Source organism: Homalodisca vitripennis, chromosome 5 (genome assembly GCF_021130785.1).
Source record: "Homalodisca vitripennis isolate AUS2020 chromosome 5, UT_GWSS_2.1, whole genome shotgun sequence".
In the NCBI taxonomy this organism is placed as follows: Eukaryota; Metazoa; Arthropoda; class Insecta; order Hemiptera; family Cicadellidae; genus Homalodisca; species Homalodisca vitripennis.
The window spans coordinates 171,774,715-171,895,343 of NC_060211.1; the positions used below are offsets into that span (position 1 = coordinate 171,774,715).

A 120,629-nucleotide genomic window follows, 5' to 3' on the forward strand; every position below is an offset into this window, starting at 1 on the left:
GAGTCACTTTTCTTGAGGGAGAGGGACTGAGAGTCAATATTCTTGAAGGAGTGGGACTGGGAGTCACTATTCTTGAGGGAGAGACTTTTTGAAGATAAAAATAAAGTTTTCCTAATATGTTTTTAGACCAATCATGCTAGTCAGATACAAATTCTTTGAAGGTTAAACATTGCAACTCAAAGCATTAAGGTAATTCAAGTCACAGCCTTTTAAAATATATTTTCTATAAACAGAAAAATATTAAAGAATTTTCCCATTCCATAAGCAGTAGTAGATGTTCAAACATGTCATTACATTCAGCAGCAAAAAATAGGCCAATCATAGATTTTTACCAATATTTTTGTTTAGTGAAAAAAGAGGTGGAACTGTCTGCTCCATCAACTGCCACTTTTAGCTGACCTTGGGGAAAAAACCAGTCCTCAACTATCACAGGTACTGTATTGGATTGATTATTCAGATGTTGAATGAGTGTTTTGGTAAATGCCAGAGATGGCAGAGAAGTTGTCCTTGAAGGTTGTGTGGAGTTTTTGTTATCATGTATTTATGTAATCAATTTTTATTTGTAATTCTGTTAGCCCTTCAATGTTTAATTACTTTACGTTGTAAACCGTCATGAAGAAATAAACTAATATTATTAATTTTGTTAGTGGATATTACAACCAATCAGATGATATCAATTTGATTACTGGATTGAGAATGCTTGAGCAAAAAATGTGTGATTTTGTAATCAGCTGTTTTAATAAACCATAACGATACAACCGATTTAAAAATGATTCATAAAAAAGAGCCCACTCGCATTAAATCTGCTTCCATAATGTGTATAAAATGCTTGGTTTACATTAAATGGATTAAAAATTAATAGCAAGAAAACGCAACTGCTTTCATTCTCAAAAATTGTCCCTGAAGAAAATTTTGTTGAGACCAAAGTATGCAATTTCTTTATATCTCAATCTATTCAAATTTTTCAAATCATAATGACCAGATTGCCAAAAACTCAATTCTGTCTGCAGTTTTCTTATAAAAATTGATTGTATTGTGCTAATTTTTTTTATAGTAAAATAAGTATAATTTTGCCACCTTTACACAGTATAATGTCCTATGGCTTGATTATTTGGGATGGTTCAACGTTGTTAGTTAAAAAAACAATTTTTGTTCTCCAGAAAAGAGCAAGAAAAATGTTACATAATAAAACAGTTGATGGACACTACAGATCTTTTTTTTAAGTCTGTAAATATAACTTTGCCATGCCCTTATATTTTAGAAGTTTTGTATACATTCTTATGTACAATACTTCCTAAATTGAATATTTTGCTTAATATATGGCTTATAAAATAATTAAAAACACTTTAAACTGAACAGAAATTTTGAAATATACACCTATTAGTATATCAATTAATTGTTTTCTAATAATGACAACTCTAACCTCTGATTTTTAATTATATTTAATTTATTTCCATGGAACCTTTTATTACCTTTAGTTGTCTTTTTTCATTCTAGATTCCAATAAATTACACAACCTACAATTAACACTGATTGAATATTAGAGCCTACTACAATAAAAAATAAATCTTAGGTCTTAACGCAATAAAACTTCTCATTGTACTGTTTTGTATAAAGTAAAAAATAAAATTTTATTGCGTAATGAGTAATCTTGTTGCATGACATTTAGCTGAATATTTGCTCAAATGTGTCATGATCACATCAAACTTTTAATAATTGTAAATATGCATCAAATACGTTTTACAAGTATTTCAGGAGAATCATTCAAAAGTGTTAACATTTTTTATAATGCATGCCAACATTGTTTAAACTCAGGTTAAATATTTTTTTGTTTTTTTTTTCTTCAGTCCTAAAATAATAAAAAAACTAACTTTCAAATTAATTTAGTACCCCTAGATCTCATAACTACTGAAGTAAAATCAGAATAGTAAATTATTATTTGACTTGACTTTCTACTTTTTGACCAAAGCTTCAACACTTATTTAGATGAACCTATGGAAAATGAAAATAATATACAACATTTCACAATGAATAAATATGTATTTATCTCACAAAAAGTAGTGAAAAAATATATTTACTACAAAAGTTGTAAAATTTGACAATAATACTACACAGTTAAATATAGTACAAAATATGAACAATTATAAATACGCATCTAATAAAGTAACAAAAATAGATTATATGTTGTATAAATATGTACAAAATTATTTTACACCGGAATAAAAAGTGTGGATACGAGATGTGCACTTAGTTGTACAAGGTTTACTGGGTTTCTATGGAGAGATTTTCACATGCAGGACGTGGGGGGATGGGGGGGGAAGTTAAGTTAACGTAGTCTGGCAGTTCGAAGACCACTTCGGTATCTGCCTCCTCAAGAATGTGTTCGCACACATCGTCCACCTCATCGAAAGCATTAAAATTGTTTTCATTTTCGATGAAACTTACGATACTTTTAACAAAACCTTTCGGACTTCCTGTTTGACCTGGCTTTTCTACATCTCCTTCAATTTTTGTTTCAGTTTCTGACCCAGTAGGGCTCGATCTCAGTTGCTTTTGGGCTTCATCAACGCTCTCACCGTCCTCAATGATTATCAATTGTCCAGCCACCCTCTCGGATTCCTTTTCCTCGTTTTGAGGCAGAGCTGAGACTTTGTCGTTGAAGAGATTGTCTGGTGGAAGTGGAAGACTATTCGATTTAGCTTCTTCAACTTCTTCTGTCTTCCCATCAAAAGCATCACATGGTATGTTGTGGACGTCCACTATGGCTATTTCCTTCTCTCCACAAGCAGATGCTGTACTTGTCTCTACGGACGGATGATCTTGAAGACTTTTGCAGCTTTCATCTACTTCCTCTTCTATGGTATTTTCCTGAATCAGAGAATTGCTACGGTGCAGGTAACTTGGTTTGATGATGGCGGTGCCAGAGGACGTGCAGTCTAAAAGTCTTTGTTTTTCTCCTTCGTTCTCTTCTTTATGTTTTTGACACATCTCTCTGTGGGATTTCAGTGTAGAGCCTCCCTGACATCATTTTTGACCTCAAATCGTGCCTCGAAATCTGAAACACATTGATTAAAATTTTGACAGGATTCAAAAACCACATATATCTTCCTTATAATTTTTGGAAAACAAAAATTAGAAAAATGTATTTCAGATAACTGAATAACCAATAAGTGACTTTAAAAACTAACATATTCAGCAATTGATTGATTTATCTCATACTGTAGAATTTAAGATACCAATATACACCACAATATGGCACACGTGAATCCCTGATGTACATAAACAGTACAATTTCATTTATATAGACCTCCAGGTTAAACAAATATGTTTTATAGGGAGGAAAGGTTCCAAATTTTGTAAGAATAAACTATTTGTGTTCAACCAGTGTAATTTGTTTTTCCGTTACAACATGTTCACACTTTCAGAATAATATGTACCAACATACATACATCAAGCAGAACGATTCCGAGTCCCAATATTAAACTCCATGAAGAGTGAGTCAACCTAAGTTAAGGAACATACAGTACGCACGCTGAAGGTTCGGCTCCGAGTCAACCGAGCGGACTATGGCGGGGGACGGGTGGATTGCCCGATATAACAACTGTTCTGCAGACATCCGCCAATGTTTGGCCCGCTGCAGTCTGAATATTTATTGTCCCTGCTCTCCCTCACAGTCGAGTATTCACTGTTGTTAGAAGTAGACAAGTGGTTTAAGTGCGTTATTCATAATTCATTAGTTTAGTTAGTAGTGAGGTGAATGGGCCATAAACTGTAGGGCAGCGGTGTCGGTGATACATTCCACTTCAGACTAAGTTACGGCTAACCTAAACTATGTATCTGAAAAAAGTTAAATCTAAAATTAACTTCAGTTCATTCAGAAAAAACTTTCCCGTTGGTGAAAGTTTCCTGACCAAAAATAAAAAAAATCCTCACATACAAACTTTTTTGTAACACAATTTTGGCACAGTTAATTTTAAAATATATTTTATTGAAGAAAAGTAATAAGACATTGAAACTTAATACATCCATTAGCATTGGCATAAACAGGAAAATAGATCTGCGAAGTTTCAGAATTTGTACAGGAAGTTGGTCTAACCATAAGTTGATTGTCGAGCGAGAATTAAACATTGCCGTCCGTGACGGATCATTGGAGAGTCAATGTTTTTATTTGGTTAGTGGCAACGACAGGGCCGAACCTTCAGCGTGCGTACTGTACCAGTTCGGAAACGATCACAATCAAACATTGGCTCGTGCATCGGACTGCAAAACAAAATAATTGGTTCTCTTTTACCATTATATGTATAACAAATAAATTCCTTATTACATGTAACCTATTATTTTTTACTGTATTCCCGGTTTATTCCCATTTTAGTTTATCCATATCACTTCCGGGTCCCAATTAATCTGGATAAATGAGGTTGTAGAGTACTATTTTTTTTTTTAAACATCGACTTGCAAGTAGATAAGCATTGCAGCCATTTTCCTTTAACTTTGCAAGGGTGTTTTATAAAATTCATAAAGATTTACACAAACAATATTCAGTTAGGTATACATGGTTATTTATGTATTACCGTGTGAAAGTCTACATATTTTGTTTAAAGTAAAGTTTATTAATAAATTTTTATTTATTTCAATTTTAATAATTAATATTAACTTTTTATAATACTTAAAATACTTTTTTATCATGGGAGATACCATCTCTAAAGAATTCCATAATATATAAAGTGTTCAAAAATCATCTAGTTTCAGAAATTGTACAATTTTTTAGGTCTAAAATCTTGTAACAAGTAATTAATGGGATAGTTCTATTTTTTCAAGTGTTGATAACAAGTTAAAAATCAGATTACAGAGCAAAGCTTACTATGTTTTCAATCCAGAAGGCTTCTAATTTATGATCTTGATAAGGATTTATGACCTTATTTGTTTACATAGTTTTGTATTTTTCTAAAATGTATTATTTTTTATTTTTTAACATATATTATACAACAAAACAAAACAAAAATCAATAAAATTAGTTGCAATCTGAGCAAACTTGTGATTCTTTTAGTAAAACTCTACTAATTTCACTATTTTAGGCTTAGCACTTTTGGGATAACATATCAAAAAAATTCTTAGCAGCCAAAGGGTTAATATAAATAGATATTCCAGTATTTAAAAATATACATTTTTAAAAACATTTTATGTCCCGAGGAGTGTTAAATAAATTTATGTACACAATTATTCAGGATTTAAAATTTTAGATTTAATTATTAAGGAAACAGTGTGCCTAGACTTTGCCTCCCTGCATGTCAAAAAAAAACCGATGATCCTTGGGATCATCATTAATTCAGGGGTGCCACTCAAACTTCGCTTTACCCTCTTAACCCATTGGTAATTAATGTACACTTTTTTTAGTGTACCATAATGCCATATCTAGAATCATAATGACACACTGCTAATCTTTTAATAATTTAAAAAGTACAGTTTTTTATGAGTCTTTATGTACCTCAGAAGACTTCCTGTCATCAGAGTCCGAGTGTGTGTGCCGCTGTCGCCCAGGCTTGTGCCGCTGCCGGTACTCATGCGGCCGGGACGAGGTTGAACCTGCAACACAACTTAAATTATCAGCTGATCATAGAACAAAAGTAATCTGTTTCATAGTAAAGATCAAATATACAGAATGTAACAGATCACTTTCACCAAATGTGTAGTAGACGAAACAATTGGTAAATATTCTTTAAATCCAGCATGTACTGGGTGGCGCGTATGTCAGTTTCCCCAAAAGAGGAGATTTAAAGGCGTTACAGGTTACTTGAATAAAAACACTTTTAGGCAAGAAAACAAATGCATTATATGAAATTACTTACATATTACCATACAATGTTATAGCAGTTGTTCGAAAATGTCCATCTTGATTTTGTAAAACACTTCATACAATGACTGAGAACAGAATTACAAATTTTTAGCAATAAAGGTTTTTCATTATTAACAAGTTCAAAAGGATTTCTAATTAGGCTTCTGAGTTCATCAAGATTTTGTGGTTTTGAAGCATACACAGTCTCTTTTATAATATCCCCCCACAGTGAAAAAATTCACCTGGTGGTCAGGTCTGGCGAGCACACAGGCCAATCGATTGTACTACGGCGACCAATCCATTCATTAAATGTTTTACTTAAAAATCTTGAACTTAGATACCGAAACGCGCATTTTGTTGTCAGACGAGCAAATGAATATTGAAAACAGGATTGTTTTCTGAGCTCGGGAGCTACTACTTCTTGCAGCAACCGTAAGTAAACTTTCTGAGTTAACATTTCCTTGAAGAAAATAAGAAACCAATCAGTGCAGTACTCGAATTACCTCCCCATACCATAACACCAGGCACAATTGATTTCTGCTTGGATTACGTTATAAGGATATACATCCGACCAGTACACGCAGTTATGCTGATTAACGTGTCCATTTAGTTAGAAACATGCTTCATCACCACCACAAAAATTAATCACAAGAAATTTGGAATCAGCCTCTGAGTGGATAATTATTGTCTCACAGAATTCCAAATCGCCTATCAGAATCATCATTGTGAAGTGCTTGGAGTAAAAAATGATGGCTTAAATTTTAATTGCTTTAACGTTCTTTGCACGCTTTTTCTTGATATTTCTAGTTCGGCAGATGCTTTACCGGTTGTTGAAGCAGATGCTTGCAGTTGATTTACTGGGACTGGCTACAAAAGCTTGAGCAACTGTCTGCAGGTTTTCTTCGTTGCAAATTGATCTTGGACGACCACACTTTGGGGCATTTAAACCGCTTCCTGTGTTTTCATATTTTTTATTTAACTTCTGCATATACTGTCGTGTGGGTATCGCAACACCTGGATATTTACCATCTAAATTCTTCAATAGCAGTATTTTTATTATGCTTCCACCGTAACTGAAGGATGTAAACTCGCTGTTGGGTTGTAAACATTTTTTTAAACACACACAAACAAATAACAGATACAAAGAGCGTCACTTAACATTAGCCACTGGAAACAGGCAACAATGAAACTTACTCCGTGTTGCTGCCAACTTAAACATTGTTACCAACCTATCGAAACAAAATATCCCAATTTATGGGGAAACTGACATATGTGCCACCCTGTATATTTATTTTAGGTTTTCAAAAAAGTATTCCATAAAACAAATTCAGTTAGATATGTTGTAAGGCTGGAAAAAAATTCTTAACCTCTTTTTATACTAAACATATATATATATATAAATTATGATTAATATTGAAGTAATTTTAGATGTATAATGAGAGATACTGACTGCAAGAAGACTGGAGACTGAGACTGCTAGCAGGTCGGTGGCTGACGGTTGGCTGTTGTCGGACTGCTGCCACTCGCTGACGCCTGCTTGCTCTTGCAGTCACCAGTACAATCTGCAAACACAAACGTAACCTCAATCACAACCTATTCCTTTGCATATTTCAACAATCATTATATTAACCCTTTGAGCTCGAAAGATCAGCAGCACTGGCCACAGTTAGTTTTGCCGTAGTTTGCCGTTTGCCCTTGCAACTCGTATGGCCAGTACAGAGGGTCGCATTACCTACATTGACAGCTCGGCAGCCATATTTGTTTGCCTCCCCCAGAATTGTAATTATTTTTCAATTTCCTGTTATTTGCATAGTTAATTTAAAATGTTTATAGAAAAAAATGAAGTCATTTAAAAAATTATTTAAAAAAATTTATAAATTTATAATTATATATATAAATATAAATATATAAAAAATAAATAATTTATTATATATATATTTATTTATTATTTATTTTAAAAAGGTACGTAACATTTTTAAAATTTATTTCCTGTCAGACGCGCTGAAGGAAAGCGACAAGCGGTTCTTTAGAAGAGACCTGAAGAACTGTCTACAAAAACCCTTTTATACTTTAAAATTAATTTTTTGACTGTTGCAATTCTTGACGCCTTAACTTTAAGATCTTTTAATGTCTTATTAATGTGACACTGTACTTATCTTGATGATAATGTAATAAAGATATTTTGACTTTGACTTTCAATCTTTCTAATAAAAAAATAAACATACATTTGTGAAATTGAACTCTTATATGTATATTGTTAACAAAGATATATAATAAAATGTTATAAAGTAAGCTATTACAGTTATGTCATACTCAGATATGAACTACTGTATTTTAACATTTTCTGTATTTATATTTTTTTACAGAATAAAACTTTTAAAAATACACACCTATGTGTAGTCAAGTATAGTTTAGCGTATACATCTTCTATTAGTAAAAACTTTATAGGTTTAATATTCCTTCTATCACTTCAGTGTATAGACTCACTTACTCGTCAATCTTCTTACTTGCCCAGTCAATGTTTAGAGAAGAATTATAGGCTAATTTAAAATTTAGTGCTTTACCTAAAAATTACTTTAAAATAAAGCTGCTCGATAGGTTTCAGCACTCACCATTCATTATAAAACAAAGAGAATATTAGAAAATAAACTGTCATGTTTAGTGGCCAGTGGTGCTGGCCTTACGAGCTATGGAGGTATTATATCTTGGCCAGTACAGCTGGACATAAGGGCTGAGATAACATTACGGCCAAAATTAATCAGTATTTTCCAACAAAATGGAACAAAATGGCCAGTAGAAGAACTGGCCACACAAGCTCCAAGGACAAATCATCAATACTGCCTTTAAGTGCATAGAGTTAATGCATTTTTGTTATTATTTTTACTGATCAAATACTTTTTTTTTTATTAAAAAAAGGAAGAGGGCCGATCCCCTTTTAAGCCTTATTCTGTCCGTCCACATGGGCCACTGGCCTGTGCGAGGATCTTATCAAACAGAATAAGGGGGGAGTCGATACAGTACAAGGTCGATGGTACTGATAAAAAGTGCAACGGTCACAGACAGGATTCGAACCTGCTATCTCTAACTCTGACTCAAAGTCCAACGACTTAAACCACTCGGCCATCGGCACTCCCTTAGATGCCATAAAGACATCTTCCAGTTGGACACAACTAAAAAGTGTTTGAATGACATTCACTAGTTCCTGATTCATTTCTTCTGGTCCACATCAAATCAGTAAAGACACACAGAGAGAACTATCTCCAAGTTAAGTTTATTAGTTCCGAGGTTTAGAAAATTAATTTATGGTAACATAATAATTTATCAATTTTATGCTACAATAAATTTGGATTTTTTTATTTACAATTACATACACAAAACCCCATAAATTTACAAAACTGGATAGGCAAAGGTTAATGTAAAACGTAATAAGGTTAAGATTGAGCAAAAGCTAGAATTCACAAAAAAGAAAGTCAATTGTATTAACCAATAATCAAACTAGTGTAAATTTTAGGTATTATACCAATACTTAGAACATTGAGATTACGGCAACAACTAAATGAAGAGTTTATTATATTTACTATGTTACACCCCCCCCCCCCCCACCCCCCCCCCCCCCCACCCCCCCCCCCCCCCACCCCCCCCCCCCCCCACCCCCCCCCCCCCCCACCCCCCCCCCCCCCCACCCCCAATATCACACAAAATGACACTTCCATTTCTAATAAGTATTTTTTTGTGATTTTCCTACAACCGCATTAAAACCATTAGGGTTACATAGTTTTGGTTGAAAAAGGGACAAGCATTGAGAATAAATAACATTTATAATTTCAAATCATGAATTGCAACTCTCACCTTGAATTTTGACTGATAACCAAGGTTTACCAGAGCAGTGTGAAACTGGCCATCAGATTCCATCCATAATAAACGAACTAATCCGCTGACTTTGAATCCTAAACCTGGTTCATTAACTACTCCTGACCATAGTTTCCTGAAACACAACTGAACCTAGTATCCTGAACCAGTTCAATCCCACTTTCCAGGATTAAATTATATTATTAAAGATTTAAAATTTTATAATTTAAAAAAAGAACAAATACAAAAATATTTTTATATATGATATATACTTAATACATTAAAGTTTTGAATACATGTGTCTACTTGTATAATTACTACCCTCACATTTAGACCTCTCCTTATTTTTGGGATCAAATAGCCAATTATATAGATAGCCATATCCTCAAAAACGATACGAGCCAATTATTGATAAAACTTTTCCTGAACACATTCACTACATGTTCTACTTAGTTATTAAAATACAGAGCCTCATTCTTAGGCCACGCCTATTTCCGGACCACAATAACTTTATAGGCCAAGTGCTGTACAAAAACCAATCTATGGACAGCCATACCTCCAAAATGTACGAGCCAAATTTGGGATAAAACTTTCTGTACAAGCATTCACTACATGGTCTAGTATAACTAAAATACAAGAGCCTCATTGCTTAGGCCAACACGCCTAATTTCCGGAGCCACAATAACTTTATAGAGGCCAAGTGCTGACAAAAAACCAATCTATGGAGCAGCCATATCTCAAAAACGTACAAGCCAATTTTGATAAAACTTTCTGTACCACATTCACTACATGGTCCTAGTATACTAAAATAGCAAGCCTAATTCTTCAGGCCCACACGCCTATTTTTCCCGGAGCCACATCGATTTTGACAAGGCCAAGTGCTGACAAAAACCAATTCTATGGACAGCTATATCATCAAAAACTGTACGAGCCAATTTTGAGTAAAACTTTCTGTACACATTCACTACATGGTCTAGTATACTAAAAATACAAGCTTCATTCTTAGGCCCACGCCCTATTTTCCGGAGCCACATCGTATTTTACAGGCCTAGAGCTAGACCAAAGAACCAATCTATTGGACAGCACCATATCTCAAAAACGGTACGAAAGCCAATTTTGATTAAAACTTTCTGTACACATTCACTACATGGTCTAGTATACTAAAATACAAGTCCTCATCTCCTAGGCCACGCCCTATTTCCGGAGCCCCACATCGATTTTACAGGCCTAGTGCTGGACTAAAAACCAATCTATGGACAGCCATATCGCAAAAACGTACGAGCCAATTTTGATAAAACTTTCTGTACACATTCACCTACAATTGGTCCTAGTATAGCAAAATACAAGCCTCATTCTTAGGCCAACGCCTATTTCCGGAGCCAGAGCCTAGTGCTTGAAAAAAACCAATCTATGGACAGCCATATCGCAAAAACGTACGAGCCAATTTTGATAAAAACTTTCTGTACACATTCACCTCCATGGTCTAGTATAACTAAAATACAAGCCTCATTCTTATGCCACGCCTATTTCCGGAGCCAACAATAACTTTATAGGCCAAGTGCTGACAAAAACCAATCTATGGACAGCCATATCTCCAAAAACGTACGAGCACAATTTTGATAAAACTTTCTGTAACACGATTCACTAACATGGTCTAGTAATAACTACAATACAAGCCTCATTCCCTAGGCACCACGCCTATTTCCGGAGCCACATCAGATTTTTACAGGCCTAGTGTGCTGGACAAAAACCAATCCTACTGGACATGCCATATCTCAAAAACGGTACGAGCCAATTTATTTGATAAAACTTCTGTACACATTCACTAGCATGGGTCTAGTGTACTAGAAATACAAGCCTCATTCTTAGGCCACCATCGCCTATTTTCCGGAGCCACATCTGAATTTTTACCCAGGCGCTAGTGCTGACAAAAACCAATCTATGGAGCAGCCATATCTCAAAAACGTACGAGCCAATTTTTGATAAAACTTTTCTGTACCACATTCACTTACATGGTCTAGTATACTAAAGATACAAGCCCTCATTTCTTAGGCCAACGCCTATTTCCCGAGCCACAAATAAGAACTTTACAGTCCTAGTGCCTGACAAAAACCAATCTAATTGGGACCAGCCATATCTCAAAAAAGCACGTACGGCAGTCCAATTTTTGATAAAACTTTCTGTAACAACCATTATCACTAAACATGTGTCTAGTATACCTAAAATACAAGTCCCTCAATTCTTAGGCCAAGCGCCTATTTTCCGGAGCCACAGGCAGTATTCAACTTTATAGGCCAAGATGCTGACAAAAACCACAATCACGGAAATACTAATGAAAAATTAAGATCAAGATAAGATTGCTTACTGGATTTGGGTGTGGTGAGGGTGTAGTGATATGGAAACCAGCCATAAATCTCAAAAACGTACGAGGCAAGTATTGATAAAACTTTCTGTACCAACATTCACGTACATCGGTCTAGTATCACTAAAAATACAAGCCCCGATTCTTAGGCCACGCCTAATTTCCGGAGCCACATACGATTTTAACAGGTCCCTAGTGCTACGAAAAAAACCCAATCTATGGAACAACAGACCATATATCATCAAAATACGTACGAGCCCAAATTTTTTATTTTTTTGGATAAAATGAAAAAACTTTCCCTAGTACTACATTCACTACATGGTCTAGTATATCTAAAATACAAGCCTCATTACTTAGGGGCCGAGCGATCCTATTATCCCGGAGCCCACAATAAACTTTACAGCCCTAGTGGGCTGACAAAAACCAATCCTAAATGGACAAGCCATATCTCAAAAACGTACGAAGCCAATTTATGATAAAAACTTTTCTGTACATCATTCCACTGACATGGTCATAGTATAACTAAAATACAAGCCTCATGTCCTAAGGCCAAACACGCCTATTTCCGGAGCACACAAATCGGATTTTACAGGCCTAGATGCTGACAACAAACAAATCTATGGACAGCCATATTGCTCAAAAACGTAACGAGCCAAATTTTGAATAAAACTTTCTGTAACACATTCACTAGCCTTCTCTCCCTTACATGGTCTAGTATATCTAAAAATCAACAAGGCCTCATTCTTAGAGCCACCGCCTAATTTCCGGAGTCACAATAACTTTATAGGGCCAAGGTTGCTGATAAAAAACCAATCTAATGGACTAGAAGCAGCCATAATCTCAAAAACGTTTACGAGCCAATTTTTGATAAAACCTTTCTGTACACATTCACTACATGGTCTAGTATACTAAAATACAAGCCTCATTCCTAGGCCACGCCTATTTCCGGAGCCACATCGATTTTACAGGCCTAGTGCTGACAAAAACCAATCTATGGACAGCCATATTTCAAAAACGTACGAGCCAATTTGGATAAAACTTTCTGTACACAATTACTACATGGTCTAGTAATACTAAAATACAAGCCTCATTCTTAGGCCACGCCTATTTTCCGGAGCCACATCGATTTTACAGGCCTAGTGCTGACAAAAACCAATCTATGGACAGCCATATCTCAAAAACGTACGAGCCAATTTTGATAAAACTTTCTGTACACATTCACTACAAAGTCTTCTAAAGATCGTTTTTAGATACGTCATGTTTGGTCTTACTTTTTTTTTCTAGCTTTCATCTCGTCAATACAAACTCAACAATTTGGATTTAAAGGAGCCAGATCATTACCTTGTAAACCATATAAAACATTGCTCAGTGTTTATAAAATTATTTTTAGCCAATATAGGTCAATGTCAATAATAAGGTCAAATGTTGTATTTGATAGTATCGATACTTAAAATTGATAATCATAATCTGATTGTTACTGGTGGCCATTTATTATACTGTAGCCCAAATGGATAACGAGAAGCACAGTATAAAAATATATCCACAAAATGACACTTCCATTTCTAATAAGTATTTTTTTGTGATTTCTACACCATAAAACCATTAGGGTACATAGTTTTGTTGAAAAGGGACAAGCATGAGAATAATACATTTATAATTTCAAATCATGAATTGGCAACTCTCACCTTGAATTTTACTGATACCAAGGTTACCAGAGCAGTGTGAAACTGGCCATAGATTCCATCCATAAAAAGAACTAATCCGCTGACTTGAATCCTAACCTGGTTCATGAACTACTTCCTGACCTAGTTCCTGAAACACAACTAACCTAGTTCCTGAACCAGTTCAATCACTTCAGGATTAAATTATATTATTAAAATTAAATTTTATAATTTAAAAAAAGAACAAATACAAAAATATTTATAGATTATACTTAATACATTACTTTGAAATACATGGTCTACTGTATATTACTACCCTCATTTTAGACCTCTCCTATTTTTGGACAAATACCAATATATAGATAGCCATATCTCAAAAACGTACGAGCCAATTTTGATAAAACTTTCTGAACACATTCACTACATGGTCTACTATATTAAAATACAAGCCTCATTCTTAGGCCACGCCTATTTCCGGAGCCACAATAACTTTATAGGCCAAGTGCTGACAAAAACCAATCTATGGACAGCCATACCTCAAAAATGTACGAGCCAATTTTGATAAAACTTTCTGTACACATTCACTACATGGTCTAGTATACTAAAATACAAGCCTCATTCTTAGGCCACGCCTATTTCCGGAGCCACAATAACTTTATAGGCCAAGTGCTGACAAAAACCAATCCTATGGACAGCCATATCTCAAAAACGTACGAGCCAATTTTGATAAAACTTTCTGTACACATTCACTACATGGTCTAGTATACTAAAATACAAGCCTCATTCCTAGGCCACGCCTATTTCCGGAGCCACATCGATTTTACAGGCCTAGTGCTGACAAAAACCAATCTATGGACAGCCATATCTCAAAAACGTACGAGCCAATTTTGATAAAACTTTCTGTACACATTCACTACATGGTCTAGTGTACTAAAATACAAGCCTCATTCTTAGGCCACGCCTATTTCCGGAAGCCACATCGATTTTACAGGCCTAGTGCTGACAAAAACCAATCTATGGACAGCCATATCTCAAAAACGTACGAGCCAATTTTGATAAAACTTTCTGTACACATTCACTACATGGTCTAGTATACTAAAATACAAGCCTCATTCTTAGGCCACGCCTATTTTCCCGAGCCACAATAACTTTACAGGCCTAGTGCTGACAAAAACCAATCTATGGACAGCCATATCTCAAAAACGTACGAGCCAATTTTGATTAAAACTTTCTGTACACATTCACTACATGGTCTAGTCTAGTGGTTATATTAAATACAAGCCTCATTCTTAGGCCACGCCTATTTCCGGAGCCACAATAACTTAAATAGGCCAAGTGCTGACAAAAAACCAATCTATGGACAGCCCTATCTCAAAAACGTACGAGGCAATTTTTTGATAAAAACTTTCTGTACACATTCACTACATGGTCTGAGTATACTAAACATACAAGCCCCCATTCCTTAGGCACGCCTAATTTATCCGGAGCCACATCGATTTTACACCAGGCCTAGTGCTGAAAAAAAACCAATCTATGGACAGCCATATCTCAAAAAACGTACGAGCCAATTTTGATAAAAACTTTCTGTACACATTCACTACATGGTCTAGTATACTAAAATACAAGCCTCATTCTTAGGCCACGCCTATTTCCGGAGCCACAATAACTTTACCAGGCCTAGTGCTGACAAAAACCCAATCTATGGACAAGCCATAATCTCAAAAACGTCACGAAGCCAATTTTGATAAAACTTATCTGTATACACATTCACTTACACAAGTGGTCTAGGAATATACTAAAATACAAGCCCTCATGTTCCTAGGCCCACCCAGCGCTATTTCCGGAGTCCAGATCATCGATTTTAACAATGAGCCTAGTGCTGTACAAAGAAAACTAAATCTATGGACCAGCCATATCTCAAAAAACGTCACGAGCCAATTTTGTATAAAACTTTCTGTACACATTCACTACATGGTCTAGTATACTAAAAATAACAAGCCTCATTCTTAGGCCACGCCTATTTTCCCGGAGTCACAATTAACTTTTAATATAGGCCAAGTGCTGATAAAAACCAATCTAATGGGACAGCCATATCTCAAAAACCGTAACGAGACCAATTTTGATAAAACTTTCATAGTACAACATTCAACTACACAATGGTCCCTAGTATACTAAAATACAAGCCTCATATCCGTAGGCCCTAGACGCCTATTTCCGGAGCCCCACCATCGAATTTTTAAACAGGCCTAGTTGCTTGGACAAAAACCAATCTATGGACAGCCCATATTGTTCAAAAAACGTACGAGCCAATTTGGATAAAACTTATTCTGTATACAACAATTACTACAATGGTCTAGTTATAACTAAAATACAAGCCTCATCTCTTTAGGCCACCGCCTATTTTGCCGGAGCCACATTTCGATTTTTACAAGGCCTAGTGCTGACAAAAACCAATCTAATGGACAGCCATATCTCAAAAAACGTTACGAGCCAATTTTGAGTAAAACCTTTCTGTAACACATTCACTACATGGTCCTAGTATATCTAAAAATACAAGCCTCAGTTCATTAGGCCACACGCCTATTTCTCGGAGCCACAATAACTTTATAGGCCAAGTGCTGACAAAAAACAAGATCAATGGACAGTCCATAATCTCAAAAACGTAAGAGCCAATTTTGATAAAACTTTCTGTACACATTCACTACATGGTCTAGTATACTAAAATACAAGCATCATTCTTAGGCCACGCCTATTTCCGGAGCCACAATCGATTTTACAGGTCAAGTGCTGACAAAAACCAATCTATGGACAGCCATATCTCAAAAATTCGTACGAGCCAATTTGATTTGATAAAAACTTTTCTGTACACATTCACTACATGGTCTAGTATACTAAAATACAAGCCATCATTCCTTGGCCACGCCTATTTCCGGAGCCACATCGATTTTACTGGCCAAGTGCTGACAAAAACCAATCTATGGACAGCCATATTTCAAAAACGTACGAGCCAATTTGGATAAAACTTTCTGTACACAATTACTACATGGTCTAGTATACTAAAATACAAGCCTCATTCTTAGGCCACGCCTATTTCCGGAGCCCACATCGATTTTACAGGCCTAGTGCTGACAAAAAAAAACCAATCTATGGACAAGCCATATCTCAAAAACGTACGAGCCAATTTTGATAAAACTTTCTGTACACATTCACTACATGGTCTAGTTATACTAAAATACAAGCCTCATTCTTAGGCCACGCCTATTTCCGGAGCCACAATAACATTTTACAGGCCAAGTGCTGACAAAAAACCAATCTATGGACAGCCATATCTCAAAAACGTACGAGCCAATTTTGATAAAACTTTCTGTACACATTCACTACATGGTCTAGTATACTAAAATACAAGCCTCATTCTTAGGCCACGCCTATTTCCGGAGCCACAATAAACTTTACAGGCCTAGTGCTGACAAAAACCAATCTATGGACAGCCCATATCTCAAAAACGTACGAGCCAATTTTGATAAAACTTTCTGTACACATTCACTACATGGTCTAGTATACTAAAAATACAAGCCTCATTCCTTTGGCCACGCCTATTTCCGGAGCCACATCGATTTTACAGGCCTAGTGCTGACAAAAACCAATCTATGGACAGCCATATCTCAAAAACGTACGAGCCCAATTTTGATAAAACTTTCTGTACACATTCACTAACATGGTCTAGTATACTAAAATACAAGCCTCATTCTTAGGCCACGCCTATTTCCGGAGCCACATTAACTTTATAGGCAAAGTGCTGACAAAAACCAATCTATGGACAGCCATATCTCATAAAAACGTACGAGCCAATTTTGATAAAACTTTCTGTACACATTCAACTACATGGTCTAGTATACTAAAATACAAGCCTCATTCTTAGGCCACGCCTATTTCCCCGGAGCCACAATAACTATTTTTACAGGCCAAGTGCTGAACAAAAACCAATCTATGGACAGCCATATTTTGAAAAACGTACGAGCCAATTTTGGATAAAACTTTCTGTACACAATTACTACATGGTCTAGTATACTTAAAATACAAGCCTCATTCTTAGGCCACGCCTATTTCCGGAGCCACAAGAATTCGATTTTACAGGCCTAGTGCTGACAAAAACCAATCTATGGACAGCCATATCTCAAAAACGTACGAGCCAATTTTGATAAAACTTTCTGTACACATTTCACTACATGGTCTAGTATACTAAAATACAAGCCTCATTCTTAGGCCACGCCTATTTTCCGGAGCCACAATAACTTTATAGGCCAAGTGCTGACAAAAACCAATCTATGGACAGCCATATCTCAAAAACGTACGAGCCAATTTTGATAAAACTTTCTGTACACATTCACTACATGGTCTAGTATACTAAAATACAAGCCTCATTCCTAGGCCACGCCTATTTCCGGAGCCACATCGATTTTACAGGCCTAGTGCTGACAAAAACCAATCTATGGACAGCCATATTTCAAAAAACGTACGAGCCAATTTGGATAAAACTTTCTGTACACAATTACTACATGGTCTAGTATACTAAAATACAAGCCTCATTCTTAGGCCACCACGCCTATTTCCGGAGCCACATCGATTTTACAGGCCTAGTGCTGACAAAAACCAATCTATGGACAGCCATATCTCAAAAACTGTACGAGCCAATTTTGATAAAAACTTTTCTGTACACATTCACTACATGGTCTAGTATACTAAAATACAAGCCTCATTCTTAGGCCACGCCTTTTTCCAGAGCCACAATAACTTTATAGGCCAAGTGCTGACAAAAACAAATCAATGGACAGCCATATCTCAAAAACGTAAGAGCCAATTTTGATAAAACTTTCTGTACACATTCACTACATGGTCTAGTATACTAAAATACAAGCATCATTCTTAGGCCACGCCTATTTCCGGAGCCACATCGATTTTACAGGTCAAAGTGCTGACAAAAACCAATCTATGGACAGCCATATCTCAAAAACGTACGAGCCAATTTTTTGAATAAAACTTTCTGTACACATTCACTACATGGTCTAGTATACTAAAATACAAGCCTCATTCCTTGGCCACGCCTATTTCCGGAGCCACATCGATTTTACTGGCCAAGTGCTGACAAAAACATATCTATGGACAGCCATATTTCAAAAACGTACGAGCCCAATTTGGATAAAACTTTCTGTACACAATTACTACATGGTCTAGTAATACTAAAATACAAGCCTCATTCTTAGGCCACGCCTATTTCCGGAGCCACATCGATTTTACAGGCCTAGTGCTGACAAAAAACCAATCTATGGACAGCCATATCTCAAAAAACGTACGAGCCAATTTTTGATAAAACTTTCTTGGTACACATTCACTACAATGGTCTAGTATACTAAAATACAAGCCTCATTCTTAGGCCACGCCTATTTCCGGAGCCACAATAACTTTATAGGCCAAGTGCTGACAAAAACAAATCAATGGACAGCCATATCTCAAAAACGTAAGAGCCAATTTTGATAAAACTTTCTGTACACATTCACTACATGGTCTAGTATACTAAAATACAAGCATCATTCTTAGGCCACGCCTATTTCCGGAGCCACATCGATTTTACAGGTCAAGTGCTGACAAAAACCAATCTATGGACAGCCATATCTCAAAAACGTACGAGCCAATTTTGATAAAACTTTCTGTACACATTCACTACATATGGTCTAGTAATACTAAAATACAAGCCTCATTCTTAGGCCCACGCCTATTTCCGGAGCCACAATAAACTTTAACTGGTGAGAATATAAAGTTTATTTTCAAAAACATTAAAGAAGTGGTTATTTGGGTTTTGATAAATTAGATTTTCTTTCTCTGCATAGATTTCCTAGTAAATTAAAGAAAGTAACAGTAAATTTTAGTTTGAATTTATTTAAGTGGATTTTTATTTGCTTTTGTAACTGCCAGCAGCACACTTTTAATCAATTTTTTTTAGGAGCTTATAAAAAATCAAAGTTTTATTGAAAATTTTCTTTGAGCTAAAAAATATTTTTGTAATAAAAGGAACCTCTCCACAGGCACTTGCCTCTATAGGCCCTAGTTATTTTTGAAAATATTTCTTTTAATTTACGAGTGTTTTTGTTTTAATTTTATTTTCAAGAATGTTACATTTTTATTTAAGTTTGCTCATTAGGTTTGTACATTATGTATACCAATGCATAATATGTGTTATTGTAATATTTCAAAAATAAATTCTATTCTATTCTATTCTATACTTCAGGACTAGTAAAGTAATCCGTACGAGAAAATATTTGTACCTTGTAACAGAGTACTAGATACAAAGTAACCTGTTGTCTGTATTTTTAGTTCTCAGTAACCGTTACAGATACTGTAGAAAAGTAACCGTTACAAAGTACTGATTACTGAAATACCGTCTCTCTCCGCTAGTGGACAGTGGTTCGGTAGCTCCCGGCATTTAGCAGTGAACCGTCCCTGGCGTAGGTTAAATTGCAATTTATTCTGCACATTCAATAATATATTATAATGAAAACTGGCAGAAGAAACCGTATGGAATAGTTGTTATTAGTTGTTTAGTGTAGTGTTTAAAAAGTGTAAAAGTAGTGTGTTAAAGTAAAAGTAAAAGTTAGTGTGTTAAAGTAGTGTTAAAAAGTGTTTTAACCTACAAGTAAGTTTATCTTACAGTTACTTCAAATGAATGTAAAGTATGAATGTAAGAATGTATAAAGTGGCTACAATATGTATGCGAGGATTAACCTAAATATGCTCTACGATTTTTCCAGGTGCGTTTAATTAATAGATTAGATTTTTTTTTAGCGCATAACCTAGATAGATTGGTTTTTGTCAGCACTTGGCCTGTAAAATCGATGTGTTCTCCGGAAATAGGCGCGGCCTAAGAATGAGGCTTGTATTTTAGTATAGTAGACCATGTAGTGAATGTGTACAGAAAGTTTTTTCAAAATTGGCTCGTACGTTTTTTGAGATATGGCTTGTCCATAGATTGGTTTTTGTCAGCACTAGGCCTGTAAAATAATCGATGTGGCTCCGGGAAATAGGCGTGGCCTAAGAAATGAGGCTTGTATTTTAGTATACTAGACCATGTAGTGAATGTGTACAGAAAGTTTTATCCAAATTGGCTCGTACGTCTTTGAGATATGGCTGTCCATAGATTGGTTTTTGTCAGCACTTAGCCTATAAACGTTATTGTGGCTCCGGAAATAGGCGTGGCCTAAGAATGAGGCTTGTATTTTAGTATACTAGACCATGTAGTGAATGTGTAACAGAAAGTTTTATCAAAATTGGCTAGTACATTTTTGAGGTATGGCTGTCCATAGATTGGTTTTTTGTCAGCACTTGGCCTATAAAGTTTATTGGTGGCTCCGGAAATAGGCGTGGCCTAAGAATTGAGGCTTGTATTTTAGTATACTAGACCATGTAGTGAAATGTGTACAGAAAGTTTTATCAAAATTGGCTCGTACGTTTTTGAGATATGGCTGTCCATAGATTGGTATTTTGTCAGCACTAGGCCTGTAAAAATCGATTGTGGCTCCGGAAATAGGCGTGGCCTAAGAATGAGGCTTGTAATTTTAGTATACTAGACCATGTAGTAATTGTGTACAGAAAGTTTTTATCCAAATTTGGCTCGTACGTTTTTGAAATATGGCTGTCCATAGATATGTTTTTGTCAGCACTTGGCCATTGAAAAATCGATGTGGTGGCTCCGGAAAATAGGCGTGGCCAAGGAATGAGGCTTGTATTTTAGTATACTAGACCATGTAGTGAATGTGTACAGAAAGTTTTATCAAAAATTGGCTAGTACATTTTTGAGGTATGGCTGTCCATAGATTGGTTTTTGTCAGCACTTGGCCTATAAAGTTATTGTGGCTCCGGAAAATAGGCGTGGCCTAAGAATGAGGCTTGTATTTTTAGTATATTAGACCATGTAGTGAATGTGTACAGAAAGTTTTATCAAAATTGGCTCGTACGTTTTTGAGATATGGCTGTCCATAGATTGGTTTTTTGTCAGCACTAGGCCTGTAAAATCGATGTGGCTCCGGAAATAGGCGTGGCCTAAGAATGAGGCTTGTATTTTAGTATACTAGACCATGTAGTGAATGTGTACAGAAAGTTTTATCAAAATTGGCTCGTACGTTTTTTTAGATATGATGGCTGTCCAATAGATTGGTTTTTGTCAGCACTAGGCCTGTAAAATCGATGTGGCTCCGGAAATAGGCGTGGCCTAAGAATGAGGCTTGTATTTTTAGTAAACTAGACCATGTAGTAATTGTGTACAGAAAGTTTTTATCCAAATTGGCTCGTAACGTTTTTGAGATATGGCTGTCCATAGATTGGTTTTTGGTCAGCACTAGGCCTGTAAAATCGATGTGGCTCCGGAAATAGGCGTGGCCTAAGAATGAGGCTTGTATTTTAGTATACTAGACCATGTAGTGAATGTGTACGGAAAGTTTTATCAAAATTGGCTCGTACATTTTTGAGGTATGGGCTGTCCATAGATTGGTTTTTGTCAGCACTTGGCCTATAAAGTTATTGTGGCTCCGGAAATAGGCGTGGCCTAAGGATGAGGCTTGTATTTTAGTATACTAGACCATGTAGTGAATGTGTACAGAAAGTTTTATCAAAATTGGCTCGTACATTTTTTAGATATGGCTGTCCCATAGATTGGTTTTTGTGTCAGCACTTGGCCTGTAAAGTTATTGTGGCTCCGGAAATAGGCGTGGCCTAAGAATGAGGCTTGTATTTTAGTATAATTAGACCATGTAGTGAATGTGTACAGAAAGTTTTATCAAAATTGGCTCGTACGTTTTTTGAGATATGGCTGTCCATAGATTGGTTTTTGTCAGCACTAGGCCTGTAAAATCGATGTGGCTCCGGAAATAGGCGTGGCCTAAGAATGAGGTTTTGTATTTTAGTATACTAGACCATGTAGTGAATGTGTACAGAAAGTTTTATCAAAATTGGCTCGTACGTTTTTGAGATATAGCTGTCCATAGATTGGTTTTTGTCAGCACTTGACCTGTAAAATCGATGTGGCTCCGGAAAAATAGGCGTGATGGCCTAAGAATGAGGTTTGTATTTTAGTATACTAGACCATGTAGTGAATGTGTACAGAAAGTTTTATCCAAATTGGCTCGTACGTTTTTTGAGTATTATAACTGTCCATAGATTGGTTTTTGTCAGCACTTGGCCTGTAAAATCGATGTGGCTCCGGGAAATCGGCGTGGCCTAAGAATTAGGCTTGTTATTTTAGTATACTAGACCATGTAGTGAATGTGTAACAGAAAGTTTTATCAAAATTGGCTCGTACGTTTTTGAGATATGGCTGTCCATAGATTGGTTTTTGTCAGCACTTGGCCTATAAAGTTATTGTGGCTCCGGAAATAGGCGTGGCCTAAGAATGAGGCTTGTATTTTAGTATACTAGACCATGTAGTGAATGTGTACAGAAAGTTTTATCAAAATTGGCTCGTACATTTTTTAGATATGGCTGTCCATAGATTGGTTTTTGTCAGCACTTGGCCTGTAAAATCGATGTGGCTCCGGAAATAGGCGTGGCCTAAGAAATGAGGCTTGTATTTTAGTATAGTAGACCATGTAGTGAATGTGTACAGAAGGTTTTATCAAAATTGGTTTGTACGTTTTTAAGGTATGGGCCCCTTTTTATAGGGTTTTCTCAAAACTTGCCTTTTAATTGATTATAGTCTTGAAAATTGCTGGCTATAAAAAAGGGGATTATTATCATAAAAGTACTGTTTGTTCATTTAAAATCTTTATTTGTAGTATTTATCTTCACGTTTATTAAATTAAATTTATATTTCTTGTATGGTTTCAGTTGATGAACTAGGTTAGGATTCATTTAGGAACTAGTTCCCGGTACTCGTTTCTTTTTTATGGATGGGAATCTATGGCCAGTTTCACGTCGGTGTTACCAGATTAGTTTTACCTTTGGTTAGGTTAACTAAGGTTAACATTTAAAATTTAAAAAATATTAACTTTTTTAAGTTTATTTTTAAATGTTTACCTTCTTAGTGTTAATATAATTTACCAACAAAAATCATTTATGAATGTACAAGGTATATTTAAAAACCCAGGATTAATTATTGACCAATGCTAAGGTTCAAACACCTGGTAAGTCATTTCTCAATATCAAAAGTAGGCAAAAACCTAGTATATCTAACAAGCAAAAAATCCTCATTTCGATGAACCTATTATAGGTTTTTTTTATATTATAGGAATATAATATCCCTTCATTTTATACAAAAATATGTTTTGACACCTTTACCTGAAAACACCTTTTGTAACAAGGACAGTCCAAAAAGAATACTGCTCTAATATTTGAACCTAATAAACCTTTATAAAAAACGTACAATATTTGAAGAAAGAACCATTTTCCTGTCACACTAAAGTTTTGTCGGACCTAGCAGTAAACCATTCCACAAATATGACTACTGTGTTCCTAAGTCTCTACTAGCCTGTTTACGTTTACTGATCCCATACTGCGACAACCTTCACTTGCGTCATAAACCTTATCGTAAAAAAAAACAACTGATAGCAAGGTTGTGTTATGTAAATCAATGATTAAAATTCTACACAAACATAAACACAAACTTGATTTGACAGATGACAAATGTCTAATCTTTTTTTTTTTTTTTTTTTTTTTTTTTTCTTTTTGCCTGTTGGCTGGCCTTTATAATCTTATAATGCGGCCACGTAGTACACTTGTTATGTCTTCTTTCTAGTTTATTTGCCGTATTCACTTTTTACATATGAACCTTGTGGTTGCTGGCCAAGCTATGAACAATTAGTTAGTCTTTGCATTTTCCAATTCATGTGTTTTTTTATTTTCTTCTTTTTTTGTAATTTACTATATTGCTATTAGCTTATCAGATGTTTATTTCATTTTGTTTTGTTTTCTATGACGGTTTATGTAGAGTAAAATCCATACCCTAGAACCATAATTTCTAACATGTTCTGTATAATTTTTATGGTTAGTTAGGAGAAGGAAAAACTAAGGAAATCTCTTTGATTGGATTATATGATAGTGATTTTGATATTTTTCACTGCCACTGCATGTATTCTAAGTGTTCCACAAACCTAATCAAATTTACATGGTTCTACTTACTATTTTTAAAAAATCATTAATAATTTCTTTATAAATTTGAGTGTCTGCTTTTCGCAGCAAATCGATTAATATAATATTCGAATTCTGTTGATTGGCTTTGTATCTTGATTGATTTACTTTCTTGTAACTAAGTTGCCTGGCATAAGAGTACTTGGGACATTCCAGCAAAACATGTTCCATTGTCTCTATCTTAGCCATTGTGCAGTTTAGGCATAGCGGTAGTGAAGTATTTTTTTTATTCTGTATAGACATGAATTTACATTGCCATGACCAAGCCTCAATCTACTGATATTAATGATTTCCCACCTGCTAAAATTACATGATTTAAACCATGGGTATTTTGTAAATTGGCTCTGTATCTGTGTAAACCACACCCAGCTTTTGAGGATTGTTGTAAGAGGTTTTGTAAATTGTAAACCATAAAATTTTTTCTGGAAGGCTTTTAAAATCATCAATAGGTACTGGCAGGTATTGTGTTTCCACTCCATCATTAGCTGCTTCCTTAGCTAATTTTATCCACCCTTTCATTATAATGGATTCCTATATGTCCAGGTATCCACTGAATATATATTCTTTTCTGTGTTTTTCCACCAACAGTTTAAAAATCATCATGATAATACCATTTTCTTTATGTCCCTTACTGCAGTTTTTCCAATGCCATGATGGCTGATAAAGAGTCAGTGCATATAACTATGCTGACTTCATAATTTAATGGTAGAACAAACTCAACTGCTAAATAAATTGCATATATTTCTGCAGAGTAACTCGACATATACTGGCTTAGCTTAAATTTGTGTTCTATTTTGTAGTGATGGAATATAAACAGCAGCTCCAACCTTTTCATTGCATTTTGAACCATCTGTGGAAAACTGCCAAACAATCTTTATATTTTGTTACAAACATTCTATTTATTCCCTGATGGATTACCGCCGCATTACAGGTCTTTTTACTGTAACTTTCATTATCTATTAATGTATTAAATACTACATTTGGATTAGTCAATAAAATTGGACTGTCTAAATCCCAGTGGTTTGGTATTTTAAGTTTATGGTCAAAGTAATTATGATCCACTTCACCAATCTTATGTATGGCTTTTATATACAGAGGGATTTTCCTATTCTTCCAATAACTTGACATGCTGATTAATAGATTGAGATAATTAATTTTATAGTGTGCTGGATGTTCTTCATCATATATTATTTTGTATATGACTCTTTCTGCAATGGCAGTACGCCTCATACTTAATGGTAATGTAGAGGTTTTCGGTTTGTAAAGCTATGATAGGTGTAGATTTAAATGCATCCATGGTTATCCTCAAGGCTTGATTTTGTATAACTTCAAGTTTATTTAGTAACTTTGCAGATACATGACCAAACAAAAAAACTACAATAATCCAGTTTAGCCAGTATGAGACTTCTGTATACTTTAATTATGAAGTCCGGATGAGATCCCTGTCTTCCACATGCTAACAGTTTAAGGATATTTAAGTCTTTTTGACATTGGTTGCATAGGTTATTTATATGATCTGAAAATGACAGTTTATTATCTATTGTCACACCTAACAGTTTGATAGTATTTTTAGGTGTTACTTTGTGACCATTAACATAAAAATATCCGTACTGTTCATTATCATTATTTCTTTTACTTGAAAATACTGTAATATTACTTTTGGTGGCATTAAGCTCAAGATATAGTTTATCAAAGCTTTTAACAATGTTGTTGAGTGCAATTTGCATATTGTTGAATGCTGTGTCATAGTTCTTATGACAAGTGTAAAGAGATATATCATCAGCAAACTGTACTGTCTGTATTTCTTCAGGTAGGATGTTCTTTAAATCAGAGACGTACAATGAAAAAAGAAGAGGACTTATTACACTTCCTTGAGGCAAACCTTTGTAGGCATGTCTGGTAATTGTTTCATTTGGAAGAATCAGATGTAGACTTCTTCCTATGAGCCATTTACTAAAATGATGTATAAACTTTGTTGGTATACCTTGCATGTATAATTTTCTCAGCAGGAGTGGAATAGCTACATTATCATAAGCACCTGAAATGTCAAGTGCTGCAACAATAACATTTTCTCTTTGAGTTAGTGCAACCTGTATATCTGTGGTTAAGGTAAGTAAATAATCTGAGCAGCCACGCTTCTTCCGAAATCCAAATTGATTTTCAGGAATTAATTTTTGCTTGTTAATTAGCCACTCAAACCTATTCTTGATCATTGTATTCATGATCTTCATTAGACAGGAGATTAATGAGATAGGCCTATATGACTGTTCATTACCTTTATTTTTATTAGGTTTAAGAATAGCTATTATTTTAATTTCTTTCCATTGTTTAGGTAATTCCACTTTATAGTTCCATATATTATTGTAACAATTTAGCAGAATACAGAGTGCACTCATTGGGAGGTTCTTTATCATACTATATGTGACTCCATCTAATCCTGGGGATGTATCCTTTTTCTTAGAATAAATAGCATTATGAAGTTCTTTCATATTAAAACTATCTTCAAGAAAGCTTCCTTGACTGGGTAATATTGATTATGGGGTAGTTAATTTCATTGACTTGAGCTACATAATCTGGAACAATATGACTCATAAATCTTTCTGCCAATTCAGTATTATTATCAAATTCATGATTGTGGGCCATTGTGTTGTTCCTTAGTTTGTTAATAATTTTCCAAGCATAGGTTGATGACTTTCTGTCACTAATCTGATTGCATAGATTAGACCAACCCTGTTTTTTTTCGCTTGTTGGAATTACTACCTGAGCTTTGTGTTGAGCAATTTGATAATTTCGTATATGTAAGTGCAGTCATATTTTGTTTAAATATTTTAAAAGACAGCCTCCTCTGAGCAACTGCCAGAGAAACACTGTTCAGTCCACCAAGTTTTAGGAACAAAACCTAACTTTTCAGCAATGTTTTGCCTTTTCTTGCACAAGGAGTTGCCATATTTATTGCCTCCGTCAATTAAAGTTATAAAAATTTATTTATATCTACCGATGAATGGTCAGGGATATCCGCTAACACCTGCTCTATGCTCTATGGTAGTTTTGTATACACTTCCCAATTAGCTCTCTTAACATTTCTAGTATAATTCTTTGTTTAGATTTATGTTAGAATACAATTGACTAATTTGAAAGCTGATTGTAATTGGGAAAATGATCACTCCCCATTGGATCATGCAATACATCCCAACTGAGCATCGTTGAGTATAACTTAGGTGAAACAAATGTTAAATCTATTATAGACTGTTGATGGTATAAAGCTGGAGCTGTGGTTGGATTATTTGAGTTTGCAAGTATGAATAGGGAGTTATTGTAATGGTTGTATATATCATTACCTCTACTGTTAGCTTTATTGCAACCCCCAAAAAGGGTGGTGGGCATCATTGAAATCACCGCACACTAGAGTATACCCTTTATCATCAGAAAATAAAATTTTCAAACCAAAATTCCTTGTTTATTTTCTTCTTGGTGCTATACAAGTTTATGATTTTAATTGGATACTTCAAATTGGTGGTGGTAATACTAAGGAGTTGGGTAGATTCTGTATTAATTTTCTCTAACTACTTGAGTAGTTTTGGTTTTTGTACTATTAGTGCTATGCCACCATATCCATCAAATCTGTCTAGTCTTAGTAGATAATAATTGTTGTCAATCAACTTGTCATGATTGGTTAGCCAAGTTTCTTGTACCGGCACCAATATGAATGCCCTGATTGGAAAAGAATTGCAATTACCTCAGGCCATTTATGTTTCAATGACCTGGCATTCCACTGAAATACTTTTTAAATTATGTATTTCCATTGTTGCTAATATTGTTAGTTTTAATAATTTAGTTTCAGTGATCTCAAAATAGATTGATGAAGGTTAAGTAAGGATGACCCTTATTTATTTTTAGTAAAGCTATTGCCTTTTACTATTTATACCTAATTTGTTCGTTTTTTCAGGAGGTCTTACATTTTCACCTTTGCTTGTGTTATCTTTATTTATGCCTATAAGGTAAGAAGAAAAGATCTCTTCAATTTGTTTTTTTGCTGTGTTAGTATTTGATAGGTTAATTTTAAGGCATTTACCCCTTAACTCGTAAATTTTATCCTGCAAAAGGGTTTTTAATTGCTCTCTATTACTTTCATTGTCTGTTGATAGCGTAGAGTATGTTTCTTCGATGTTGTCTGAACCTGTACCTTGATTTGGCTTGTTTGTGTTACCAAATCTATTTGAAGGGATTTGTCTGGAGTTCATGTTACTACTATAACTGAAGGTATTTACTTTAGATTTAGGTTTTCTGTATGTGTAGGCACTATAACTAGCACTATTATCATTTTCAACTAAATTACTCAGAGGTGAAAATCTATTATTAGGATGGTAGTAAGATGGTTTGTTATTGTCAGTTACAGGTAGTTCTGGATAATCCGAATCATTGTTTGTTTTAATTTTTTCTGCATAAGATTGTTTTATAAAACGGTTATCTCTTGTTATTTTATAGGTTTATAGGATAGTGTGCACTAGCAGTAAAATAATCTTCCTTATTGACGCTCATTCTGTTTTTAATAAGTTTCTGCCTTTTGAACTCCGGACAAAACTTCGATGAACTACTATGTGAACCATAACAATGTACACATTTCTTAGGTTGTGAACAAGGTTCAGATTCCGAATGGAATTTGTCTCCACAATCTCTGCATAATCTATCATTTTTACATGGTGAATTAGCCACGTGTCCATATGAAAAGCATCTGTAGCACTGTTTAACAGGAATAACAAAAGTTTCAACTTTCATACGAACATAATTAAGTTTAATAAAATCTGGAAGATTATCTGATTCAAATGTTATTTTTACAAAGTTTGTATCAACCAAATTATTGTTTACCCTTCTTTTAATTCTATGAACTTGAATTAGAGGGTGTTCACTTACAGATTCATTTAGTATTTCATCCTCGCTTACTTCAGGTTCTACATATACAACTCCTACAGAATAAATTCTGATGGTGGGTACAAAAACATTGTAGTTCATTAATTGATGTGAATCAATTAAGTTATTTGCAGCAGTGTAATTTTTGCAAATGACTGATAGATTATTACCAGCACGTGTAATAAAATCTATATCATTGTGGTGTTTGATTATTTTTCCCACTTGAAATGGATTTAGTTTGTGTTTATCTTTATGTTGAATAATTATTTCATATGGTCCTTTATTTTTAGCTGTATAGTATCTTTTGATAAAACTTTTTTTAGCATTAGTTTTGGCAGCTAACCCATTTTTATTAGAATTATACTCCTCATTGGCCTGATCTCTTTTCCGTTTTAACTCTTTACTGTCAATGTTAGCATTACTACAATAAGTGTGATCTAAATCCATATTAATGGGGTCATTTGGATTCATAATAGATTCCACGGCTTTTTCAATCTCCAAATCATTAGTAGCCATTTGGCTTGGATTGGCTGGACCTGATTCGGACATCTCAGGTCCAGCCTAAACGTGCGCGGAATAAACTATTCTATAGGTTAAATTTGGGTGGACAGGATTAGATTATAACAATGTTTCTAAAATAATGAAAGAAGGTTAACGAAAGTAAACTATGGAAGAAGAAAGTTACAATGTAAACATAAAACTAAAATACTAGAAATATAAATATTTGGATAACGGTCTGTGAGGTTAGGTATGGATAACGATAGTTGGCAACCACAAGTTAATCTCACTAACACAAACGTCGATCTTATATCTTACACATAACCCATATTATGCTAGTTCAACGATGAGCTATAATTTATTGTCTGAACAAAAATAATATTAATTTTTTAAATGAACACCACACGTCACCTGTTTCAACTTTTTGATACAAAATGTTACAGTTATTCAATGTCTAATCTTTTTCTCCTGGTTCCATTTATTTGGTACAGACTAGAGTGAACCTTGCAGCTTATTAGAGCACGAAACATGCAAAGCACTACTGACACAATAAACTTTTTTTACATTGTTCCTTAAATAAATAATTTGAGTCGCCTTATTGTTAGTTTGTCCTCGTATAGAAATTTTAAAAAATTTTCACGTTTTCAGTAACCAAAAATGTTGAGTACGGTTTTCCACGTGTCGTATGACAGGTTTCGCTATGGTTGTATGCAAAATGTCATGCCTATCGCTCTTCTAATTCTCGAGACAACCTGCGGTCAGATAGACAGATACAGAATATGTGCTCATTTATCTTACACAAAAGAAATGTTTTACATCATCATCCTAGCTGATAAAACAAAATTGTGTCAAAGTGCTGAGCGTCAGAGATAAATGGACGCGCAACCAAATTCATGGATGGGCATGCAGTATCATAGGACTTTTTCTTTTCTGTATACAAATCTAGTTTCATGTGAAATTTAAAAATCTGCAGATGCTCTTTAATGAGTATATCTTGCTACATGATACATCACAATTTTGTTCATCGAGTTACTTTTCATGACGGATAAACATGTTTCGGTGAGGTATGAAGTACACAAATTTAGAGAGGCCCGAAGTGAATGTAAAAGGCTTGCTAGGGTATGTCACACTAACTACATTGCAGTGATTGAAAATAGCTTGGTCAGAAACCCTAAGACCTTCTGGAAGCATATTCGTAATCTAAAACAGCCGTTTTCCACTCAGGGCATTCTTCATTTCGATGACAGGTCTGCTTCGGACCCCCAAGCTATATGTGAACTCTTTGCTGATTGTTTTTCTTCCATCTTCAAGCCAAAAGTTGCTGGTGCCCCAAATTACTCCTTCTGCACTAATGTCAGCCTTGCTACCTTAACCGTCTCCGCTATTGAAGTTGAGAAGAAGCTTAGGAATCTCGACATAAGTAAGAGTCCCGGACCAGATAATATATCAGCTAGTCTCCTGAAATATTGCAGTGAACCTTTGGCACCTCACCTAGCGTGTTTCTTCAACGCACTGCTAAAGGTTGGAACCTTTCCTTCAATTCTTAAGTCTGGATTCTTGGTCCCTATTTACAAGTCTGGTGAAGTGACTGACACTAAGAACTATAGGCCTATAGTCATCCAACCAGCCTTAGCCAAGGTGTTTGAGAGCATAGTGCTAGATAGAATGTCCTTCCTTTTCAAGAATATTGTAATTGCTGAACAGCATGGGTTTAGACATGGAAGATCTACAGTTACAAACCTAACAGTCTTTGTCAACAGGATCCTTTCTGCTTTTAGCAATGGTAATCAAGTTGACTGTCTCTATCTGGACTATGCTAAGGCGTTCGACAGAATCAGTCACCCCCACCTGCTGAAGAAACTGGAAGCTCTTGGTGTTGCTGGATCACTTCTACATTGGTTTGACAGTTACCTCTCGAATTCGCACTCTCCGGGTGAGCTATGCATCAGCACTCTCACGGCCTATTCATGCAACATCAGGCGTTTCCTCAGGGTTCTCACCTTGGGCCGTTCCTCTTTAGCTTATTTATAAATGATATTGGTGAATACATCAGCGGGGACTTTCTCTTGTTTTGCCGATGACGTGAAGATATTTAGAGAAATTTCCTCAGCTCAACAACAAAATGAATTGCAGAGGGATCTTGACGGTGTGGACCAATGGTGTGTTATCAATGAAATGGACTTGAACCCAACCAAGTGTGTTTCCGTCTCCTTTTCCAGAGCCAGACAGACTCTTCTATTTGACTACTACCTCCAGGAAGCTGCCATCAGAAGAGTGGATAGAATTCGCGACCTCGGAGTACTTCTGACATCAAACCTTGACCCCAGTGCCCATATCTCGGACATTTGCAGCAGGGCTAATCGTGTTCTTGGACTTATCAACCGAACCTGCCGCCAGCACTTTGCTATTCCTGCCATAAGAACACTTTACGTCACATTAGTTCGGCCAATACTAGAATACTCCGTTACGGTATGGTCCCCACATCAGGTTGGTCACTGCTCTAGTCTTGATGCTGTACAAAGACGCTTTCTACGGATGGTTGGCGTGAAGATGGGATATCGCTACTTGGAGACAAACTTGGAGGAAATGGGACAACAGCTGCACCTTCCTTCCCTTGGCTGCTCGCAGGGCTCTACTGGATCTCATGTTCCTCTACAGACTACTAAATAGCCTTATTGATTGTCCGAATATCCTTCAGATGATAAACTTCCATGTACCTCGTCAGTCTCGTCACCCTCAGCTTTTCTCAAGGAATTTCCATCCGACCAACTACAACTACTACAGTACTCTACCCCCGCATAATGAGACTTGGTAATGATGCCTGTGCTGATCTTGACTTCTTTGGCCCTTCTACAGAATCTTTCAAGCGGTGTGCACTCGCTTTCATCCTAAAGTAACTCAACATGTTTTCATACTACTAATTTAACTAAGCTGTAAATAAGCATTATGCATGTTAATTTATTCTATTATCAATCGTCAATTCTTATTTATTAATTGTTACTATCCTTGTTATTATAATTGTTATTTACTATCGTTACTTATTATTGTTATTTATAATTCCATTTATTATTGTTATTTATAATTTGTTATTTATTACTGTTATTTATAATCTGTTATTTTTTATTATTATTTACTATTGTTATCTATGATTGTTGTCATAACAGGTGTTATTCATAATTGTATTTATTAGTCCCTTGCACATTCTTTTTATTGTTATTAATGTCTTTTCTGTGCAGCAGCCTTCTTCTTTGTTGTTTTCAGTTGTACAATTTCTATGTAAAATGGTGTATTGCCGTAAATAAATAAATAAATAAATACACTACAACGCAAGTGTGTCAACAACTTTTAGCGTGTCATTTTGGGACATCATTAACAATAAAACAAAAATTAAAACACAAATCAAAATTTAAAATGGGAATATACTTGTGGAGGATGAAACTGAGGTTGCCAATCTTTTTAACACATTTTTCACATCCGTTGCTGTTGGGCAAGATCCTCGGCTATCTGAACCGCAAATACGTCCCTCGCGAAGACAGAATCCAGCAGCCTCAATGTTGCTGACGCCTGTCACTGAGGATGAGCTTCACCGAATTTTTCAGCAGCTCCCAGCCAAAAAGTCAAATGATCTTAATCTAATGTCCACATGGCTCATCAAACAATGCTGCAAGCATTTGGTGAGGCCCTTAACTAAATTGGTAAATTCTTCATTAGGAGTTTTCCCCTCCCTCCTAAAAATTGCAAAAGTTGTTCCAATTTTCAAAAAAAGGCGATCAACTTTCAATCAATAACTATCAGCCTGTCTCAATTTTGCCAGTATTGACCAAAGTTTTTGAAAAGCTTTTTCTCGTAAGAATGTTTCACTTTTTGGACAAGTACAGTCAGCTCTCAAATGAACGATTTGGAATCAGAAAGGGCAAATCGACGACAGACGCAGTAGTGAGTCTTGTCGATACGATTGTAGAGGGAATCGAATGTCGGAACCACACAATGAGTGTGTTCTTAGACTTGTCCAAAGCATTCGACTGTGTTGACCATAGCATGCTGCTCGACAGACTTGGGTCCCATGGCATCAGAGGCATGCCCCTTAAATGGCTTAGCTCATTTGTAAGTCATAGATCCCAAGTTGTTCAAATATCAAATCAATCGTCAAAACCAATAGAACTGAGTTATAGTGTTCCCCAGGGATCCATTCTCAGTCCTGTGATTTTCCTGATTTATGACAACGACATAGGCCCATCACTTATGCATGGAGGACTAGTGCAGTATATTCTGATGATACGACTCTATGTTTTAGTGCAATATCAAGTGAAGTGTTGGAACAACAGGTCTTTGTTGGTATCAATAACTGTGTACAATACTTCCAAAGCCCCAATCTCTCAACAAACACCTCAAAATCCAACGTTTTAAATTTTGCTTTGCGCGATGTAGGCAACCATTGTGGACCTGCCGTCTTGTTAGATGAGTCCACATTGGAAGAAGTCCTCTCTTCAACATTCCTGGGAATACACCTTGATCGAGGGTTGACTTGGAATGAGCACATTAATATGTTTGCGCAAAAATTTCCTCAGGCATTTATGTCTTGAGATCCTTAGCAAAATACTTCCCAAGTCAGGTACTGATAACGGCGTATTATGGCTTAATTTACCCCACCATTTGTCCTACGGAGTGGTCCTGTGGGGAGCGTGTGCAAGCTCTCATTTTCAGAGAGCATTCAAACTCCAAAAAAAATCTATTTGAATAATCGCAAAAATAAAATTGAGAGTCGTGCAGGCAAGCTTTTAAGAAATTGCAGCTGTTAACTCTCCTGTGTCTGTACATTTTGGAAACCACTTTGTTTTGTATACGTGTGTTTGGTATACGTGTGCCTTAACCAGAGGCCGGGACATACATTTGCATGAGACACGAGGTTGAGAACTACTACGAACTGCGAGACACAGAACAGTAGTTTTTGAACACCTGCCCTCAAAGGCATAATAAAAAATTCCCTAACGCCCAAGGCGTTCAAAATGCGTCTTAAACACCTTTTGGTGTCACAAGCATTTTATAATGCAGGGGAGTTTTTAGAATTTAACTAGGAGACCGCCCAATTACACGACTGATTCTGCTGTTTAAAGTGGGATATATTAGCGAAGGATGAAAGGTGCATCAGTGTAAAATTGTATGTGTGAATGAGAATTTTGTGGTATGAATGTAAGAAATTTTAGATTAAAATTTCTATTACTATATATATAGTAATAGCCTATAGTCCTATCACCTAAAAATGTATCCACAAAAATAGTTGCCCCGCCGGGACTCGAGCTTGCCCATTGAGTATCACAAGTACACGTTGATTTAGTTATTTTGAAATCGGCTGTTCCCTTTGTTCGTCCATTAAAAATAAGCAAACGAATTAGTAATAGGTACACAAATGCTTGTCAAATTACATAAGTATTTATTAAATTTATATAATCGGCAAAGGTCTAATTTAATTTAAATAAAGATTGATTAAAAAAAGGATTTGCTCATTCTTGCCTGGACCCCGGATCAAGACTTCAGAACGCCTACGGCAATGTATCTCAATTGCAGGCCGTACATCCTGATACAACGGCATTGTATGTTTTGGGAAAGGTCCGCTATACAGATATCTTAGCTACGGTGGGAAGGGTTGCGAATTCAATGTAACTGTTGAAAGTTGAAATGGAATAAAACCGAACATTCGCTATATATTTCATCTGTTAAGGTGGTTAATCATTAAACTCCACTTGCGAATCGTGCGTGCCAATGACTTGTATAAGTGTTGAAAGGGCAAACGAGATGAAGGCAAGTGTTGATATGATTATGAACCAAAATATGTAATTACGTCTTGTAATAAAATGATTGATACTCGTTGTATGTATATGAGGCTACCATTATTATTGACAAATATTTGATTCCAGTTTCACTTCAAGGACGCTTTATTCTGCTCTTTAGGAAACAACCATAAAAGTAAGTATATGACTTGTTTAAAGGAAGCAACAGCATACATGCACACAATAAGCTGGTAGGCTATATAATGACTTTCAAAAGGGTAGTGAAAGAATAAAACGGCGAAATCTAGCAATTTATTCATTCTCTAGATAGTTCTTCTAATTGCTGCTAAAATCAAAGGAATATAATCCGGGAATAACGATGCTGTTAAATTTTTACTTGAGACGCAGATTTATCCTTATAGGCTAAGAATATTTTTCTAAATAACCGGAATTTGTCATTACCGACTCAATTTATGCATAAATTACTGAATTTGACAGAAACCTGATTCGTAGGTTTGGAATAAGTTTGGGCGAAATTTCAAATTGGATTACTTATAAACGGCCCCTTTTTAAATCTCTGCTAGAGATACTGCAAAACTTTAATTTCAACTTAACCCTTATTTCTTTATGGCCACATCTATGCATAAAGTACTTTTGCATGTTGCAGACATAGTATCAGCAGCTACATTTCTCGTTGGACAAATGTCAGAAGAAGCTGTAAAGGCTAGCAATAAACATCGAAGCAATACCGTGAGCGTCATGCTAGAAAAGCGTCCTGAAAAGCACTATAGAGTGATGTATTAATATACTTCTAAAAAACGTCTGACCCTAAAATATCAGAATAAAGCAGCATAAATTGAAACGAGATCAAACAATCTATTCCAGCTGAAGTAATAAAATTACTCTCTTGAACTTGTATGTACATCCCACTCATTTTTTTATCAGAATATGGCGGTAACTATGGCGAAAACAATTTAATGAATTAAAATGAAAAGGTAAGTGTTTAATTCTGACATTTACAACTAAATATTTATAACAACTAATAACTTACTTTCTTCATGTTAACCATTTAATTATGTTTCTTTAAACAATATTGTTGGTATATAGACATTTTGTTGTACTTGACAATTTGGCCAGGACTACTCTGTGCACCGGTTTTAGAGAAACAAATTAACAAAAAATATTGACACCTTTTTTAAATTCATGTCCTCAAGGAAAATTAAAAAAAAATAAATATACATCTCAGTGAAGGAGAAGCTTTTTCTTGTTGGATATAAATATTATGGTAGACAAACAACACAAATTGTCCAGTGATTTTAAAGGTTGTCCAATGTATTATTAAATAATAAATATATTTAAATGTGGTTGTTAATATACCGCAATTATAAATTTATATTAAGGAATCAAGATTGTATAATGTTTACAATTCTGTTTGGTTAGATTAATTTTTAGTTTCACTATTTAGAATAGTTATTTGGCATTTATACACCCTGTGCAAAATAATCAATAAACTGTTCTGACTTAGACTTTAATCCCTGAAGTCAGAAGATTTTCTCCTATTGGCCAGTTGACATGGCGTGATGTCTAATGGTTTAGGAGGGTATGGGCTGGACGCGAACTTCCGCAGTGTCGCATTGGGATTCTTCTCTGTATGACCTAGTCCGGTAGCAATCACTCGTTCAAAAAAGTGCGGGCATTGTCTCGAACCCTTTAATCGTGTGTCCCAACTATATCACTAACATAACTCTAAACGCCTCACTACCCTACATCTGAATCAAGTATTATACCTCTCTAGTGTGTCAGATCTAGCCAATCCGTTCTGTTTTCAACTAGTTCTATGAACATACTGAAGTAAAGCCTTGCAGTGTAGTATTGCTGAAAATAATCCTCTCCTCTCTGCAAATTTGTTGCTAAAGCTTGATCACATGTTGATAAATAAAACATGAACACTATCGGCCCACGCTTCTGAAGATGATGAGGCTCACACCTTCTCCTCTGTTCAGGAAATTATACAGGCCCTGAGCACTGAATGCTCTTGCGTTGAGGATGCTAATCTTCACTTAAAGCTTCTTGAAAACGAAGGTTTTAGTCTAGGCTTACAACGCTATCGCACCGAAAGGTCCATTTCTCTCCTGAAGAAGTCACAAGTCACAAAATCTTTATTCAACACAATTATAGGATCAATTTACAAGCTCCATGCAACACAAGAGTGTCTGAAGAGGAAAATACTATTTCATAAAATACATTAATAATTATTTCTAAAAGTCTTATGAAAGTTCATGCACACGGTCCGTAAATATTAATTTGAATGTCATTTACTTATTTATCAATTTAAATGTTAAGCCTACACAATTCTGCAACCGTACACATCCTTTTTAAGCTCCACTGATTGTACAACCGTTTACATTTCGTAGTGAGATGAGTCACAAAATAGAAATATTTATATGTTTATATGATCTATGGATATCTCTGTATATACATAAAAAGACAATTCTGTAGATTTTACAAATGCTCGCCACTTCCATCCCGTGAAGTTCTCGCAAGACAGATGTCCCTGGTAGCTTTGTCGAAGCAACCGGGCCTTTGTGTGTTACACCTGTTTTGCGTCAAGGAAATATATCCCTCGTGAATGTCACAATATTGATCATACCCATAACCGTTGTATATCATGTCTGGGTACACACGTTATCTCTCAATTCCAACTCTAAAACCTCTCGTGTCTCATACCAGAGAAGACTTTACACATAATAACTCTCAAGGCCAATGGTCTCCCTCTCAGTCATCTAGGCCTACTACTACACAACCCAACCCCGTGGCGTGCATCTCTCAAAATAAAGACCCTTTTTATCATTCTAAAAGTGGCTACCTCACAACTTTGAATCTGGGCCCTTTGCTCATTAAGATCATTGCCTCTAACGGGTTTCCTTTAGGGGCTCTCGTTGACCCTGACAGCATGTCATACTTTATCATGCGTCGTCTGTACTCCCACTTTAATGCTGTCGGTCTCTCTCAAACTTCTGTCCATACAAAATACTAATTGAAAGTCCATGTGGAATCTCTCTCTGGTCGCATATAGGCCTTTACCTACCTACTCCATATTTTGGAAAAAAAAATATCTGTTGTTTTACCATGCACTCAACTCTCCTCGGAATTGTTTCGACGAATGAAGTCCTGCATCCTGGCTGATTACACATTCAGTATGCCTGGCCTCATTAACACACTCCTAGGAGCTGCCATTTACCATCAGCTGCTCAATAGTTTCTCGGCCTTAATATGCCACATGTTCTCAGTACCTATCTATGTTACGTAGCCATGGGTCCCAGGTCCCGCCCTCTCTTTGAACCCTGCCTCTCAAGTGTCTATCTCTCTACTCTCAACCAATTAGGTTGGTATCCACTCTTCACTCTAAGCACTGTAACCACGATGGGAGTGACTTGTGGTGGAAATGAGAGAAGTAATGCCACCTACCCATTGACATCGTTCGACCCAATGTAAGCTCTGAGGACACAAGCTAGAGATTTCGCCTCTTATGAGGATGGCGATTTGGTATCGCTCTTAACAAAATCATTTTTCTTTAGGTACCGATATTGTAGACCCTCTCCTAACCTGTTTTGTTCTATAATCTATAAATTATTCAAATATTATGTTTATGATTAATCAAAAGGAGACATAAGTCACCAGTTTACTCATTATATGACAAGTCATGAGTTTAAATCAAGTCATGAGTTTAAATTTTTGTTTGGGTTTGATTTTTATAATTTGATTGAATTGAATGAGGGAGTGATTGTCGGCTGTATTTTGGTTGACATAACCTATAATTTTAGATAAGTATATTTTATGTAATTTTACAATAAATAGGATATTATGAATTCGTTTAGAATAATATGTTTCACATTTTCACAGAAAATGTAATTTTATTGTACGTAGAACCTTTAGTTCAACAAATCCCAATGTGAACCTTATCTTAGGACTTGTACCCGTGATACCAAGTGTTTCTGCCCAAAACGAATTAAAAAGTGTTTCTGTTAAAAATGATACAGCGAAATATAATGAAACGAAAATTGAAAATGTCACCCCTGAGGATATTGCAATGCCTAAACCGAGTGAAATCATTGAAGTTCCTAAGGAAGAGGGTGATGGATGGGATAGGTTATGTGCTGTTTTTCAAAGAGAGTAAGTATTATTCTAGTTTTTCTAGAGTCTGGTTTGTTAATATTTCAGCCTACTTCAGCTATTCTAAGAAAATTGTAAAAAAAAACAAACTTTAACAAAATTGAAAATCTCCAGATAGTCACTAATTTGGAATTCAGATAGAAGTTTCCTATTTTCGATCAAGCAACTTTGGTATATTACGTTTTCAGGTACTAGGCCTAGTTTTACAATTTACAAGACCTTTTTTTGTTCCGTTTTTGAATAAAAAGTGTTTAATAGTAATATAGTAGGAGGCCTGCAGTAACATTAGAGGCCAGTAAAAACTACTGTAAAATTGATAATAGGGGTATATTACAATGAGCGGACCCAATTTTTATATCGATTAGTATAACCATTGACAATACCAATATAATATTCAGATATCAAATACTAGTGTACCAATCATATTAACATATCTATAGCCGTAACAAACATATTTGAAATTAAAATAATTAATATAATACAAATAATGACAATTTCTTAAATAATAAAGGAGCTGTAACGATCAAACAAACAATTAGAACTGGAAATAGGACAAATTCATTAATAATAAAGAAATTATAACAACAAAACAAACACTTATAACAGAAAATAAGAAATATGCGTAACTATTTATATGTTTTATACTGGTTAGCAATGCCGCTTCCAAAAAGTTTTAGAAAGCATCTTCTCTAGGAAACCTTAATTCTCTTCTGTACAAACACTCGGAGATAATCTGCAAGCAGTCAACTGATATGGTACTTTTTTAAATTCGTTTAATGGTCTACAAGCTTTTTGTCTATAAAAGACAATACATTTACTGTATGAAAAAGTGTTTAAAGTTTATACAAGTTGTTATTGTTCAAAAATCGATATCAGTTGGTTATATCAATATTATAATTAAGTAATATTGATATAAAAAACTGGGTCCGCTTATCGTTCCCTACCCGATAATAGTCGGTGAATACAATGATATCAAATTACACATAATATTGCTATTTGCATATGTCGACATGTAAGTGGTTTACAAAATAAATAATTAAGATGGTGGAAAAATGAAATGCCATCAAATTAATGTTAATGTGATTTTTTTTTGATTGTGTAAACTATCAAACAACACAATACCAAATGTCAAAGCACATTATGTTGGTTGTTGTTTAGACATTTCAAATTATAGTAGGCCTACAGTTCACCTAGGTTTTTATACTAAGAAAAGCAATAATTTAATGATTAATTAAAAAACGATCTAATGAGCATGTATTAAATTTAATAAAACAGTGCAAAACTTACCTTGATCTAACTGATGTACAGCCAAAGGTATTACAAAAGATAGACTTAACATGTACGAAAGCTTGTAGCAGCACAAATATTCATCACCAATGTATTTGCAGTTATTAATTAAATACCACACAAATGATTTTACTTTGTCTGGATGAATTTCAAACAGTATTGTTATTTAATACATTAAAAAATAGATGACAATAATTAGTTATAAATAGGTTTAATAAGAATGTTTTTGTATTTAATGGTTTAGGTATTTCTTATCGATAATTTGATTTGCTGATTCAATTATCATGTTGGCCACTTATCATACTGCTGCCAAATAAAATTGAGGAAAGTCCTAATAAATGTATAATAACATTTCCCTTTAAAGGGAGAAAATCACTTTAGTTGGTGTTAGGCTCTTGATAGGGTGGACCTTAGGTAGGTGAAAGAGTCAGGTTAGGTAAACTAGGTTTTTTTTAACTTCATTATGACAAAATTGTGTTTTTCTCATATATTTTCAATACATTTTTGGTTAAATCTGTCGAATTAGGTCTGAGATAGGAAGATCAAAAATTCACTATATTGAGGGTTTTTCCTCATAGAGGCATTTTTCTTAATATCTTTTTATTTAAGGATAGGCCGATTCTTTTACCTCGAGCATTAATGCAGGGATCTTACTAGTTATTTCATAATTTGTTTTCTTTAAATTACGCTTTAAAGGTAAGTAGGTAAGAAAAGTGATATTTTCACTAATTAAAGTATTGTCTATTATATCAATTCTTTAATGGTTACCTACTACTAGAATTGGATCCATGATGTGTTCTGAGAAAGTTTTAGAAATTTAGGATTTAGTAGTCAGTTGAAAATACAATAATATGAATTGTACACGAAAGAAATTGTGTGGGTAGGGTACTATAAGCGGATCCGGTTTTTTATATCGAAACTGGCAAACAATATTACTTAATCAAAACCATCGATATAATCAATCGATACTAATTAATTATTTTGAACAATAATTAACGTAAATAATCTATATCAACAGCTGGAAACACTTTCAAATAATACACGTAAGGTAATATTTCAATGTTTCATAAGTAACATTTTAAAATGTAAGATTATTAAAATGGCAGTCAATTTTAGAAAACTACACGACATTGCTTTGAAAGATTATAAGACAAGTTTTTCGTGGTTTCATCATCATGTAGGACTCATACCGAAAGACCCATTATGTGAAACTTGTGGGAGAGAAACAAATGTAACTGTGAAAGGAGCAAAATATGGTCGTCTTCAGTTTTCCTAATTTTGGTTATAATAATTTGTTTGATCACTGTTAATATTAAATTCACATTTTAATTTAAAACATATGTTTGTTTATTGAGGACTATAGATACTTTTATATATCGATTGATAGTCTAGACTTTGAAATCCGAATATTAGGTATCGATGATTACATTCTTTGATATAAAAAAAAACCGGGTCTGCTTATCGTACCCTACCCAATTGTGTTTTTATTAATAACCTTGTAATTTATATTTTGTATTGTAGTGTGAATTTGGTAACCACAGCAAGGAGATGACAGCAACAATACAGTCGACGTGTATGGCATGTTTCCTGGGTCTCTTATATGGTGGGATCAACAGCTCTCGTGCAGCCTTCATTGATTTTATGGAACGCAACCAAGACACCATATTTGAAAATCATATAGATGCAAAGGTAGAGATATGTTTACTTAATATGATCCATATTATCAATTAACATGTATTCAAACGTCTTTTTAAATTTCAAAAGTCGTTAAAATGGGTTGAACCTTAGATTGTCCTAGTATTTTATAAGAAGATATGGAATCCTCTCTGTGCTTCTAAAGTAATGTGGAAAAATTACAATGTCACACTCTACCAGTACACTTTTTTCCTTTTTTTTGTTCTCTTAGGACAAGAAGCTTATAAATTGCACTTAGTCCTGTAAGAATCTCTGCGCCTTTCTTCCTAAGTGACAGGATATTCAGGATGGGTAAGGTTAGGGAGTAGGGGCTGCCTCCTATCTAGATCCATGAAGAAGAATTAGGGCACTACATCTCAAAGTCATGTCTCCCTGGAAGAAGGGGAGGCCAGCTCTGAACCACCCTCTCCAGTCAAAGTAGGCAGGGGGTGGCACATCCTTATTGAGACTAGCAAGAACCTCTGAGGTTTGGGAACAAACCCCACCAAACTCCAACAGTCATCTCCCACAGTAGACTAGACCTAACGAATTGCCCATGAACCTCAGAATCTCGACATTTGCGGTTAGTGATGTGCCGCTCCTGGACATCCATAAGGTTGCCCAGATTTAAGTAACACATCGGTTTTTGCTGTGCTCAGTGATGGGTTCAACTGGAAGGTTTAAACCAGCCAGAAGTGATCCCTCTAAACAACCTCCTGAGTGGGCCGTCACATCTGAGCTATGATGCAGTGAGGTTCATGCATCGTGCAAAATCTTTTTGTTACAATATAAAATTTAGGCTTTATTTGGTAGGGCTATCTGATTAAATTTTTCCTCTATTTGGGAAAAACTTGTTTAAAGAGGCTTGCCTTGATTAAGCTTAAAACATGATGCTCTGTGAAGGGCTTAAGTTTCCTGTTCATTTCAGCGAGTTCAAGAATAGATAGAAGACTGTTTAGGGCACAGAGCAGATTCTGAACTCCGTTCAACAAGTAATTTGGACAAAAATGTGGCCAGTGTAAAAAATTCCTGGACTTTGAAAATGGTTTAAGATTAAGACTAATCTCTAAACCCCTTAAACTGTACGAAGCATTAAAATAATTTCTGAAAATTAAATACTAAAAAAGTATACATTATACACATGGCATACGTTTGTTACATTTTTTTTAGATAGTGTTGAGTGGTGAAAAAACAAAAAATAAATTGAAATTTTCTGTTACATTTTTGGCCAATCAGAAAGTAAACCAGACTTTTTGATATATAATATATATATTTATATATATATATATAATTATATATTATATAATGACAATAGACAATAAAACAACTCTTTATTCACATATTCATCAAGAACAGTAATGTGTCAAAAATACATAGGTTATAGTTGGTTATTTAAAAATTCTGCCTCTGAGTAGAAGGGTCGTTCCAGGAGCCAGGTCGTCAGCTGAAACTTGAAACGTTTTGGTTGTTCTCTCTTGAGGTGTTCTGGCAGGTTTTTTGAAGTATAAGGCACCTTTATAGCTGGGTTTTTGTTCAAACAGTCTCAGATGATGTTGCGGGATTGTGAAATCGGTTGCATGTCTGGTGTCGTACTGGTGTTGATCCCTGTGTCTAGGTTGTGCTGTTGTGAAGGTGTGAAGGATTACTTCTCGGATGTAAAGTGAGATGGCTGTAAGAATTTTCAGTTCCTTGAAAGACTCTCGACAACTGTCCCTGTAGTTTTAGGTTAGCCAGGCATCTAATTGCTCTTTTTTAACCTTAAATGAAAGGTTAATAATATTGGGTGTGTTCCAATACGACCCTGAATTCAACTTTAGAAAGGCTTACCTCAAATTCACCTTGCCCCAGGAAAACGGGTATGTCCTAAGTACAAAATGTCATTTTTTAAATGTGTAGGGTTGCCCACAAAGATTCTGTACTGGGATGATCAATGGAAATTCTACCATGACATCACTGCTGTCTACTCTGCACGGCCCAGATAGCAGATGCAACCTTGATGTTAGATACCCTATCACTCAGTGTAGTCTGAGCAATTTTTGTTCTCTCCCAAAAGCTTAGAGATGGCCTGAAAAAGTAATAGTTACAAAAAACTTTCTACAAATCAGTGGTTTTTCACACAATTTTTGAGAAAATTTATGACAGCTGACTTCCAGGAAGCCTTTGCAAGCATTTAGAATTATATTGACACCCAAGGAGAAAGTTTTTATCAATATGTACTGATTGGATTAATACATTCTTTTTATCAGACTCGGTCTCATCACTCTATAAACAAACCCCGTATTTCAATAGAATTCGTAAAAATGAGGACATATTCTTGAAGATTAGAAAATGTGTGCGCTCTACGTTAGATCTACGTTTAGTCGTACAAAAACCACATATCATCACACACCATGTAATCCTCATATAGATGCAAAGTCTATTCTCATGTAGTCAAGGGTTCACTTAAAATATATCAATATTTTATAAAACATTCTGGTGTGGCTTGAGATTATAGAATCCAACTCCTCAGTCCAGATCTCCAATCACATTTTTTCATTTTGATAGTCGGAAAAGTTATACACCATCTGATTATCAATTCAAATAATTTATTGTCAAGATGTAATGTAAATGCAAATAACAACATCAAATAACTAGTTGTCTAAAATAATATATTCCACATTGTCTCTTAATACAGTACAAAAATCATTAACACTGTACAGGCAAGATTTGAGTAACAAGCTTTTTACACAGTTCTCTTAAAATTAGTTCTACTTAATTCTTTTATATGTGAAGGCAATTGTTTGTACAGCTTAATTCTTTGATACTTGAAACTGAATTGGATGCTTGGAAAATTACATTTTGTTATTACTAGATTATTTCTGTTACGTGTATACCTAGTAACTATGAATAATTACTTTGGTTAGACAGGTTGTTCAAATTATCCTTTACGTATAAGAGCACATACAATACATGAATAGAAGGCAGTGGTTAAAATATTAAGTTTTATATAAAAAGAGGTTTTACGGTGTTCACGGTTAGGAACATTACATAGCAGCCTAACTGCCCTTTTTTTTTTGTAGAATGAATAGCTTGCTTGCAGCTTGTGAGTAACCCCACAAAACAATCCCATAGGTGTAAAAAACTGTGGACATAGGCATAGTACATATGCAGCAGAATGTCTGAGCAAAGATTCTAATTAAGAAAATGCCCCAAGCAACTTATATATATTAATATAAGAAGCATGTTGTTTGCCTTGATGCGTATTTGAGCTTTAAGAAAAATGTTGGCAATTTCAACTGTTGTGAACGTGCTGAGCATACAAAAATATGATATGGTGGATGAACAAATAAATATTTAAAAGTTAAATACAGTGTGAAGAGCATAAACCACATGACTTCCATAACAAATACAATATTCTAAAGAAGGTGAGAGAAGACTGATGAAAAAATTGACGTAGCTACGTTATTATTAGGATAACGTCTCAAACTTAGTGTTTGAATGTGCAATAAACCAGCTGAGCATTGTTGGCAGAATTGAGATATATATATAAAAACAGCTGATCCTTGTTGGGGACAGCTGAGGCGTTTGTTCTCAGAGCTTACAACTGCAGTCTTTTGTAATGTGGTTGTGCTTCGATGAAGTTGTATTGAAAAAATGTCATTAACCAATTGATATTATGGCTTATTGCAGTCTTTGGTTTAGAAACAGCAATTAATTAATCAATATCAAACACATCCTGAAGCTTGGCTGAAACAAAAGAAGAACAGGATGGTTATGGTTGGAAGGGGAAAGATTCAGATGCCTTAATTCTTTAGTTTTTGTTCTAGATCTCAAAGTTTTAGTGTGTGTTCACATTGTATTGCCTGAGATTTATTTGATTGTAGCAATCTATATGGTTTTCTAGTTAAATTTTTCTATTAGTATAATTTTAAGGAAGTAAATGTTGGTTGATACAAATGTAATAAAACAAACAATAATTTTGTTAATTGTTTTTAGAGAAGATTGCAGAACCATGTGTCTATCCATTTTGCTAAAGGAGGTTTTCACTGGGCTTGCAAGCTGTCATTCTTTACTGGAGGCTTCATGTGAGTTAACATCTTATCTGCTTTGATTTTCAAAATGCTCTTGATGCTTTACGCTGATCTAAACTTACAGTGTTTTGCTCATACCAAACATACAAAACGTGTTATAACTTAATAATTAAATTCGGTTATAAAGATTAGAAAAAAGATATCCTGGTGATTATTACTAATTACTCATGAGATTTAGGTGTATTTTATTTTTTATAACACTACAAGATCAATACAAGGGTGAATTATTAATTTTTGTATTGTAAATATTTTAACTTTTCACTTTGAACAGTTAAAAAACAATGATAAAGAAATTACCATGTTTTTTAACAAAAATTGGTGGTTTTTCTAATTCTACCACCATTAATTGTAGTTCCTCTATTTGTTTCTTGTTTTCAAACAATATATCAGAAATGGTTGGGGTGCCATTTAATGTTGAGTTTACAGGGTATGGTTCCTATGGGAGCATCAATCAAAATTGTGAATATCTTGAAAACTGGATCACATTATCTTATAAATATTTCGTTAAGTTTCCTGTTTCTGTTTAAAATAATCTAGAAATTAGTCTACAGGAAAGAATGAACAATGCAAAATTAAAATTTCTACATTATTAATGCCTTAAATATGAGACTGCCAAACTTCCATTATTTTGTAATATCAAGACAAAAGAAAATCCTGTTTCAAACTTAAAAACTCTACAATTTCTGTTTTTTTTTTCTTGTGTAGAGTTATTTTAATGCAGGGTTGCTTTCAAAAAAATTTTAACTAACTCAGGCTAAAAGCTAACTCAGGGAAAATTGAGGGAATTTTAAAAAATATCTCTTGATTTAAACAAAAAATTGTTGATATGCATGACCTTAGTAAAATAGCTTTCGAAGTCGTTCTTTTTTTGTACAACTCCATAAAACAATATATTTTCCCAAACTAGACATTTCACTCTGTCTTTTCCTATTTTGTAATCATAAATTTTAAGACTTTGTGATAGTTTGATATGCATGAATTTTGTAAGTCTTACTTTTTCAATTTCAAGTTTTTGATTTAGTATGAAAATAATTTTAGAGTAAAGTGCTTGTAAACTACAGGATTTTTTTAACTGCCAGTTCCAGAATCAATTTATTATTAATAATTTTTATTACTAATCTCTAATCTTGTTTTTTTTTTTTGTAATCTCTATATTTGAGTTTATCACAACTCTTTCTACATTATAAGAATGATACATTAGCAATTATTATGAAGTATGCTGTTATAAAACATTACTCCATTACTGGTATACTTGTTAACAGAGAATTGTCTGATTGAATCGGCTCCAATTTTTGTCCTGTGGTTTTTTTTTTTGTACGGAAAAGCTGATGACTTTTTACTTGTGTTTAAAATGTTTTCAAATCCATAGTGGGAAAAAGCCGTTAGCCTGAAAAGGGTTGAACTACAAGTGATTAAAATAAATTTGTGTCTTACGTTTCAGGCTGTTCTTGACAAGTGTTCAAGCCTACAAAGGTCGGAGAAGTGTTGTAGATTACGCAAGTGAGTGGTGCAATGATTGGAGCTCTAGTAAGGGTGAAATTGGGAAGTACCCCGGCTTGGTCATTGGAGGATCATTGGGCAAGTAAATCTGTTCATTTATAATCCATCATAGGGAGCTACCCATCTATCAATCAATCAGCATTTTTAGTTAATTGTACATTAAGTTGCCATACATTCACATTCACATGCTCGTCCACACCCTGCCCTGTGGAAAGACCAAAACTTGCCTCATCTGGTAAAATGAGACATTTTCCAGCACACAACACACAGCCTAGACTTGGGAGCCTAACTAACTTGTTTCAATCTGTTCATACAAAGTGGCTTGACTCCAACAGAGAAATTTATTTTAATGTCATTGGTTGGTTAGTTTCCACTTTAATTATTTTGTGTCTCTGTGCTTAAGTTATTTTTGGAAGTTCAAGCAATCGTTACTGAGAAAAAGTTTTTGCATTACTGAAATAATCACTCTAAATAATGTTTGGTATACTTTTTCATATTTTTTGGAATGTATAGCTTTAATGATTCAGAGATTGTATTGATAAGGAGTACAACTTGGCAAGTTTTCTTGATAATACAAAACTAAATGTAAGAGAGCCCTTGTAAACAAACAACAGGTAATATCAGAGATTCCCATACATCATTTTAAACATGTATGGAAAACAGCTTATTTACTAAGGAACACACACTTTGTTGACAGAGTGATTTATTTAAAGTAGGTTGTATATTTTGTGTAGGCCTGTTTGCTGGGCTTTTTCTGTGGACTGATGACTACAACTTTTCTGACACTCACAGGCACATCCTTCGATGAAGTGTTGTCCTTTTCAATACGAATTAGACCAAAGCAGAAAGAAGTGAGTAATATCTTCTCTTGGAATTTTAGTTATACTGATAGGATTAAGATCGTAGGTAAACAAAACACGAGATGTAAACAAGTGTGTTTAAGAAATCTGCATGACCAGTCAATGCAAAACAAAGTTTTATTAATATAAAACCCTTGTGTTTCCATTAGAGTACAGTTAAAACCTAATGAGTCACTAGGTTAGGAGTATAAAGCCTGTTGTGGAATTGTAATATGAAGGGCAACATCGATTTCTATACCGAATACTTTACTGATGTTGCGGTTTACTTTTTGAAGGCAATACCTATAGCAACACTCTGTTTCTCATACATTTATATAAAATTTATGACACAGGAAACATTTATTCTATTTGAAATCTTAAAAACTCAACTACTATATCTATGTTAGGTGCATAAAGTATGTTACGTCCAAAATCACAGTTTTGAGATATCCTCACAGATTTTCAGTAACATTAAAAATTGTACTTTTCAATATTTTTGTAATCCTACAGACTTTTTACTTTCATTAAAATATTTGATTGTGTACCACCTTCTTACATTAAGTGGTTCAATTTTACATTAAAAATTGGTTAAATATATTTTTATCAATATCAAAATTTTTGGGCGTGGACTTAACACAGTTTACATTAGATTGTCAAATACTGGGGTGCCGAATAGTCAGTAGTTGTTTTCTTGCAATGACCTTCAGGTTAATTTATGAATCAGTAGTGGCTTTCCTGTATTGGCCACAAAGGTAAATTTGTAAACCTAGTTTTGAGCTTGATGGGTGCGAAATAGTCAACAATATTTATACTCTTTGGTATAAAAGGTAAAAAATCAATAAAACGGGTTTTATGCTAAATGCGTGCCAAATAGTCAATCGTAATTTTACTGTGTTGGCTACCAAGATAACCTTATAAAACTAAGTTTTTCTGCTAGATCAGTATAGATGTTTTACTGTTCAAAGAAAATATACTGATTATATATAACAAAAAATTGTCAATATAACCACTTGTGTAATTGTAAAAAATGCTCAAAGGAAGACTTGATATTAATCATGTATTTGGTGGTCAATGATAATTGTTGGTTGAAGGCCCCCCCCACCCCCCCCCCCCCCCACCCCCCCCCCCCCCCACCCCCCCCCCCCCCCACCCCCCCCCCCCCCCACCCCCCCCCCCCCCCACCCCCCCCCCCATTTTGTGATGAAATAAGTGAATTATTACTAGTATCTATTATATTTATAAGACTCTTTCATCTTTTGAAATACTTAGCTGAACCCAAAAATGCAGAGTTCTTAGATTTTATTTAAATATTGATAGAACAAAGTAAGAATTTATTTTTATTGTATCAAATATAATGTTCTCATGTTTCAGGGGCGTAATGTTAGACAGGTAGTTTTTGATGCTGAAGTACGTCACAGAGTGGAATTCTGCACATTCCAAAATTGTAAACCTCCGTTGAGCTTGAAAAGCCAAAAGATGAACTCAAAGAATTGCTGCCTTTGGCTGATGTTTGTCTTTGTTGGAAAAGATTTTGCTTCTTTTCAAGGATGCAAGAACAAATATGATGCGGTGGCTAGGAATATTGCTTTAGTCAAACCAAAGTAAGCATTGGATAGAATTTTATCATTATTAATTATAAGATGTCTTTACTGTTTATAGAGATGGAAGCATTTTGTGTTGAACGTAAAACACCTAGAATGACACAACATAGTTTATAATATGGAAATGCTATTATAAAATCATACTGAAAGTTTTGCCTTCTTTACGTGGCTGAGACACCCACTTCTGATATATGTGGCGGGCAACCACTAAGCGAAAAAAATGTTGCTGTTCATGTTATGATTCAAGATAACGTCCTTGTTGGGGGCATGTGAAATCTACTCAGATGTAGCAAGATAGTACAGATTGCTAAGGGAAAGTATGGTTTGTCCTGTTGGGAATTTCAGATGATGTTCCTGTTGGGAGGCCATATGAAAGCAGTTCACCTAGGAACATTTCACCAGTCACGTTCAAGAAGATTCTCATTCGGAGAAAATTTGAAATGCATCCTGAGGTAACAAGACAGGATGATTTGCAGAGCTAGGGAGTGTGTACCTATGACCATAATGCCTCAATGATGTTTGGAAAAATATGCTTATTGTTTTTGGGTATCAAGTGACATCATAGTTAGAGACCATGTGGGATGTATTCTAAAGGATAAATTGTGTTTTCTTCCGAACACTCTGCATATATCTTAAGAGATGCTAAGGTAAATATCACTGTTCTTGTAGGATTTCAGATGAAACACCCAGTTGGAAGTCGCATGAATCTTGTAACTGAAGTTGGGATCATTTATGTAGATGGAATTTTTCCAGTGATCATTATTTTCACAGCGATGCTAAGGAGGATTTCACATTCTTATAAAAGTTCAAGGAAACAGTTCTTTGGAACCTATGCTGTTGCAGTAACACAGAATAGTTGTCAGAAATAGGGTAATTTTTTACTTAGGGAGCATGACTTACCTTATGCTAGAAATTTTTCCTTTTTTTCCAAAAAAATAATAAATAATAAACGTGTGATAAAAATGGATCTGGGTGGTACTCGTATAGAAATGTAATGAAATAAGTTGCATTTTGAACTCTATTCCTTAACCTATTGGGGAACTTGCCCGAGCGGCACTTTGTGCTCTTTCTAGACGCTAACAATCACGTATTTTTTTTGTTTTTCCGCTAGATCGCAGTTTTTTGCCCTCATGCATCCTTATCAATTATTCTGTTTTGATTTGTTATGTTTGCACACTGGAACCAAAACTAATAGCTTGTTTTGTTATCGTTTACATTTTGCCATATGCTCAATTTTCATCACTTCAATGTTCTGCTTACATTTTATGTTTATGTTTATTAGTTGTTGAATGAGTTTTTATTCTTCTGCTTCTCAATGGAACAAGACAATTTGCGTACTTCATAAGTAGACAGATACTTAAACAGTGATATTGAGATATCAAAGACTGACACAAAATTGAATTGTACAAAATAAACTAATGGTATGGTGGTTTGTATGTAATTTAAATAGTTTATTTTAATAATAACAATTGAATGTAACAAACAGTTTTATCTCATCTCCCAGACAACCAATTCAGGAACTTCTCATAAAAATCATCAAAAAGTGAGAAAATGTAAGTGAATTTTGATTTTTTTGTTATTATGCTTTATAATCAAGTAATCCAATAAAAACTGGTTTTCCATGTACAAAACATTGTGCTGTTGTGAATAAAACATGTTCAAAACAGATAAACAATTTGTAAATAATATACTAAAAAAAAAATTAAATAAAAAAATTATTTGGAGGAAGCAACAAACACTATTGTAGAGCAATCAAATAGACTGAACTGTCCTGAAAAATGACTAATTTATCTGTATCCACACTCATTCTATTAATATCTTAGTAAACACATGCATGTTGGCCCAAAATCAATCAAACATTCAGCCGTAGACAGGCTGGGGTAAATTGCTCCCCTCAATGGGTTAATAATATACGTTATTGCGCAGTAGTATTTTATTACTGTAAAATGTGTACACCATACTCAGGATGTTCTAAAAGATCATTTCATATAAGAGGTGTTAGACTGTTTTAGAGTAATTGAAAACATTGATTACTATTTAAGCATAAAACATTAATACTGGGCGTCTTAAAAGTCCTCCCTTCCCCCTCCCCCCGTCACATTAACTTTCTTATTAATAGAGATGAAATGATTTATTCTGGGACATTTTTATATGACCAACTGAGGAGTTTTTGATGTATGAAAATTTTTAACTCCCCTCCAAAAATGGAGTAGTTTGGGGGTAAGTAAACATTTTTTAACCCTACATCGGGACGCTAAACGGAGTTTTCCTCGTGTATTTTTTATTATAAAAAATAGTACTACTTTTCTGATGTTGGCAGTCGTTTCCCGCAGTGTAATTCACGTGCATCTTTCGGGGAAGCGAAACAATAGCCTCCCGCTTATCTTTGTCAAAATCTGTCAGTGTGAGGTCTACTTCCGTGCGAGACTGGACGATTCCTCCGTGAGCGCCCGATGTTGTGTTTGTAGTGGTTGGACGAAATCTCCGTGAGCGCCTTATTGTGTTTAGTTTTTTATGGAGTAATAATCCGTGTGCGCCTAAATGTGTTACCTGTGATGGTTTCTTTTTTAAGTTTTACAATATATTTTATTTTAATTTTGTGAAATGGAGAATGAAGACGAGAGACTTGTCAGTACAGTACCCGTGTGCTAGGGAACATGTCAGTACTCTTTTGGAGTGAACATTGTCATTATAAGAACCAGAAGGAAAATGTTTTGAAACTTTGTGTAGTGTTTAACAAAAATTTTAGTAAAGAATACATTTTTATTTCACAGTAATAATTGACATTACAATTGTATAATATCTCAAGAATTGAAGTAAGTTGTTTTTGTAAGAAGTTAAAAACTAAGTTAATTTCCATATATTATTACAGTAGGTTAAACATTTTTACAATTAATTGCATTTATTCCTTAAAAATAAATCATGTTGTTATACAATAACATTTTTTAAGATTTTGAATTATTTGGAAAATTAATTACATAAGAGAGTAATTTTTATTTAATTTCTAAAAATGAATATATTACATTGTAATTAAATCAGTATGAATTTTTAAACAAATAAAAAGTTTCAACGACCATGATATCCATTATTCGCTAACCTGGAGGAAACCTCCGTGAGCGCCTGATGGTGTTTCTAATTTTAAGCGCCTGATGGAGGGTTAAATAGGAACCCCATTATAAAGTTATTAAAAAAGAAGAATGGCCCAAACTAGAGGTCTCTAAAGTTACTCTATCAAATTTAGTGGCTTATTAAAGTTTTGGATTGTTTATATTTGTATTTTTTATTGTACTGTATATTATATCTGTATATATTTTAAAATAAAACAGGGAATTGGTAATGTACACCAAGTTTAATTTGTACAAACAATATTCCCAAAACTCAGCAAAAGATGAAACCACATAGGTTGGAAGAAAATGCTCTGTATCAAAACAGTGTTTTAAAGTGCACTACTAAACTCAATCCCTTAAAAAGTTTAAAACAAATTTAAATTTTGTAGTAAGTTTTTCTGATCATAAAATAGAAAAGTCAGGAAAAGTAATTTTAATCCTTTTATTAGCAAATCCTGGAATAAGGCATTGCAATAACAGCACACTCTGCCAGATAATACATTGCAGCAGAAATTCATATGAGGGAAAAATCCATATTAGTAAAATGAATACATACTTTCATTTTATTCAGTCGTTTAGAAGCAATCAGTAAATTTAACATTCAAAAGAATTGTGTTGATAGTTAATATTCAATTGGAAATGTAAACTTGTTGCAGAGCATCAGTGATAGTAGCTTGGGGTGAGTCAGGGGCGGCGGGGCAGGTATCGGGTGGGGAGGTGGTGGACTCGCCAGCCTGCCCACCACCTGCAGTGGTGGACACACTGGGAGCTGGTGACACGTTCCTAGCTGCCACCATCGTCTGTCTGTCCCAAGGCTACGACCTGCGTCAGAGCATAGCGGCAGGCTGTCGGGTCGCTGGAGCGAAAGTGGGGGCCAGTGGCTTCTCAGCGGTCCACCCACAACTCATACAGCTGCCAATGAACTCTTGATCACATGTGTGTTGAGGAGTAGGGAATAATTTGGTGCTCATAGAACGAAACTGTGATGTTTTCAATATAAATATGCGAACAAAAATCTCAAACAAAAGGTATAAATTCCTTCTGATATAAAATAATAAGAGGAAGAGAATTACTATTAGAAAATAAGCATTACAGTGAACCCTGTGATAACACTTATACATGTTGAGGAAACTTGAAGATAATATAAGCAGGAGTACATTACTCACTGTATATTATGCTCCGATCCAAAGTTTGCTGGTTTATTGTATCGTTTTCTGGGGTTCAAGTTCTTGTCCATAAATGTTTGTTTTACAAAAGCTATTAAAATATTTATGGTGAAAAAAATCAAACATCTTGCCAACCATTGTTTGTTCAGCCTAGTGTTTTACTGCCTTTGTCTTTTTATGTTCATAAAAATGCTGACCAATTTAGAATCAATGCTGATTTTCACTGTTACAATACGAGATATAAAAAGTCATTGAGAATAAAACAATATAATTATACAAGCTCACAAAAACATTGGATGTATATCGCAACTAAACATTATAATTCAGTGCCTATTGATATTAAATTGTTATCAGAGGGAAAATTTTAAAATAAGATCAAAACCGTTTATACAAATTAGATGATTTTTATGATATTTCTTGGGAACTGTATAGATCTATTTAGTTTGTTTTAAAAACTTTTACTTATCAAATGTATGTGGTAATTGTAAGATTTAGTTCTAAGTATCTAATTGACAATTGTCCATGCATTGTAACAATGTTTAATATGACAATAAAATTCTGATTCTGATTATTTGTTTTTGTAACTTCAATAGTTATAAATTTTAATATATACACATCAGTAATTGTGGGCATTCAGTCTGGCTCAATTTAAATCAAAAGTAACTGTCCTAAAAGTAAAGAATCGCATTTGATTCCCAATGTTTCAGAAGAAAAAGCGAACTTGACAGTTATTATGGACTCATCAGGCAGTTTGGGAATTCATTCCAATAGTCATTTAGTTCTAAACTGTGTGAGATCATATTTTTACTTTAAAAAATATATTTAGTTGGTCCTTTATTAATTTAAGAATCTGCTTTAAATGATGCAGCTTCTTTAAACATGCCAGATCATCTAATGTGATCTGACGTTGGGAAAGAACCGATCAGAAATGGCCCGTGCCATCAGTGCAGGCTTTGGTTTGGTGCTACCCCGCACTTCTGGCGAAATATCCCTCAAGATAGTACCTAAATCAAGCTCAGATCACTTGAGTGCTCGTAAAAGTTAATTTTGACTTTTTATATTTATAGAACATATGTATGTATTTACCTACTTAAATTGCATAATAACATGTAGTAGATAGAGACAGAGTTTAATACCAAAGTACCGCTTTTTCTTCTTGGATGGATTAGATAAAAAATAATAGAAATTGTATATTCAAGAACTTTTAACACTACTCTACCAATGGATGAATATCACGGAAAATGTTTAATACAAAACTGAATGTTCTGATTTCCAGTATCCAACAATTTAGTTTCTCGGTCATAAAGTAAATAATCCTTCTAATTTTTAAAGTTTTCATAAAACAATACATTGGAGTCAAAAGTACTGTATTTTAAAGTGTAGTACTCTAGATAAATGAATGATTTGCCAATATTATGTAAGTATTGAATCGTTCAGTTATCAATGAAAGGTTATCTGAGTTTGGCCAGTAGTAGACTCAACTGTAATATTTTCATTCATTTACATAACTTTATCCAAATTCAAAATCTGTGTTCGCACATCTCATGTAATAAGTAATTAATAATTACATCAGGTACACAATAGATGAGACAATAAGACTACCACTTCACCTATTTATAGGTGTCTCTGATGTCAAAACTATGTAAATGTTTCGTTTTGAGCTTCTTCGTCGACTTTCTTTGGATCTCTTCAGACGAACATGACTCCAGATTCCAGGAGTCAAGTCTGAGACAGTGTCAGATACCAGACGCTGTAATAAAAGGAAGGTGAACTGGAGCTAAACTCAAAATTCAATTTAGGATTATCAATAAGACTGTGAATAATAATTAAAATGTATATAAATTTATTAAATGACTATTCGGCTAGGTAACATTGCAAACGATACACAATACAAAATGTACATTACATATTATGACACACAATTTATCTTATTTGCCTATCTATTGGTAAATTACTCTACAAAACGTTTAACTGGCTAAGCTTACATCTATAAAATCTGTGAGTTTTGTGAAATCGGTTTCTTTTGATTTCACACGATTTCTTTCTGTGCACACAACAATAAAGCTAGCGTTGGCCTCACAACGAAAAACTTATTGTTGGCCAAATTCGTGTTGTGTGAACGAATCACAAGTTTTGATTGTGTAGCTTAATTGATTATTGAAAATTAACATAAGATAAATCATTGTAATTACTTATTTTTGGCTATTTTGTCATTCAGATAACTCAAGGAACTTCATGTCTTAGGTATAACAAAAGGTATCAGAGAGAATAGTGGGATTAACACAATGTATAAAAATTGTTCGAAATTCATCATGCATACTATAAAAATTAAACACAAATATCCTAAATAAAAATTATATTAATCATTAATTCTACGTTTTCTATTATGTATAATAACTATAGGCCTTTTTTAAATAAAAAAACGAAATTACTGTGTAAAGGTGTATGATCTTAAGTCTGATTAAAACTGGAAATGTATTCAGGCCAGGAAGCAGTGTTGCCAAATTGAGCATTGTCACTCAGTGCTTTATGTAAGAAGTTTTTTTTTATTTTTCTACATGTTTCTCAGTATGAATTGGTCATACCAATCAGTGACATTCATCTACAGTAGTAGCTTTTGTTCACTGTGCAACAATATAAACAGAACATTTACATTTTGTAAGGAAGAGTAGTTAGCTCTGGTATGAGACACTTGGTGTAAAAGTAATATTATTACTAAATTAATGGTAGTATGATGCATTGTCATTAAGTCTATTTAAGTTAAAAAGATATAATATTTGTTCCAAATATATATATAAACAAAAGTATTACATGCTTTGTTCCTTTTTTTATTTATTTAATTAAAAAACACTAAATTAAGTCATAATTTGATTTAAAATTATAAAATCTAATAAACATTTTGGGAATTTTAATTATGATAACAAAATGTTCCTTCTTTAATAAATTTAAAGGATCTTGTTTACTAAACAAGAAATTAACTTCTTACGCTTGAAATTCTAAAACATATTCTTAGCAACAAAGGCAATGACAAAAATGGATAAAATTTTCCTATTGTGGCTACGACGGGTTGCTTCTATAAGAAAAAAAAATCATTATTTTCCAGTTTTATTCATACTCTAATTAGATTATCTCAAAATATCATCCTTTTATTGCTTTTTGTCTTTTACCATTTATATAACATACAATTGATTATTTGGGTACATTTATTTTTAAGCTGGACGAATCGAACGTTAAAAATATTTGTTACTAATATTTATTATCATTAAGCATTTCAAAAATATTATCCAACATTAGTTTTACAAATAAATTATATACACATCTAATTAAATTCAAGATGTTGTATGAGAACTTGTTTTTTTTTTTTTAATAGCTATTTAATAATTGCAGATTGTGCATATTTTTAATGGCTGTTCTGTCGCTAAAAAAATAACATTCTATATAACATTAACAAAATACTACAAATCCCAACATGGTTGGATATTAGGATATTATCCAATTTCAATAACTTGCTAAATGTACTATAGCAATAAATAAATACATTTTATTATGTCTTTCCCTGTCTTTACCCCTGTTCCATTCATGTTTTTGTGTAGGTCATAACAAACCAATTCAGTATGAATGACCGTTGGGCCATCTTTATAGCCGACAACCTTGCTTTTATTTTTAAAACTATTAAAGTTCAGTCTAACATTACTTTGTCACGGTGTTGTATGCTCGTAAGTAAAAAACATAGAACCTTAGTTAAGCTTCTACTAAGCTACTTCAAGAACTCATCAGCAAAAGAGGCTTTAGACTTGCTAGTGTCATCTGGGCTGATGCGGTGGGTCGAGCTGCAACTGACAAGGCCTCAAGAACTCCTGCCCTCGCTCATGTAGCCATTTATTGGACACTGAAAAAAAGCACATCAAGTAGAATTCAATCAATAAAAAAAGGCTTTAGACAAGTGTCAACTGGGCTGTTGCTGGGGATTGATGTATTCAGGCCCGTACTCAGACCAGACAATTTTCGGACAATTTTACAGGGATCTGGACTGGGCTTCGTCACACACGTCTATTTGAAGGGACTTTGTCAACGGATGGTGCGGTTGACAGAGTCTGGCCATAAAATGGATGTATTAACACGTAATGTGGCACCAAGCCTATGGCACCTCAAGTATACGAAATATTTCACCTTTCTATTTTAAAAAACTTGTTTTAATTAACTACAGTGCACAAAATGCACACATTTTATCAGTGATGTTACAAAATAGCAGTTTAACACACTACACTTTAAATATGCCTTGTTGTAAATAAATATCTTTATTCTGGAATTATGTTACATACAAAGTTGCCTTTAAGTTATGCTACTGGAGTAAGTACTTTGTTTACTTCAAAACTAAATATTTTTTTATGTACACCATTTGTAATCAGTCACCTGTGAGTTTTTTGGCAATCTGTCTTTAGTTTTTAAGTTAATAAACAGTACTAAAAAGTCCGAGTGTAGAGACGCCAACTACTGGCTGTGGACCTGTGCTTTTGGAGTACATACAAAAGTAATATCTACTAGTCTGCGATACACATCAGACCGAGTAATATTCCTTCTAGCACAGGAAATCGCCACTAAAAAGCTATTAATGTGCTTTGGAATAACTAAAACTATCATTGCTAGATGTACGTCAAAACACATGTAAATGAAAAAAATGAAAAAGCACTGTGGGCACCATGCTTGAAAATGTGCATGACCATGATAGTAGTGATGAGGGCAATTGACTGGCCGGATTACTAGCAACGGAGGGGTTAAACACCCCTAGAATGAATGTATACTATGGGAATAAAACACTGTAAAAGAATTATTAGAAGCTTAATAAATAGGGACAGTATCCTCAAACATTCCCATTCAATAGTGAAAAAAAGATTAAATTTAAAATGTTGGTGAAACGGTAAGAGATCCTACAAATTGTAATTTTTGTAAAATTTATAAGAAACGTTTGTTTTTTTAATGAAGAATGAATATCAGATGGTTAGAAGAAAAAAACATTTGGAAAACCAACTATAACAGAAATAAAAACTCCTTATAAACATATTCAATCTGAAGAGAGAGATCAGTTAGTGTTGAAATCTAAAATAAATGTTGTAATATTGCAGTCCACTTTATATTATTTGATTGGTGTTTCTAACAAAAGTTCACACTCGTCTGCAATGACTGGTGATCAGGGAACTTACCCCATTTGCTACCGGCCAAGACAGGGCAGGCAGCATGTCTGGTTCGGAGATCTCCTTCTCCGTGGGGATACAGATTCATCCAGAATGCTGCCGTCCCCTTCTCTGGCCACAAGGATAACCTCAGCTCCGGAAACACAGTGGCTCCCCCCTTGCTCCACATCACTCATCTGTAAACACCAGACAGTTCTCATTCTCACACTCCAGATGGTATATCTAAACTCTTCTGTCCCAAAATACCTAGTTACTTTAGTTGGCATTTACCATTTCAAATTTCCAACAATAATTGCTACAAAACAAGTAATGTAATATTTTTGCCAGGTCTTTTTTTTCACCAGAAATGTGGGGCACCATTGGAACCTGCACTTCTAGCCAGAGGCATTGCCGATTTGTACTTTCCCTTGCTCAGATCACGATAGGCAATTTGGTACTGAAAATACCAATCATAAATGCATCAGGGGCATATATGATCGGTATTTTCCGTACCAAATTGTTCAACGTGATCTGAGCAAAGAAAAGTACTAATCAGAAATGCCCTTGGCCAGAAGTGCAGGGTTCGGCACCACCCCGCACTTGTGAAAAAAGAAAAACATCCCTTGATATAATACATAAATTTAAGGTCATATTACATAAGTGTTATCGTACAACAATGCAGAACCCAACAATAATTAAAACTGACAGTATATTGTTGTTTTCTCCAGTAAAACGAACAATGCATCTATAATTAGTAAGTACCATTCAGATGTTTTAAAATATTTAAATTGTTTTGCACAAAAAAGTACATTTAGTTTCATAAAATATTAATTATATATATTATAGTAGTCAAAGTCAAAGTCAAAATTTCTTCAAAGTAACAGCTGGTATTTTCGTGCAGTCTTTAGTATCATTCACTGAGTGTTGAGAGTATGGCACCACCTACCACTGCCGTGACGTGGTGACAGGCCGGTTCACTGCAGTCTATAGCAAGGCCAACTAACTGAAGCGTCAACAGACAAACTTGTGAACTCGTTGACGATATTCTAGGAACTCGTAAGGTCCATGTGAACTTTCCTGGATTTCTCTTTCCAACTTGTCACGATCCCAGAAGCTCACCGCACTGTGGGTGAGGCATCATTCTCAACACTTGATGAATGAATTATAGCAGGGTCTTAGACCTTCTTTCCCACCCAACAATGATAATTTTTTTGGTTTTTCCGTAAAAGCAGCGGAATGTTTTTTCATCTTAGATTTTTTACTTTCAGTTATATTATGATTAATTATAATTTCTTCATTTCATTTATGTATCAATAACCTGAATTTCAAAATCATCATGTTTTTAATATTAAACTAACATAGCAATTACTATGGCTGTGTAAGCGTAAGAACTAATCTAGTGAAACTTACATAGTTGAGGACTGTTGCGATTCTGTTGCCTGTCCCGAGGCTCTTGAAGGCATTCTTCTCTTCTCTCTAAAAGAAGATTTAAATAGTTATATAATGCTGAACAATAACATTTATTCTGTTTCCAAAGTTTTACTCTATATTGTTGAGCTTGTAGAATTTACATGTATGTCAAGTTTTTATAAAACAAACTGCAATTTGGTACTGACCCGAGCAAAGTCGTAGTGAGGTTCATAGTGGCCACCGATTCCATAGTTGACGACCTGTAGCTCCTCAGCGGTGGACGTGGTGAGACCTGTCATGTCCTCGATACGTCGTGACACGCGTGCCACCGCCTCGTGCTCTTCCTCCTTGAGCCAAGCGGACTTGCTGATGCGGTAGTGCGCCACTTCCAGGTCTCCCGTCTTGTAGTTCTGCACTGTTGCCCTCCTCAGCTGGTGACAGGTACAATGAGCGTAAACAGTGAGAAAGATGTCACTGAACTCAACCACAATGCTGTGGTTGTATATGATCAGGGTCCAGATAAAGCAACCAATAGCCCGTGTTCTCCTATCACTTTCGTAGACAAAGATACAATATTGTTAATACTTCAAAGCCTTTAGTTGTTTATTGACTTCGTCACATTGCAACAGAGATGGCTGTTCAGTACTGCCACAGCAAAAAATCTCATGGTAAACAAGGCCAAATCTAAGCAGCTTGTCATGGGACGCAATAAAGAAGAGGTTTTTTTACTCTTGTCTTAGCTATTGCTTTTCAGTATGGGGCAGTTCAAGCATGGACAATATACAGACACCACTTGTTCTTCAGAAAAAAGTGTATCCGAGTTCTGGGAGGCTTACAGCCCAGAGATACTTGTCGAAGAGCCTTTATTGAAATCAGTATTATCATTGTAGTGTCTCTTTATATACTACAAGTGATAATGTATGTACATTGTAACAAACTTGACAAAGGGCAGAGACCTGCATACATATAACACACGCTGGGCTGCAAAATTCAATTTACCAGCACACAGAATGGCACTGAACTTGGGAAAAACCTTCTTACATGGGAGCTAAGTTGTTCAACATCCTGCTTGAGGAAATAAAACTACAGGAAGAGAGCATCGCTTTCAAGAGGGAGCTGAAGAAGCGGTTGGTAAATCATCCATTTTAGCACTCGTGAAGCACCCACTGATGAATTCACAAATTGGAGAACTCAATGAGATTTGGAGGCTTGAAAATCTTGGTGAATTTGACCTGTACTTTTCTTGACTCAATTCCATAACTTTTTTACGCCATTATAATTCTCAAAGAATATACAAATAAAGATATATTGTCTATTGTCTATTAGACGAGCCTCAGGTACAGTACTTGTATAAGAATTAAATAAACGCAATAGGCTCACATTTCAAATGATAAAATCCTAATAAACAGAAAGACAAGAACCTGTTTTATTTGATAAGTTAATATTTTTGCTAAATCAATATTGTAAAAATGTTTCAAAGTAACACCAAGGCATTCCCTTTTGTTAATGGGAAAACCACATTCAGTAAAGTTACTGTCTAAATGCTGGTTATAAAATATTATTTCTGTACACTTAATGGCTTAATTATTTTAGAATTATAAATATATTTTGTCTAAGACAATATTTACCCTTGGTTGTGCCATTTTCTTGAAAATTTCCATTTCTGAGTCATACAGAGCTTCTCTGTATAGAACAATTCTTGGATCCAGGAAAGCTTCTTCTTCCTTCAGCGGGGCAATTCTGTAAAAATAACATCGTGAACAATTCCATCCAATTTATAACAGTCTGTAGTCTCCTCCAGGATATAAACTGTCACCTTACCTGAGGAAGGGCCTGTTATTGTGGACATATCGACACTTGAGCTTGGCTGTGATGCTGGGCGAAGGTCTGATGGCATCTCGACACAACATCTCGTAGATTTCACGTTCTGGTAACTCGCCCATTGGTCTGTCACCCACCTTCTACACAGAACAGTTGAGCTGTACCATCAGAGTCATAAGACAAAAGTGTATCCTAAGGTTCTCAGAATAGTGCTGTGGTTGATGGGAGTTTTGTAGTTATGTTCGTTCCGAATTCAGTGCAGTCCATGGCCATGGGGAGATTATGTGTTCTCACATTAAATCTTGTGGAAGACTGTTTAGAATTTTTATTGTTTATTAAAGTATAATAATTCATCAAAAATACACTAAGTAACTTTACTTTCTAAAGTAATTGTGCGTACTTTCTAAATTTTGTGTTGATGTGATATGAAAATGATTTTCAACATTTTAGAATATTTTAGTACAGTTAAATCATAACTATTGGAACTTCCACTATCGGAAACGACTTGAGAAGTAGTGAAAACAATTCCAGTAGCCTTGAATTGAGAAAAGTTTTTTTGTTCTCTTAGGAAAAGAAGCTTATAAATTGCGCACTTAGTCCCTATAAGAACCTTAGTGCTGCTTCCGGAGTGATAGGATATTCAGGATAGGTAAGATTAGAGGGTAGGGGCCGCCTCCTATTGAGATCCATAACGAAGAATTAGGGCATTAATCTCAAAGTCATGTTCCCCGGAAGAAAGGGAGGTCAGCTCTGAACCAGCCTCTCCAGTCAAAGCAGGCAGGGGGCACACCCTTGTTGAGGCTGGCAAGAACCTCTGATGCTTAGAGAAGGAATCCCATCAACCCCAACAGTCATCTCTCGCAGTAGACTAGACCTATTGAATTAAGGTTGGGACACACATAACCGCACCGCGCCCGACACGTCAGTCGGCCGTATGCTGGCCGTCATACGGTGAAAGAATTGCAGCGCAGTTTTCAACCTGCAAGTCCATACTTGTCCGCACCGACACCAGACCGTCGTGGCCGCACCGTCACCGATATGTGGAGTTTGAATTTTGACGGGCACGGTGCGGTCTACAAGCGGCATCATATGTTGTTTACTGTTGCGTTCTTCTTTTTAAAACTATTTATGTAGTCTACACGTTCTATTTTATTGAATTATTTAGTATAGCCCTACTAACTCTACATCCTGTGTTTGCGTACAAAATCATATTTATTGATAAAAGTAGGCTATTACATTTTCTTTACATTAGAGTAAACTAGCCATATTTTCTTATTGTGCATATTTTCTTATTACAACAAATTTGAAAACCATGTTGTACATTAAGTGATTTTAAACAACTAAATTCGAACTATTAAAAAGTCTATAAACATTTTTCATTAATTAAAAAATAACAAGCATGTAATTATTTGAGCAAAAATCTATTTTTTTTTTGATGTTTTGAAGTTACTTGATAAATTTATTCCGGTATTTTGTAAGAGTCATATTTAGAATGTCTCTATGACTTTTTTATTTATTATTCTTTTCACTTCAATAAAGTAAAAATAAAAATATTTTTTTTTACAATAAGATTTTCAAACAAGAAAAACCCATGTTAAAATAAATAATAATAATACTAAATAATTTATTTCCCCATAATAACAAACTGAATATTACAAATAAATATTATTGCCAGTGCTTAGTAATGAATAAGACTATGACATAACGTATTTACAATAGCAGTAAATAACAAATAAAAAAAATGTTTTCTACTTACTTTATTTCTAATTTATGTACTTAGAGTAATAAAATATAAAAAGTAGGTTACATCCTTTTAGATTTTCTTTCTTTTCTTAAACCTAATAATTAGGCCAATAGATTTACAAAATAAGGGAAATTTAGGTACCCATAAGAGGCTGTTCCTGTGTTGGGGATACTATATACAAAAAGGGTATAAAAAAAAAAATAGCGGAATCGAGCAAGAATGAAATGATAAAAATTAGTTATTGTAACTTATGTAGTAAATAATGTACTATTACGTTTCAAGGTTTAAATTTAGTATAACTATTGTGCTGTATTAAACAAAAAGGATTTATGCATGATTTACAATTCAAATATTAGGCTTTACACATGTAGCATTAAATATTATATTATAAATAATTATTTTATAATGTTCTAACTTTAAATATTATTATAACTTAGCAGACAAGACTAATCATACACTAATTTATTATCTTAAACATATACTCAATATCATTTTGACCAATCAACCATACTCAAATTTTTTTAGAAAATATATTTATGTTTCTACTATTTTTTGACTAATTCTGGCAATAAATTATTTGTCCTCGGAGCTATAAAAGAAATAATTTTGTAAAATTTTGTTTTTTGTATGTTCTCCAGTATATATTTTACAAATATTTACTATGTTTTACAAATTGTTTATAAACGGGCTTGCAACATGGCAAACTCTCTGGCATCACACTATAACTCTTGGGTTTAATACAAAAAACACCAAATACACTGTTTATAGTGTATTTGACCGAAATTCACTGCAATGAAACACAATGAACAAGAATTATACATTATACATTAAACATATAACCAAGATAATGATATTATTTACAAATTTTACACACTAGCTGATTGTACAAAGCTTTACTGTAGCATTGCAATGTATCATTCACCACAGCTATTAATAAACATAACAACAATGAAATTAATAATTTTCTCAAGCAATACTTAATCTTCCAAATATTTTTAAGTGTCGGGCACGGGTGTGGTTATGTGTGTCCCAACCTTTACCCTTGCACCCCAGAATCTCGACATTTGTGGTTAGTGATGTGCCGCTCCTGGACATCCATAAGGTTGTCCAGATTTAAGTGACACATCGGTTTTTGCTGTGCCCAGTAGTAGGTTCAACTGGAAGATATAAACCAGCCAGAAGTGATCCCTGCTGGGCATAAATCGAGAAGTTACAGAAAGAACAAATAATTTGGGCAAGCGGCACCCCCAATACTATATTGACAGCACTTAAAATATTTATTATGGGAGCTGTCAATGAAGGACTACCTCAACTGCTGCGCTTCCAGGCCAATGTTCACAAATAAAGAGTAATAAAAAACCCTCCTCCTTAATAAAAGTCTATAAATCAGTTAGTTCTCGAGATGTTGTGCGTACAGAAATGAAATTTTTCAACCCCTTAAGTCATAGGCTTCACTAACTCTCAGTCAACATGTTTTTGTGTCTGTTTTTTGCTCTATAATTAAGAGCTGAATGGTGGGTATTTTCATAATTTGTCCATGGTCAAGCATGATATATGAACCGTTAATTACAGATAGTACATTGTCTCTCAAACATATCTCTTGGAGATCATCAGTATATCAAACCCAGGTATCTAAAAATAGAAAAGCTATAGATAGAATAAATATCAGTGCCCACCTAATGCTTAGGAGGCAGTGACGTTAATACTCTTCTTAAATTGAAAATTGTATACAAGCCTCCACTGTCTAGTGTTTTTTTCCCACCACTTCTTTATTTAGCTACTTGATAAAAGTCTTTCTTCATTACTCCAAACAATACGGATTATGGTGCAGATCTTATCTTATAACACTATGTTTTGGTTGTTGGATAAAAGCTTGTGTTGATCAAACAAAGTTACCTTGTTCAGGTCAATCTTGAGAGGAGTGGCATCCTGCTCTATGGCAGCCTGGTAGAACTTCTTGTTGCCCAGAGCTCTCTGATGGCTAGGCACAATGGTCAGCAGTTCATCCGTCATCTGCAGAGCACTCCTGACATTGCCTAGAGCAACAAGACTGAAGTTATACTGATAGTAACAGAAACATTGATTTTAGCTACTCGATGCAAGATATTTGGACAATTTGAAGAAAAAGGTTAAACCAAGACCATCTCATTCCACATGTGGTATGCTCATACATAAGTTGACATGTTCACAAATTTATTAAATACTAGCTGTTTCCTGCGGCTTCGCACGCTTTACGTAAGCCTTGGCCATGTATTTGCACTTCTGGATCAAGTGCATTATATTTCTAACACCGATGTAGAGTTTGCCTTGTTGTCACGATCAAGAAAATCTGTGTATGCTTATTATATAGCCATTATATACGTACATGTATTTTATTACAAAGCGGTCTAACAGTCAAGCTTTAAGTTCAACCATATATTTATCATAAAGACAAACATATATTCTAACTTAGTACCTTCAAATAGTCTTTGGCAAATTAATATACGTAACTGTCTCGTAATTGCAGTTTATAATGTGCAGGCGCTTTGAAAACTTTTATATTTTGCAGCGCCACCTCGTGGTGAGTTTTATAAATGAGTATAGCATATAAACCTTCTCCGTTGAAGAGTACATATACATTCAAATTTTCAGTATGATCGGTCAAATAGTGTACGATTCCATAAAGGACAAACATTCATTTTTATAGAAAACAAATGTCAATGAACTCTTTTTACAGCTGTAAACATTACTCTAGTACATCACAATTGAAGTAAAAGTATTGAAAAGATACTTGAACAATTATGAACATCTGCTGTAGTCATGTTAAAATTACAGAAACAATAAATATGATTTTTTTTCTGTTGAAATAATGAGAACTGTGGATTGGGTCACTGATAGAGGTACAGGACAGACACCATGAATGGGATAAAGCTCCATTGTATTGACTAGATGAGACAGAATGAGAAATAGTCACTGAGAGTTAAGGAAGAACCGGTGTTAGAAATAAAGGACTAAGGAAATAATTGAGGTGGTGGGGTGGCTCACATAACAGGGGTGGGAGAACACAGTTCCTGAAAGAGGTAAATAAGGTTAGAATGGAAGAAAGGGGACCAAGAGAGTTACATAGTGGATAGAAGAGGAGAACATTGACTGCATGGGAGAAGAGGGGTGATATAACGAGTGGAGGATACTTTGTGCTAAGGATTCACAGTGGATAATGAGTCGGCCTAACCTTGCATGTAGGTGGAGTATGCCAGATACTCCAGTATCTCCCAGCGCTCCACCTTGGTGCGATTACGCTCCTGCTCCTGCCTACTCAGTGCCTCGGTCATCCACAGGACGGTGTGGTAGAAGTCCTGATAGTTGTACGACTGCCTACCTAGCTCAAAGCAATCGGCCGCTACACACATCATGCAACATTTCAATCGAGGAAATTGTGTATAAGCACTAAAGTTGAAAGATTAATATTTGTACAAAGTGTACACAATGTCATCATAATATATTCTTTTCGATAATAGAACAGAATAATTAAAGCATTATTGCAGTGTATTTACAAGAAATAAAACAAGTCGAGCACAATGTTTAACGTTATTTAAAATTCATATCAATTATGACATTCCTAAACAAAAGAATAAACTAAACCTGCAATTCTGTATATTAATTTGTAATATTTCATGCAACTAATAACATAGACTTACAATCAAAGAAGCTTTTGGTGGCTTCTTGTTCCAAAAAAGTTTTCCAGACATTTAATTGCATTTTGAAATGAAAAGAGGTGTTTAATTCTTTAACCACTGTAATTGAAGGAAACAAAGCAAGCCTCACCAAAATAAAATATTTTTATAGTACACAAATACTCTTAAATTATAACTGGGACATAGAACCCTCTTCTAAACTGTCATAAATTACCTGGTTATGCTATTATGTTAGTATATATATACTATATAGAGTTTTAGATTTGATTTTCACAAGACTGATTTTAATATACATGTATAATTTAAATTGCCTCTCTGAGTCGAAATGTGCTTGTCACTGCTGAGAAATCTTGACCTTGCATGCAACCCAAGTTGGTGCCTTCTGCTAAGAACTCTTGCCCTTGTAAGCTTCCCAAGTTGGTGACCACTCCTGAGAAATATTCACCTTGGCCACTGCTGAGAAATCTTGACCTTGAAAGCAACCCAAGGTGGCGGCCACTCCTGAGAAATCTTCACTTTGGCCACTGTTGAGAAATCTTGACCTTGAAAGTAACCCAAGGTGTTGGCTACTGCTAAGAAATCTTGAACTTGAAAGCAATCCACGGTGATGGCCACAGCTGAGTAATCTTGACTTTGCACGCAACCCTACCTATACTGTGTTAGCAAGATGCCATTAAGTCATTGCTAGCCAGTTTAAACCTTAGAGAGGATTGATGTAGTACCTGTGAGCTGAGTGCTGTACTGGACACCATTGAGCTCCCCTCGGGCTAGGGAGGAAGTCTCCAGCTTGTAAGTATCTTGGAGCCTCATGAGTGCTACAGCTGCACCCGTCAAGTCCTCATCCGTCGGGAACTTGAGCGTCTCTCGCAGCGTTGTCATGTTCTGGATGGCCTCTGACAAGACAAACCAAAAGACATGATGGGGATGTTCCAGTAAATAATTTACAAACAGAAATGACAGTGGTGTAAAAATAATGCTAATGAAAACATTGAGAGTAAATGTTAAAATACCTTGGCCAATATCATTCTTTATAGTCGTTTCCACATCTTTCCAGTCGTTGGTAAGTCTTTTGACCAACAGAAACACGTTGAGAGGATTGGATAGGTAGTGTGTGGCGTCTCTGCTGGCCTCTTCATGTTCGTGGGTGAATTCTAAATACTTCCTAAAGAACAAAAGATGAAGATGAAGATCAGTCATAAGTAGAGAAAACTTTGACATAATTTAACAACAAGTTTCCATGTAGAAAAAAATAATCAAAAATTTATAGTTCTGCATTCATACTATTATTAGAAGTAGATTGACAATGCAGTCTGGTCGGTATATTCATGGATCACACTATAGACGTAAAGAAAGAAGTTCAAGAAGTACTTGTAGTTTTGGTTTTTTAAATTGGAAAAGGTCTGAATAATGAAGATTGTGTGAGTCTTGAGATTTTTCAAATTTTAATACAATATTTTGATGCTAAATACCTATCTGAGACATTAAAATTAAATACTTTATGAAGATGTTATCGTTCAGTTATTAATTCATAAATGTTATCCTTAGCGGAAAAGTATAAATAAGGAACTTGTGTGATTATCAATCTATTAGAGATTATTCTACCTGGCAGTTTGCATCTAAAAACTTGAGATACATTTGAACTATTTAAAAAAATCAATCTTACTTTTTGATGAGTTGGAGTTTAACCTCCTGAGCTGAAATGTAATCCTCCAGAGTCCGCAGGAGTGCAGCCTCAGACTCCAGCAACTCTTCCATGTCCACAAGAGCTGTGTAGATCTCTGCCTGGGCAACCACCACTAGCAGAGCTAGACACAGACACTTGGAGGCCATAATGCTGTCCTGGAGTACCTACAACATACAGAAAAGTATTTAGACACTGTAAGTGTGTGCTGTTGAGAGATGGTGAAGACGACTTAGGAGGATCTTAAAAAGAGTCCTGTCTCAGACTCCAGTAACTCTTCCAAGTCCACAAGGGCTTTGAAGATCTCTGCCTGGGTCTTACTTAGAAAGCTCTTAAATTGAGTGCTACCCTAGACTCCAGCAAATCTTCCAAGTCCACAAGGGCTTTAAAGATCTCTGCCTCGGTCTTACTTAGAACGTTCTTAAATTGAGTGAAGCACCAGTGACCATTGAAGTGGTAGTCTACAGTCAGTTCTTTCAAAAGAAAAAATCCCAACTTATCGAGTTTTGAAATTGTAAATAAAACAATAGGATGGGTAATTAGTGATCAATTATTACTGCAAAGACAACCTTTTACACCAGAGTTATTTTAGTTTATAATAATTATCAGTTTACAAAACTTTTAATTAGCTACCACACTATTTAAAATCTGTTACCTTCTGTACTGAACGATCAGAGACTAGTGAGCCTGAATAGTTACTGAAGTAGATTACATGACAATTTGTAATGAAAAATTACGAGCTAAGCGTTTCACGAGAGTCTTTCATCCAGGACCAATCCTAAATGTTTAATGGAGGTTATAATTTGAAAGGCCTTGGAGACCATAGCAATGAGTATCCTCCCAATTGAGTGTTCTTTGGTCTTTTTAATGTTAAATACGAGATCGGTTTTAAGTCATGTATCAAATTTACTGCAATATACATCACCTCCAACTGTTACAACTCAAAATCTGCTTACGGTATATAACTTTAATGTAGTTTTTAAACCAGTCTAGGGATGTCCTTGAGATTGCACATTAAATTTGCACAGTTTCTAAAATATTGATGTTCAATGATGATTTAAAGCTTGTTCTTTATTAATGTTTTGATCAAGGAAATATTTTCAAAATAATTAAATTGTACATTGATTTTGTCTGCATCTTTAATTGGTTTCTATTGAAAAGAAATGACAGCTCTCTTTTGCAAACAAAAAAGATTCTCATTCCACTGAAATTCCGCAGTGTAATTTTTTAATATAGATTGAAAATAAAATAGGTCCTAAAGTGCAGCCTTGAATTACACCATAGTTAAATTTAAGAGTATATAGTTGTACTATTCGCAGATTGAAACTACTTGACATTTTATTCAATCTATGAAGTCAAACATGTCGTTATTTTCTGGAAGATTATCACATAATTCTATTAATATTATATTTTTTACAATAGAAAACAAACTATCTTTATTTTTTAAATATTTTTGAAGAAACATTTAGCAATGAAATTGGACGAAAGTTTTAATGTCAGTTCCTTAGATTTATAAAGAGATTTGCGGATCTTGGCTATCCAGAGATATGCCAGTTGGATACTAAAAATTAACACGTCTACTTATAGTTGATTACACGACAATATCGTGTACATAATTGACTACAGGACGGATAGTTTTACAATTACAGGACAGCAAGGAGGAAAGGTTACATTTATCGTGTTTTAGACTGTGAATACATCTAGTCTGTGGTGCGATACAATAGTTCAGGCAGCGGTAGCGTTTCAGCCAACTTGCCGCTGCATTTCAGCCAAGCCCTTAATAATGCAGCGACCCTGGGGCGGAACGGTAACGTCCCTTTGTTCCCTCCCGGCCGGAACCTTCACACTGCGGATTTCACACAAGAGAGCAGATCGGGCAAAGTTCACAGATTTCACGTGCTGACAGGCAGACGCTCCGCTCCCTTCCCTTGTCTCGGAAGAGGATTCTGCAATGTTATTGTTGACAAACACCGGAGTCGTGCCTGGTGCCTCGCACGCTCTGCAGAGTCGCGACACTCGCTTATGCGATAGCGATTTACCGGCGTTTCATCTCATTGTTCTTGCGTCACTTCCTCAGTTGAACTTTCATTAGCCACATTTGGTCTGTAGTGCCGGGTTCCCTTTTCTTCAAAACAGCACGAATACACAACAGCATCACGACATTTTATAAATTGTTTGTTGTTACACTTTAAATCGCACGTCGAGTTGGAGGCTTTTGTATTAATTATTATCATCTACAGTATTTATCGACGCGATGAATACTAATCCTGAAACAACAATAGCCATCGTGATATTTAATATGGTTTGTAAGGAATTTTGAAAAATGTTTTCTTAAATCCATAAGTTTTTAATTTTTGTACAGCAATTTTAAATCCCTTAAATTATTATTTTATATTCATATTTAGTATTAATCGAAAGCTCTTACACTCTAGATGACTATTGACCATTGACTATTGCTCTTTTATGGGTTTGAAATACATCTTACAGCAGAACTTTGCCTAACGGACTTCAAAAGTTCAAATGCTAATCTTATGAGAGTATTATCACCTATATTTTTGTGTTAAAACAGCTGATTGCTAATACACATGGTGGTCAGGCAGTTATTGTCAATCCAGTAGCCAACTTAATATCATCTAACTTCTTTATGATAGTTTTAATTTGTTGAATATTAACGCATGTTTCTGAATTATTTCCACTGATATATCATTTTGTCTGTTTGGAAGAGTTAAGTACTATGCATATGCTTATTGACGTGACAACGTCTTAAATTAGGTTGCGGCTCGGAGCCACTCATGAAAAAGTGTAACGCCCGGTAACGTTACGATGCCCGTCCAGTGGGTCCGCCGCACGGGTCCGCACGGGATAAAGCAGATAACTGTGGGACCGCCGCACGGGATAAAGCAGATAACTATGTTTATTCGTGAAAATGTGGAGTGCTTAGATTCGTCATTTACAACAACTACAACAATAAAGGTAAATAATTGTACACTGATATTTCATTATCGTAAACTATGATTGATTGATTAATTGTTAGATTGACACAAAAGTTGAGAAACTGAGTTTATAGGTTATGTCATACTATTGACAAATGTTGATAGTGTTAAGTAAATTATTAGTTTAAATCACTCTGCAATCAATCGTAATTCAGTCGATTGAGAAGAAACAGCGCGTATTGCTAGTCAAACATTTAAAATAACAAATTATAACCTCTAACCTGTCATAACAGTGCGACCAAACAAACGAACTAAACCGACCAATCACCACGCGCGGAGTTAGAATTTAACTGTGTTTAGCAAGAATTTCAAATTCCAATTTTAGTAAATGTTTTATTCAACTTTACCATTTACAATAACAAATTTTAATTAATTTAAAATTATGTACAATGTTTTAGTAAACAAAATATATTTCTATAGTTAAAATTTGTGCAATTCTTATTTTCATTCAATTCCTTGTTCCTATTGTGCAATTTAATAATATTCATATCAATAAATATTCTACCGAGAAAAAGACGTTGTCACGTAAAATCTTCGCCCGTAAAACCGACTTTACAGGCAACCATAACTTTTTTTTAGTAATTTATATGTTTGTTCATGTTCATGTCATATGTACCCGATCGGGCTGCTCTTGTGTGAAATGCAGGCTTTCATAAAGAGCGTCGTGCGCCTGGTGGGAACACGTAGCGATGCATTTCCTTACAGCAATGTTATTGTTTGCACGTCTTGGTGGTTTGTTAAATTTGACCCCGCGCTTAAATAAATACCTTAGGTAAATCTATTTTGAGGTACCCCTTGGGATACATTGTGAAAAATCCATAGTGAAATTATGTATTTTGTGCGAAATACAAAGCCTACTTACTTTTCTTGTTACACTTAGATGTATAAGGTAAAAACAACAATTACGGGTATTTGCCACAATTATTTAAAAATTCGACAGCAAATAAAAAGTCCGGGAAAATGCCGTTGTCGTAAACGTGCTTTAACGTAATTCTTCACTGAGGGCCTAAACAAATTGAAATTAAGTAAAAATTAATTGATTTCTGTTGGAGGACGTTTGAGATTTTCGGATTAAATGGCATTTGAATTAATCACTGCCACCAATAGATTTTTTAGTAGTATTAATAGTTTTAATTTTTTCTGTGATGGAGGATTCAAGGATCTGGGGTCAAACATGAATTCTCAGATGTCAGAGCTATTACGAGGGTTGCCCAACCCATTATTCCTGACCGAGATCCTTTTGCCTAGTTCCCATCGAATCTCAGTTTACATCACAGTTGCGCATACTAATTACTAAAATTGAAAGAGCAAAAGATCATTATCGGATTTCGCCTGCTGTTCTAAGTACTGTATATCGATTTAGTTGTACCTTTGATTGTGTGAGATACGAATTGAAATGCATCTACGTGCAAGATACTTTGGACTAATGTGAACTTGTTAGCACTTTTTGCATCGAAATGAATTTTGAGGTACTTTGGACTAATGTGAACTTGTTAGCACTTTTTGCATCGAAATGAATTTTGAGGTACTTTGGACTAATGTGAACTTGTTAGCACTTTTTGCATCGAAATGAATTTTGAGGTACTTTGGACTAATGTGAACTTGTTAGCACTTTTTGCATCGAAATGAATTTTGAGGTACTTTGGACTAATGTGAACTTGTTAGCACTTTTTGCATCGAAATGAATTTTGAGGTACTTTGGACTAATGTGAATTTGTTAGCACTTTTTGCATCGAAATGAATTTTGAGGTATGTGCCAGGCTTTTTACTACAAAAAATTAAGTTATAGCATTGTTCTGTGTGGATATTTTAACATGAAAGCTTGTGGCAATGAACAGAATAGGTTCCACGGACTCTATAGTACTATTTTCAAACCAACAAGAGGCCTAGTCTGTATTGGCTACATTGTCACTAATATTGTAAAGTCTGATTATAGGGTAAAAGTACATGGTGCCGAATATCGGATCATAACTTTTTGAGTATTGAAATGTCTATTTTGTGTAAAATTAAACCAAAAACACTAACGTTTTGGTTACTGTAGTGGGTCTTGATCAAATTAGCCTTTGGCCTCCTCCACTTTTGAAGGCCATGGACTTTAACAGTTTTGATTGGGCTGATTTCTCAAGTGGACTTACTTAGCTGTGAAGACATGTTAAATAAATTCAATAACATTCCTATAATGGTTAAATTAAATATATTTTTGCCTGTGAAACATAACAAAAGTGCCATTAACATCCCAAAAACTGTAGCCTAGTTTTTGACGTTCTTCATTTTGACTTCGATATACATGTGGTACATTCTGACATGTAATTTTCATAATTTTTGTTTTAAGTGTCTTAGTTATCTGTGTTACTACATTCGTAGGTACCAATTCTTCTGTGGTATCTTCAATAATGTTCTCTTCTCTTTATACCAACAATTGTCACCTGATGCGTATATCACCCGATTTATTAATGTACTGTACCCAATGCTCGGAACTTCTGGACTAGATGATGATAATCGACGTTTAGATCTGTATCTATTTATTAGCGTGTGTTGGTCTCCTATAACTGAATGTCCTGAACTAAAGTCTGGCTTCCTAGTTGTCATTACGTCCAAAAATGTGTTGTTGTTTTTCCATTTCAATGGTAAACTTGATTTTGGCATGTATGGCATTAATGCATTTTAGAAATTTGTGAAAGCTGTCTTTAACGTAAAGCAAAACCACCCCCACGACAAGGGCCTGAAAAATTACAAAACTGTGAGCATAAAATGTTAGTAACAAACATACAAACAACTTACTATTAAGATCTTTATTTTCACTTAAATAGTAAAAATACTTAGAAATAATTTAAAATCCGCTAGGATCTAATTTTCAAAATGTTTCCTTGACTTGTGTACTAGTAGTTCATTTACACAAAAAGGCTAAATACTCAAAGTTATTCCTTTGGAATGAAACTTCTCGTAGCTTAATGATGAATTCAAAATAATGACACCCATGTAATAATTTACTTGTAGGCTACTTTTCATTCTAAAGTGTAATCATTCAAAGAGCTAAGTATAGATGTCGCGTACAGTTTTTGCATTTTCAGAAACATTTATAAAGTAAATGTTACAGTCACAGAGAGATAGAGGAACACTCTGGGGATGGAAAACGAATATATCCAGAGTATGATCTATATAGCCCAAGATAGGCAAGAATGAGGACGTACCCACCAAGGACAACTTGATGCAAAATAAAGTAACAAAACGTCCCGGAAAGAACGGGTATATCCGTTTTTTTCGTACTAAAAACCATAAAAGTATTACTTTTAAATACATTTATTTCTCTAATTCGATTTCATTTTCAAAATCCTTTGATTAGCTATTGACAATCACATGAAATGCGTTATTAAAAAGACGTCAATATATAAAATGTCCAATAATGTGGCCGAAGGAAAGAGAAATAAAACTTGTATATGTGTGTTAAAACCGAGAAAACTAGAAATGGATGATTTTTTAGAAATATAATTTTCAAAATATTAAAGAATCCATCATAATTGTGTAAAATTACAACGATACAACTTTTGTTGTCCATGAGAACATTATTAATAGATAAAAAAGTATTATTTCGTACAGAGGACAAGTTACGAATACAAGTGGAGCAACTCTAGCCCAAAGATCGTCTCGTTTAACACAGATCGCTTTCATGTCGACTTATAGGTTATAATATTAGGAAGTAGTGATTGATTGTCTGTAACTCAGGACCGATGCCGATAGAGTACGCAAGTGTTGTATGTCACTGCATGTCTTCTATATATATGGAGTATATATTCTCTGGCAAGAGTACATATTCAACACATATCTCAGGGACGTAGCCTGCGAGGGGGTCCAAGGGGTCCGGACTCCCTCCCCGAAATGTTCAATTAGTTTTTTAGTAAACGATTATTATTATTATTATTATTTAAATCATTAAGTATTACTGGCATGTACTGCTGAAAGATCGTTCTCAACAAAGAACTTTTAATGAACAAAATGGGTCCTCCCTTACTCTCTGTCCACAACGGAAAAAATACCAGTTGTCTGGACCCCCCCCCCCCCAATGTTTTCCTGTCTACGTTTTTTATTTATCTAATGACATGGCGCATCCTAATATTGCGTATTCGTCCAATCTATACACGTCAGACTTCTTTAATTTTAAAAGGAAACCAAAAGGGTTAGAGGACTATTCGATGTTTCCAACGCCATGAAAAGGATATGCAAAACAATGAAACATTTTCAAAACAAGGACATCGTACATCAACGCTATCGTAGGATAGATGTATACCTATCAGGGGCGGATCGTGTTGATGTTCGGAGGGGCCACTTTGGAATTTAGGTTACCACAATCTCTACTAAAACAGGTGATTTGCATTTCGATACAACCAAACTTAAACTTTATAAAGCAATTTAATAATTCTCAAAGTTCAGTTTATTACGTTTAATTTTATTTTTTATGGAAACAATACGAGAGTACATTTTTTTACAAAACAGTTTTGTTTTTAATCTCGAAGGGGCCATGTCCTCTCTTATAGCCCCTCATTTGGATACCTCACCGAGATCTACATTCTGTCAAACTTTATGTAGACATAATGGTTTTTAGACAGAACCAACATCATCGCCGTTCATTTGAGGTATCGAATCACTGTTTTATGACGGTAGTAAACATCCTCTGTAACAACCTCATTAAGGAGGGGGATTCCTTTACCGCGTAAACGATAAAAGACGTTCTTTCTTGCACGATATGTTTCGCTAGACAACAGCACGCTCTGTTACCGGACGTAAAACAGCAGCAGACCTGCTAATAAGTCACGTTATTTAGTCTTACCGGGCTCTGGGATCGCTTTCCCATCGTGCCCTGGGCTCACGACCTTCCCGGTTCCCGCACATTTTATTCAGCGTCGTGTTCCCTATTGGGAAATCTGCCCACTTATGTCACCCACCTCGGCGTTTGTTCAAAAATGAAACTAATACCGGAAGCGGGGTTTAACGTTTCACTAGACATAGTCACGACTCGGTTCCCGTCTACGGTGATAGCACTGACCTTGACCTTCATGAGTTATCGATCGGCCTACGAAGAACGAATGAATGAATGAATGTGAGCAATTAAGTATTATACTGGAAAGTTGCTTCAAGTTCCGTTTATAACATAAATTTAACTTTGGAACGTGAACGTGTGTAAGATCCGAATGTCCAAAACAAACGTTTACAATAGCTAAATGATTGATCAACGAGTATGGCGTCTGCCACTTTTATTTTGTTGGCCGGTGGTCGGACCGGCAGCTGTAGCGAGCCTTTTTTCTAACCTTGGCTACAGCTGATCTTATCCAGGAGTTCCAAAATATAATCAAAGAGAACACGAATGGTGGAAATTAATGCGTACCGTATTAATACTTGGTTCCTTCTAAGAATAAGACTACTCAGAGAATACTGTTACAGAAAGAAAATACATTTCTTTGGTGTAATAATAAATGCTAAAATGTTATTATTATTCAGAGACATGTAGGTAAAAATGGAAAGTTCAAAGTGCATTGATGAGTAAAGTCGTTGAAGAGAAATGTACTATGTTGCGTCTTCTCACACGCAATAGAGTGTGATTTGTGTACGCAAATTGACTGGAGAATACGTTTTAAGTGGATGTACACTTATTGCAGTTTGCAACAGTGTGGCAACATACGGGACGCGTATATCTGACTCGACGCAATCAAATAATTAAGCGGAGGCTGGGGTTATCGTGGGCTGCATCATCGCAGACGGCTATGGCTCGTAAACAGCCGTACTTGACTTTCTAATTATCACGGCGCGCGGCGGCGTACCGTGGCGTGTGCGAGATGCCGCAACCTGAGGGGCGAGTATGCAGTAGTAAATAACCCGCTGGTGACGAAGCAGGTGGGCGCCGTGACGTAATGTGAGGTAAGTAGCCTTCAATTGCGACTGTGCCGGGCGCAGGCGGGGCCGGCTGACGTGTCGGACTGTCTGTGTTTTTTTTGTCAAAGGCCAGGGTCCCAGCTGACTGCACGCGCGACAATAGAACAGCTGGACGCTTCTCCCCCCCCCCCCGTCATCATTCAGTTGGTTTTGTCATCACAGATACGGCGAGCCGCTGACCGCTGTCCACATGGGAATTTAACTTTCTGAATGGCTCTTTGCTAGCCCTTTAAATACACAAAGCCCTTTGATATTTTTTAGTACAATTTAAACCTTCTGTTGCTAGAAACTTCGTTCACGCACGCTGCTGGCAGGTTGTTTACTTTGTAAACTTGAACAAGGCTGTGGCGCTTACAAAAAACAGTTCTAGGAATTCCTCATTGCACGTGGACCCACGCTGACTATGTTACTAAAGATCGCTTCATGTTTATCGCATACCTCCCAGCTCAAACTGCAGGGCCACGACCACGTGCCACACCCACTACTGTTCGCTCCTTGAGGGTTATTATCCTCTAGGGCAGAGCACGTGCTTATTCCTTAGTTTTAGCTACATTCACATTGGGCAAAAATTCGCGACGAACATGTTCGTTCGCTAAACGTAATATTGTTCTCCAAACTAAATATTTCCTCCAAAAACGTTTGCCGAACATTTATTTATGGCGTTGGCTGTAAACACGGTGTTTCCAAATGGATGTTGGTGCATATCCGCAATTACTTGCTTGTAGTTTCAGCTGAGAAAAAGAGTTATCCGTCCATCAACGGTGCGTCGGTAGTGGCTTCAGAGCGTACTTTACGAGTAAAAGATGGTTTGCAGTTCTCTAACTTTTCTCAGGGTGACCAGACATCCGGTTTTAGGAGGACATGTCCTCCCGGCTTTTAAACATTAAATGTTCGATTTTTTTGCGAACTCTTGAAAGTTCAAAACTAGTAGCATGTAGGTTGTTAAAAACTTCTTCCGATTTCTAAAGTCCCGAAGTTAGACCATGATAAGTTATTGCAGCACACACGTAATGCCATGGCATGTGAACTGCTGTTAGATTCAGTTGTATGTTGAGTGTTGTCTATTATAGTGTCACTGACTCACTGTTGTTTCTATCCGCTCAGCCGCACTGGCGCTACTACCCCTTGAATTTTCTATTCATGCATTATGAATGATAGGATAATTTTGTTACAATACGTTATATATTTTTCATAATTACTGATATACGTCTTTTAGTAATAGCTTACTAATAATGTAATGAATTAATGCAATAAATTAATTCCAATTATTTCACAAAGTTTATTTTTAATATCACTGTACAAAATTGGGTTCAAATCTGTTGTAATTTGTATACAGACAATTATAACAATAATTAATTAATTCGATCTTATGCCACATACAAAATAATAGCCTAAAATTAAATTTTTTTCCATCAATATACACTTTAATAATATGAATTCCAACACAAATATTAAGTTATCAAAAATCCAATTTGAGATTTTTTATTTCCATTACAAACAATACAGTAGATCTACTAATTTCTAATGCGGGGGTTTTTTTAATAATGTAAAAATATATGTATTTCACCAAGTTTACAAGAGTATTTAATACTGTCCTCCTTTTTGCTTTATGTCCTCTTCATCCGTCCCGAAAAGTCCTCCTTTCAGGAATTTCAGTCTGGTCACCTTGCTCGAATGTCGATTTTGAATATTGCTAATAATAATAAATAATTTATTGCGTAAACAATGTACAAAATTGTACTGCAATTGTCAGTTTTATATGTTAACTCAAATTTCCCCTTTTATTCGCGACAATTGGACTCATTCACACATACAATATTTTCCATTTTTAATCTCGTTCATTCGAATTTGTCCACTCTAGCCGCAGTGTCAGTCAGCCAATTCAGCGGTCTACCAATCGTGTGTTAAAAACTCGTCTGTAGTATAAAATGCTGCACGGATTAATGCTGATTTCAGACGAGCTTTAAATGCCTCGGGCATATTTGCACTTTTAATGGAATTTGGCAGTCTGTTGACAAATTGAGCGCCTGGCTATGAAGGCAAGCGTTCATGAACTACCGTCCTGTGTCTCGCAGTGCGGTAATTGTCCCTACCTCTGGTTTCATAAGAGTGTACATTACTACCTCTTAAATGTTCGCATTTGTACTTAAAAAAGAGACACACTTCTACAATATAGAGGCAGGGTAGTGTCAACAGCTGCAAATTTTTAAATTAATTAATTAATAACATTAACAGGTTCTGAAAGTTCAAAATAGAATACGAATTACAAAATTTTCAAGAACAACCTACTTGTTTCTTTCTGTCGGTCCCTATTTTTATTCCCCATATTAATCTATCATAATCTTAAACGCTTCATCTTTGTTTTTTGGACATCATCATACATTACATTGCAATCTTCTTTCCTCCCCAGAGCGTATAATACAGCCAGCGTATCTTTGTGCATATTTGTCACTTAAGATACAAATGCGTAATATTTTAAACCCCACGTGGTTTTACCTTTATGTCCATTTCCATAATTGACTTAGTCTCAGCATTTTTCTCTCCACTGTACAGTGCTGTTAGACTGTTAATTTTCTTCTTCGCTGAATTGACGTCTGTACAAATTTCTATAGCGCTTGTTTTTTTAACTGATGTTACTTATATTCTTCTTTTTATATCGTTCTCCTCATGGAATCCGTATTAAACTCAGTTGTTCATATAGTTCAATATATCCGTTCAAAGCACTTGAGACTGAATACCAATAATTCCAAACATACTGGGAAGGACATCCATTGTGGTTGAGGTTGAGGCCGCGTGAGTTTGGAGAGTCGATTAAATCTCCATTTTGAATTGATGTTCAATCTTTTAAGGTACGCGAGAAAAAGTATAAGCCCCAGAACTGAACCCTGTGGCACACCACAGGGCATTTTTACTTAGAGGGCGTGCGCGATCTGCACACACTGCTCTCTGCCACTGAGGTATGACGACAGCCATTTATGCGGCTGACCTCGGACATCACAACTGAATACTGATTACGGCAACAGTATCCCATGATGAACACAGTCGAAGGCCTTTGAAAGGCCTGGCGCGGATACTGCGCTGCGCTGTAGCGGCGGGCGAATGTCCGCTTAAAGCACTTGACACTGAATACCAATAATTCCAAACATACCGGGAAGGACAGTTGGGGACGTCGTGGACACTGCGCTGCGCTGTAGCGGCGGGCGAATGTCCGCTTAAAGCACTTGACACTGAATACCAATAATTCCAAACATACCGGGAAGGACAGCCGTTGTGTTGGGGACGGCGCGGACACCGCGCTGCTCTGTAGCGGCGGGCAAATGTCCGCTCAAAGCACTTGACACTGAATACCAATAATTCCAAACATACCGGGAAGGACAGCCGTTGTGTTGGGGACGGCGCGGACACCGCGCTGCGCTGTAGCGGCGGGCAAACGTCCGCTCAAAGCACTTGCTACTGAATACCAATAATTCCAAACATACCGGGAAGGACAGCCGTTGTGTTGGGGACGGCGCGGACAACGCGCTGCGCTGTAGCGGCGGGCAAACGTCCGCTCAAAGCACTTGCTACTGAATACCAATAATTCCAAACATACCGGGAAGGACAGCCGTTGTGTTGGGGACGGCGCGGACACCGCGCTGCGCTGTAGCGGCGGGCAAATGTCCGCTCAAAGCACTTGACACTGAATACCAATAATTCCAAACATACCGGGAAGGACAGCCGTTGTGTTGGGGACGGCGCGGACACCGCGCTGCTCTGTAGCGGCGGGCAAATGTCCGCTCAAAGCACTTGACACTGAATACCAATAATAATAATAATAATAATAATAATTCTTTATTGCAGTAAAACAATTTACAAAATTGCATTGCAAGCGTCATTTCAACATTTGGATTTAAAAATCTATAAACTAAAACCTATCTTAACATAGGCACAGTTAATTCCACATACTAATGTGTGAACCTAACAATGTATTGTATTTTGCACGTTTTGCATGTTTTGGATATCAGAAAAGGATAAATAGAATAATAATAATAAAATATTAATTTTCATCCCAGCGGCCCATCGTAAACTCATCAACGGAGTAAAATGCCTTTGACAACAAAAAGTGTCTTAATCGAGATTTGAATTGTTTGGGTTCATTAATTCGTTTGAGATCTCCAGGGAGCTTATTGATTAACCTGACACCCATTTGAGATGGTAAGTGTTCGAACATAGCCGTTCTATGCTGTTCTGTCCTGAAATTGTTCCTGCCTCTGGTCTCGTACTGATGGACGTCCCTGCCCTGAACCAGTTCACATTTGAATCGGCAGTACAGGGTAACGTCGAGAATATAGAGGCTGGGTAAGGTTAGAAATCCAAGCTCCCTGAATCCCCTGTTACACGACTCTCTGGGTTTTAATTTCGAAATTATTCGAACAGCTTTCTTTTGTGTTCTAAATACTCTGTCAAATTTGTATTTAGAACAGCTGCCCCATAGTCTCAAACCGTAGGTCAAATGTGGATGTACTATGCCAAAGTAGGCAGTTTTCAGTACATCAAACGAGCAGAATTTTGCTAGATTGCGTAAGACATAAGTGCCTGAGGCAACCTTTGAGCAAACTCTGTCAATGTGATCGCTCCAGGTCAGTCCCCTGTCCAGGTACATCCCCAGAAACTTGGTGGATTCGGCTTCATCTAAGATAGCTTCATCCGCCATCACAATTGGTCTGTATTCGTCTTCTTGTTGACGGAGACAAAATTTTATTACGTTAGTTTTGGCATAGTTAGTTTTTAGATTTATCTTTGAAAAGTGCTCGATGCATGCGTTTAGTTCAATAAAGGCTTTGATCTCAAGATCTTGTTTCGTACTTGATCTGATGCAGAGAGTCGTATCGTCCGCATATTGAATCACCTCTCCATTTTGAATTGATGAATTCAATCTGTTGACGTAAATGAGAAAAAGTATGGGCCCCAAAATTGAACCCTGGGGAACACCGTACTGCATTTTTACTTTGCCTGACAGGGTGTTCGCGATCTGCACACACTGCTCTCTGCCACTGAGGTATGACGAAAGCCATTTATGCGGCTGACCTCGAACACCACATGTCCATAACTGATGCAACAATGTCCCATGATGCACACAGTCAAAGGCCTTTGAAAGGTCGAGAAATATGCTGAGCACTTGTTCTCGCCTCTCCAAGCCATCAACAACACAGTCAATGAGTTTTGTTACAGCATCAATCGTCGATTTATTTTTCCTGAATCCGTACTGCTCAGGGTTAAGAATTTCAAACTGTTCAAGAAAACCTTCAAGCCTTCTAATGAAAACCTTTTCGAAAATTTTGCTCATGACAGGAAGAATGGATACAGGACGGTAATTACTTGCGATGCAAGGATCATCCTTTTTAAAGATCGGAACCACTCTTGCTGTCTTCAAAGCTGAAGGGAAAACGCCTTGGGCGAAGGACAGATTTATCAATTTAGTAAGTGGTGTCAAAATGTGCTTGAAGCAACGCTTGATCAGCCACACGGACATTCCGTTGATGTCGCTGGACTTCTTCGGCTTGAGGTCTCTCAAGACGACTGCCATCTCCACCTCCCCCACAGGAAACAGAACCATGGAAGAGACCGGTCTCACTACTACATTTTCTACAAGATTGTCACAATTGAAAGATGTGCTTGGTACAGCCACAGTCGAAAAAAAATTATTAAATTCGCTAGCCACTAGAAGTGGGTCGTCTGTTAATTTACCGTCAATTTTTAGTTTCGGATTTGATTGTTTTGAGTTATTTGTTTGTGATGTAACGCTTTTTATTACTTCCCACGCACTTTTTGAAAAATTTTCTGCGTTCTCCAATTTTTGTTCAATATGTCGTGCTTTAGCGGCTTTTATTTCCTTGCGATAATTTTGTTTAAATGTTCTATAAAAATTTTTGAAGTTTTCGTTATTTGATTTTAAATAAATTGAATGGTAAAATTTGAGCCTTTCTCTCAAGTAGAGAATATCCTGAGTAATCCAGGCATTACTCTTCCTATGAGATCGCTCCTTTATCATTCTATATGGGCAAGTAATATTTAAGTAATAATTAAGGCAGTCATTGAACGCAGTGAATGCTTCCTCTACGTGTTCAAAAGCATCCACAAATGACCAAGATTCTCTTTGGAGGAATCTGTTGAGAATTTTTAATGTTTTCATTTTTTAAATCTCTTTTAAATTTTGCTGAAGAGGGTTCGTATTTAGGATTGAATTGTTTGATACAGTCTCCTGTGCGAAAATGGTCAGAGATGGCCGCGTCGAGAACAGTAACAGAGACGCCCGGAAAGTTTGTGATGACGTTGTCGATGGCCGTACTCGACCTGGCAGTCACTCGAGTTGGTGTGTTTCACGGACCAGACTAAGTCAAAAGAAGTGAGAACATCGCGAAACCGCTGGGTTTTGAGGGTTGGTGTGGTCTAATACATCAATGTTGAAATCACCAGTAATTATGAATTTTATTGCCTTGGAAACGTAAACAAATTTAGAAGGGACTCGAATTGTTCAAAAAAATGTTGTGAAGCATCCGTTCGGGGATCTATATACGCCAATTATTACAAGTTTTCCAGAAAAATTTTAGACTGATTTGTATACCTTCCGCTTCAAAGTCCAACTCACTAGTGCGGTCAACTCTGAAGGGTTGGAATACCAGTTTCGATTTGACAAAAATTGCCACACCTCCCCCCCTTTGTATTGCGTTCGATTAAATATAGTTGCCAATTGATAATTGTCAATTCTGAACAGAGCAGCATTTTCAGGTGTGAAACCATGCTCAGAGATAATGAAAATGTCAGGTTGCAGTTCGTCTGCCATGAGCGATAGCTCCTCAATTTTGTTGGATGCAATCTGTGCATTTTGATGCACCACTGAAAGTGTTTGTAAAGAATTTTGAATTTTGTTGTTAAATTTTGATTTGGAATTTGAAAAATGTTTTTTGAGTATCCAGTGCTGAATCCCTAGGTTACTGTCGTAGTCATTAGAGGTGGAAAAGTTTTTTGTTTTTTTCACACTATTTCTTTGTCGTCTTGACCGCGTCGGCAAAAGTCTCGTATGGCAGCGTGCGAGGTTCGGTTACGCCAGCCGACGAAGACTTCCGGCCAGCAGAGGATTGTCTTCGGGTGTCTGTAGGAGGCGAAGACTGCGCTGCACCAGGAATGTGACCTAGCTCCTGCATGCATTGTATCAGGTGCCTTGCCAGGAGTTGCTTACTTTTGGTTTTTAAAATGCATCCCGTGTCTTGTAAATGCCACCCCTTCTAATAAGGTTGAAAATCTAACACCACTGTCCCACTATGCCTAGCGCACAGTTCTTCAATATAGGCGTTGACTAGTTTCGTCTCCTTATTTATTGGATGGTCAGTTGGGCAGGTCGTGTCGGTGGGGCAGAGTTAAGACAATCACCTTAGCAGTTTTTCAGCTTGGCAGTGATTGCAGAGCTCCAAATGCCTATAAATATTGTACTGCTGCCCAGCTGCAAGATCGTTGGTTCCCGCTATGAGAACATAGCAACTGCCAGGTGGAGGGGTAGCATCAGAATTCACGGTCTGCAGCTTTGCTCCCGGCCTGCAGGCTCCCTCCACTGTAGTATCCCTGGTCACCATGCTCTGAACTAGTTCGGCAATATTTCGGCCCATGGCTATCACCGTTGATCCAAACCGTATGGAAAGGCAGTGATGCTTTTGTTTTAAAAACGGGTTGCTGAGCCTTCTTCCTCGGAGCTGTATTCGGTCGCCGCTCGAGTTTCGGTCCTTTATAATTTTTATTTTTGTTTCCGCTTTCCTGGATATCAGTCTTCAGAGCAGCAAACCTTGTTGTTTATTTGGAGTGGTCTTCCTTTACCACGCTGCACCGTCCACTCGGATCCACCATCCTCCCCTCCACACTTGCACACACCTTGTCCCCCTCAGAGTCCGCAGCTCGGCCTCAAGCACTTCCACCGTGGTCCTCAGGTTGTTGATATCAGTACGGCTATTTACACACTGCTCTTCCATACAGATAGCTGGCAAATCACACTGCGTCCCGAAGTCAGCCACCGACGCACGAGGTGTCATGACAGACTGTGGCGAGTTTAACAACAACAAATATTTCGTCCGTGTACTGCAACAGTCGCTTATCGTTTTCTATTGTATGGTCTATGACATGACGTAGTTGTTCTTTCAGTTCAGCAATCTTTTCCTGAAGAATAGAGTTTTCCTTTACCAGGTTCTCTATAGTGGGTAGCTCAGGCTGTAGGGTAGACGTAGAAGAGTTGTCCAGAATTGAATAATGTGGGGAGAGTGATACCACAGGCGTTGACATTATCGGGTGCCACGGTAGAGACGTCGGGGCGGCGGGCGTCGAGGTAGATGTCGATAGCACGTGTGCCACAGTAGGCGTCGTGGAACATGTCTGCGACGGTAAAGGATGGCGAGACGGTGGGCGCAACGACAAGCGGCAAGTCTGCAGGGCGCTCCAGCAGACGGTGTTGTGAACGCTGCGGCATCGACAGTCGTCTCATTAGTGACGGGGTGAGGCCCCGAGTGTTTGGCATTGCCTACTGTCATTGTCTTATAGCTGGAGTCCGTTTTTAATGAAGCACCGCAATTTTTTCCTAGACAAATCCATGATACATCTCCGTTTTTTTAAAATTCTGTGTTGTCTGAATTTGTATTCATTGTACAATATACAAGGTTTCCCTCTTTTAGTTTCTTCAATTTTGAAAGACATTGAGTTGAATATATGTAAGAATACTTTTGTTGATTTAACGAAATAAATAAATAAATAAATTAGTAAACAGTAATAAATATTAACAGATTTAACAATACAAATTTAACAATAACACATTTTTATAACAACGAATTTAACAATAATAAATTTAACAATAACACATTTTACAATATAACAGTAATAATTAAAATAATAACAGGCAATAATATTAACAATACGAAAAAAATAAAATAGAAAAAAAGTAACGAATACAACTCAAATTTGATAAAATTCTTAATAGATTTAATAAAATAGTTCTTTGGTTTTAAGCAAAAAGATAAGCTCGACACTAGGATTCGATCGTGTAGACCGAGGTCGTAGGTACCAGCGCTTTACCCACTGGTCTACGAGTGCCTTGTAGATAAGATGTAGGCACTAGTACATAAGCTGTGTATTCTGCAGAAAACTAAGCGAAGGCACGTTGTAGGTTGCTCTGCAGGTTCAGGTTAGCACAATAGTGAGGTTATATGCAGACCACAGTACATACCGTCAATGTCCGTTTTACTGCAATTAGTGCAATGTTTAAAGTGTCCGCAGTCTGATCAGAACCATAATACACATCAGAAACTAAGAGTTAAAATTGTTCAACACAATAAAAATTAATTTAAAATTGGAGACATAAAAAACTACGTGTAGTTCATTGGCGCATGCGCATCCACTCAGCGGATAATTCCAAACATACCGGGAAGGACAGCCGTTGTGTTGGGGACGGCGCGGACACCGCGCTGCGCTGTAGCGGCGGGCAAACGTCCGCTCAAAGCACTTGACACTGAATACCAATAATTCCAAACATACCGGGGAAGGACAGCCGTTGTGTTGGGGAACGGCGCGGACACCGCGCTGCGCTGTAGCGGCGGGCAAATGTCCGCTCAAAGCACTTGACACTGAATACCAATAATTCCAAACATACCGGGAAGGACAGCCGTTGTGTTGGGGACGGCGCGGACACCGCGCTGCGCTGTAGCGGCGGGCAAATGTCCGCTCAAAGCACTTGACACTGAATACCAATAATTCCAAACATACCGGGAAGGACAGCCGTTGTGTTGGGGACGGCGCGGACACCGCGCTGCGCTGTAGCGGCGGGCAAATGTCCGCTCAAAGCACTTGACACTGAATACCAATAATTCCAAACATACCGGGAAGGACAGCCGTTGTGTTGGGGACGGCGCGGACACCGCGCTGCGCTGTAGCGGCGGGCAAAATGTCCGCTCAAAGCACTTGCTACTGAATACCAATAATTCCAAACATACCGGGAAGGACAGCCGTTGTGTTGGGGACGGCGCGGACACCGCGCTGCGCTGTAGCGGCGGGCAAAATGTCCGCTCAAAGCACTTGACACTGAATACCAATAATTCCAAACATACCGGGAAATACAGCCGTTGTGTTGGGGACGGCGCGGACACCGCGCTGCGCTGTAGCGGCGGGCAAATGTCCGCTCAAAGCACTTGACACTGAATACCAATAATTCCAAACATACCGGGAAAATACAGCCGTTGTGTTGGGGACGGCGCGGACACCGCGCTGCGCTGTAGCGGCGGGCAAATGTCCGCTCAAAGCACTTGACACTGAATACCAATAATTCCAAACATACCGGGAAATACAGCCGTTGTGTTGGGGACGGCGCGGACACCGCGCTGCGCTGTAGCGGCGGGCAAATGTCCGCTCAAAGCACTTGACACTGAATACCAATAATTCCAAACATACCGGGAAATACAGCCGTTGTGTTGGGGACGGCGCGGACACCGCGCTGCGCTGTAGCGGCAGGCAAATGTCCGCTCAAAGCACTTGACACTGAATACCAATAATTCCAAACATACCGGGAAGGACAGCCGTTGTGTTGGGGACGGCGCGGACACCGCGCTGCGCTGTAGCGGCGGGCAAATGTCCGCTCGAAGCACTTGACACTGAATACCAATAATTCCAAACATACCGGGAAGGACAGCCGTTGTGTTGGGGACGGCGTGGACACTGCGCTGCGCTGTAGCGGCGGGCAAATGTCCGCTCAAAGCACTTGACACTGAATACCAATAATTCCAAACATACCGGGAAGGACAGCCGTTGTGTTGGGGACGGCGCGGACACCGCGCTGCGCTGTAGCGGCGGGCAAATGTTCCGCTCAAAGCACTTGACACTGAATACCAATAATTCCAAACATACCGGGAAGGACAGCCGTTGTGTTGGGGACGGCGCGGACACCGCGCTGCGCTGTAGCGGCGGGCAAATGTCCGCTCAAAGCACTTGACACTGAATACCAATAATTCCAAACATACCGGGGAAGGACAGCCGTTGTGTTGGGGACGGCGTGGACACTGCGCTGCGCTGTAGCGGCGGGCAAATGTCCGCTCAAAAGCACTTGACACTGAATACCAATAATTCCAAACATACCGGGAAGGACAGCCGTTGTGTTGGGGACGGCGCGGACACCGCGCCTGCGCTGTAGCGGCGGGCAAATGTCCGCTCAAAGCACTTGACACTGAATACCAATAATTCCAAACATACCGGGAAGGACAGCCGTTGTGTTGGGGACGGCGCGGACACCGCGCTGCGCTGTAGCGGCGGGCAAATGTCCGCTCAAAGCACTTGACACTGAATACCAATAATTCCAAACATACCGGGAAATACAGCCGTTGTGTTGGGGGACGGCGCGGACAAACCGCGCTGCGCTGTAGCGGCGGGCAAATGTCCGCTCAAAGCACTTGACACTGAATACCAATAATTCCAAACATACCGGAAATACAGCCGTTGTGTTGTTAGGGACGGGCGCGGACACCGCGCTGCGCTGTAGCGGCGGGCAAATGTCCGCTCCAAAGCACTTGACACTGAATACCAATAATTCCAAACATACCGGGAAATACAGCCGTTGTGTTGGGGACGGCGCGGACACCGCGCTGCGCTGTAGCGGCGGGCAAATGTCGCTCAAAGCACTTGACACTGAATACCAATAATTCCAAACATACCGGGAAGGACAGCCGTTGTGTTGGGGACGGCGCGGACACCGCGCTGCGCTGTAGCGGCGGGCAAAATGTCCGCTCAAAGCACTTGACACTGAATACCAATAATTCCAAACATACTGGGAAGGACAGCCGTTGTGTTGGGGGACGGCGTGGACACTGCGCTGCGCTGTAGCGGCGGGCAAATGTCCGCTCAAAGCACTTGACACTGAATACCAATAATTCCAAACATACCGGGAAGGACAGCCGTTGTGTTGGGGACGGCGCGGACACCGCGCTGCGCTGTAGCGGCGGGCAAAATGTCCGCTCAAAGCACTTGACACTGAATACCAATAATTCCAAACATACCGGGAAGGACAGCCGTTGTGTTGGGGACGGCGCGGACACCGCGCTGCGCTGTAGCGGCGGGCAAAATGTCCGCTCAAAGCACTTGACACTGAATACCAATAATTCCAAACATACCGGGAAATACAGCCGTTGTGTTGGGGACGGCGCGGACACCGCGCTGCGCTGTAGCGGCGGGCAAATGTCCGCTCAAAGCACTTGACACTGAATACCAATAATTCCAAACATACCGGGAAATACAGCCGTTGTGTTGGGGACGGCGCGGACACCGCGCTGCGCTGTAGCGGCGGGCAAATGTCCGCTCAAAGCACTTGACACTGAATACCAATAATTCCAAACATACCGGGAAATACAGCCGTTGTGTTGGGGACGGCGCGGACACCGCGCTGCGCTGTAGCGGCGGGCAAATGTCCGCTCAAAGCACTTGACACTGAATACCAATAATTCCAAAACATACCGGAAATACAGCCGTTGTGTTGGGGACGGCGCGACACCGCGCTGCGCTGTAGCGGCAGGCAAATGTCCGCTCAAAGCACTTGACACTGAATACCAATAAATTCCAAACATACCGGGAAGGACAGCCGTTGTGTTGGGGACGGCGCGGACACCGCGCTGCGCTGTAGCGGGCGGGCAAATGTCCGCTCGAAGCACTTGACACTGAATACCAATAATTCCAAACATACCGGGAAGGACAGCCGTTGTGTTGGGGACGGCGTGGACAACTGCGCTGCGCTGTAGCGGCGGGCAAATGTCCGCTCAAAAGCACTTGACACTGAATACCAATAATTCCAAACATACCGGGAAGGACAGCCGTTGTGTTGGGGACGGCGCGGACACCGCGCTGCGCTGTAGCGGCGGGCAAATGTCCGCTCAAAGCACTTGACACTGAATACCAATAATTCCAAACATACCGGGAAGGACAGCCGTTGTGTTGGGGACGGCGCGGACACCGCGCTGCGCTGTAGCGGCGGGCAAATGTCCGCTCAAAGCACTTGACACTGAATACCAATAATTCCAAACATACCGGGAAGGACAGCCGTTTGTGTTGGGGACGGCGTGGACACTGCGCTGCGCTGTAGCGGCGGGCAAATGTCCGCTCAAAGCACTTGACACTGAATACCAATAATTCCAAACATACCGGGAAGGACAGCCGTTGTGTTGGGGGACGGCGCGGACAACCGCGCTGCGCTGTAGCGGCGGGCAAATGTCCGCTCAAAGCACTTGACACTGAATACCAATAATTCCAAACATACCGGAAGGACAGCCGTTTGTGTTGGGGACGGCGCGGACACCGCGCTGCGCTGTAGCGGCGGGCAAATGTCCGCTCAAAGCACTTGACACTGAATACCAATAATTCCAAACATACCGGGAAAGGACAGCCGTTGTGTTGGGGACGGCGCGGACACCGCGCTGCGCTGTAGCGGCGGGCAAATGTCCGCTCAAAGCACTTGACACTGAATACCAATAATTCCAAACATACCGGGAAGGACAGCCGTTGTGTTGGGGACGGCGCGGACACCGCGCTGCGCTGTAGCGGCGGGCAAATGTCCGCTCAAAGCACTTGACACTGAATACCAATAATTCCCAAACATACCGGGAAGGACAGCCGTTGTGTTGGGGACGGCGCGGACACCGCGCTGCGCTGTAGCGGCGGGCAAATGTCCGCTCAAAGCACTTGACACTGAATACCAATAATTCCAAACATACCGGGAAGGACAGCCGTTGTGTTGGGGACGGCGCGGACACCGCGCCTGCGCTGTAGCGGCGGGCAAATGTCCCGCTCAAAGCACTTGCTACTGAATACCAATAATTCCAAACATACCGGGAAATACAGCCGTTGTGTTGGGGACGGCGCGGACACCGCGCTGCGCTGTAGCGGCGGGCAAATGTCCGCTCAAAGCACTTGACAACTGAATACCAATAATTCCAAACATACCGGGAAATACAGCCGTTGTGTTGGGGACGGCGCGGACACCGCGCTGCGCTGTAGCGGCGGGCAAATGTCCGCTCAAAAGCACTTGACACTGAATACCAATAATTCCAAACATACCGGGAAATACAGCCGTTGTGTTTGGGGACGGCGCGGACACCGCGCTGCGCTGTAGCGGCGGGCAAATGTCCGCTCAAAGCACTTGACACTGAATACCAATAATTCCAAACATACGGGAAATACAGCCGTTGTGTTGGGGACGGCGCGGACACCGCGCTGCGCTGTAGCGGCGGGCCAAATGTCCGCTCAAAGCACTTGACACTGAATACCAATAATTCCAAACATACCGGGAAATACAGCCGTTGTGTTGGGGACGGCGCGGACACCGCGCTGCGCTGTAGCGGCGGGCAAATGTCCGCTCAAAGCACTTGACACTGAATACCAATAATTCCAAACATACCGGAAGGACAGCCGTTGTGTTGGGGACGGCGCGGACACCGCGCTGCGCTGTAGCGGCGGGCAAATGTCCGCTCAAAGCACTTGACACTGAATACCAATAATTCCAAACATTACCGGGAAGGACAGCCGTTGTGTTGGGGACGGCGTGGACACTGCGCTGCGCTGTAGCGGCGGGCAAATGTCCGCTCAAAGCACTTGACACTGAATACCAATAATTCCAAACATACCGGGAAGGACAGCCGTTTGTGTTGGGGACGGCGCGGACACCGCGCTGCGCTGTAGCGGCGGGCAAATGTCCGCTCAAAGCACTTGACACTGAATACCAATAATTCCAAACATACCGGGAAGGACAGCCGTTGTGTTGGGGACGGCGCGGACACCGCGCTGCGCTGTAGCGGCGGGCAAATGTCCGCTCAAAGCACTTGACACTGAATACCAATAATTCCAAACATACCGGGAAGGACAGCCGTTGTGTTGGGGACGGCGTGGACACTGCGCTGCGCTGTAGCGGCGGGCAAATGTCCGCTCAAAGCACTTGACACTGAATACCAATAATTCCAAACATACCGGGAAGGACAGCCGTTGTGTTGGGGACGGCGCGGACACCGCGCTGCGCTGTAGCGGCGGGCAAATGTTCCGCTCAAAGCACTTGACACTGAATACCAATAATTCCAAACATACCGGGAAGGACAGCCGTTGTGTTGGGGGACGGCGCGGACACCGCGCTGCGCTGTAGCGGCGGGCAAATGTCCGCTCAAAGCACTTGACACTGAATACCAATAATTCCAAACATACCGGGAAGGACAGCCGTTGTGTTGGGGACGGCGCGGACACCGCGCTGCTCTGTAGCGGCGGGCAAATGTCCGCTCAAAGCACTTGACACTGAATACCAATAATTCCAAACATACCGGGAAGGACAGCCGTTGTGTTGGGGACGGCGCGGACACCGCGCTGCGCTGTAGCGGCGGGCAAATGTCCGCTCAAAGCACTTGACACTGAATACCAATAATTCCAAACATACCGGGAAGGACAGCCGTTGTGTTGGGGACGGCGCGGACACCGCGCTGCTCTGTAGCGGCGGGCAAATGTCCGCTCAAAGCACTTGACACTGAATACCAATAATTCCAAACATACCGGGAAGGACAGCCGTTGTGTTGGGGACGGCGCGGACACCGCGCTGCGCTGTAAGCGGCGGGCAAATGTCGCTCAAAGCACTTGACACTGAATACCAATAATTCAAACATACCGGGAAGGACAGCTGTTGTGTTGGGGACGGCGTGGACCTATGCGCTGCGCTGTAGCGGCGGGCAAATGTCCGCTCAAAGCACTTGACACTGAATACCAATAATTCCAAACATACCGGGAAGGACAGCCGTTGTGTTGGGGACGGCGCGGACACTGCGCTGCGCTGTAGCGGCGGGCAAATGTCCGCTCAAAGCACTTGACACTGAATACCAATTAATTCCAAACATACCGGGGAAGGAACAAGCCGTTGTTGTGTTGGGGACGGGCGCGGACACCGCGCTGCGCTGTAGCGGCGGGCAAATGTCCGCTCAAAGCACTTGACACTGAATACCAATAATTCCAAACATACCGGGAAGGACAGCCGTTGTGTTGGGGACGGCGCGGACACCGCGCTGCGCTGTAGCGGCCGGGCAAATGTCCGCTCAAAGCACTTGACACACTGAATACCAATAATTCCAAACATACCGGGAAGGACAGCTGTTGTGTTGGGGACGGCGCGGACACTCTGCGCTGCGCTGTAGCGGCGGGCAAATGTCCGCTCAAAGCACTTGACACTGAATACCAATAATTCCAAACATACCGGGAAAGGACAGCCGTTGTGTTGGGGACGGCGCGGACACCGCGCTGCGCTGTAGCGGCGGGCAAATGTCCGCTCAAAGCACTTGACACTGAATACCAATAATTCCAAACATACCGGGAAGGACAGCCGTTGTGTTGGGGACGGCGTGGACACTGCGCTGCGCTGTAGCGGCGGGCAAATGTCCGCTCAAAGCACTTGACACTGAATACCAATAATTCCAAACATACCGGGAAGGACAGCCGTTGTGTTGGGGACGGCGCGGACACCGCGCTGCGCTGTAGCGGCGGGCAAATGTCCGCTCAAAAGCACTTGACACTGAAATACCAATAATTCCAAACATACCGGGATGGACAGCCGTTGTGTTGGGGACGGCGCGGACACCGCGCTGCGCTGTAGCGGCGGGCAAATGTCCGCTCAAAGCACTTGACACTGAATACCAATAATTCCAAACATACCGGGAAGGACAGCCGTTGTGTTGGGGACGGCGCGGACACCGCGCTGCTCTGTAGCGGCGGGCAAATGTCCGCTCAAAGCACTTGACACTGAATACCAATAATTCCAAACATACCGGGAAATACAGCCGTTGTGTTGGGGACGGCGCGGACACCGCGCTGCGCTGTAGCGGCGGGCACAATGTCCGCTCAAAGCACTTGACACTGAATACCAATAATTCCAAACATACCGGGAAATACAGCCGTTGTGTTGGGACGGCGCGGACACCGCGCTGCGCTGTAGCGGCGGGCAAATGTCCGCCAAAGCACTTGACACTGAATACCAATAATTCAAACATACCGGGAAATACAGCCGTTGTGTTGGGACGGCGCGGACACCGCGCTGCGCTGTAGCGGCGGGCAAATGTCCGTTCAAAGCACTTGACACTGAATACCAATAATTCCAAACATACCGGGAAATACAGCCGTTGTGTTGGGGACGGCGCGGACACCGCGCTGCGCTGTAGCGCGGGCAAATGTCCGCTCAAAGCACTTGACACTGAATACCAATAATTCCAAACATACCGGGAAGGACAGCCGTTGTGTTGGGGACGGCGCGGACACCGCGCTGCGCTGTAGCGGCGGGCAAATGTTCCGCTCAAAGCACTTGACACTGAATACCAATAATTTCCAAACATACCGGGAAGGACAGCCGTTGTTTGGGGACGGCGCGGACACCGCGCTGCGCTGTAGCGGCGGGCAAATGTCCGCTCAAAGCACTTGCTACTGAATACCAATAATTCCAAACATACCTACAGCCGTTGTGTTGGGACGCGCGGACACCGCGCTGCGCTGTAGCGGCGGGCAAATGTCCGCTCAAGCACTTGACACTCCGACTCCGGAAATACAGCGTTGTGTTGGGGACGGCGCGGACACCGCGCTGCGCTGTAGCGGCGGGCAAATGTCCGCTCAAAGCACTTGACACTGAATACCAATAATTCCAAACATACCGGGAAATCAGGCCGTTGTGTTGGGGACGGCGCGACACCGCGCTGCGCTGTAGCGGCGCAAATGTCCGCTCAAAGCACTTGACACTGAATACCAATAATTCCAAACATACCGGACACCGCGCTGCTCTTAGCAAATGTCGCTCAGCCGTTGTGTTGGGGACGGCGCGGACACCGCGCTGCGCTGTAGCGGCGGGCAAATGTCCGCTCAAAGCACTTGACACTGAATACCAATAATTCCAAACATACCGGGAAGGACAGCCGTTGTGTTGGGGACGGCGCGGACACCGCGCTGCGCTGTAGCGGCGGGCAAATGTCCGCTCAAAGCACTTGACACTGAATACCAATAATTCCAAACATACCGGGAAGGACAGCCGTTGTGTTGGGGACGGCGCGGACACCGCGCTGCTCTGTAGCGGCGGGCAAATGTCCGCTCAAAGCACTTGACACTGAATACCAATTACTACTGTGCCCTCCGCTCTCCACTCAGCTCTGTCAGTGGCGTGCACAAGGGGGGGGGCGCCCCCTACTAACCGTTTGAGACGATTAACCCTCAGACAATGGTCTATTTTATTAGTAATTTAAAAATAGTATTAAATCAAATTGTGCATTGGACGAACGTTTAGTTTTGTGAGCTGAAATAGGATTAAAAGAACTTATTCTGCTATTTCGATTGTTGTTTTAATTGTATGTATTGTTGTTATACATACAATTAAAACAATTTAAGTTATATAATAGAAATCTGAAATAACCAATACTCAAATACTTCTACAGTTCGCTCCTTTCAATTCCTATATTCAGGAATTCATTTTCGTCCAATTAAGATAAGAACATGTAAGGGTTTCAAACTCGTATCGTACTTTTAATTAAGGACTCTACGGGCTGTTCTTGAGAGCTAGCTGCATTGAGACGATATTGAGATTTCTCTGTAAGAATAAAGTTAAACCTCTTACACTTTTACGTGCTTATTTTTGATCGAAACATTATGAAAGGTGTCTCATTTTGAAGAATGAATTAATGCGCATCCAAATGCTTAGATTTTCTTGAATAGTTTATGCTGTTTTTAATATTTCAGTGTTTAAGTACAAAAATATTTCGGATTGTTTCTGAATAACCAATACAAACTCGAAAACTAAAATAAGCCTGTTGGGTGTTTATTTATTATACCTCTAAAATTAAATATCTCCCATAATCTCCTACGGCTTAAAATAAGGTCATAACAGTGCAATGAGGTTTAACATTGTTCTTGTGAGGCTAAAAACAAGATGCCCACCACTGCTGCACCCGCTCTCAAAATTGTTTCACTACCTGTCTTTTCGTGCGTGCCATATATTTCCTTCATCGGGAAAACGAGGCAAAATTAACTATGACGTAAAAATACTAAGACCGGAATAAATAAATTACAATGGCCAAACAACATTGACGACGGCAATATATTCCACTCGAAACAGAAGCGCTCATACATGTGCAAACCCTAAGAAATTACGTGCATAGCCGCGTGTAACTGCTAGTCAATAATAAAAAAGGACGAGAGCGATCTGCCCTCTCCCCACAAGAAATATGAGTTCTTAGATTTGCCCCCAATAAACTCAAATCTAGATACGCCACTGAGGTCAGTCCAATAGATGCCAACAAACCGACCGCTAGATAGCGCTGGCTGCCAAACACTAAGACCTACTTATTTGGCTTTTGACCTTTCCTTTATCTTCTAAACATGAATATGCCAGTATAAGATAATCTACAATCTTTTTTTATTTCCCCAGTAAAGTTAAAAAGGACACGTTTGTTTCTTTCTCTCATAAAACTCGATTACGAAATTCATCGTAATCTTTACAAGGAGAGAGGTATAATTTAATTTAGACTCTTTTCAATTACGCGTAATGCAGCAATTGTGGGAAGAGTTGATTCAATGTGAATGTTGAGTTTACCAGATGGAGACAATGAGAATACTTCTTCACCTTAAATTTTGTAATCGAGGTGTCTGAAGCAGCAACCATGTTAAGAGTTCATTTTGAGTTCCTTCGCCACCAACTTTTTTATCTCTCCAGATTCCAGGAGTCAAGTCTATGAGAGCGTTACATTCCAGACGCAGTATTTTGAGGAAGGTGAACTGGAGCTCTACTCAATATTTATCTCTCCAGATTCCAGGAGTCAAGTCTGTGAGAGCGTTACATTCCAGACGCAGTATTTTGAGGAAGGTGAACTGGAGCTCTACTCAATATTTATCTCTCCAGATTCCAGGAGTCAAGTCTGTGAGAGCGTTACATTCCAGACGCAGTATTTTGAGGAAGGTGAACTGGAGCTCTACTCAATATTTACATTTCAAGTGCTAGATTGCTGTAATAATTCGTCGTCATCACCCTCAAAGTTTTTGAAAACAAAAACATCATTACTATAAAATAACGTCCTTAATTTTTTTTCTACCAATGCATGTGAAGAGACTCTCCGTCCAAATAATCCCTCCATCACACGCAGCTCCATAATCCAAAGACCACTGAACGAACGTAATATTGCTTAGCTATAAAATTATAACAACCTATGCAGGAAGCATTAACTAGCCTACACAATGGCGGAGAGTGGGGTGATACTAGCCCTGGTTGCTAGACAGTGCAGCTAGCCGCTGTCAGAGAACAGTCGAGGACGTGACAGCGCTAGATGACGTATTGTCTTTTAATAAACCCAGCTGTTTTTACTGCTCATACGCGATAAGCTATGCACATTCGCTGCAACGATACTTAACTCCCTGAAAAAGTTGCAGTCGTCTTTTACCAAATTACACTCAATGTGAAATTCTCATTATTTGAGGTTATGTTTATATAACCAACAAATATACTATGTAAACCTTTATTGTAATAATTCGTCTCAAAATATTGTCTACTTATGTTACGTTATGTACTACTAAATTATTTGCATATAAATAAAGTCACAAAATTAGCTTATAAAAGCTAGTTTATGAAAACTGTTCATAACTTTTATATAGGGTGTCCCGTAACTCTCTGGACAAAGTATACTATGATATTGCTCCTCATTGATGTCTGAGCCAACATACAAAAACTGAATAAATAGCAGCTCTCAATGTGGGCCATGTCTTGTCACAGTAAATCTGCTCTAGATCATTTATTTATTACTCGATTTAAATAATTTTGGTATCATTAGATTTTTGAAAACCCCCTGTAAAAATTGTTATTCTTCCAATTGCTGAGAAAAATGCTAGTTTTTAAGATATTCAAAGTTTAAAAGCTTTTATGGCCGCTTTTGAAAATACTAAGGATAATTTCATGATAATTTTTCAGTAATTGGCCTTGTAATCATAAACATTTGGGCCAAATTTGGTATAATTTAATTAATTGCTTGTTGAGATATTATTTGTTTTACTAAAACACATACAGACAGACAGGTGGGAAACTAAGCACGTTCATATGGTGAAATATGTTTGTCTTCACCTGAGAAATAATGTGGTATACCTTTGTCCAGAGAGTTACAGGACACCCTGTATAAATAAATCACTGATATACCAATTAATTATAAATTGATGTTTCATTAATTGAAACTTGGTACAAACATGTATTTAATAAGTATCTTGATTTCCGGCTCGGTGCGTTTTTTTTTTTTTGCGAAATATGGTACTCGTTTATTTTTTTAAATTTCACAACTGTGTTATTTCTGTAACTAGATTAAAAATTAATGCCTTAAAGAAGTTCCAATTAGATATATAAATTGATCTTAAAAATATCTCGGCCATGTTCATTGTCCAGCTTGGTACACTAATTCATTCCAAAATAGCGGCGTTAAAATAAAAACCCCAACTCAGTTATTGATGGAATAGGAGAAACTGTAAAAAGTGTTCCTGTAATTCTAATGACACTCCCTACAGATTTTATCTGTTTTCGAGATATTTAGTACATATAAATCCCGAAATAATAATATTTCTGCTGTCACAAAATCTGCCCATTTCTTCCAACTGACGAAGAAGCTCACAACGAACCCTTACGTCGTTTCGCCATCAGAGACACCTATAAATAGTTGGAAGTGGCAGTCTCATTGTCTCATTAGGTGCACAACTGAATATGCCATAAGTCTGAGACAGCGTCAGATACAAGACAGAAGGTGAACTGGAGCTAAATTCAACATTCAAAGTTTTAAATGATTTGAAAGCTTAAGCTGAAAGCTATGGACACAATTAGGAGAGCGACCGTCTACTAGAAAGGAATGGTTATATATAAAAAAATGTGGTGTAGGAAAATGATTTTTTTTTTTAAGTTTGTTATTGACGATGGAAGAGTTGAAAGGATAACAGGATTTCGGACATTTGCCATCGTTATAGGTTATAAAAGGTATAACACAACGTTTCGAGGATTGGAATCTATCCTCTTTGTCAGGTGGGGAGTATTAATACATTATTAATAATGTATTAATACTTCCCCACCTGACGAAGAAAATAGATTCCAATCCTCGAAACGTTGTTATACCTTTTATAACCTATAACGATGGCAAATGTCCGAAATCCTGTTATCCTTTCAGGATACCACAGTTTCGTAAAAATGGTGGATCGTAACCATAATCATAATGCTTTAAACGGATTGCTCGCAAGTTTGTACCAACATTATGTTTCCTGAAAGGATAACAGAATTTCGGACATTTGCCATCGTTATAGGTTATAAAAGGTATAACACAACGTTTCGAGGATTGGAATCTATCCTCTTCGTCAGGTGGGGAAGTATTAATACATTATTAATAATAGGTAATACTAACCCCCACCTGACAAAGAGGATAGATTCCAATCCTCGAAACGTTGTGTTATACCTTTTATAACCTATAACGATGGCAAATGTCCGAAATCCTGTTATCCTTTCAGGAAACATAATGTTGGTACAAACTTGCGAGCAATCCGTTTAAAGCATTATGATTATGGTTACGATCCACCATTTTACGAAACTGTGGTGCAGTAAAGCATGTAGACTACATGTCTATTAAGGCTCGCCCACTACTGTAATGAAATGAATGAATGGCTGTAGTCTACATCACTACAGTCCGGCTGGACATCACATTAAGACGCTCAACTCTCATGCAGTACATTTGCATAATGTTTGTCTTGGATAGCCGCCATTGCAGAACAATTCAGCAAGTAGACTCACAGACTTGCAATAATATTTCACCCATTGTCATTTTCGTCCTTGTGATCCAGTTACACTATAACTTATTGGCCGCCATCTTGATGTTTGTCTCTTAAGCGCAATGCCAAGACCGTTTCAAGTGTTTTGTGAAACATATATTTACAAAAGAAAATTTTTTATACGAGTACATTAATAATTTGTTAATATATTAATAATTTTTATTATTTTATTAGTTTTTATATGTACGGTATACCTATAAAAACTTTAGGTCTCGAACAAGTCCGCATTTAAACGGATCAATTGAGTGTTGAACCATTTATAAGATCATTTAACAGATAGAGCAGCTCGTACCAAAGTAGTCAGATATGTATAAACTATATTCAACTCCATTGACAGTGTGTGCGTGGTTACGATAATCATGACCCGCTAAACCACCGTCTCATCCTTCATGCCCCGCCTAGGTCTGCCAAGGAGCGTTACGTCAGCTTAGAGGACAAGGTTTATTTATCTTCCAATTCATCTTTAAACCATACTACGAATTACAGGTCTTGTCTTTGTTTTAAAATTTCGCTAAATCATGAGAGCTATCCAAACATACTGTGCGCGTGTTTCCAGAGTAACTCTCACGAGAATTTCTTCTTTCAGCTGGTCTTCGGCCAAATTCTCTGAAGGCGCTTCAAAGAAATCGAACGTTTTAAGATATCATGATGGCGTTACATATGTGGGGGCCAACTCTTGGGAGTTATACCGACACCGGTGGCTATCTTAAAATCCGCAATCTTGGATTTGGATAGAATCCTCCAAATGGGAAGGACGCCATGCGGCACATAATTTTGAATGGCTTCATTCTCAAGAGTACAAAATGTAAAATCTCTTTAAAGATATATTTATTTGTGTAGAAGATATGGGCTGTTAAATTCTGCTGATTAGTTTCAAGTTTAAGGGTTCCTAAAACCAATGAAATGTGTTAATGTAAGTGTCAAAGAACTACATTAGCACGTCGGAAGTACAAGGACGTAGCCAGCGAGGGGTCCGCACCTCCCCCCCCCCCACCAACAAATTTTAATTTTTTTTCAATTACTATTAGTATTATTTAAATACTTCAGTATTACTGACATGTACAGCTGAAAGATCATTCTCAACAAAGAAACTGGTCAAGAACTTTTAAGGAACGAAATGGGGCCATACTCTCCGTAAACTACGAGAAAATATCAGTTGTTTGGACCCCCTCCCCCAAATAATTTCCTGGCTACGTTCTTGTAGCACATCAAGTTCGTTTAGAATCGATTCGTTTCGTAAATCATTAGTTCTACTCACACACGCGTCCAAACGGTTGTGTGTTTGTACGAACGGACATTATAATCCGTTTTTTGAATCGCGGAGCCTTAAAACGTAATTTTCAATGGGACCTCAAAGTCCATTTTTCAGATGATTAATTAATTATGTAATGGGGTCACAACACAGCTTCTCCAGTAGGAGTAAGTAAAACGTAGTGAATATTTACGTATATTACGTAATGTTAAACATAAGATTACGAATAAGTAGTTGGTAACATTGGAATTGAGGTTAGGCTGAATTAGAAGAAGCCTCGCGATAGAGGTAAGCTCATGGTCGGCAATGGTTGGGTGTGATGAGATAATGGTGGCAGTTGCATTACAGAGTGCAGTTCCAACAACAGATGCACCTGAGGACAAAAGGTGAGGTCATTGCTGATTGTTTGGTTTGTTAAGGCTAAATGCGAGAAAGTGAGGTTACAACTGCATTAGTATGTTCATTATTTCAGGACACTTCAAGTGAATGCAACTCTTGAAGATGACACAACTGATGACTGTGATCTGATAGCAGCCAGACTGTGGGACAGTGATGATAATGGCGAAGAAGTCACGGCCTGCACGCGACGGCGACACTCGCGTCGGGTCACCGCCACCATATGCACAGCCTCCCAGATCACGTAGCCGGCGCGGCGCGGCGAGGAGAGGAAGAAGAACTGATAAACCCACGCACGCACGCACGCGTTCCCATAGACTCTCAGTGCCATTTAGACTGAAATGCTTTCACCACGCTCATCACAATAGCGTGCAGCCATGTCAGTTGTAACGTAAGCCGTATACCATGGCTGCATCTCTCATGGAAATGCCAAGGTCGTATTGCAACAACTAATAATATTCAGTTAAGGCCTTTTACTCTATGGCCTATTGTGTCACTGCATGAATAAGTTCCAAGAGATTATTAACACACAATAACACGAATGTGTTAATATAATATTGTAAATGCAGAGATTTTTTTTCCAAACTTCGTAGTCAAATCCAAAGAGCGCCTGCCTTAAATTTATGATTCCACGAGATATTATAGAGATTTAAAAGTCGTAAATTGGGCCATTTGTAATCAGGCACATGGAAAAAGGTTGAAGGTAATAATAAAAAATGGGTTGGAAAAATTTGGTTTTATATTTTAACACTTGCCATTTCTTTAAGCAATATTTGAGTAAAGAAATATGCCATCTTCATAAGTAATTTTTCATTCAAATAATGTAACTTAAGTCAAAATACCTTAAAAACATTCCTTACTCCACAATTGAACTGTAGTAAAAAATTAGATTATTATCCACTATTCCTTTGAATCTTTTACAATATAATCCAATAAGACTATTTCAATGCCTATTGTTAAAGACCGATCCATAAAGAATTTTTCAACTAAGAAAACCCTAAATAGAGGTCGCACCAACTTACGTACACTTCCTATAATATTCTTTGTACTTTTTCACGACGTTCCCATTAGTACACAAATTATACAAATATTTTGATGGCAGTGTATGGTATTGTAATATATCTCATTTTTAGTAATACAATTTTGCTCTATAACATTTTAGTGTTGGCAATATATTTTGCAAGCTGTATGGCGGGACATGAGTTCAAGAAATGATTGGCGGGTTACGCTCTTCTGGTCTTACGAACCAATCAGACATCAGGACCATATTACGAGCTAAATTCCCTCGTTCTTCTTCCAGAGACTTCCGAATGGCGTTACCTAATACCTAGCAAACTGCCGGTCTCAATGTACAATAATAAATGTAGCTTGTTTAAAACCCCTAAGTAATACCCAAGTGAAAAGCAACATTACATCCTGTAAGGATGTAACAGTAAGTTAATATGGTCAGACACTTGCAAGAGCTGCAAAGAAGAATGTGATGACTGATACACCATGTGCAGAAATAGTGTTTTTTGTTCTCTTAGGACAAGAAGCTTATAAATTGCACCTAGTCCTATAAGGACCTTTGCGCTGCTTCCGGAGTGACAGGATATTCAGGATGGGTAAGGTTATGGGGTAGGAGCCGCCTCATATTGAAATCCATTAGGAAGAATTTAGCCCACTAATCTCAAGTCATGTCCCCTCGAAAGAAGGAAAGACCTATCGAATTACCCTTGCACCCCAGAATCTCGACATTTGCTGTTAATGATGTGCCGCTCCTGGACATCCTATGGGTTGCATAGACATCCATAAGGTTGCCCAAATTTAAGTGACTCATCGGTTTTTGCTGTACCCAGCGTGGGTTCAAATGGAAGGTATAAACCAGCCAGAAGTGATCTCTGTTGGATAAAATAAGGTTACACAAGAACATTAAGTGAGTTTCTCTCCATTATCGAACTGTTCATTCTCCGCATTTACTTCTTTCTACGGTAATTCCAGAAATAAAATCGAAATACACTTAAATACTAAAAAATAAAGAAATTTCGTTATTATATAACACGTAAAAATAGTCGTAATTGATGTTTGGAATTATTTAAAATAAACGCATATTTAAAATATCAATGAAATAAATATAATAAAAAAATATTGAAAGAAATGAAGATTCTTGGAGCATTGGAAAGATATTAATTTGTACCGAATGGACGAAACACAAGGGGTTGGATAACGCTGAGGTCGTAGTAATGAATTAGCAAAGTTTGCTTATATGTTTAATTGTGGCAAATAAACATAAAAGCACCACTTCTAGATGTTAGAAATACAATAATGTATTGCCACGTTGCTGCCAAATAAAGTGATAGTGAACTAAATGATACCAAGAGGGTGGGCCTAATGGTTCCAATGTTATACGAGAAATTTTGCATACGAACTTAATAATTATTTAAAAATTGACTTCCCTTCACGTAGATGTCGACGCACAAGCGCGGGCGTCAGCATCTTGGCTCGACATTGCAGCTGTGGTCGGAAAAAGTGAAGATTATTCAACTAGAAGTCTAAAAGCACTCGAAGTTGTAATCAGAGACTCGAGGTTGAAATAAAAAACTCGGTTCAACTCGCGGACATGGTACGCGAGATGTTGCTCGGGCAGCAAGATCTCTTCAGCTACAAAGTTCTCGAGAGAAAACATTAATACGCGTGCCAATTAGGTTATTAATCCGCCAAGAATTTAGTTCCAAGAACATCGGATGTAACTTATATTAACCAGTAACGAGTAACAGGGTCGCGAGAATATGTATTATATACAATACCAATAAATAACGGTACAAATTTGTTATCACTAGTAAATTATTACACATTTTCCAAAATACATTTTATTCCTGCGAGCCCTTTAAGAATCTGGAATCAGACAACTTCACAAATAAATAAATATTTATTTATACTTGTTGACATGTATGGCACACGTCTAGAATTTTAAATTAAAATAATTTTGTCATTTACACCACAATATTGCAGAGATCCCACAGATTATTGAATTTATAACGAATAACACCGCTTAATATATAACATGTTACTCTAAGGTGTAGTTTGTTTTATTGCTATTGTTATAAGTATGTAATAATTATTTCCTCGTCGTTTTGTTGCCCAAAGGTCGTGCATTTAATTTTCAAGTGTTACGAATGAAATAGAAATACCTTTTAACAGAATTATAAATTTATTTTCCATGGCACCTTTTAGTAAAACAATTTTCAGGTTTGCATGGTTTGCAGGTTGAATGGTGATTTCAAGATTGATTATTTCGATATTTATTTTTTTTAACCAAAACTAATGATAGAGGACTCAGTGAAGAGGTTTCGACTTCAAAAATATGAAGGTCCTTCATTGAAAACTATTCGCTGTTTTGATTATTGTAATTCCCGCACACACATTATATATATATACGTAATTTGTCTACATATGTAATACACACAAACTATATACAGGGTGTTCACAAAAGGGTGTAACAAACTTCGTGGCTGATAGTACTCATAATTTAAAACAAAAAATGTCCTATAAACACAGGTCAAGATAAGATTCGTTTAGCCGCAAGCCGTAATTTTGTATTTTTTATTGATAAAAAAAAAAAAAAAAAAATATTATCTCAAGCACTAGTAAACCTACACGTACCAAACTTTGCATACAGATTGTGATAAATAATGAAAAATAAAAAAAACTGTGTAACTTGCTTTAATGTTAACAAAATGGCGCCTTTTGAAATTGTTTGAAGTCAAATAAAAAAACCAGTTAGTATTATAAGAAATGTACAAGATACCAACTATTTAAATTAAAACTCCAACAGTACGACCACTTTAAAGGTAGTATGCTTGCACAAGCCGGGAGCATAAAAAAATAAGTAAAAACAGTTTATGTTTATAAACCGACAAAATTATTTATGTAATTTTAAGAACAAATGTTGCTATTTTGCTTTGTGTGGTTTACATGTAATTTTTTGTATGGGTTCCCTCGTCTTATCAAGACCTTTAAAATGAGGTATCGTAAATAGAGATTTACATTTTAAAATGTTTAGCTACCTTCAACACTTATTTTTGGAATGGGGGGAAATTGCCATATCCATAAAAATGTAATTTCAGTTCTATAAAGGTTCGGTAAAGTAAACATTCTTATCTGAACCTATTCAAACTATTCTTTGTTTAAAGTTTTTTATTGGGGCGATGGAAGGTTTGAAATTGAAACAGGATTGCGGAATACACGTACTTGTGATTTGTGCTCGGGACTTGCATCCTGTGAAATGACAACGCCTGGACTGGACTCCAAGCAGCTTTTGGGTACGTTTGAACCCTTTTCTTTCCTTCTTTACTTCTTTTTGTTCGTTATTTTTGTATGTATTAATACCTCCGCCACCTGACGAAGAGAATAGATTCCAATTCTCGAAACGTTGTGTTATACCTTTTATAACCTATAACGATGGCAAATGACGGCAATCCTGTTTAAATAGTTAAGAGGAAGGGACAAGACTTATGGACACCCGGTATACGTAAACATACTAACACAAATATACATTTATATATTTATGATTTATTAACAATATGATCAAAAAGGCCTTATTTTCATTAATAAAGTTGTTATGGGCAACATTTTCCAATTTCAACCCAAAGTAGAAACCCATATCAATGTAAAAATTTTAAATTCGATATAAATAGGGAGGGGCAAATACGGGTAGAATGTTTTTACGAACCATTTATGCCCAACGTAGGAGATTTAACTTGACATAAAGATCACAACTCAGTTCGTCTTAATTCACAACTAAAAATCTTAATTTTTCTCACCAAGACCCACATTTTCTGGAATGAAGTGTTAGTTTTACAACAATGTTATAACAGTCCAAAATTGAATAATAGGCTATACCCGGACTTATTCAGTACTTTTCAGAGGTTGAAAGCTTCATTTAAACAATTACAAAATAATACAATATATTATTACAATTACAAGTCTGAGAACGAAGTAACTATAGCAATGCAAAAGAGCGACATGAACTGAGACAATGACCGTCTCTATAATGGTTAAAAACTGAAAAGGTTAACAGATAAGGGTAAGAAAACCGACTAATAAAGTTATATTTATTACACAATGGAATATGGCAAACAAAAATACCCTAATAAAGATATGTTTAACGAGCTTTCATTGTTCTACTAAATGCTAGCTATTTGGGTCAGCTGCTCCATTGTGAGATGTGGCAAACTAAAATGATCAACATTAATCACAATGGAATTGGACGGGGGCAACTGAATGAATAAACTAAATGATAATGATTCTATATTTAAATACAGAGTAACAATTAAAAACAATTCGGAACTACTAGAGTTATTGAGCAAATCGATTGCGAGCGGATCATCATATACGATTTGAAAGGATAATGAGATTTCGGACATTTTCCATTGTTACATGTTACAAAAAAGTAGGCATAACACTTCGTTTCAAGGATTGAAATCTGCCCTCTTCTTCAGGTGTCAAAACCCCTCACAAAATGCATCACAAAAAATTAAAAAACGCGGCAATTAACTGCCACTCATAATTTCGGGTAACAATAGCAATAATAGTAGCAGATTAGAGATAAGCAGATAGTAGCGATAAAGATAGCACGAAGTCCAGACTAAAGAGAATTAACAGAACCGATGCCACTGCATAAACGCAGAGCTCTACACAACACGTTACACGCACTAACAAAAGTGGAAAACTGACGAGAAAATCAATGTCGGCATTTCCTGTGGTATCGCGGCGCGTATCGTTTAACAACACCACAGCCGTTTATAGCTTGCTATTCTATGTGATTGTACACCTAATCTTTCATCCCGTAGATAAAAATGGGTCCCCTTAACTGATTATGTTATCAAAAATTTAATATTAAGATTACAGATAAGAATTATAATATTTGGTTGAAAACATAACAGAGACTTGAAATATTAAAGAGCTGGCAACAGTGAGCCTACACTCCTCACGCCTTCTTCAAACGAGTGCGGGACTTCCGGATGGCAGATAACGTGAAGTGATAACAAGTATACTGATACGTTGTAAAGACCTTGTGTCAAAACTGGATAAAACCCGCACTCGTGCCGGCTACATCGGCAAATTAATCGTTCACTACTAAGTTTTAAATATAACGTTATTGCTTTAGTTCTAGTCGATAAACGTTGTGATTTATTCTTCACTAGATTTCTTCACACTTGTGATTTCAGTTGGATTTAAAAAAATTCTTAATTAATTAAACGTTAAAAATGTTTGATTTCAACCCAGTCTAAATCGTTCATATTATAATTAATAATATAACTTCCGTTTTGGGCGAAATATAATAAGAAATGCGCAGAGATTTTATTTTCTTATGAGAAATAAGAATTTTGACGGGTGTGCTTTCTCTCACAGAGAATAAAGTAGTCTAAGTAAATATATTTTTATAAGTAATTAATTTACCGAAAATTAATGTATTCCTATATAGGCTACATAACATTGGACAATGTAACATACTATATTATCCTGAAGATACACACCGTTGTCAAAGATACGATTGAGTATGTTAAATAGTTGCAAGATTATAGTAGTACAAATCTACTCCATTTGATGAAGTTTTTTTATTAAGTGAAATAATTACTAAACACTTTTATGCTAACATTTAATAGGGCACAGAATAATTTAGAACTGTATTCATAAATTTAATATCTGACAGGAAACATAAAGATAAGGTTACAAAAAGATAGCTCCTCCGGGCCGGATTTGAACCAGCGACCTATGGATAACTGACATTATGCCTCTACAGTCCACCGCTCTACCAACTGAGCTACCAGAGGATATTTGAACTCAATGCACATTTGGCACTAGACCGTTTGTCGTTTTATAATAATACACCATGTTTGTAATGCCATTTAACTTTTTGCAGATTCATATGGTTTTTAAATAATTTTTACAGCTGTGAACCCTTACTTACATTGCTTTCTTAAGACAAAATCAGATATGTTAGAACAACAAAATTTTATATTTATTTCAATTAATTTGAACTCATTTCTACTTATAAGTTTATAATAAAGTAGGCAAAAATATGACTGCTGATTAATAAATTATAGTGAAAATCAAAACAAATAAGCCAACTTTCCTGCAATGGTAACAGACTAATTTGTTATGTATCTAAAATAACTTAAAATTATATTTCACAAGCTCTATTACAAATTTCAATCTAATAGCCTCCAATATTATTGAGGCCTAAAGGAAATAATGTCTAATTCTTTACATTAAACCCATTTATTTATATGTAAAAATTATCAACATCTTTTAAAAATTAATACTATTGTTAGTAAAAGTGTATTAATAATATTAATTTAGCGATTATAGCCTCGCTTGTCTTTCTAAATCAGCATTACAAAAAGTGTCTGTGTTACGAACGAATTTAAGAAATCAAGTAAAAAAATACTGTTATTGTTTAGCCCTCCCAACAAATTCAAAGCTTAATCTTAATTAACCTAAAAACAAAAGTCTACAAAGAAATTCTTAGAAAATGATACTATTTATCGACTGACCTGTATAACGACAGTTACATGAAGTTAAATTGGATGAACGAAGAATGTAACTAAAAGCTGTAAAAACTAAAAGCAGCACTATTTGACAGAAGTCGGCCAACTAAACCAAAACACTCTCAATGACAGACACAGACCCAGTTTTGATGCTGTCAAGTACCGAAGTACCGCTGTTCTGTTCTGTCGGATGTCTGTATGGTGTGTGTGTGCGCGATGGGATTGAACTTGAGTTCGGGAGTGAAGTTGGGAGGCTGAGAACCTACTTTTTTACGATCAATATAGACACTGAGCGCAACCTAGCAGCGAAGTCTACAAGCTCCAGTAACGTTTTACTTTTAACAGAATCTTGTCCTATGATTTATTATGATGTTTCAACTAGTACAAGACAATGGGCGAAGGTAAATAAACAGTACATGTTGTATGTTTAACTATTTTTATCTTATTACTATGTCTGATCTGAATAAAAAGTAGTAGTATATATTACTAGTTGTAGCTTATATTTCTTCCAATTAACAATATACTACTTATTTGAAGTGAATAAAGCCCTCAGAAGGATAAAAGTAGTTGATAATTCTTTGGTCCAATTGTGTCTTACTTATTATTATAAGACTTAGTTGAGTTGAAAACTATTTTTCCTCGAAATTTGTCAGTACTCAATGTGTGGCTGTATTAATGCTAGTAGTTCGTTGTTATAAATCTATTCTATTAATTTAAATACATTTAAAGACATAAACCTATATTTAAAACTTTTATTCTTGTGAGGCCTTTTGATAGCAAGGCTATCTTTGTCAGACACATCATAAAAGTAAGTGAATACTTTTTAATTATTTTTATTTCGGCTGTTGTTAGAAACCATGACATTCTCACTACAAAGTAAATACAGTATTATTTACAAAATTTATACATATAAATCATGACATTAAACTTATTTTATGTGCTTGCAAACTAAATGTAATGTAACAATCAATTCTTAAAAGGTTAATTTATAATATAATATTATTATAGGTGATAAATTTATAAAGTAGATCCAATACCTCTGATACCTTTGGTAATATTGACAAAATATGTAATGGAGACTCAACTTTTAAAGTAGATTACGTACAATATAGAGATTTCTACACTTTTCGTCTATCATTTTACATTCAAACATTAAATTATTAACCCTATGAGTGCCAAGAGCCAATGAGATCATAGCCAGTGGATATTTCCAAAAAGTACAAAGGGCCAACTAGATCGGCTTTTTGAATATTTATTATGCTGTTGCTAAATGTTCACATACAGAATTTTACGTAGTCTAATGTTATAAATAATGAATTAAATAAACATAGATGATCTATCTTCATTTGATGTGTTACATCAGGTAAAAGCTATTTGCCAAATATGAGAGACAACTTTTATGTGAGTACAGATTTTCAATATTTGGCAGTAATATATAAAATCATACTCAGTATAACAGATATTTACTTTTTCTAGTTTTGTTAAGTTATACTCGCTTCTACTTACATAGGGAATTATGAAAAAGTTGCATACAAATGTATTAAGATAAAAAAGTACAATTTTTCTTTACTATCACATACAAAATTAAAGTTTTACTTATAAAATTTGTATTTCTAAAATTTCAACAGTTTTTATCACCCAAATAAATATTATAAGCCATATCCTACTTTTTCTCCAATATAATAAAATAAAATTAATTTCATTATGTTTACATTTGAAAATACTGTGAATTATTTTGTGGAACACTACACAAATAACAAATAAAAGAATTAAAACACAGTTTTACAAATACTAACTAATTAAAGTAGGGTTTTATCTATGTACACAAGAAACAATAAAAACATGTATAAAAAAATAAGTTAAGATTATAAAATTACAATTTTTGTATTCAAAGTATTAAAACATGTAAATATTTAATTTTTGTTTGTATTATTTTCTTATTTTAATTTTTAACATGTTTTTTTTTATTCAAATAAATATTACAAGTAATATCCTACTTTCCTCCCTACATAATGAAATAAAAAGCGTCTCATTTTGTTTATTTTTTAAAACAGTTATGATTTATTTGGAAGAGTACTACACAAATACCAAAAGAGTGCTTGGCATTGAGAGAGGTGACCTGTCATAAATGCTTGACACTGACAGAGCCATCCCCCCAAAAGTGCTTGGCACTCAAAGGGTTTGTCTGGACCTTCTCCGCACTTACAATGAGGACTTTGTAAAATCTAAATCCTATGTAATTGACTATTACAATCCTTAGTCTGCAGACTAACTCCATTCTTTCTCCATAAATTCAATTCTTTCTGACACAGTTCTGTAACTCAAACTTACTAACAACTTCTCAAGACAAAATGAGATGGTTTTTACTTCACATTTAAGGTACTATCATGTTTCGCTAAACTTTTTATCTTCTGCCATAGTTCTGTAACTCGAACTTACTCACCAACAATCATTGTTTATTGCTGCAATATACAATGGAAGTAGGTAAACAAATTCTTTTTTAACTCATCAATATATTAAATAACTGGCCAGTATTTAAATGAATATTAGCATTTATGAATACTAATCATATATTTAAAATCAGTATGGTTGTGGAAATGCAATAATAAATATTGTTAACAGACTGGTATTATTTGAATAATACTTCTTGAGTACTGTTTATTGCTACAATATTATAGCTAGCTGATTTAAAACAAATGTATGATTACTACTCTTAAAAATATATGTTTAGACATGAAATACTATAATAATCTATTTAGTCAAAGGAAAATTTTTGGGAAAAAATTATACTTTGGCCTTGCATGCTCTACTCTTTAGTCAAGCATTTTATTTATTTTGGTTTATTTAGGAATATATATTACTAAAATCTTAATTAACCTTTTAACTGTTAATTTAATACAAATTGATATTTGGTTCCGATTTTAAATCTTCTGAAGGTAAGAAAAAGATTATTCTGAATAAAGTGGAAGTGGATATTTTCATTTACAGCTCCTAAAAAGGTGTTTTGTACACAAACAGCAGATATAAATATTATTGAATACAGCGTGGTATAACGAAAACGAAATTTCGTTCTACAACAAAGGGACTAAATAATAATATGCAGTGGCGAACCAAGAATTTGTTTTCATTCAGTTTTTGTGTGATTTATATGTCTAATAAAACGAATAGTTGTATCTAGACGTAAGATGTAACTTCCACGTAGATTCTACCTTTGTTCCAGTTTGGATAAGGTACTACTACTAAGAATTACCTCACAAATACTTATTTCCATGCCCCTATTTAGTAATTGTACGCCCTTGTGCTTTAGTCATTCATCGTCCGTCTCCCCTCCATTTTTATCCCCCCATTCCATCATCTACGATCCAGCCCTGTATAGTAACACATACATTAATTTACAACTCACATATAAGGTACCAAGATATGATTTAACATACATTTAAGATATTTTTTAGTTCCTAGTTTTCTATAAATTATAATGACAACTCTTCACCAATTTACTGATAGTTCAAAATTGTGTATAACTAAACGTAAATATGAAAAACTGGATTAAAAATTAAGCCTATTTATTTCCATAAGATTATAGACAAAAATAACAATAACTACAGTACCAGTAACAAATAAAAATTTTGTTGGGTTTTAAAAGTCCCTTTTTGTATGTAAAGATAACCTTTAGCTTACTTCAATACATAAAGTACTTTCATTTTGTTCTAGCTTGCCTCTGGGTAAGATCATCATGACAACCAATAGGCAAGTTCCATCATCAAAACTTAGATTGTGTGTTGTTTGATTCAATGCAAAGCACTGCTGCACAAACATATCAAATCAAATCAAACTTCTTTATTCCCATAGACAACATCGTACTGAGACCTGTCATATTTTATTTTCTTATTATAATATATATGTGTTAAAAACTAGCTGTTTCCTGCGGTTTTGCACGTTTTTCGTAAGCTTTGCCCTATATGAGCACTTATGGTTCAAGTGAATTATATTTCCAATGGCGAAGTAGAGTTTGTCTTGTAGCCACGATCAAGAAGATCTTTAAAAAGTGTATGTTTATAGCCATTGTACACGTACATGTACTTTATTATAAAGTGGTGAACACTCAAGCTTTAAGTTCAACCAGAAATGTATTTTAAGGGGGTTCGGTATGCTCTATCCTTCCCATGTTAATTTGGCCAATTTTATGTACCTTTTTCTCAGAAACCTTTAAAGCTATCATCATCAAACTTTAGGACACTACTATTTAGACCTTTGTTAACATTTAGAGCGGAAGAAATTATAAAAATCTATTTTAAATTTTTATTAAAAAAATTATAATTATAAATTATTTTACAAAAAATTAATAAATTTTTTATTTACAACAAATTAAATAAAAACTTCTTTTTTTTAACTTTGTTCCGCTCTAAATGTTAACAAAGGTCTAAATAGTAGTGTCATAAAGTTTGATGATGATAGCTTTAAAGATTTTTGAGAAAAAAGGTACCGTACATAAAATTGGCCAAATTAACATGGGAAGGATAGGGCATACCGAACCCCCTTAAAGACAAATATACAACATAACTTAGTGCCTTCAAATAGTGTTTGGCTATTTAATATAACGTAACTGTCTCGTAATTGCAGTTTGTAATGTGCAGGCGCTTTCATAACTTGTATATTTTGCAGCACCGCTTGGTGGTGAGTTACATAAATGGGCTTAGCATATAAACCTTCTCCGTGAAAAAATACATACACATGCAAATTTTCATAATGATCGGTCAAATAGTTTTTGTAAAGGACATACATACGGTAGTAAATATTTGAAAACTACTTCTTAGCAAGAAATTAATTTTAAACCTAATATTGCTGGTCAAAGCCCTAGTGAGAAATGGCCAAATATATTAAAACAACAGTTATTACGGTTTCTTGCTATCCTGGGCGCTAGCGGACCGCGCATAGTCGTTACAGCACCGCCCACGGCAGTCTGGTGGTTTGCGCGTTTCAACGAGCAGGCGCCAGCCGCGGTAAGTTAGACTAACAAAATGTGTTCAATTAATCCGGTGTTAAAACTTAAAGATTTAATAGTGGTCTAAAAATTACTCGCTCAGGATAATGACTACAAAAGCACCATTGTCAAATTGCCAAATGTTTTGAACTGCCCGGTCAAGAATAAAAATAATTTGATAACAACTGTTATCGTTATAATTAAAACCCATTCCTCTTGTAACTATATTTTATACACAATTGGTCTTTATTGGATAGCAAATTTACGGGTTACGAATTTTCAAAGTGCATTTTGGTTGAAAAGGCCGAAAACCGATACTATTTTACTATCGACGGAAAAAAGTATAATTTGTTTGTAAATGATTTGCTTTATATTTATAAACGCATAAATAAATATGCTAAGGTTTTTTAGCTTTACTAATTAGTTTGCTGTCAGTTTTCAACACGGTTAGACTGCCTACACTTTTTAATACGCGAGTAGTAGACCGGTAGGCAGCGGTGGTGGATTCCCTCGTAGAAGAATATAATATGTTGATGTTATGTAGATAAAACTTTACTACCTAGTAGTAAAATAAAATTTTGAAGCCAAATACGTGTGGTTTCATGATAGTACACAGAATGAAGTTAAAGTAATGTACCCTATTTTTGATTGGCTGAGAATCTATCTGTATTAATTTCACAATATTGTGTGTTATAAATGAAATAATGAGACCATTCATTATTTTACATTCTTTACAGTTACTTTCTATGAACTAATATAATTACAGGTACCGTGATCTATCCAAATTGTCATATGATGCCGCTGTGCATAAATGCTCCCATTTAACTCTTATTTTAATTGGTAAACGCACTACGGCGACGGACTCTCCACTAACGTGTTTCAAAGCCATTGCGTCTAAACAACCCCAGTGCCTATAAAATATACTCCCTTATGAAGCCGTCTAAGGTTTACTTGGAGCATCATTGCTGTATCAGTCAGTACCACAATTCACTTGTAAAAAGAGCTTACCCAAATTAGAAGCGGTAATGCGATATGAAGTCAATCAAGACCGTTACCACTGTTTTGAAATGGTTAAACTGTTGAATATATTTCAACAGTTATCATTGGGTTGTGAAGATGTAAAGGACATCACTTTGAACTGAATAAGTAAATAGTAACTTCGTTTTAGTGTGTATTGTTTATCGAAAACAATCAAAAGTATGTTACTTCAGGTGTGTGTGTGAAAGAGGCCATTGCAGGGGGGATTTTTTACATCCGTCTAGAGAGCTTAACGATATATTTCCCTCTAAATATTTATAAAACACCATTATTTATACGTTTATTGTAACTATTTAGTTGCAATTGTGAATTTAGTACATTAGTGCAAAGGTTCGTTTTGTCTTCAAAAGCAATTATAATAATTGTAAAAACATCAGTTTATTAGATAATTCAACTCAACTTACAACTCAAACGTAATAAAAATTAATATAAACAAAGAGAAAAGGAGAAATAGGAAGGTGCTTCGTTAGGCTGGCGTCGCGAGTCATTTTGACTCCACAAATTTTGTCGGACACCTACTTCTACTTGCATTTCAATGGGCCGGCGCACAGCTAGGGAGAGCGCATGACGCGAGGCGCCTCGTGGACGTCGCGAGTCACTCGAAAACAGTGTTCAGACTGCTAGTGGAAATTGTATGCCTCGCGACAGCCGTCCGCAGACAATAGAGTCCGCGCATGCGCATGATTCTGTGTTTTGCTTCACACAGAAATGATTTGAATATTAAAATTCAATACAAACGCTTATCTGGAAGGGTAAATAAAGAAATAAAATATGCGAAAAGGACCTTTTATTCTCATTTGATAGACAGTTGTAATGGGGATTCAAAAAAGTATTGGGGGGTTATAAAGAAAATTGTAAAAGAGTAAAAAATCGTCATTGAGTAGCATTAGGATGAATGGTAAAGATGTTTGGTGGAGGGTAAATGAGTATGTGGTGGCGAATGAATTCAATAATTATTTTTGGTGGTTTGGTAGCTAAATTAAGAACTGAATCATTTGGAAGTTATTTGTTTTTCGAGGACAATCAAGAATATGAAGTGTTTTTTGAATGAAATAAAGATAAATTATTATGAAATTTCTTAAAGTGATTTGTAATTTGCAGGACAAGCGTAGTTGCGGAACTGATGCTATCAGTATAATTACAATAAAGACAAATTTAAACATATTTGCTCCTATAATGAGTAATATCTTTAATAAGTCGGTTGAGCAAGGAATATTTCCTGATAAATTTAAGATTGCGTGTGTTGTGCCTATTTTTAAGGCTGGTGATGGGTATGAAGTAATCTTCGTATAGACCTGTCTCTCTTATAAATACGATGGGTATGATTTTTGAAGCGGTTGTTAAAAATAAATTACAGTTGTATTCTCATTTTCAACAAAACTCAAGTATAAGTGATTTTTTGAAGTCTGTACAAAAATCATGGATCTAATCTGCATTTAGCGCCTTTGCAGACGGCAATGGACATTGTTAATTATCAAACTCAGCAATTGCAATGAGCTAACTGAATTGTCTTGTACCGTATTGCCTCTAATGTGATATTTTAAACCAAATGTTATTACCTGATACTGTATTTTTCTTTCAATAAAAAAACTTTTCAGAATTTCAGTATGACATTTCTTTTATATCTACTGCACATGTATACATTAGTATTAATAGAAACATTACATTAATGCTTTTAAGGAGTTAGAATTAATGACCCTACCTTGCATATATATTTTAGAAACGATAAAATGTTGCCTGTTCAGATGTGTGTTGATTATGGGTAATGATACTCACAATTACAATACAAGAAACAAATCTAAATACCGTCCTCATCAACACCGGTTAAATTTGTTTAAAAAATCTTCCTGAACATGCAGGCATTGGTTTGTACAGTAAAATTACCTAATGAATTACAAAACACATGTCATGTGAAACAACTCAAATCGAAATTAAAAGAGTTTTTGTTGGTAAATTGCTTTTTATAGTGTGGATGATTTTATGTGCCAATAATAATAATTGGGAAATAATATCACAATTTAATTCAATATTTATAGGCTACATATGTAGGTATGTTTTATTTTTACGTAAAAACATATCCCAGAGGATACATTAGGCTATTCAATTACTATTTAGTATTTCCAAATGTTTTGTGTCTGTAGCATTGCAATCCAATTTTTTGTATAAGCAATAAAAATGTTGTAGTATTGTACTGTACGTTAAAGTAATGAAAAGTCTTTCCTCCGCTGTTATACTTTTACGGCAGTTCGTATCCTTCTTCGTAAATGTGGTCTTGAACTATGTCCAACAGTTCCTCAAAACTCTTTACACTCATTCTGCAATAGTTGTAAAACTTTTCTGGAAAACTCTTTAGTTCTGATATAAGAGATTTCACATCCCTCTTTTCATTAATTGGGTGAACCCAATACTTCCTTTCCGGAGGCATATCCAACATTTTACAAACTCCCATAAGCACAATGCAACATTTACTTCTTCAACACTCATGTTGTACGTGTTGCTACGCCAAAGTGTAGCGCACCAACTAATTTTTAATTTAACTCTCGAGTCAAAATGGTGCTTGTCCGGAGGTACCGCACACTGGAGGAACAAACTGTCAAAAAATGCTTCCAACAAAATGACTCGCGACCGCTTGTCTCAGACAGAATGCTCCTCCAGTGTGCGCCCAGCCTTA

The 120,629-nt window shown here is 36.7% G+C and overlaps 4 protein-coding genes and 1 non-coding gene across 6 annotated transcripts; 3 read left to right on the forward strand and 2 right to left on the reverse strand.

The window, feature by feature from the left end:
• Nucleotides 1–32,311: 32,311 nt before the first annotated feature.
• On the forward strand, nt 32,312–32,950 carry LOC124363724. The gene has a single exon (XM_046818985.1). It carries the CDS (start codon nt 32,312–32,314, stop codon nt 32,948–32,950), a length of 639 nt encoding a protein of 212 aa, XP_046674941.1.
• A 6,838-nt stretch (nt 32,951–39,788) lies between these two features.
• On the forward strand, nt 39,789–50,970 carry LOC124363725 (RPII140-upstream gene protein). The gene is made up of 6 exons (XM_046818987.1): nt 39,789–40,221; nt 43,032–43,197; nt 47,158–47,246; nt 48,694–48,831; nt 49,489–49,607; nt 50,963–50,970. Exons 1-6 carry the CDS (start codon nt 40,139–40,141, stop codon nt 50,968–50,970), a joined length of 603 nt encoding a protein of 200 aa, XP_046674943.1. The 5' UTR covers nt 39,789–40,138.
• Nucleotides 50,971–51,057: 87 nt separating this feature from the next.
• On the forward strand, nt 51,058–55,588 carry LOC124363167 (ketohexokinase-like). Its single transcript, XM_046818311.1, has 2 exons — nt 51,058–51,192; nt 54,956–55,588. The coding sequence occupies exons 1-2, from the start codon at nt 51,068–51,070 to the stop codon at nt 55,227–55,229; spliced, it is 399 nt and encodes a 132-aa protein (XP_046674267.1). The 5' UTR covers nt 51,058–51,067; the 3' UTR covers nt 55,230–55,588.
• A 2,729-nt stretch (nt 55,589–58,317) lies between these two features.
• LOC124363168 (prolyl 4-hydroxylase subunit alpha-2) lies at nt 58,318–112,157 on the reverse strand. Of its 2 annotated transcripts, none has more exons than XM_046818313.1 (12): nt 111,946–112,157; nt 70,949–71,133; nt 70,296–70,447; nt 70,008–70,178; nt 68,823–68,990; nt 67,508–67,647; nt 63,868–64,007; nt 63,675–63,786; nt 62,253–62,477; nt 62,029–62,112; nt 60,667–60,814; nt 58,318–59,354 (listed from the first exon to the last, which is right to left on the reverse strand). In XM_046818313.1, the coding sequence occupies exons 2-12, from the start codon at nt 71,113–71,115 to the stop codon at nt 59,269–59,271; spliced, it is 1,593 nt and encodes a 530-aa protein (XP_046674269.1). In that variant the 5' UTR covers nt 71,116–71,133; nt 111,946–112,157; the 3' UTR covers nt 58,318–59,268. The 2 variants fall into 2 exon arrangements, with proteins under 2 accessions (XP_046674269.1, XP_046674268.1); XM_046818312.1 differs by having other exon boundaries at nt 58,319–59,354; nt 60,667–60,833; nt 62,047–62,112; nt 111,946–112,155.
• On the reverse strand, nt 111,134–111,222 carry Trnay-gua. The gene is given in 2 exon segments: nt 111,134–111,169; nt 111,186–111,222. It is a non-coding gene; the product is annotated as a tRNA-Tyr (tRNA).
• Nucleotides 112,158–120,629: the final 8,472 nt, after the last annotated feature.

Bases quoted from the DNA above. Each gene is read 5' to 3' on its own strand.
- LOC124363724 (XM_046818985.1), top strand. From the start codon at position 32,312: ATGATATTGGTGAATACATCAGCGGGGACTTTCTCTTGTTTTGCCGAT.
- LOC124363725 (XM_046818987.1), top strand. From the start codon at position 40,139: ATGCCTAAACCGAGTGAAATCATTGAAGTTCCTAAGGAAGAGGGTGAT. The intron at 40,222-43,031 runs GTAAGTATTATT...TGTATTGTAGTG, and splicing joins TGTGCTGTTTTTCAAAGAGA to TGAATTTGGTAACCACAGCA. The intron at 48,832-49,488 runs CAAGTAAATCTG...TTTTGTGTAGGC, and splicing joins GTCATTGGAGGATCATTGGG to CTGTTTGCTGGGCTTTTTCT.
- LOC124363167 (XM_046818311.1), top strand. From the start codon at position 51,068: ATGAACTCAAAGAATTGCTGCCTTTGGCTGATGTTTGTCTTTGTTGGA. The intron at 51,193-54,955 runs GTAAGCATTGGA...AACTTGTTGCAG, and splicing joins ATTGCTTTAGTCAAACCAAA to AGCATCAGTGATAGTAGCTT.
- LOC124363168 (XM_046818313.1), bottom strand. From the start codon at position 71,115: ATGGCCTCCAAGTGTCTGTGTCTAGCTCTGCTAGTGGTGGTTGCCCAG. The intron at 64,008-67,507 runs GTAACTTTGTTT...TGTTCTGTGTAG, and splicing joins TCAAGATTGACCTGAACAAG to AAGGTGGGTGACAGACCAAT. The intron at 59,355-60,666 runs GTAAGTTCCCTG...GCTTTTTTTCAG, and splicing joins CTTGGCCGGTAGCAAATGGG to TGTCCAATAAATGGCTACAT.